The sequence below is a fragment of the Zingiber officinale genome, chromosome 1A (genome assembly GCF_018446385.1).
Source record: "Zingiber officinale cultivar Zhangliang chromosome 1A, Zo_v1.1, whole genome shotgun sequence".
Lineage (NCBI taxonomy): Eukaryota > Viridiplantae > Streptophyta > Magnoliopsida > Zingiberales > Zingiberaceae > Zingiber > Zingiber officinale.
The window spans coordinates 193,454,464-193,573,614 of record NC_055987.1 but is presented as its reverse complement, the minus strand read 5'-3'; the positions used below and the strand labels follow the sequence as shown (position 1 = coordinate 193,573,614).

The following is a 119,151-nucleotide window of genomic DNA, read 5'->3' as shown; positions in this document are numbered from 1 at the left end:
AAGATCTCATATCAATAGAGATATTTTCATCCATTTTAAACCCATGTTTTTTTTTTCATATCTTTTTAATATGAGACTTTGATTGTATTTATAACACAACACATGGTAATCAATGAATGGAGAAACAAGTAGTGGATGTCAGAGACGATTCGCTTGATTACTTCTTTATAGTACATGACAATCAATGAATGGAGAGATAATTAGTAGATGTCAAAGGAAGTTCCCTTGATGTCATCCTCATCTTACATGGCAAACAAGGAGTGGAAGAATAATAACAGATTGTCAAAAACTTCATCCTCCTTTATTTAGGCAAGAAGAAATAGAAAGTCATGAAAGTAAAATGATGTGGAGATTCCCTTGAGATATTTATATAAGCACCCTGAGAGGTAAAGATTCAAGAGATTGGTTATCTTATTCCTACAAGTGGAGGCAACTCTTTTTCATTAAGCTCCATTATGCTTTGTTTACTTCTTCTTTTCCTTTGCCCACTTCTTTCGGTAATTGACTCGAGTGTTAGAGAGACCGTGTCGATAAGTCAACCTTGTTAGGACCGTTGGCGGCCGACTAGAAGGGGGGTTGAATATCCCCTGCACAAAATCAAACAAAAGAACCTTTCTCGGCTTATAACTTAAAATAAAACACTTGCATAAGAAATGATAATGAAACCAAAAAGACAGAGACACAAAAGTTTTATTTGGTTACAACCGAGGAGATTGATAATCCAAAAAAGTGGAGTGCACTAATATCTCCTTCAGGCGGAGAAGACTCTTTACAGCAATGATCGCACAAAAACAGAAAGCTAAATGGAAAACTAGAAGCATACAAGTGTTGTTGCAAGAATGCTTGTTGTATCTAGCTTCTTGGACCAAGCCTGTATTTATAGTCTTGGTCGGGGTGCCTGGAAAGGTTTCAGGCGTCTAGAGGGGGATAAAACTTTATCTCTTTCATAACGGATCGCGGTCAAACACGATTCAGATAGAATTCAACTCCAGGGGCTTAGACTCAGTCCGGGCGTCCGGACCATGAAAGTCAACCTTGTTGACTTTTTCCAGTCTGGGCCTTCCACTTCAGCTCCGCTAGCTTAGGTGATTTCGATCATCCAGAATAGAACTCACCCGAACCCAACTTCCAGCCTTCTCCTCGAGCAAGCTTCCGCTTTGGCTTCTCGTCCCTCGAAAACGCCGCGTGCGTCCTTCTCATCCGCCCACGTACTCTTCCGCAACACCTCGTCCCTCAGACGTATCGAGCCCGTCGGCTCTCTCCCGTGTCATCCTTCTAGTTATTTGCGTCTTTTGCTCGACTTTCTGTGCTCCTAAGTTCTTGCACACTTAGACACAGGGTTAAACACAACAGGGCCTAACTTAACTTGTTTGATCACATCAAACAACTTTGGAGTACCAACAATCTCCCCATTTTTGATATGAGCAACCCAAGTTAAGTTAGGGTAAACCAACATAAAATATAAGTAATAAATTTTTAATTAAAGTGTAAAAATTTAAAAAGGTTAAATTACCTCCCCTTAGAGTTAATCTTCCCTTCTCCCCCTTTGATTACATAAAAAACGGGATATAAAAAAAATATAAGGGTTATTTTAAAAAAAATGGGAAAGTTTTTTTTTAAACAACTGATTTTTAATATTTTGAAAAACTTATCAAGTTTATTTTAATAACACTTAAAATAATTTTAAAAAAAAAATTCTTAAAAAATCTAGATATAATATCAATATTTTTCTAAGTTTGCAAAAAACTAATTTTGTAGAAATAATTTTGGAAAAAGTAAAGTTGATAAAAAAAATTAAGTTAAAATTTCTAAGTTAAAAAAATGAGTAACTATTTAAAGTATTTTTTAATTATAATTAAATACTTTATTAGTTAGTCAATTAAACATTTTATTTCATTAATTGGTTTACAGGTTGTGGTGAGACACTAGATCTTCTTGGTTATTGGATCATCAACTACTTCTAGACAAAGTCACATAATGAAATCAAATATTTAATGTACTTTCTAAAAGCCCAAAGTTTAATTAAACTTTAATTTAGACAAGTCTTTGGAACCCAATATAGATTCATTCTAACTGAGTTAATTAGAAATTTCTTTGGTATATATTTCTGAGAATTTTTTCTAATTTATCCTTTGTGGTAATAAAAATACTAATTTAGACTATTAAATTTTCCACTATTTGTATTATATGAGTATGCATGATTTTTCAAGTTCTTTATTTCTTTTTGCAAAATATCATTTTCCAATTTTACTTTGTCAAATTCTTCTAATGGACAAGATTTAACTAGAATTAATTTCAATTCTTTATTTTCTTTTTCAAATTTGCAACAATATTTAATTAATAATTTAATACATTTAAACAACTTATCAGGTGGAAGAGATCGTACCTAACTTGTCGATCTCGTTGTCTGTAGCTCCCCCTGAAGTGATGTTTTCTTCTGTTGATGCTCCCCCTTCATCGATGCTCATTTCAGACAAGATTTCTTCATGTTCATCTTCTTGATGACTTACCATCAACGCAAGTCCAGAAAAAGCTTCGACCTCTTATTTGGACGACGTTTCATCTCATGTCGCCTTTAGGGTCTTATACTTGTTCTTGCCTTTGTCTTTCTTGTTGATCTTTAACTTAGGGTAGTTGTCTTTAACATGCCCTTCTTCTTATTGTTCTTCTCTTTCTACCCTACGGATGGTTAGATTTTATAGATTTAAGTAACTTTTTAAAACGTCTTACCATCATTACCGTTTCGTCATCGTCGAGAGAGGACTCTGAACTTTGTTCGTCCATCTTTGCCTTAAGGGCAATGTCGTGCTTTAGCTCTTTCTTTGTATCTACACATCTCGATTCATGGACTTCAAAAGTTAAAAATAATTTTTCTAAGGTAACAGATTCTAAATCCTTAAAGATATAGTAGGTATCTACTAATGATGCTCATTTTGTATTTCTAGGGAATGCATTAAGAGCATACCTTAGCGAATCTCAGTTGTTTACCTTTTCTCCGAGATTCGAAAGTTCGGTGATGAGCTCCTTGATCCTCGAGTGAAGGTGTAGAATTATTTTATCTTCTTCTAATCGGAGATTGCTGATCTGGTTACTAAGTAAGTCCCATTTCACGAGTTTCGCCTCCGAGGTTCCTTCATGAAGTTCCAATAATTTTTCCCAGAGCTCCTTAGCGGACCTATAAGCTCCGATCCGGTTGACTTCTTGTGGCGGGAGGAGACTCAGCAAATGAAACTCTACTTTGTCATTTGCCATGAAGTCTGCTTGTTCCTTCTTTATCCATTGATACTTTTGCTTGCCTTAGAGCGCTTCAAAATCAAATTCCATTATTAATAATAAATCAAAGTCTATTTTGAAAAATACCTCACTCTCTTTTTCCAGCTTGCGAACTCCCCCTCGAACTTTGGTGGGTAAATGTTTGGTCCGGCCATCTCGTATGATTCGTTCGATGATTAGTCCTCCTGAAGCGAACCTTGCTCTGATACCATTTGTTAAGACCATTGGCAGTGGACTAGAAGGGAGGGTTTAAATAGCCGCTGCACAAAATCAAACAAAAGAAACTTTCTCAACTTATAACTTAAAATAAAATACTTGCATAAAAAAATGATAAGGAAACTAAAAAGACAGAGGCACAGAAGTTTTTACTTGGTTACAACCGGGGAGGTTGATAATCCAAGAAAATGGAGCACACTAATATCTTCTTCAGGCGAAAAAGCCTCTTTACAGCAATGATTGCACAAAAACAGAAAGCTAAATGGAAAACTAGAAGTGTACAAGTGTTGTTGCAAGAATGTTTGTTGTATCTAGCTTCTTGGACCAAGGTTGTATTTATAGTCTTGGTTGGGCTGCCTGAAAGAGTTCTAGGCACCTGGAGGGGGATAAAACTTTATCTTTTTCGCAACGGATCGCGGTTAAACACGATTTGGATATAATTCAACTCCGGGTGCCTGGACTCAGTCTGGGCGCTCGGACCATGAAAGTCAACCTTGTTGACTTTTTCCAGTCCGGGCCTTCCACTTCAGCTCCGCTAGCTTAGGTGATTTCAATCATCCAGAATATGGCTCACCCAAACCCAACTTCCAGCTTTGTCCTCAAGCAAACTTCCGCTCCTGCTTCTCGTCCCCCGGAAACGTTGCGTGCCTCCTTCTCGTCCGCCCACGTACTCTTCCGTAGCACCTCGTCCCCCAGATGCACCGAGCCCGTTGGCTCTCTCCCATGCCGTCCTTCTCACTAGCTGCATCTTTTGGTCGACTTCCTATACTCCTAAGTTCCTGCACACTTAGACATAGGGTTAAACACAACAAGACCTAGCTTAACTTGTTTGATCACATCAAAATAATTTTGGGGTACCAATAAGCCTAAGTTCTAACCTATTACATCATGGGGTCTCAGAGATTGTAAATCAAAGAGCCGATTCAGTTTTCTAGAGAGGAGGAGCTTGAGACAATGAAAAAACATTCATCAAGATTATCAAAGATAAATGCACATCAATATATGGAGATTATAGGTGCAATTGTCCGTTATGGGAAGATTGGTCAAGGTTTGACCAATTTGATGTGAAGAAGAGTCAAGTAGGTCAAGGTTGACTGGATACTTGATTGTGAAGTCCTAACTAGAAGTTAGGCAAGGTCAAGTCTAACGAAAAGGTTGGTAGAAGATGAAAATCTAAGTGGATCAATGTTGACCAGACACTTAGTGTAGAAAGTCCTGGTGAGTGAAGCCAGGTGAAAAGTCCTAGTGAGTGAAGTTAGACAGATGAAAAGCCCTACTGAGTAAAGCTAAGCAGATAGTAGTCCTTGCGAGTAAAGTCAGGTAGTTGGAAAATCCTAGTGGGTGATTGGGTGAAGCCAGGTGAAAAGTCTTAGTGAGTGAAGCTAGGCAGAAGGAAAATCCTGGCGAGTGAAGCCAGGTGAAAGTCCTAGTGAGTAAAGCTAAGCAGTGAGAAAGTTCTAGTGAGTAAAGTCAGACATGTAAAAATGCAAGTGGATCAATGGTTGATCAAACACCTTGTGATTAGTAAATCCAAGTGGGTTAAGACTGATCGTACTCTTGGCATAATATGGTAAGTCCAATTGAGTCAAGGTTGACCGGACACTTGGTGATTGGAAGTCCAGATAAGTTAAAAGATTGATTGGATACTTAGCAAGAAGAAAAAAGTCCAAGTGAATCAAAAGACTAACCGACCACTTGGTGACGAAATTCTAGTAGGTCAGGTTGACCAAATGCTAGGCATTGAGGAGTTTCAATAGGTCATGGTTGATCGGATATTGGACGTGAAACCTAGACTTGGATGGAAAAAGTTAGGGTTGGTAATCGATTACCAAGACTCCAATCGATTAAAGTGATAGCTTAAGAGCCATTTAACACAACGAAACAGAAGCTAGTTGAATCACTTAACCTAAGGGATTCATCATAGCTTAATCACTTAGGGTAAGAAATTAAGGTTTTCTGCGAGGAAACAGTAACTACGGTAGGCGATTAAGCAGGGAAGCTTAATCGCCTACGACTGATTCTCGCTCAAACAGAAAGGTTCTTAATCGACTCGACTAATCAATTAAGAACACTTAAGTGATTACTCTAATCACTTAAGGTTGAAAATATAGCCGTTGTGTGCCCGTTAAAAGGGTTTCTGTGACACTGTTCAACACAACTCTCCCGATTCCTCTCAAGTTGACTACATGCAATTCTTGAAAGCTCTTGGAGCAAAAGTGTTGTTGTATTTTCCAAGTATCAAGAGATGTCTCCAAATAAGAAGAGAGCAAGCTAGGGTTTCATTATTGTAAATGTTGTAAAATTTCATTTGTATTTGCTTCTCTTTTCTTATTAAGTTATTATTGTATTGAGAGCTTGTACGAGACTTTTCCGCCTTCGGATTGTTTCCGAGAAGGAGTGTTTACATAGTGGAGAGTGTATTCGAGTATGAATTCTTGGATTAGTCACCTCTTCTTGAGGTGGATACCAAGTAATTCCTATTGTTAGCATTGGAGGAGCTTACTTTGAGTTTATTCCGCTACACATCATCATCGAAGCAAAGCGACAAGCTATTCACCCCTCCTCCTCTAGCTCCGAAGTGTCCCAACACACCAGATAGAAGACTCGGCGGGTTGTGGATCAGACGTCCAGTAGAAAAGTCCTAAAGTCTAGGAAGTTGAGCAAAAGTCTAGACGATTTAGAGGATCGGTCTGAAAAAAGGTAAATTCTCCAGAGAGAAGTAGTTGAGGATGTGTTCTCCGTTGAGGGAACAGTAGACGTCGGTTCGACCTAGGGTTTCCCGGAAATCTAAAAGTCAGAATCAGATAGTCTGGAGATTGTCAAACACTTCTATTATTCATAGTTTATTATGTTAACTTTGTTTTGTAGGGTATACTTTGTATGTGAACTAATATGTCTTACAAAAAGTGAGATGCATAAAGAAAAGTAGGATGAACAGTGTCTGAGGTGACTACAGGGCTGTTGAAGGTGCCTTGGCTGCTTTGGTCGAAGTCTTGCGTAGAGAGGAGCCAAGGCGCCTTAGAGCAAGGATGGAAGGCGCCTTCCATGTGCTTGAAGGTGCCTTTGAAGGGATAACTTTCACAGATTACGGAAGTTATCATCTCCGACGATGCGAGGATAAGCTGCACCACTGGAGGCACCTTCAAGAGGGTTGAAGGCGCCTTCAATGGCCTATAAAAGGCTGGTTCAAGAAGAAAGTTGAAGTCAACTCATTCTCGCAATCCTTCACTTGTGCACTACTTCAAGGACGATCTTACAACTCTGGGACACAACTCCGATGATCAAAAGCGCGACTTTCCAGATCCTTAGTTATCGGTATATTTTATTTAATGTAAAGTTGTAATTCAATATGTTGTAATATTTAAACTAATAGTGGATTATCCAATAAAAGCGATTGACGATCGTGGGCCTTGGAGTAGGAGTTGTCAAAGACTCCGAACCAAGTAAATCAAAAGTGTCAACATTTGTTTGCTTTTTTCCTTTCTTTCATTTCCGCTACGTTATTCTTTGTTTTTCGAAAAGTGTAAAAAAACAGCGAGCACTATTCACCTCTCCCTCCTCTAGTGCATCTCGATCCTACAAACACAAGTCTAGGCGAGAAATACCAAAATTACAGTGATCAAGTTAAGGAATCCATTTTAGTCAAACATTAACTGGATACATTTACTTAACTTGATTAATTAAGTGAACATTATTATCTTCTGATAGTTAGTTAGTAACTAACGGTTAGACATTTAAGGATAATTTCTAGATGAATATTTTTAAAAATAATATCAAGTTCAGGGGAGGATATTTAAAGAATAATTTCAAAAATATATTTTTGAATTTGAAAATTATGTTTGAAAATTGTTTGGAAACTTGTTTCAATTTTTTTTTTACTTTGAAATTTCTTTTACTCAAAATAACTTAAGAATATTTTTATTTGAAGTATTTTGAAAATATTTCTAAGAGTTTTTACTTAAGAATATTTTTATTTGAAGTATTTTGAAAATATTTCTAAGTTAAAAACTCTTGTTTAAAGTATTTTAAAAATATTTCTAAGTTAAAAACTCTTGTTTAAAATATTTTAAAAATATTTCTAAATTATTGGTTAAAATATTTTTTAAAAATCTTTCAAATTCTTAGGTTTTTTTTAAAATATTTTTTGAAATTGTTGAAAAAACTTATTTTAAAAATTATTTTGAAAAGTACTTTGCAAACCAATCTTAAAATATTTTAAAAAGTTAGTCTATTTGAAAACTACTTTGAAAATATCTCGAGGCTACTTTAAAACTTTAAATCACTATAAATTTTGCAAAAGTTAAAACCTGTTATATTTTTTTCCAAAATTTAGTGACATTTTTTAAACTCTAAACTCCTCCCTGCAAGTTTTTATGCTTATTTTGAAAAATTAATATTCGCTTGTGTGTTTCAATACTTTGATATACTTACTTTCATTTTTTTACGAATATCAAAAGGGGAGGGTAAGGGTTAAGTAAGAAAAAATAAAACAAAACTAAAAATTTAAAAACCTTAACCCTAAAATGCTCAAGAGAATAGAACAGAACTTGCTTAATTTTTATTACTTTTTCTTCTGCATTATTTTTCTAGCTTTCACCCAAGTTGTCATTGTATCAAAAATGAGGAGATTGTCGGTTAACCTGAGTTTTGATGAATGACAAATAGGTTAAAGTTAGATGTGTTACGATCTAACCCTGTTGCCGAGTGTGTAGGGTTGACTAATCCTAATCAGGATGTTCGATTCTTGATTAGTTGAAGACTAGATGTGATTCCGACAAGTTGTGATATTCGATTCCTAATAGGTTGAAGTCTGTATGTGGGATTCTGACAAGGGTTGGGATGTGCGATTCCTGATTGGAGAAGATCGGATGTACGATTCCGGTAGGCTAGGATGTGCAATTCTTGATTGGAAAAGACCGGATGTGTGATTCCGGTAGGTCATGATGTTTGATTCCTAAAGTCTGGATGTGTGATTCCGAAGGTAACTCTACACCTGGTAAGTAGAGGCAAGTCACTGAAGGAGAGTGACTAAGCGAGATATGTCCCCGTTCGAAGGGACAATAAACGTCGGTCCAATTTAGGTTTATTTCAGAAACCTAAATTGAGACTCTGACTAGATCTTAGTCTCGAGGAGATAGGGTCTAATTGCTACTTATTATCACTATACTAACATTGTCTTGTAGGTTATTAGACTAACACTTTTTGTAAGATAAATGCAACACAAAAGACCTCGGGTGAACAGTGTCCGAGGCGCCTTTCATACTATGGAAGACGTCTTCCGCACTATTCATAAAAGGCGCCTTCAGTGCCATAGAAGGTGTCTTCTGCAAAATAAAATTCAGACTTCATCACAGATAAGGAGCAATGAGTTTGGGATTAAACTTTACAGGTTGGAGGCGCCTTCAAGGCTATGGAAGGCGCCTTCCACACCCTTTATAAGGGTGTCTCGACTAAGCTTCAAGAACCAATTGATATACAAACTTCTACGCATTAGATTGACATTCTAATTGCTCCGACTTCCTACTACTGTGTCAAAGAAGTCTATCTGCTACCGAGTTGCTCTTCCGAGTCATTCAATCATCTTCGGCAGATCGATAACAACACACCAAGTTCTCTAGCTTGTTGGTAACATTTTATTAGTGTTGTATTCTTTATACTACTGCTCTAAAAGGAAAATGTAGGTTGTTACACTGTCCTTATTTTTTGTACTGGATTACCTCTTTCGACGATTCTGGAAGAGTCATTTAGTAGATTACCCATCGATAGGTCCGGGAGACCTAGTTCTTATAGTAGGAGTCGTCGAAGGCTCCGAACCAAGTAAAACTGACTGTGTCTATTTCTATTTTCCGTGTTTAATTTTTCGCTGCACACTTTGTTTTTCAAAACTAAAAAGTCAAAATTTTTTAAACTATGTGATTCACCACCCTCTCACGTGCATCTCGATCCAACACGAAGGACGAGATATTGTGGAAGAGTATGCTGGGGAACGAGAAAGAAACACATAGTATCTCTGAGGGACGAGAAGCCGGAGTGAAAGATTGCTCGAGGAAAAGGCTAGAAGATGAGCTCGAGTGAGCTCAATTCCAGATGGCCGAGATCACCTAAGCAACCGGAGAAGGCACCTGACTGTCAATATAAAGCTAACTGATTTAGGGGCTCAAACTAGTTGGTTTGAGCGCTAGAACAAGATGGTTCAGGTGCTCAGATCATTTTGGTGTCGAAAGGGCGCCTCGATGCAGTGGATCGACTTTGGGTCCACGTCAGTGTTAGGTCACTTCGGAGCTAGAGGAGGGGGTGAATAGCTTCTTGCGCTTTGATGATGATGATTTGCAGCAGATAAAACTCAGCGCAAAAACTCCTAATGCTAACAAGTAGATGACTTGGTATCTACCTCAAGAAGAGGTGACTAATCCAAGGATTCACGCCACACACACACACTCCACTATAAAATACCCCTTCTCGATAATTACCAGAGGTGGAGGAACCTCATACAAGTTCTCTAAATACAATAAAAAGACAGTATAAGCTAGACAAAAGAAATCTTACAAGATTTATACCATGAAACCCTAGCTTTCTTCTTTTTCTTATGTGTAATGCCTCTTGATCTTGGAAGTGTAACAACACTTTGCTCCAAAAGGCTTCAAGAGCTGGCTAGATCACCTAAGAGAATCGTGAGAAAGGAAGAGGAGAGGTGTGCATGGAATAGTACACACGATACTTTTTTATCGCATGCACAACGACTAGTTTTCCCGGCTTAATCGACTAGCCTAATTGATTAAACCTTCCTAATCTATTAGCCCAATCGATTAGGAAGCTCTCTGTTCGTACCATCATAGCCTGTAAGTGATTAAGCTTCGGTAATCGATTAACCCAATCGATTATGGACCTCTCTGTGCACTCGCGAACATTGCTTAATCGATTACTTTAATCAATCAAGATATGGTAATCAACTAACCTAGTCGATTACCAAACTCTAACTTTCCAACTGAAGTCTAGGGTTCCCTTACTCAACACCCGGTCAACCTTGACTTGTTGGGACTCCTCATTGCCTAGCACCTAGTCAACGTTGACCTGCTGAGACTTCTTCACCAAGTGTTCGGTCAATCCTTTGACCCATTTGGACTTTCTCCTCTTGCTAAGTGTCTGATCAACCTTGACCCACTTGGACTTACCAATCACTAGGTGTCCGATCACCCTGGATCCATCTGGATTTCTACATGCATGACTTCACTCAACATGACTTTCCTTTTGCCTAGCTTCACTAACTAGGGTTTTCACTTGCCACTACAAGAAAAAAGCTAATAGACAACGCTTTTAAAGCGTTGTCTTTGTGCCAGAAAAAGTGTTGTTAAAGGCACTGTTGTTAAAAGTCTGCTCAACGACAACGCTTTTAAAGCGTTGTCGTTTGTAGCAAAGACAACGCTTTTACAACGCTTTAAAAGCGTAGTCATGTTTTGCAAAGACAACACTATTACAACGTTTTAAAAGCGTTGTTGTTTTTTACAAAGACAATACTTTTTGCAACGCTTTAAAAGCGTTGTCGTTTTAAAAAAAAAAATTTAAAAATTATTTAAAAATTATTATTTTTATATTTACGAAACTATTATTTTTCTTTTACCATGTCTAGATTCGAATTTTACATATAATCAACTCAGCTAATGATTTCAAACTCATACCAAAATAATAGAATTCTGACCGCGTAACAAGTCAGCAGCTGTAACAAAAAACAGAAATTACATAAGTCATCCAAGGAAATATCTAGGAATTGCTATCAGAAAGGAATCAGCATACTGTCATCCATCTTAAACTTTATCGCATCCTCTGTAAACTTTTTCATTTTCACATCTAGTTCAGCAGTCGCTTCTTCTCCTTTAGCTATGATACGATCGATATCCTCATCAGTTATTATACTGTCCTTGGAGCTAAAAACCATTTCAGCACCAAATCTAACCATTTGTAGAAGTTCATCTTTATTAACAGCTGCATTGAGGAAGTTATTGATTAGAAACAAAAAAACTGATAGATAATGGATAAATTGCTTGAACCACATTAGTAAGCTCTTTGAAAAAATCATTACTTTTCTGTTCTGCTAATCGTCCTTGTTGAATAACCAAGGCATCAAGTGCAAGCTTCTTGTATGCTCTCTCTATCACTTTCTCCTCAATTGCAAACTGCATTTTAGATATGTCAAATGATTCAAAAACATCGTTAAACTGTTAAACTAAACTGAAATATTATGATACCTCATTACAGAAACGGAACACTTGAACTTCTTTCTTTTGCCCAATTCTATGAGCACGATCCTATGCTTGCAAATCAACTTGTGGATTCCTAGTAGAGGTATCCATAACAATTTAGTGATAAGCATAAATGTAGCAACAGGATTCACATAATGGAAGAGGAATACCAGTCACTATCATAGAGAATGACAACATCTGCTGTAGCAAGATTTATTCCCAATCCACCAGCTCTTGTAGAAAGTAAGAAAATGAACTTTTGGCTTCCAGGTTGATTAAATGTTTCAATGGAAGCATCCCGTTCTTCTCCCCCAGTATTCCCATCAATCCGACAATATTGGTAACCACGATATAGCAAGTAATCTTCCAGTATGTCCAGAAGTCTAGTCATCTAAATTACAACACAAACATTTGTGTTAAATCAATAAAACACTAATATGTTACCTTCTACTGCAAGTAAGACTGGGCAGATATGTATGAAACAATTTAGAGGGAAAAATCTGATTATGAGAAACAAGATATGTAAATAACAAGCATTAGAAGCAAATACTGGGCAGCTATATGTGAAACAAGTTGGAACAAAAACAGTTTGATTATGACAAACAAGATATGTAAACAACAAAGATTAAATATCACAAGTTTCAAATAGATTAAAAGTGAAAATAGCAGGCTTTGCATGTAATTCCAAATGATAAACTGAAGACCCAATTGATATAGACCTGTGAAAATATTAGAACTCTGGAATCTCGTTCCTTCAGTTTAGGCAACAGCTTATCTAACAAGACCATTTTTCCTGCAAAAACAACTATATGTTCAGAAAACAAGGAATTATCACTATAGTAAAATTATCATACTTCAACTGAGGTAAAAATACCTCAAAAGAATTTAGAGTTACCTGCATTTGTAATAAGATTTTCTCCAGTTGTATAAGGTGGCCCAGGTTCTGCACCTTGGAATAGATATGGATGATTGCAGTACTCAGTAAAAGTTATCATAGCAAACAATAAAAAGTTGCATAAAGAACCAAACACCAAATTTTACCATCAAACATTAGTAAAAGTTTTAGACATTTCAAATCAAAATAAACGAGTTCAAAATGTGAAACTTTGCTAGAGAATCAACTATAATATGATAAATTGTGGTTTGTAGTACTCAGTAAACAGAAGAAACATTTTATAATCTAAAGAAACCATAGAAATAAAAAAGTCGAGTTGATGAGGGCTTCAATAGAGCATACCTTTGATCACTGCTACCTTTGTTTCTTGGGACAAAGTTTTTCCCCCTTTTCTATGTTTCATATTCTTCCTAGAGTAGGAAGTGATTGCCATCCTCAGTGCATACTTGACAAGCAGATCGCGTGTGGTTGGGAGAGTCAAGGTGTTTACTCTGTGGTTAACATTTACACGTTTTTTTTATGACGCTCACCTTGACCTTTCTCAGATAAGGCATCAAAATTCAATCGCAGTCTGTAAACAGAAGTAACATTTTGCAATCTAAAGAAACCCTAGAAATCAAATTCCAGGAGATTCTCTGACCAAAAGAAGAGGGTTACTGACCTTAAATCCACCATCATTCTCATCTAAAATCATACAGCAGATGAAATAATTTCACCCATCTATCCGAACAATTATATTGATCACTTACATTCTTCTCTTGAAAGACACGGCTCATGTTTAGAATCTATCCTGAACCAACAATAAACAGAATTAAAAGGAAAACTTGCTCTACAATTCGAAGTTTAACTGACACCTGAAAGAATTAAAGAAACAATGTATATCCATCAAAACTGCCGATCACAAGGGAGAAAATAGATCACCAAGAATCCCTAACACCAAGAACCATCACCTCAGAAACAAAGCCCTAAAACACTACAACAAGAAGACAAAAAAAGAGCAACTTTCCCACCCACAGGCAACCATTAACTAAGATCCCCAAGAGCTCAAGTTCAACATTACCGAGTAAACAAAGAACGACAAGAGAAGATAATCAGTGGAGAAGAACCTAAGAAAGGACCTTCTGATAGCGAGAAGAGATCAGCGCGCGAGGATTACTTGCAGGTGAACCCAATAGCAAGGGAACCGGCTGAGCAAAGGGTAGCTTGGCGATGCAGATGAAGAAGAGAGTTGATGCGCCTGATCTACCCTAAGCGCAGTGAACGCTCGCCGGAGGGAAGAGAGGCTGCCTAAGGTTCCGAATTCCCCTAACGAGACTTCGATTTTAGGCCCCAAGAAAAACAGCGGTAGCAACATACCTTCGTTGGGAGCGAAGGAGGCGAAGAGAGGGGTCGATCTGTGTGGTTGATCGCCTCAACACCGGGATCTGCCGCTTGACGAAGGTGTGGTCTTGACGGAGAGGAGTTCGGAGGAGTGGTTCGCCGGAGAGGAGTTGGATGGAGAAGGCCGCGTGAGATGAGGAGTTGGGAGAAGGGTTCGGGATAAAAAACGATCGGAAGATAGGAGTTGGGAGAAGGGTTCGGGTTTTCTACTCCTTACTTAGATCCAACGGTTTGTATTAATCAAGATTTAAATGAGAACTTAACAATAGACAACACTTTTTAAAAAACGTTGTCGTAGACACTAAAACAAAGTCTAATAGACAACGCTTTTTACGAAGCGTTGTCTTTGATCCGTAAAAATCATTAATAGACAACGGTTTTTAGAAAAGCGTTGTCTATTAATAAGAAAATAATGAAATAGACAACGCTTTTCACTAAAAGCGTTGTTAAAAAAAAATGGACAACGCTTTTTATAAAAAGCATTGTCGTTTAAGTGTTGTAGAATCCCAATTTTCTTGTAGTGTGCCTTCGCTCATCAGGATTTTTCATCTGCCTAGCTTTACTCATTAGGACTTACATCATCAAATGTCTGGTCAACACTGGCCCACTTAGATTTTCCAACACAAGTGTCCGACCAACCTTGACCCACCTAGATCTCCACAGGTCTGGCTTCACTCACCAGGATTTCCGACTGCCTGGCTCCACTCACCAGGACTTCTGACTGCTCGGCTTCATTCACCAGGACTTCCGACTGCCCGACTTCATTCACCAGGACTTTCACCTGGTTTCACTCAGTAAAATTTTCCTTCTTCTTCCAACCTTCTCGTTGTACTTCCTAGTCAAGTATTCGATTAATCTTGACCTACTTGACTCTCCTTTACATTAAACTGGTCAAACCTTGATTAAAAGGGAATTGCACCAAAATCTCCCTAGATGGACTATTGCACTTGCAATCTCCATACATTGCTAAACATCAAAACTAAACCATCAAGACTTAAGATTGAGCCAACTCAAGCTTAGTCAAACTGGTCAACCTTGACATAGGAAAATTGTACTAATAATCTTTCCTTTTTTGATGTTTGACAATATATTTAAGTTAGGTTAATCACATAGCCTAAACTTCTTCTTCATGCCAAAACATGAATGGGGGTTTTCCTTCCTTCTCTCCCTTTCCTAGATGACAAACTTCCCCTTTGGGTAACGAAGGCATAACTTAAACCCTACATTTTCTCCTTTTGACACACATCAAAAACTATCCCCCATAAAGAGTTATTCATACGTTGTTCATAACCTCACTTATTGTTCACAACACTATAATGAAGGTCTCATATTTTTCATTGCGCACAAATGCTCATCCTAGAGCATGCATAAACACGAAGGTTTAAAAACCTTCCATTTGGTTGTAGAGAAAAATCATATCTTTAAGGAGTAACTCTCCCTCAAAACATGCTTCAAACTTCTGTCATTGCACCAACAATGACTTGGAGTTTCTAAACCTTTAGAAAACACAAAATATGAGGTTATGAGATTTAAAATTCAACATTGAAGGTAAACCTCAACCTTAACTCCAATTTAGTCTTTTTTAACCAAACCTTTATTGGTTCAACAAGAAAACTATCCTTGAATGCTTATCTAAGTATTTTCTAGGGGTTAGGAATGGTTAACCCGACTAAATACTGCTTATCCAACTTAAATAAATTTATTTAAGCTAAACTCAGGGTCTTTAAGTGCTTAAGAAAAGCCCTTAATCACTTAAGACCAACCGTAATCGACTAAAGTTGGGATTCAATTGATTCCCGACTATTAATCGATTGCTGTAATCGATTAAGATTTTTAATCGATCACAATGATCTATTTAGTGGGCCTCTGTGCTCGCGGAATTGCACCCTAATCGATTGTGATAATTGACTAAGATGGGTAATCGACTAACCTAGTTGACTACCATTTCTGATTTTTGAAATTGGTTTCAACCGAATTTTAGAAATGCCCAAAAAATTCTATAAAATTCTAAAAATCATGAAAATTCTTGTAGACATTATTTAAGATATATACTATCATAGAAAACTAGTTTTCTAATAAAATATATCTTATTTTCAAAGATTGATACAAACTCAAAAATTCTTGAAAACTTCAATGTTTTGCTCTAGTTTGTGTTTAACTATCCAATGGTGATTACTATCAAAAGATAGCCTTCACCAAGTTTTTCCAAAAGCATTTTGAAATCATTTTTAAAACCAATTTCCAACCATGTTCCTTGGGCTAAGTGCACATGACTTGTACATTAACTTTCCCAATGATTGGATAACACATAATTATGTGTTTTGATGAAACCAAAACTCAAAAGATGCACTAAATCAACATATTGAGTTTTGTTCATCATTCTAATATCTCACTTGTACCTAATGTGTATTAAAATACATACAAGTCAGCTTATAGTCTTTATGAGATGTAGATATCAGTTTTGCCATAAACTAAGAATCATGTATATCTATCTAGACATACTAAATTGATCATCCACCTATGATGTAACTCGTTGATAAATTTCTTTACCATCTCTTGTTAGTAAATGTTATTGTCCTTAATTACAAGGAATTTAAAATAATGCATGATGATTTATGACATATATCAAAAATGAATATTTTTCAAAAGAAAAATACTTTTATCTACATGTTGTATGTATGACATGATATGGTATTTTTGTGCATTTTCATAATAAAAATGAATACAAAATATGATGTTATTGGCATATGATGGTTAACCTCTAGCTCATCGATTACAAGGAGTTTGACTCGTTGACTTTAGTGCTTTAACTTCTTCAACCTCTAGCTCATTGCCCTTCTGGCGATGAGTCCGGTGAAGAGCGACCTCGCTCTGATATCACTTGTTGGGTCACTTCAGAGCTAGAAGGGGGGGGAGTGAATAGCTTCTTGTGCTTCGATGATGATAATTTGCAACGGATAAAACTTGACGCAAACACTCCCAATGCTAACAAGTAGATTTACTTGGTATCCACCTCAAGAAGAGGTGACTAACCTAAGGATCCACGCCACACACACACACTCCGCTATAAAATACTCCTTTTCAATAACTACCGAAGGTAGAGAAACCTCGTACAAGTTCTCTCAATACAATAAAAAGACAACACAAGCTAGACAAAAGAAATCTTACAAGATTTACACCATGAAACCCTAACTTTCTTCTTCTTCTTATGTGTAACGCCTCTTGACCTTGGAAGTGCAATAACACCTTGCTCTAAGAAGCTTCAAGAATCAGCGAGATCACATGAGAGAATCGTGAGAAAGGAAGAGATGAGGTGTGTATGGAATAGTGCACGCGATACCTTTTTATCGCATGTACAATGGCTAATTTTCTAGGCTTAATCAACTAGCCTAATCGATTGGTCCAATCGATTAGGAAGCTCTTTGTTCGCACGAGCATAGCCTATAAGTAATTAAGTTTCCCTGCTTAATCATTTACCGAACTCTATGTGCATTCGTGATATCCGAGCTTAATTGATTGCCGTAATCGATTAAGCTTGGTAATCGATTATCGCCCTCTCTGTGCACTCGCGAATGTTGCTTAATCAATTACTTTAATCGATCAATATATGGAATTGACTAACCTAGTCTATTACCAAACTCTAACTTTCCAACCAAAGTCTAGGGTTCCTTTACCCAACATCCGACCGACCTTGACCCGTTGGGACTCCTCATTGCCTAGCATATGGTCAGTCTTGACCTGCTAGAACTTCTTCACCAAGTGTCCAGTCAATCCTTTGACCCACTTGGACTTTTTTACTCTTGTCCAGTATTTAATCAACCTTGACCCACTTGAACTTACCAATCACCAGGTGTCCGGTCACTCTGGACCCACCTGAATTTCTACGCGCCTGGCTTCACTCATCAGGACTTTTCTTTTGCTTAGTTTCACTCACTAGGACTTTCACCTGACTTCACTCACCTGGATTTTCCATTTGCCTAACTTTTCTCACTAGGACTTTCATCACCAAGTGTTCAATCAACACTGACTTACTTAGATTTTTCAACACAGGTGTCCAGTCAACCTTGATCCACCTAGATCTCCACATGTCTGACTTCATTCATCAGGACTTCCGACTGTCCGACTTCACTCACCAGGACTTTCACCTAGCTTCACTCACCAGAATTTTCCTTCTTCTTCCAACCTTCCCGTTGTACTTCCCAGTCAAATATCCGGTCACCTTGACCTACTTGGCTCTCTTTCATATGAAACTGGTCAAACCTTGACTGAAAGGGAATTGCACCAACAGTTATAGTGGTCCGGGCACCTGGAGAGGGTCCGGACGCCCGGGAGTGGATAAAAAGTTATTTTCGCACCATTGCAAAGGTCGTTGTGTGGAGATATACTTTGCCATGCTAAGGGTGCTTGGATCGTGCCACGTTAGCAAATGGTCAGATTCAACCAGCTGGCTATAAATAAAACCTTGATCTCAAAAGTTTAGAACAACACATTTCTGTACTTTAAATGTCATTCTGCTTTTCATTTATAAGTTTTGTTTTCATGTATGAGGTTTCTCCGCCTTCAATATTTTGTTTGAGAAGGAGATCTTCATAGTAAGCCTACTTTTCTTGGAGTAACAATCTTCTGATTATAAACCAAATAAATTTGTTTGTCTCGTACTCTTCTTATTTCTATTATTTTTTTATTAAGTATATAATTGTTTAAGCCCAATAGTTTGAGAAAGGTGTGAGTTTTCTTTTGCAAAACAATTCGCCCCCTCTTGTTGGCCGTATGAGACCTACAACTATATGTTGAGACTGCCTTTGAAGGATGAGTTGTCTGGTGTACTTGACTGACACATTAAGATTGGCCGGGTTTATCCTGCATATCTTAAGCAATGAGCTGAATGACAAGTCTTAAATTCAACCATTGTTTATGCCGTCAGACCATATACTGATACTTATGTTTGACAAATGGAAAGCTGGGCCCCTTGAATTTGATCGGCCTTAAGGACAACTGACTTTAAACATTGTAAAGCTAATTATACATTGAGTTTCGTACCTTTGCAAGTCCTCTCAGCATTTACATTGAGCAACTATTCGTAAATGGAACATTAGATCCTTCCATAAGTGGAACACTAGATCTTTTAAATTTATGCAGACTTGGGATGACCGCTTTCATACCGAAGACCTTGGCGCTAAGTGAGGAGCTAATCCTTTATGAGGGCGAACTCTAATTATCATTTTATTTTGATTTTGACTTCTATATTATTTCTAGGTCCGCTTGTAATATTCTATATCAATATATATAAAAATAAAAAAAAAAGAAAATAGATTTGTTTAGAGAAGAAATGAGTGAAGCTTAACATGTTGACAGATAAGTATCTAGTATTTGAATCTATGGGTCCAATTCGTCCTAAACAGCTCAACTTTATCGATAAATTGAAAAGCACGAATGATTCTTACCGTAAGTCAATTAAGATTTGAATATGTAGCCTTTTTTTAAGCTATGAATAAATTAAGTCAGTTAAATTTTATAATGTTAAAATTTATTAATAAAATAATTGAACTGAGCATAAATAAATTAAACTGTGAAAATGATTCTTTAGATATTATTAGGTTGTCAATTTAAATTTATTTAATTATTTATTATTTTTATATTTTAAAATTATTTAATTAGTTATTGAGTTTGATAATATAAATTTATGTATTTATTTATTTAATGAGTTGATAAAAATTTTATTGATAATTTAATTCATGAATATTATTTATAAATATTATCATGAACATTATCTATTTTCTGATTCTATTATTATTATATTTATTTATTTTATTTTCACAACTTTCTGTGTATGCAACAATGCGTTTATACCAAGGCAACCGCCTACATTCTCCACTTCACTCAGCCACAAAATCACGGGTGCCTTCTCTCATTCCTCGGCAAATCCCATCCCCAATCCCCTTCCTTCCGAGCCAGAGAAGAGGCGATGATAAACGCGAACGGATCCAACGCCGGCGAAGCGGAGCGATCGTTGCCTCCGCGACCGACAAATCCGATGGTCACTCCTCTCCTCACCGACCTCTACCAGTTCACCATGGCCTACGCCTATTGGAAGGCCGGCAAGCATCGAGATCAGGCCGTGTAAGATTTGTGTACTCGCCCCATCTCACACGAGGTTATCGTAGTTGAATTTCATTCTTCACACCTATCGATTTCAAGATGATGTGCCTGGCTAGCAAGCAGTAGGAACGGTATAATGGTCCTGAAAAGGTAGGGTTGGCTAGTCTTTTGCAAGCTCTAGTAATGTGAAGGGACTATGTTAGGAAAGGATGGATCTTTCTGCACATCGATAACCTCATGTTTGGAAAGTAAATATTTATTATGCAAAGAAAATATATGATTTTCTGGTCTTGTTTGTTCTACGATCAACCAAATCAAGCATGAACGTAAACTTTACTGTACCTCTCAACCCCGTGGTCAAAAAATCAAACTAAACTGAATTTCGATTTGGTTCAGTTTGAACTAAATAATAGTGTGTGTTGTCTGCTGGTTTGAACTATAGTTCGTCTGGTAAGATGAGGATTTGAAGAGACATGAAACAATGCATGAGCCTTAATCCTGAAATTTTAAATGGGTTTTCCATTTTACAATTGTCGAACGAGGGAAAGTTCACACTATGGTTAGCCATTTGGGAGGCACAAGAGGAACACCCCTTCACATAAGCACTGAAATTGGCAATCACTTACAATGGACCCTACACTATCCAATTTTGCAGGACTATGGGCACGGCGCACCCATTCTTCAACTAAAAGCTACAGTTTTCATCATTTGATAGTACATGAAAGCTAGCAGTGGATTTTGGAATGTGAAGTAAAGCTGTGGCAATGCTAAGAATCCTATAAGTTGATTATGGGATTACTGCCCCTTCCATGCTATCAATGACTTATAAATAGGGGGCATTATTGTATCATACTATAGTGTGATTTATAAATACGAGTCACTGTCATATCATACTATCGAGTGATTATTTTGAAGAGAAATAGTGAATCTGTTTACATTGATAAGCCCCTTTAATTTCTCCCAAATGTTCAAGTTGATGATACTTTCATTGATCGATTCATTTTCCAGTCAATTTGTTCTGTCATGGACAAGGGAAATCATAGTCTGTTTTTATTATGTCTTTTGTTTTCCATTGACTTCTACCTTCCTGTTCTGCACACTTTACAGGTTTGATCTTTACTTCCGCAAAAACCCTTTTGGTGGTGAATACACAGTTTTTGCTGGTCTTGAAGAGTGCATAAGGTTGCTTGCTAACTTCAAATTAGAGGATTATGAAATTGCTTTTCTACGCTCTGCGATGCCTACATGCGAGGTGATCTCATATGCATGCCAAGTTCCTCATAAACTATACAACTGGTTCCTTTGCAATAATTATTTTTCGGTTCCACAAGTTCTCTCCATAGACATTCTATACTTCATTTCTTCAAAAGATACATAAAATCAAGATAAATTTATGACTTTATAGTGGGTTAAAAATGCATGCTAGTTAGTAGGAAGCATATTGGAAGTAGTTTTATTTTACTATTCCATGTGATTGCCTATTTAAAGTTAGTTGTTTTGTGTGTGTGTATATTAGTATTTTGTAGTTCTTGTTCTGTGCTTTCCTATCTTTTATTTTGCAATCTAGTTAATTCTTTCCTGAAAGAAATTTGTGTGGTAATAAGTTGGAAATATAGCCAATGTACAGGTCATCATGTTGAAATTAAGTGGGGGTATATTGTCTCAGTTTCTATTATAACATTTTGAATTAAATTAAATCCCTTGGCTAACTTACTTTTTTGGAATTGTTTGTTCATGGCCAAAATCTATTATTCTAGCTTGACTTCTTAACCTATTGATCTCATGCAGCTTAAAACAGCTGCATTTTACGTGCTGAACAGACTTCCATACTTGGTAGGTAGAAGTTGTCTAGAATTATAGAAAGAAACGGTATAGTGAGTAAATTCTCAATTCCTTTTGTGAGGTTCATTTGATTGAACATTTTTTTAGTCTTCGAACCCCTCCTTTTGTATTCTTATCCTTTCCCCAAAGAAGTGTATTTGGCTATGTAAAACGTGTTTATAACTTCACTTTATTTCTTCTGGTTGCTATGGTGGAAGCATGGAAAAAACGTTTTTATGTTTAACTGGCTCTAAATTACAAAGCTTTTTATTCCTTTTAAATATTTTTTTGCACTAGTGTTCAATTTACACTTTTCTTTTCAGGATGGGTTCTTTGATTATCTAAAGGAAATTGACTGTGCAGAAGTAGAGGTTTATGCAATCTCGGAAGGTTCTGTTGTTTTTCCTAAGATTCCCTTGATGAGGATTGAGGGACCAGTTGCAGTAAGTAAAATTTAAATAATTACACATCACACTTTTTCATTGACAATGACTTGCTTAAATGAGTTGCCTATCCAATCTAACTAAACTGCTTTATGCTGTCCCAATTGTGACTTTTGAAATGCTCATCTCACAGTTTCATATTTTATCTATTTCACAGGTGGTTCAGCTTCTTGAAACTCCATTTCTGAATCTTGTTAATTATTCCTCTTTAGTTACCACCAACGCTGCAAGACATAGATTTGTTTCTGGGAAGTCAAAAACATTACTTGAATTTGGACTTCGACGAGCACAAGTAATTGTTGTTGCCTTTTTAAGGTTCTTCCCTACTATGGAACTTTCATCTTTGTATTTTTTGCTATTGACGTGATTGTTAGGGACCCGATGGAGGAATAAGTGCTTCAAGATACTGCTATATGGGAGGATTTGATGCAACAAGGTTTATTTCTTAATCTTTGATACTGTTTGACATATGGTGAAATAATGTCATTTGGACTTTGAACTTTGAAGCTCTATGCAAGTACCATAGCTCTCTTTGTATGATATAAAATTTTTTCCATGTTGGCTTATAGACCACTTAATACATTGGAAACTCAGATCAATGCCCTTTGTTGCATCATTATATCAATGTCCTTTGTTGCATCATAATATTGTAGAGTGAGCTCGAAGATACAAGTATCAGCAATTTGACAATGGAACTTCATAAAGCTTAATTCTTATATGATGTACTCTTGACATGATGAAAAAAGCTTACTAAAGATCAATAATATTATATGTAAGAAGTTTGTGATATATGAGATTAATCTAAACTTTGAGATTTAAGTATAATCTTATATCTTACTCTTCTTTACTCATCCTATAATGCTAAAATGACCTTCCCTGTCAACTATGATTGTCTTAGGCCCATGTTCTAGTTTGCTGTTAGGTACAAGGTTTGAAAAACTTGGTTAGTGTTGATCTGCACAAGTGAAACATATCTTTCCACCCACCAACTGACAGACAAAATCTCCATTCTGTGAGCAACGACTACCTCCGTGAGCAATTACAAACACGAGGTTTAGGGTGTCGTCAATGAGGTATGTTGATTCCTTCCTCTTCTTCCCTTTATCCCTCTAGGTCTCCTCTCTCTTCTGTTGCTCCTCCTTCCCAATTCCTTCCTTTGCTTGGTGCCTTTGGCACCAGTTGTTTGCACACTAATGTGACTTTGACACTGTATCATTTCAATTAGGGATTAAAACCTTGACATGGAACAATATTTTAAACAATAGTTTGGTATAAAGAAATTGGTGTTAGGAAATTGGATATGGAATTTTCAGAACTTTTTTGTTTAAAAAATCTCAGAATCTTCTTATCATGATGTTAGGTTCTAAAATGTGGCACAATTGTATCTAGATGAAGCTGTTTTTGCTTGATGGACTAGCTTTTGTTTTACCTCTACTTGCCTGTTTATTTCTTGATCCCTATGGGTTCACGGACTATTTCTCCTATTGGTTTTCAGAAAATTGCATTGCTTCCTCTTGTTTCACATTTTAAGTTGAATACATGTAAGTAGCATTCACTTTGTACAGATGCCATTGAAACTTTATGATCAATTTGGAATTTACCTGCATTAAAATAAATTCAGATATGCTAAGTCACTTTTAAGAATGATCTTATATTTATTTTATGATGTTTATGTTGAAGTTAATTTAGCTCATTACAGCAATGTTGAGGCTGGAAGGCTGTTTGGCATACCGCTTCGTGGGACTCATTCACATGCCTTTGTTAGCTCGTACATTGTTAGTGAGTTCATTCAGTTTCTACATTATTCCTTTACAAGAAATGGCTTTGCCATATAATTTTTCACTTCTTCATTTCATCGATAACTTATAGCGGTGCCACCTTCACTGATAGTTTAAGTTGAACGACTATCATGACTGATTTATTGAATTCAGTATCTTAATCATTTTTTAGTAATTGTTAAGACATACATCCGTGTCATGTTCAGTTCTTTTGAAACAATATGTTTGTTGTGGCATCAATTACTCTATTGATGGTCTTTCAGGGCCTTGATGAAATCATTGACAAGTCACTCGTCACTCATGATGGTTCGAGAACCTGTCATGACTTTGTTTCATTGGTTAGGAGCTGGCTTAGCAAAATTCAGGTGGTTCATATTTATTATGTTTTTATTTCTATGATAGATTTCTTCAAAATATGTTAACCAGAATAATATTCTTTGCTGAACTTTGGCATGTTAATTAGGTTAACTTAGTTGACACATGGTTTTTAGGCTGAGATTAACTAGTGTTAAAAGTTGTGCATGAAACATGATTTATCGTACCATGTTGGTACTTTAGTTCTATAAAGCTCAGCTGAATGGGGCATTCTTAATATTTTATTTTAGTATCATCTCTATTTGGTAATCATCCCTTCCATAGGAGATGAATTCCATAGAAGCTTGTAACATTTTAATGGCTGATGTTCAAATAGGTGCTCATAATCAGACAATGGATTTGCAAACTTGAAGAACCAGTATCTTACAGAAATTGGTCAAGGCTGATATAATGATGTTAACCTGAGTTACAAGTTCCGAGAAATGATTACTCTTTCAAATCATTTAATTTGAAAAGTAGAAATAAAATATGCCATAATCTCTCTATTATACATTTAACTGTTTTGTTTGTAATAATATTCACTACAACTCAGTTTAGTTTGCAAGAAATTCATAGGATTATTTCCCATCAGTCCGTCATGGTTCTGATATTCACTAAGAATAGTGTATGATAGATAAATCTCTTGTATAATTATACAACTGTTGCTAATATATCCAACTTAATTTTTTTTAGCTGGCAAATTCACTGCATGGTGCTTTTGGTGAAACGAATCAAAGTGAGCTGGCAGCTTTCACATCATACGCTTTGGCTTTTCCAAATAGTTTCCTTGCCCTAGTAGACACATATAACGTAAGCAGTATTTTTTAGTCCATGCATTGCTATCCGTCTGTCAATGCTATAACAATTGTTTACATGATAGCACTGTTTACATGATATATCATTATAACAATTGTTTACTTAACAAAAGGAATTAGGAAGCATTTTGTTAAGCATCGATATTGAAGCATTATCACAATTGTGTTGAACTTCTATATGAACATTTCTGACATTTTTGTGTATGTAGCTGGACTCATTTAAGAATTTTTTGATTTTACTTTTGGAGATGGTTAACGTATCATCACTCAGTTGTAGCTAGGATACAAATTAAATGTTAAAGAAATCCACATGAAGTTAAGAGTTTAACTATAGTTGCATTGTTAAGAATCATTTGGTCGATTATAAAAGTCAGCAACCATGAAGGTCCTTGTATTATGATTTTGAATTTCCAGTTGCATATTGTGGCATTTAATTTGATCCGTTTGATTTCTTTTGACACACCTTTACCAATACATGACTTGACTGCTAATTGAGGTTAAGAATGAAGGAATGGGTAAACCTAACAAAAAGTCACATAGTTTTTGATGCCATAAACACATACTGTGGACAGAAGCAATGAAGGTTAATTTTAAGTCATTGATATAGTAAGTGCACTTAAAAATTATGGCTTCAAGGACGTCCAGAGTAAGTAGGTATTATTAAAGAGTGCACCAATTGTCATAGGATGCTGTAATTAGATATCTAAATAAATAACACTTAACCTTTGTGACTTATTGTCTAATACAAAATTTTGTTATTTTAAAAAACTCATTTAGATTTATTTGGGGTGATTGTAAGTGTTTTTTTTTGGGGATGGGTAAATCATATTTTTACAATGAACCACCACTCTCATTGTTGGTATACCAATGGTTTGGAACCCTTATATTCAATTATCTCTGGTGCATTGAGTTATTGTCATTGCTATATCACTTTGTTTCTACTTTGTGGTTCACTGGGTAACATAAATTGGCAATAAGACTTTAAAATCAAATACCCTGTAGCAACAATTTTTGTGTGATCGTGCTTATGGATACTAGGTAGTTGTATACTTGATTATGATCAGAATAAATCTTCACTTTAAATTTGTTGTTGAATAACTCAAGATTCCATATTAAAATTGTGCACAAGCTATATTTAATGATGTAAAAGAACTGAACATGCTACCTGTCAAAGGTTAATTAAATTTGCTGAGTTTATATTACTATGATCATCCAATGGAATATCTGCATGTTTTATCATCAGGTTATGAAGAGTGGACTGCCAAACTTCTGTGCAGTAGCTTTAGCACTTGGGGATCTTGGGTAAGTCTCGGGAGTTGGGACATTTTGAAAATTGATAACTTTGTTTAATCATTCATATTTATCCATGTATCCTTGTATGGTGTGTTATCAGAAATACTTCTCATAGTATATTTAAAGCTTGTTGGCAATTGCGTTGTGTCTTCATCAATTGTTTCTAGAAAATGGATTGTGCAAATTAGGAAAGAAATTGGAGAATCACTTAAGATTGACATATGTATATAAAAAAATTAATTTTGATTTTATTGTTTGGTAAATTAGAGTCAATTAGCATTTTTGGTAATAATTAGAGAATAATTATAATCTCAATCAGAGTCTATTGTAAATATGTATTTCAATGTTTATTTTGAGTGGAGTTTGCAAAAGTTGTTCTGAATAAAATTTTCAGCTTGTCTTTCTTTATGTGAATATTTATTCTCTTTTTGTGGGATCTTTATCCCTTCCCTCCATCAATTTCATCTAGTTTAGTGATTTTATGGTTAGATTTGGGTGCTGTGACAGATTGTTAAAGCAGAAAAAAAATTGGTCGTATAGATGGAAAATATTTCTTAATTGTTATTTAGTTGGATTTAACAAAATTTACTTTGACCACTTAAAATCAGATGCAATCTTGGATAACAGGGTAAGGAAGTGGACAGCAACCTTTTTCTTAAGCAGAATTTTGTTTTTTAGTTTGTTTATTTAACTAGTGGTGTTTTCCAAACAAGTCATGTTCTTTTGTTGACCATTCTTTTCATGGTTTATTCAACGATGTTCACAAAAAGTTGCTACAAATCTCTTTGCAATTGTAATCGAGCTGTTCAGTACAATAAATATTTAAAATATTGGTCTGCACAATTACCTTTATTGCAATTAATACTATAATCATCTGTCCTGACAGTACTTTAGCCTATGATTTAGGTACAAAGCAATTGGAATTAGGTTGGACTCTGGAGACCTTGCATATTTGTCAATTGAAGCTCGGAAACTTTTTTGTGCAATAGAGATGGAATTTGGTCTGCCTGGCTTTGGGAAAATGAATATCGCTGCTAGCAATGATCTGAATGAGGAAACTATTGATGCCTTGAACAAGCAGGTGTTATTCAGTAATACTACTTTTCTGTTAAATCAGAGAATCAGAGGCCTTCTTTAAGCCAACTTACTTTAACTTGATTTAAAGACTCAAGTTTCCTTATTTTTTCTCATAGTGGACATAACATGGTTGTATTTCTTTACTTTTTAAATTTAGTTTCCATACCAACTCAGTGTGCCGTCATTAGTGAAGAGATATTGCCATTTCATTTACAGGGTCATGAGATAGATGCATTTGGAATTGGCACATATCTTGTCACATGTTATGCTCAAGCTGCTCTTGGTTGTGTATTCAAGCTAGTTGAGATAAATAATCAGCCTCGCATCAAACTCTCCGAAGATGTAACAAAGGTACGCCTATGCAAAAATTCTAGGCACTGTAATTATATTTTACTGAAACATATTCTGGTTACAGGCTTCGATACCATGTAAAAAACGATGTTACAGGCTCTATGGAAGAGAAGGTTACCCTTTGGTTGATATAATGACTAGAGATGATGAGCAGCCTCCAAAGGTAGTTTCTCTTCACTGACCCAAGTGATGAGCTTTGAGAATTTATTTTATTTAGCATAAATGATGTTCTCAGGTTGAAATAGAGAATCTGATTGGAAACTGTAGTTACTTTTGTTTTTCAAAGAAATAATAGCAATAATATTTCCCAGAGACAGATTGTGAAACTATCTATAGATCCCCCTAATGATAAAAAAGCTGTGTTGTTTTCTCCTACATGCTAGGTTGGGGAGAGGATATTGTGCCGCCATCCGTTCAATGAATCTAAGAGGGCATATGTTGTGCCGCAGTGTGTCGAGGAGCTATTGAAGTGCTATTGGCCTGGAAATTCAGGTTAACCCTTATTTGTCCAGACTCATCATGCACTAGCCTTTCCATTTTGCTTTTCGAAGACCATGCTGGCTAATGTGTTCATTTATTCCTTTCATGTGTATGGCTTCTTAACATTGAAAAAGACCTGGAAAACTAATAACGTAACTAGATAACGTTGGGCGAAACTAATCCTATCTCGATAAAATCTAGTGATATAAAAAATCAACTATTACTGCAGTCGAGATGTCCTTGCCAGAGTTTGCATTTTTTTAAAAATAGGTTTCACTCTAACCTTGAATTCAATGCATACTCAAACATCAAACATCAAACATCAAACATGATCAAAGAATTGATTTGGGTTTTCTTCTCTTGAAGTTAAACCAAGAGCAGAGTTGCTTTCTTTGAAGCAAAACCGAGAACGCTGCTTGCTACATTTGGAGCAGATGCGGCCGGATCATATGAGGCGGCTGAACCCAACACCCTACAAGGTTATTTCCCCTCTACATTTAAACCATCTTTCGTGTAGTTTTTCCAGTTGAACTTGTCAATCTGGTTTTGTTGTTGCTGTTTTCTGGACACTTAATACCGTTTCTACTTCATGATGAGCAGGTAAGTGTGAGTGCAAATTTGTATGATTTCATTCATTTCCTCTGGCTGAACGAAGCACCTGTCGGTGAGCTCCAATGAAGGAAGGAAAGAAACTTTTGAGAGCTTGCCGGTGAGAATTCTGGATTATCTTCCAAATGCATATCTTTATATGTTCTTGGTCTGACTTTTGCTTCGATTGCTATAATGAAGCGACGATATAAACTGACTACTAAATATTGGAAAGAATCCATTTTGCTCTTCAAAAATAAGTGGCGTGTATTTACTTATTTATTAAATCTCATCGTAATGTACCAATTATAATTTTAATCCCTTCTCCACTAATCATTTATTTTCAAATTGTGATTTTTTTTTATTTCCTTGCCATTCAAGACTATATTACTACTAATATTCATATGAATAAATATTTTTTATTATCTTAGTTGGAGTTTTTATTTGTCTTTTTATTTTTTTTTAGCTGTAGTTTTTACAATTCTTCCAACCGTCATCTGACAAGGCCAATTTTTAATTGATTAAAATTACAGCTAATTGCTCTTCATTATATATATAAACTATTAAACTACTCTTTGCATGTGTTCACTATCAGCGTCATAACTCATTAATTTATAATTTTAAATTAAAATCTCAAATTATATTTTAAGAACCTATTAGAAAGTCAATTATTCTAGAGGATTCCGATAATTTCTTAAGGCACTCGGAACTCTTTGGATGATCTTTGAGTCAAGAAATCGTGAACATTCATAATCCATTTAATAGAATAATGACATCTGGACATAAATTACTAAAAATTAAAAATTTTTAGAAGATAATCATTGACCTCGTAATTGATTTCTTTTTTCATCTTTCATAGCAAACTAAACATCCATGAATGATGCCAACTCTATCTGAATCTGGCTAGGTAAAGGTAAAAGGGCTTTTCATGGAAGAACATAGGAAAGGGCCACCGTTCAAATCCATTGTATAGTATATAGTTTAGTTTAGTTGGTGGAGACTGGAGAGGCTCCTCGTTTCTGATCTCGACTAATTTCACGGAAGCATCGCCATCCCAAATTAACGCAGCAAACGGCGTGATTGACCTGTCACATCACAGCGAATCGCAGCAGTCTTCACATGGCCACCGCGCTGTACTCAACATGCATCTGATAAACAATTCCATCTGCTCACAATTCACTGCTTCCGCTTCCATAAGACTTCTCCGGTTCAGATCCCAGCGAGCATTCTATCGCCGAGATGCACGCCAAGACGGACTCCGAGGTCACGAGCAGCCTCGCCCTTTCGTCGCCGCCGCGCTCGCCGCGGAGGCCGGTATACTACGTGCAGAGCCCCTCGCGGGACTCCCACGACGGCGAGAAGACCGCCACCTCCTTCCACTCCACCCCGGCGCTCAGCCCCACCGCCTCGCCGCCTCGGCACTCTCACTCCTCCATCGGCCCCCACTCGCGCGACTCCTCCTCCAGCCGCTTCTCCGGATCCATCAAGCCCGGCGCCCGCGGGCGGAAGATCGCCGCGACGGGCTCGGACGTAGCGGACGAGAAGGGGGCGACGCGCGGGGGCCGGATCGGCAAGCGCAAGGAGTGCGCGACCATCGAGGAGGAGGGGCTGCTGGAGGATGAGGAGGAGGAGCGGGGGCTGCCGCGGAGGTGCTACTACTTGGCCTTCGTCCTCGGATTCGCGGTGCTCTTCTCCTTCTTCGCTCTCATTCTTTGGGGCGCCAGCAGATCGCAGAAGCCTCGAGTCACCATGAAGGTTCGCTTTCCCTTTCGATCGTCTATCGCAGTCAATTTTTTGTTTTTTGTTTTTTTTTTTTTAAACACTATCATATAAATATATAATTTACTTTTCTAGCAAAATTTGAATTGGTAGTCACGAATTACGATATCGATTTACAATTGTTGTAGATAAATAACTCGATTTTTTTTTTTTTTTTTTTTTTTTGTAGCATGAGGATTTCTCCTCTTTTTTTTTTTCTTAACATAATTAATTGTTTTCTCGCTAATGATCTAAATCAAAACGCCATTGGGTTGTATTGTGATTACAGCTAATTAATTGCTTGCATCAATGTCGCAGAGCATCACGTTTGACAATTTCATAATCCAAGCCGGGACAGACGCGTCGCTCGTCCCCACCGACATGTCCACCCTCAACTCCACCGTCAGCTTCTCCTTCCGCAACACCGGCTCCTTCTTCGGCGTCCACGTCAGCTCCACTTCCCTCCAGCTAGACTACACCCAGCTCACCCTCGCCACCGGAGACGTAAATCTTCCCGATTCCATTTCCCTCTGTTTTTTTTTTTTTTGCAAAATTAGAAAACACCTTTAATACGTCATAAATCGTCAAACAAACAAAAAAAAAAAAACAATTACAGATGAAGAACTTTTACCAGTCGAGGAAGAGCCAGAGAAACGTCGTGGCGGTGGTGGAAGGGAGAAAGGTGCCTTTGTACGGTGGCGGGCCGATTCTCACCGGCACATCAGGACGGCCCAACGGGCCTAACCCAATCCCTTTGAGCCTCAGCTTCGTGATCAAAGCCAGGGCTTACGTGCTAGGCCAGCTGGTAAAGCCCAGGTTCCACGTGGGCGTTTACTGCCAGGTCACGATGGACCCCGCAAAGCTCGGCTCCCCTATTTCCTTAAAGAACTCTTGCCAGTACGACTGATAATGAAGAAGCTATACATATATATAATTTTTTTCCCCTTAAATTAGTAGCAACTTGATTTTGATAATTTCTCTGTTTTATATTTATTTTTCTAAGCCAAAACAAGTCGAACGCTCTGAATGTTGGAGTATAATAATTTTTGCTTTGATTTATAAAAGTTTTTCTATTTTTGACTTTCACTTTTAATAAATGCATTCCTTCTTGCATTTTAGAAGGATTATTACTTAAAAAGTAAATACACACATTTATTAACCTATATTTGTGAAAGATACTTCAATGATACATATTTAATACGTGCATATGGACAATTACTTAATGATTAATAAATAAATATTATCATAAATCTAAGTGTTGATGTCAGAACTTAAAGTTTTTTAAAAATTTTTTGTCGTTTTTCCCTCACTTGCCGTCTGAGTCGATTTCATTTTTTAATGGGTAACGTAGGCGAGTAGAAATAGTTGTCCAATAGATATATGAGAGTATTCATCACGAAATGTCACTTAAAAGAAATACGTACACGAGTTCAAATCCACAAACTTTTTTCTGAATAGTTTCGTATTTTAAATTCCAAATAAATTTGAAATGATTTTAAAAATGAATTTATTTTTTAAAATTACTAATCCAATATATGAATAAAATCGACACAAGTTTTTAACCAAAAATGGAATTTCCTCATTTTGATTAAACGAATAAAACCAAAAAAAAGGGAAATGGGAGAAACAAACAGAAGGGAAAGTCAAAGCTTGCGAAGCAAAGACACACAGCGAGACGAGAAGTTTAACTTGCTCCACTCCACTCCACTCTTCGATCGAGCGAGCGAGAGAGCGAGCCCTGCGTCTCTCTGCCTCGTCACTGTGATTCGCTCCGAAGCTTTGCGTTCCTTCCCTTTCTCCCTTCTCTTCTCCTCACTATAATCATCCGTCACCATAATCGATCCTTTTGTTTTGCTGCGATTTCTACTTCCTTGCAGTTAATCACGGCCATCGGAGGAGGAGAAGAAGAAGAAGAAGAAGACGGCGACATGGATCACAACCATGTCAAGCTCCTCCTCAAGCTTCTTACCCTCCTCTTCTTATCAGGTTTCGGATTCGATCGATATAGATTAGGGATTACTTTTTCCAACCTTTTTGTGATCTATTTTCATTCTTGACAGGCATTATTTATGCTCTCTAATGATGTTTTCAGATTGATTTCGAAAACCTAATATATCCACCAAGTTTTAAAGTTCTTCCCCTAAGATGTATTGCGAGGAACTACCTTCTCCAGGCAATAAATTTTTCAAAAACCGATTTTGTATACTTTCTTTGTTCAAAAGGGAAAAAAGATTCTGTGTCCACCATCCTTCTTATCTAGTATTCTTCTTGGTTTCTGTAATGATCTAGGAGGGATTCAGTCGCTTCAATCAATAGATTGGAATTTGAAGCTAATTTTGCTTTTTTTAATAAGAATATGGGGACGATTATTTTGTGTTTGGGGGTTGGGGCACAGGGGTAAGGAGAACAGAAGAGGCGCGAGTTTTCACCATCGTCAACTACTGCAAGACCACGATTTGGCCGGGAATCACTCCGGGAGAAGACTTCGACGGCGGCGGGTTCGTCCTCAATCCCGGCCAGTCGGTGGTGTTCACCGCCTCCGTCGGGTGGAACGGCCGCATCTGGGGCAGGACCGGCTGCAACTTCGACAGCGACGGCACCGGTTCGTGCCAGACCGGCTCCTGCGGCAACACCTTAAAGTGCGGCGCCTCCGGCCAGACTCCGGCTACGCTCGCCGAGTTCAACCTCGCCTCCCCCGACTTCTACGACGTCAGCCTCGTCGACGGCTTCAACCTGCCCATGACGGTGACGCCGCTGAACGCGCAGGGTGGAGGCAACTGTGTTTCCGTCGGATGCGATGGCGACCTCCGTGACAGCTGCCCGGCGGAGCTTGCGGTGAAGGCCGATGGTCAAACGATAGCCTGCCGGAGCGCGTGCGACGTGTTTAATACCGATCAGTACTGCTGCCGAGGCACCTTCGGATCGGCTACGTGCCTACCCACTAACTACTCTAAACCCTTCAAGAAGGAGTGCCCCTCCGCCTACAGCTACGCATACGACGACAGGACGAGCCTCTTTACATGCAACGACGCCGATTACATTGTCTCCTTCTGCTCCCAAAGGTACTCTTGAATCAATGAATCATTCTTTCACTTGCAATTTGACGTTCATCTTCCGACAGATTAGAGAAAAAGAAGTTCCTAAGTCCATCGTAGAAAATAATTTAGAAGAATCACCCACTTTTTGTTTGTTAAAGTGAGAATTCAAACTCCATTTCATTTTTTTTTAATTATTAGGGCTGTATAATCGATTTTTGTTTAGGGGCGTATGGTCCATGGTTGTTTAAGGGGTGTATCATTAATGGTTGTTTGGACAAATTATTTGCCCTTTTGTGATTTCTGAATCACAATATCAACCCATTTGGTCATCATTCCAAATCCCTATTTTTTCTCGGATGATAAAATTTCAAACATAGAGATGTAGTAAAACTATATGGTTAGAACTCCAAGTCAATAGAATCCTTGTCAGCCACTTGTAAGGCTCGTTATACTATCGGCCTACAGACACATGGATCTTTGCTGAGTTGATGTTCAATTATCTCATAACTCTTATTTACACAATTGCTACATTGAAGTTTCATAAAAGATTTGTACAGCTATAGATTGAACCGTTAACTTATAACTCAAGTTTTGATGTCATGTATTGGTTTCATACAGACAGACATCTCATAGCTTTCATTTGGTTCTTCCATCTTATACCGACATGGTACATTAAACCATGAATTAAGTACTTAGTCGAGTAATTATTTCTCTAAGATGTATTGGTTTCGGATATCTTGCGTCATTATATGCCACTTACAAGTATGATCTAATCTTCTCTTAGTTTGCTTTCATAGAAGAGTATTTCATGGATTTTAAACTTTAGCATGCGTCATATATCTCCAAGTTTGTTACTTGATCTTATGGTTTCTGAGATAACTATGCTTCTTATTGGCATTGAAATGGCAAGATTCATGTTTTAGTCCAGTTGCATAGCTGAACAAATGGTCTTGATAAATCCACGCCTTGTTTGTTATTGTTTCGTTTGATTGTAAAGAAAAGGTTTTCTCTGGAATATTTATCTCATGACTTGCTTATCGCAGAATCCTGAAGAAGAGCCAGAGGGTATGCACCTACCACATCAACAAGCTAATTTGCAGTGGATCGCCCAGAAGGGCATCATCAGGGAAATGGCCGTTTTTATTGCTCTTATTCTTTGCGGGCTTGTTGTGGCCATCATTGAAGCTGTGACAACCGATTCTTTTCTTTGTATCTGTTTTGGAAAATAAAGCTGCTGAGGATGCCTCGAAGGTACAGGATCCTCTACTCAAAGTTGAGAACTAGTAGTTAATTGGGAAGGTCATGATGGAATGATAATGTATCTTCTTTTCACAGCTCAAGAATCATGCTTTTACTTGTGGGAATGTGACATGCCTCCTTTTTTGCTTTGCAAAGAGCACTATGAAATGATGTTAAGAGCAACAGACTTGAATGTTCATAAGTGTGTTTCTATGAACATCTCCTCCTTTCAAATGGTTGGTAGTCCCTTTCATCAAAGTTTTATTTTATAAAGATGATTAGTTACTATTGATCTTAAATTTCTTCCCAGACACAAATTAGAAGATATATATATCTATATATATATATATATATATATATATTTTGGAGAAAATTTTCTATGAATATGATATAGTTATGAATGTGTTATAGTTAGTTATCGAACTGTACTGTGGATGTCAGGGAAATTGAGCTTGGTTAATGGTTCACAAAGCGCCACGTATACGATGCTTCTCGCGTAACGAGTGGCTCTAAAGGCCTTATTCCCAGCCCAATCCATCTCAGCCACACAAAATATTAGGAACATGAATAAAAACAAAAAAAAAAAATAAACGCAAGGAGATTAAAAAATAGAAAAATATTATTTTAAAAAACTTTATTTCACTCCGCAGTCCGCACCGGTGCAGAGATCACTCCCATGAGACCCTCCGCGTCACTGCACCGACACACCGCCTTCTGTGGCCTCCCCTCCCCCTTGCTTTCCTCCAGGATAAGGCCAGGCATTGTCTTCGCTCGTCCTCCGGCCTCCCTCCCCGATCGCAGGGCCTTCTTCTCCCGATCGTTCGCCGGAGCCGATCCCAACCCCCAAAACCACCCACACAGGGGGAAGAAAACAGAGCAAGGAGCTCAAAAAGGGGAGAGATCCGGCGGAGTGGGAGGCACCGAGGAAGTGAACTGTGAAGTCGACGTCGTCTCTTGGCGGGAGAGGCGTGTTAGGGCGTGGATCCTCGTCAATGCAGACGTCGAGTCTGTGTGGAGCGTCCTCACGGATTACGAGCGGCTCGCTGATTTCATCCCTAATCTCATCTATAGGTAATTGTTTTTGTTTTCTCTTTAGACGGTTCAAAAAATAAATCTTTGCTTGCTATTTTGTTGCTTTGTTTGTATTCTAATATATGTGTGGTATAGTGAGAGAATCCCTTGTCCGCATAAGGGGCGAATATGGTTGGAGCAGAGAGGGTTGCAGCGTGCGCTATACTGGAACATCGAGGCTCGCGTGGTCTTGGACCTTCAGGAATTTCCGAACTCTGTATGTTCCTTTATCTATGAAAGTAACAACTTTAAAGCCTGTTCTTTCTCCCTATTTTGAGTTTAAATTGGACAGTGCCCCCATGATGTAATAACATAAGCTAAGACTACACGAAATTGTTTACAACTTGCAAGTGATGAGTGATGACCGAGTTTGTTTCACAGTTTGAAAACCAAGAGAAGAAGATAGATTAGTACAGGAAGTTCCAGCATACACTGGTTTGCCAAAGAGTAATTTTACTTAATTATATTAATCGATAATTGAAGATACTACTCAAAGTTGTATATTACTAGTTTAGCCAGCACCTGATGGTTGTGTAAGTTGAGAAGAGTTTCCTCGCTGAGTAATTTCAAGGTTTGTTAGGTACCTTACTGAACACAAGTTTTTTGTTTGGCCAAACAGCCAAAAAAAGGTATGTTTGATGCAACTCCATGCTCAAGGATTCATAATATTGATGTGTAGACATTGCTTGTAAGTTCAATATTAACAGTCATAACAAATTAGTTTTTGCACATAAGAGTTGGCAATAACCTTTTGTTTGAGTAAAGAAAAGTTATCGGGAACTTAATAAAGATATCAACACTGGACTGTATATCCAGAAAGTTATTTATTTCTTTTCAATGAGTGTTTGATGCATTCTGCATCATTAAAAAGATAAACGAATAATAAAAATGTGTTATGTAATCTTGAAGTATCCCTTTCTTGTACATTATCCATTTTATTGAAAAAATGTAAGATCTCATCAATTTACAAATATTTATGGTGTTTCCTGGCCTATGGCAATTGCGTCACACATTTTGCAATGCAAGTAGAAATATTCTTTTTGCATTGTGGCATGTTTCCTCCTCGTCTACTAAGGATTTATTAATTGGGCTTGTCATTTTGATAGCTGATCCCCCAACATACGTACCTGGATTTTTGCATAGGCTAATGGGAGTGAGCTTCACTTCTCAATGGTTGATGGAGATTTTGATAAGTTTGAAGGGAAATGGAATGTGAAAGCAGGCCCAAGGTATGCTTGACTAGAAGTCTAGCACCAATTTTCTTGTAAGTTGATGCTACTAATGCAAAATGATTAATCATTTTGTTTCCCCTTCTCACTATTTATGAATTGTTTATCTATGAACTTGCTGATGAAAGTTGCAACCATTTTTGAATTTGTAATGAATTCACTATGATTATAAGCTTTAAACAATTAAATTTAGTTCATTGAACCGTCGACACTCACATTCAATAGTATGACTTTGCTTGGTTTGGAATTGCTTCTTAGGTTCTTTTGTTCAATGGCAATTCATTATGCTCTAATATTAACTTTGGATATTCTTATAGACTCATGGATTTCAGGTTAATTTGGTAGCAACTTCCTGTCTCTGTTAGTAACACTTGTGAACCATCAGCTATACATTTGATTTTTCAGTTGTAACTGATTGTTGAGTCAAATATCTTGGAGCGAGCCCTTTCCTCTGCTGAAAGTTAGCCTTGCTTGGATCTTGGCAACATTCCACAAGATTTAGAATTGTTAATTAAATCATCAAACTATCCCATAGTTAAGTCATGTTGCAGTTCATGTCATGCCTCCCATGTGTCATTTTTTTTCTTTGCTTAAGTCCATCTGGTTTGTTCCTGCCACTGATCATTTACAAGTTGATCTCAAAGCCTGTATGAAGGGCTTAAACAAGGGACATGAAACACAAGGTTTGAAGATAATATTTGAAGCTAGGTTGATTGATTGGATACAAAATGTTTTTATCAATGGGGATAGATGAACTATTGCTATGACGTTGTTTGCTTTGTGAATTTTTTGACATAAATGTTCTTTTGATATTATATATTTCAATATTCATATAATTTTTTAAAAAAGATTAGCAATGTTCCTTTCCTCTTCTACTTTATTTCAGTGTTTATGTATTTTTTTTTTTTTTGAACTTGCTATGTTTCTTTCTTTTGCTGCTAAAATACATTGTTAAAATAATTTATATCCTATCATCTAATTCATTGGCTTGCAGGTCTTCAATGGCAACTTTATCATATGAAGTGACTGTTGTGCCTAGATTTAACTTCCCAACAATTTTTCTTGAGAGAATTATCAGATCTGATCTTCCAGTAAATCTAAGAGCAATTGCTTGGAGAGCTGAGAGAATATTTGAAGAGATTCAAAAGGAAATTATGTCTATAAATGGAATGGGTACAACTTTAAGAGCCTTATATTTGTCATCCTTGGGTAGGTTTGGTTCTACATCCAGTACTGAGACACTTTCCAATACCTTAAAGGAAGATCCCGTGGAGCCTTTAGGTTTTGTTCTTTCTTCACCATCAACTGAGAGGAGTGCAAAATGGGGTGTTTATGGAAATGCATGCAGACTTGATAGGCGTTGCATGGTCGATGAAATTCATCTTCGTAGGATTGATGGCCTGTTGGTAATCATTTTTCTTAATAGGTTTGATTTTATTATGTATTGATATCTTAATTTGTTTAATGATTATGGATGAAGGAAAATGGAGGGACTCATCGGTGTGTTATGGCTAGTGTTACAATCAAGGCACCAGTTCGAGAAGTTTGGAATGTCTTAACTGCATATGAGACACTACCTGAGTAAGGGTTTTTATCTGTACTTGCATGGGCATCTAAAGTAAACTATCCAAGATGAAATGTTCTCCATAGTGTTTTCCCCTTAAAAGTAGCAAAATTCGTTTGTATTTTCCTTTTTTCAATTTGAATTCCGAAATGTTAGATCAGAATTTCTATGCTACCATGATTTTTATCAATGTCAAGTGACAAATTTAAGTTCCACTGTGATGCTTGATTTATTTATTTTTGAGCTATGATCATCCACTGTATTTTTCTCTTCTTTCCACCAACCTCTATTGACACAGTCTCTTATTAGTTCATTCCTTCTGCTTTTGTTTCTTTATCCTCTAATCAAACATTTTTATTACAGGATTGTTCCAAATTTAGCAATTAGCAAAATTCTCTATAGGGATAAGAACAAGGTTTGCATTCTACAGGTAGGAACAAACCTTTAACTCTTGCTTCATTTGGTTGCTAATATCATTATTAAGGTAATATCTTATTTATTGCAATCTTACATGTCGACTTTCTTAGATACAGTGATGATGCTAAATCTAATTACTTGTTCATTGGCCTTCCTAGTAGTTGACACTAGAACCTTTCAGAGGAAGGTTATGAATGCCAATTATCTCTTTTGCATTTCTTTATGGTGTTTGAGCTGGAGGGAAGTTGCAAGAGATTATATGAACTGACTATGGTGTTGTAGCTTCTTTGTTGACAATCTATTTTTAAAAGTTAAATGTATTGTTAATAAGACATGACCAGGATAATCAGAGTATTCTGATGTATGATCTGCTATAGTTATTCTTTGATTGCCAATCAGAGTATTCTGGTTAAACTGCCATCTTCTGTCTTCATGGAATAAATTTTCTTGAGATATGTTGGTAGCTTTATGGCCTTTAGAATCTTAAATTTCAGTAAATTATGTTTGCAGGAGGGCTGCAAAGGCCTGTTGTATATGGTGTTTCATGCACGTGTGGTGTTAGATTTGTGTGAAGACTTTGAGCACAGAATCAAATTTGAGCAAGTTGAAGGGGACTTTGACTCCTTTCAGGGGAATTGGATTCTGGAGCAGCTGGGAGATCAGCACACTTTGTTAAAGTATATTGTAGAATCAAGAATGCACAAAGATAGCTTCCTCTCAGAAGCTATCTTGGAAGAGGTATCTGCATTTTTGATACTTTCACTGCCATATCTACAAAATCATGGATGGAAGATGATGTCTAAACACCCCATTTAGATATCTCAGGGCTATATCATTTCTCTTCAAGAAATGGCAACACATTTGATACTCATAGTGATAGTGCAGGTTTGAGGGCCAGTTTAAATAGTTTCAGATCAGACTATATTTGAAGTTTTAAATTTCATTTCCTCTTCTAATTTCTTACTAAACTCGTGTGATTATGAGTTTTGATGATGCTATATTTATTCCTTCATGATCATGATCCTAGATAGCTAAACTCTGTTCTTTTCTTCCACTAAGGAGGTCCATTTATGAGCAGAATAACAATATCATTCATATTAGACAATTTAAGTGTTACTAGATTTCAAATACTTGAAATAATCACTGTCAAATGGCTGAATATATTATGACCTGGAAATCTGGTCTCACAAATTGCAGTAATTTAGCTGGTCTTTTGTGTGTGTTTATTTTGTTCTCTCAGAGTGACAAATAATAAAATTCTCTATTTTCAGGTTATTTATGAAGATCTACCATCAAATTTATGTTCGATCCGTGATTTTATTGAAAACAAAGTATCTGTGAATACTGACCAAGAGAATCATTCCAACGACCATATCAGTCCTGATGGTAGTTCTTTAAATGACACTAAGGATGAATTGGATCAGCCTGCCCTTGATGGTAACTCTTTGCATAGTCTTCGGCAAAGACCAAAAGTTCCCGGTTTACAAAGAGATATTGAAGTTCTTAAAACGGAGCTCACATCATTTATTTCAAAATACGGCCAAGATGGGTTTATGCCAATGAGAAAGCAGCTTCGCTTGCACGGAAGAGTGGATATCGAGAAGGCAATAACTCGCATGGGTGGATTTAGGAGGATTGCAAACTTGATGAACTTGTCCCTTGCCTACAAACATCGAAAGCCCAGAGGTTACTGGGATAACCTAGAAAATCTACAGGAGGAGGTAAAATAGTAGTATCACTGTCAATATTTTCTCCTTGTGTATAAGTTATCTGAATCATCGTCAAGGAATCTGGCCGAGTCTTTCTGCTAGAATTTATCGTATTTTGTGTTTATTCATCTTTAGCAAATCATGTTAGGGCATCCGCAGTCGTAAACCTCTTAAAGAGATTTATGCTCTGCCACATCATTGTTACATCAAAAGTTAAAAACCTTACTTCTTTTAAAAACCGCTCTCTATTATCATAAAATCTCTCTTTTAAAAACACCATTTCTTTTAAAATTTTCTCTCTATCCTCTCTTCACTATTTTTTTTATAAACCTGGTCTCAAGATTTTGATACAGGTTTATAAAAAAAATTATAAACCCCACCTATGTAATGAGGGAGAGGTTTATATTGAGAGATTTATAACATAAATTGTATGTTATAAACCTCCCATTACAGATGTCCTATACTGATTAATTTGTGAAACTATTTGCTTCCACTATTCAGATTAGTCAGTTTCAGAAAAACTGGGGAATGGATCCTGCATACATGCCCACTAGGAAGTCTTTGGAACGTGCAGGTTAGTGACAGACAAAATTCTTACTTTTTCATGGATGCTAATGTTACTTGCCTGAGTATGTAAATGTGGTCAGACTTTCACTTTGATTCGTCTAGAAGCAAACGAACATAAACAAGTTCATAATCAATGTTTTTTAACGAATATTCTATTCATGTACATCCCAACTGCAACTCATTGGAGGTGCTATTGGGGTGGGAAAGGAGTTAAATTTCCATCATCCATGGGATCACTCACCTCTTTTGGATTGGTTGCATCTCATTTTTCTACATCTGCTCATTGATAGGACGCTATGACATAGCTCGAGCTCTCGAAAAATGGGGAGGGCTTCAGGAGGTGTCCCGCCTCCTATCGCTTGAACTGAGATACCCTAGGAAAAGATCAGCCATCCAACAAGATGAGCAGAGCGATATTGCAGCAACAAAGAGGCCAAGCAAGCCAATGATTGCTCAAGACACACAGAAATGGGTTTTGAAACTGAAGGACCTGGACATTAACTGGGTGGAGTAGCACTATCAGACGTGCTGTTGCCTTCAGCATCTCGCAGATTCCACACAATACGTTTGTACATTGTCCTGTACAGTAGTGAAATTGTATTTCTTGGGTTTACAACATAAACAGTCACTTTGTTCCTCTTGCTGAGTAGGCAAAAGTAAAAGTGGAATTTTCAAATCTGAGTTTATCAGTTTTTTGAAAATGTTAACGAAATATTTTTAAATTTTTAAATATGATGTTACTTAATAAAATAATAATAAGGAAAAAAGCTGATATCATTTGACTATAATTAAAAAATTTACTGCATATTATTAGTTCCAATAGTATCAAGCAAATTAAAGTTCCCACAAACTATTTAATCAAACTCTTCTTGAGGTGTGTATATATATATATATATATATATACTTGTCTAACAAAAGCAAGCAGCAACTAATTATTCAAAATCAATCAACTTGCACGTTTGCAGCAAAGGCATTCATAATCAACAAAAAGCGACGCAGGAAAAATACCAAGATTAAAAAGTTCACAACACCAGATTAATTATTATAGAGCAAAGTGATGCGAGTGCACAGAAAGGCGCGACTCTTATCCGTAAAGTAGCAACACAGTCTCCACAGAATAAATTTACATACGATAAGTGTGATTGAAATAATGCTGACGGTCATAAATGTGGCGGTGTTAGTCTGCTCGAGATTGGCCAGCCCGAGAAGAAAGGATGATGCCGACAATGAGGCCGTAAAGGGCGAGAGCTTCTGCAAAGATGAGTATGAGAATCATACCTACGAACAGCTTCGGCTGCTGGGCGTTGGCTCTGCAATTAAACGCAACAATATGATCAGTAGATTGTACCCCATGTGCCGTCCCTTTGCAACAAGAACTAAAGGAAGAAATGTTAGATTCATGAGGGGCAGTCCTAGAAGGGCCCTCAAAGTGAGGGTTATCACCTTTTGCTGCAATATTATCCTAACTTCGCCCCTACGGGTGTGTAGTGATAAAACACTCAGAGGACAAATAAAAGGAGAAGAGTTTGAATTCTAGTGGGGATGATTATGAAAGTCAACCTCTAAGTGTGCATAAATTGTGCTTTGGATTTATCCAGTTGACGGATCAGAGGAAAAACTATCTTCCTCTGAGATTAGTCAAGCAAAGCCCAGACAGCTAGATTACCCCAAAAAAAAAAATCCTAAATTCAATCATTATAACCTACTGAATGTAAAGGTATGAAATTTGTACATTTGTTGGCTTTATGAGAGGACAAATGTAACGTTGGGTTAAATTATTACAGAACTATTATTTGTTTCAACTACGTAAACATAACCCTAACCAGTTTCACGAGACAACAATGACCTTCTATTCTCTTGAGTTTGAAATCCCTAAATGCATTCCCTTTTTGGTCTATATGCTATTTGAACTCCTTGCACTCCTACTTTCTAATTATACACGGTCACTTTGTTCATGAATCGTGATGAGCACACCTAGTAGAATTTTGTACACTTTACCTCTCTTTTTCAATATCAGAGAAGAACTTCAAGGTCTTTGTAATTTAACTATAACAATTAATGATGTGAAAAAAATACACCCTTGATCACGTTGACGGCAACAACATATAAGATAGAAAGCAATTGACCAATTCTACACGCATGACCTAGAAAAATAAATTGCTCTTTTATGAAAGGGCTATCAGAGGAAAAATGGACAAATATGCGATAACAGAAGACAAGGTTAGAGAATTCGTAGTCAATAATTAGACAAAAAAAAAAAAGAGGAATAGAGAGCACTATTGAATCTAGAAAGGATCTCAAACAACAACTACCTGACTCCAGCATCTCCCACGATGCCAATGGCCATACCAGCTGAAAGTCCTGCAAGACCACAAGCCAAGCCAGAAGAGAGATGGGCATACCCATCAAAAAGGTAGTACGACTTGGCCTTGGGGTTGATCCCGGTGCTTATGATCACCGCAATGATGAGACCGTAAATCCCCAGAACTCCGGCCATGACAACGGGAACTATCGACTTCATCACGAGCTCCGGCCGCATCACACCCATGGACGCCACCCCGACGCCGCTCTTCGCCGTGCCGTACGCCGCCCCCATGCCTGCAGAAGAATGAAAAACATTTCAAGAAACGAACCTTTTGATTCGAACGGAATAGGAGTCCGAGATAAAGGTCGCAGAAATTGGGGGAAATTACAGGAGAAGACGAGGGCTGCGGCCGCGCCGAGGAATCCGAAGAAAGGGGCAGTTTCGTCGCCGCTGAAGCTAGACATCGTGGCGGAGGAGTCTCGACGAAACCCTAGTTCCTGCGGAGGAGGAAGAAGAGGCAGGCGTGCAAAGGTCAGATCCGAAGAAAAAAATGTGATCGAGATTTATTCCGTTGCCACAAACAAAGATAATAGTCCTAAAATATCCCCCATTTCTGTTATATATAACGGATGTACCACAGAAATAGCTCGACTTTGTGATGGGCTGTTACGTCATTTAATATACTTTCTTCTTATTTAATAATGAAATCCGAACAACTGTTGTCGCTGTGTTTACGTGGGCACAGAAATTAGATAGAAATGAAAAAGAATTTTAGAATTATTTTAATGCATTTAAACATAGATATAGAGAAGAGAAAAGCGACACAAATAGAATTATCATTTTTTATTATTTTGAAAAATATATGGTTAAATAAAAAGAAACGGAATACGATAGAAAAAATAATGAAATAGAATGATGCTTTTTTTTGTATTTAGAAATATATAGAAGAGTAAGAACTTTACTGTTTAAAAAAATGAAAAATATTATCTCATGCTAACAATTCATTCCTAATTATAAGAACCAGATGGACCTAATTAGCACAAGGAATTAAATAGGAGATGAGAAAAGAATCTCATTGATCACCTCTAGCATATGTAATCTAAAAATTATTAATAATTTTATAAATATATCAGCTTCATCTATATATTTATTTTCAGATGTTTTGTTAAGTACTATTTAATATTGTCAACTCTACTCACAAAATTCTCTAACAAAATCTTAGCTTGCGGAAGTCCAGGATCAACAAGCAAAACAGTATGACAACTCAAAATTTTAAACCATGCAATTAATTCAATTATGCATGTTAAATATACAATGCAAGAGCTCAGCTTCTAATATTATTTCCTCAGTAAGGTCAATTAAGCTGGATTTTGCATTGGGTAACTAACACCTGTTGACATCTGTTAAACAAACTACAAAAGCTACTTAAAGAATTGTTTCATGTTTCCATCTCTCACCTTGGAATATACAGAAGTTGCTTTTCTGTGAGATTATCTAACTGTGTGCTACTGCAAAGAACGGACGGGCCATCTATTTTTTCCAGGGAACTGGTAAAATCCAATATGTTGGGCTCCCCTTCAAGTTGTCCCATTACCTCTCCACTTGATTCTGGTGTCTTTGCTTCAGACAAGAAGTCCTCCAAAGTAGCTAATGATTTGAGCTGCAAGTTAAGTGCAGCCATGGTCTTCTGGCACTCCGCAAGGCTTCCAGATGCCTGAACAATCTCATTTTCCTGTAGAGCCATTAAGTAGTTAATAAGATCGCATTTGAAATATTAGGAATCTTTTGAAGAAACTGAAAAATTATATCAAGAAGATATTGAGATATGATGGCTCTAAGAAAGAGCCAGAATTTTAAGCGCAACTATCAGGCATGAAATACATGATAAAACAAATGTACATTACTTGTCTGCTCTTCAGTGGTTCATTTGAGTTTGCAAACAGCTGCAAATCATCTTGCCTTTTCCTAGATAATTCATCTTCCAGTGTATGACACCTTGATTCAAATTCACCAGCCAATTCCTTCTCATCCTCCATTTGTTTATCCAGAATATGCACCTTCTCTTGCAGGGTCTGTACTTCCACGTGTTCTAACTCCAGTTGCACAACTAGTTCTATTTTCTTAGCCTCTGGAAGATCTGCATCAAACTCACAATCTCCAGACAATGAGGTATCCTCTCTAACTTCTCTGTATGGTAAATCTGCCATTGCATTAATGACTTTAGTAATTGGATGATTTGCTGCAAGCTGTGCACCAAACACCTCAGATTTCCTTTCAGTTGGATCAAACCTCTCATGTAGTTTTGAAGGTTCAAAGGTTTCTGATTCAACCTGCCAATTCAATTCCTTTTTCTTTGAGCCAAAGGTATCCATGTTCGGATATATACATGCACTCCCATTAGGTGTTCTCTTCTCTTCATCTTCTTCTAACAAATTAATCTTCTCTGACTTGGTACTTTCCCAGTATGCATATTTATTCTCAAGTTCATTTTCCTTCTGTTCCAAGTCCACTGGTTCAGCATTCTGACATCTGCTGGCGAGTTTTGCAATTAATGGCTCTTCTACCTCAACTTCTCCTTCTAATAATTCTACTCTATGTTTTAAATTCATGATTTCCTTGTATGCAGCTTCATGCTCAAGTTCCATCCTCTTTCGATTCGCCTCTAATATTTCTAGTTTTATCTCTAGAGTGTTCTTCTCACCACTAACTAAACTGAGTTGCCCATGTAATTCAGCCAATTCATTCTCGACTACTACACACTGATTGCAAGAAATTTCTAGCTGGCTGTTGGCTTCAGCTAAAGTCGTCTTTAGTACTTCTTTTTCATCTGTCATTTTCTCAATCTTCTCTTCCAGCATGGCTATCTTACTAGAAGATATCTGTCTTAGATTCCCAAGATCTATATCAGCTTCATGCTCCAAACTAGAACTTCCATAGTCAGCTTCAGTTAATGCAGCAAACCTCTCCATCTCAAGGAAGTCATCCATCAGGTCAATTTCCACTGGGCTATTAGTATTTTTGATAGTTTGATTTTCATTTCTGAACTGATCGAGCTCAGTAATTAAAGCGGACGCCCATGAATCTGGAATGCTTAGCTCATTGTCCAGACTAAACAATTTTTCAGCACTATCAGACTGGCTATCTGTAAGAGACTCTCCATACAAGGAATTACAGATGAGCCTGGAATCATTAAGCAATGATGATTTAGGTGTCCTAGCACGCAAGCTTCTGCATTCAGCTTCAAGCTTTCTCACCTTTTTAATGCTCTCCAAATGCTGTTTGCTAGACGTTTCTGCAGCTCTGATACTGAGTTCCATATCTAGTGTTCGGGTATGGAAATCCTCATTTAAAGAAACCAATTCACATTTCAATGAAGCATTTTCTTTCTCAAGAATCTCAATTTTTAAGCAAAGCTCATGAATGAGCAGGGAGTCAGTCTTTATTTTAGCTTCCAGCTGAGCTTGGAGCTCAGTTAGACAGGTTTCAAGTCGAGATTTCTGTGATTTCCATTCAGAGGCTTTCTTGATGATGGCCTCCTGGATTCTTTCCTCTTGTTCTTCCCTTGATTGCCGAAGTTGCCTGACACATTCTTTGAGGGCATCATCAACATGGCCAAGTCTTTCCTCAAGGGAAGTGTTCTTCTGTATTGCATCTTTGAGCTGCTGCTTTATAGATATTACTTCCTTTTTGGACGTCTCCCACCCTAGCAAGGTAATTGAAATTTCATAAATGTTTTGATTGGCTCATGAACTGGTAAACATTACTAGTCATCTTACTATATATAGCTTGAACAACAACATGAATGGAACTTCTGGTCTTAAATATTTACCTGTTATTTTCCTGAAAAACAAGTTCCATCTATTTAACTGAGGTTTTATTTAACAGTCTACTAATTATTGCATCAATATCAAAGATTGTTGAAATTGTTAAGAAATGACTAAAAAGCAAAAGAACTATTGTCAAATACATGTCAATTGCATACTATATGTCAAGCACACATCAAAGACATGACTTGAAATTGACACATTTGAACACCAACCTCAATTAGTTTCCTTTGTGCCAAACACAATGGTATTATTCTCTTTCTATATTAAATGTGCTAAAAGTTAATTGACTAACCATTTGTCCTTGAAAAATCAGGATGTTAGGTAATAAATCAATTTTTATATTTATATACTTAATATTGTCCCTTCGAATACTTCATTTGACAGGCCAAAAACCCAACACATGCATTGATGAGATAATATTTTTTGAAGGGTGATTATTAAAAATACCCAAAACCTCCAAAAAAAATTTTCAAAACTATCCAAAAGTTTCACTGATTTCTAATCGATATCTAAACATTTTAAGTTGTTTCAAGCCATCCAATTATTCATATAACATTCTTAATTTTAATAGTGATTTTCCCTTCATTTGAACAACAATTCCAATTTTTTTTTCTATACAAATAAACATATCATCATTTGATGGCAATTTCTTTTTTGAATGAAGAAACTATTTCAAGTAAAAATAAATAAATAATATTTTCCAATTATAAATATTATTTTAATGAAAAAAGAGGTTTAACAAATAAAAAATTTACAAGATTGCCGCATAAATTTAAAATTGTTTAAGAAGTTGGGGCATTGACTGAACGTAACTGAAATGCTTTGAAGGTTTGAAAAACAAAGATTAAAAGTTTAGGATATGAATATTAATCAACCATTTTTTAATGCATGAAGGTTGGAATATTTATATTAATTAACCATTTTTTATACAAGCAGGATTTGAGCACTTTTAAGAAAGATATCAACCTATTGTACAAAAGGCTTATATTGCGTAGGAAATAAATGCAACTACATAGGAGTATCAGAAACCTATAGTCTGTAGCTTCATCTTATATGTGGGAATATAAGAAATTAGGCAAAGCTACAACATACAACCTGCAGTAGTAAATTGGAATTTATATAAAGAACATCTTTTAGTGGATTGAACAACTTTCACACAACATTGCCTACCATGATTTTTTTCCATGTTAAGAAGCATGAGCACTATATTTGGGCTGGGCAGTCAGTAGTGGTGCAAGGAGTGAGGTGAGATGATTATTCACACTAGTTCCTGATTATCCATCTAAAAAGAGTTCACTAGTTTCAGCTGAAATGCTTCAAATGATTGCACATTAAGGTACTTGGATAAGGAGGGAAAATTACCTAAAAGGGCTTCTTCAGCAACTTTTGCATGCTGCTTGACCAATTCCTCTTTAGCACATATACTTTCAAGAGAAGCAGATAGTTTCTCGGCGAGGTGCTTTGCAATTCCATCTACTTGTAAATTATTGTTTGGATCATTTGACAATTGGGCAAGGTTTGTTGAAGAACCAACTAGAGATTCCCTTGCTACCTCCTGCAATTCGTTTTCCAGATATTTATTCAACTTCCATATAATTTGAATAATTAAAGTGTCTACACATCCTGAGATGTAAGGATCATGATCATAAGACACTGCTTGAATGCAGATAAGACTATAGCAACAATTGAGTACATTTAGACATAACTCGCACCACCAAGACAATATCTGCTTTATGACATGGGTGATGATCTAGACACAAAATAAACTTTCTAATTGTAAGCGAGAAGCCACATATCCCTCGATGATGTGGTAATGCACTAGGCACCTCTTCACATTTAGTTACCAAGTCCCAAGTATGCAAAGATTAGCCACAAAGACTCATTAAAAGCTGTATAGTAATTTCCCCTTTCTCTATTTGCTCAGGAATAGTTACAGAGAGATCCATTTTATGAAATAATTCGCTAACTTGTGAACCATCTTAGCCAACCAAACCATCATTTACATCAACTTTCAAACACTCCATAATTGCATTCTACAGAAGCCAAAACAAAAAAAACAAAGGAAACAATCCTTAACCACATGCTCCACTGAACTTGACAAGTGAGCCATATGCATGAAGAAGACACGCGAAAAAAGGTCATTTCTTGTCTGCATACCGCAGGAGTGAGAGAGAAAAGTTTGAGCAGAGAACTAGGAAATGGTAAAAACGGCAACAAAGATGGGCCATAATGAATGAATACATTTACTATGAGCATATAAATACAATTCTAAAACTGTTGTAGTGATTCAAGAAGAATACTCGAACGAAAAAAAAAAAGAAAATAATTTGACCTGTTTATCCAAGTACTCAGTGGAAAACAACGATCCGGAGCTCTCCGTCTCGCCAGGGTTCATCTTCAACACTATTTCAGTGAGTCCTCACATAAACTCGAAGCCAGAACAACGTGCCCCTAAACCCATCAAATCTCACCTCCCACACTTCGGAGAATGCAATCTCTCATCGACAGAGAGCGGGAATCTAAAGAGAAAAAATAAGGAAAAAAGGAGGAAAGCAACTCGAGTTGCGAAGCCTCGATAAGGTTTTAGAAGGCGAAGGCGAGGAAGGGGAAGGAGACAAAGAAGGGAGGACATAGCAGCGGAGATGCTGGGCGAGGGCGATCCGCTCCTTCATACAGAGACATCATACAGCGAAATCAGGTCACAGCTTCGTATCCCTATGGGATTCTCCCACGTGGAAGTAAAAGGTAACGAAACAGACGACTGGTTTTCCTGTGACCTGATCGAGTTAGACAGCGGATGCAGCAGACTAGGGGAGTCGAAGTTAATTTTGAATTCGAGCTGGGCTTTCCTTTTTTTAACCAAAAGGCAGTTGCTGTGTGGTAACGGACCACGGTTCACCAAGCAGTGATGGTTCGATTGTCTGCAAGTTGAATTTCAGAAGAAAATTTAAAATTCGATCTCACCCTGCCGTCTGCCCTTTCCTATCTTGTTTGATGGTAAAAAACGAATAAGGAAGACTAATAAGAAAGAGGTAAATCATGGACGACTATTAATCTTTAGAATAATAATTAGCACGCACAACTAACACGATAAAACATCACCTGTGTGGAATGGGTATCGACATCCTCTGCCAGAACAAAGATTTTATCAATTTGGTCAGGAATCTTAGTATAACTTTTCATATCTGATTTCTAGTATAGTTTTCAGTAATTGTAACGTGAAAAAATTTTTATCCAAAAGTTTGAAGTTAGAAGTTTGTCAATAACCGATGTTAGATTCAAAGTGCACTGCTATTCTAATATTGTTCATATTGTGAACATTCGAAAAGGTTACTTGTGTCAACAATAAGTCCTCTAAATTCCTAACCGGAGCTGAATCAACTTCAAGGTAACGATTGAAACAAAAAATATAAAACATATAAAAGAATTGAATAAAGTTTTTTTTTTTCCTTACCAAGGAGTCAAGATGTTCGTTCCCCATTGAACTCACTCTCCCACTAATCTATTTTACTTACAATTATGAGTTCCTCATAGATTCTACTTCCAGAAATATTGTGGTAATTACATTGATGAAACCACTATTGTTCAATGGCCCATATGGATCTAGAAAGCAAAATCTCCTTCATCTCCACTGCTTAAAGATCCACCTGCCTCACCATAATCTTCATCGCCATCCTCGTCGCCCTCGGCAATCAACTCCAACAGCCCCTGTTCCTCTTCATTCTCAAGATTGAAATCTGCATCTTCATCTAGTTCATCTGCACTGTCAACATCCTCATCTTCCTCATCGTTGCTCGTGCCTTCTGAGTCACTATCTTCACCTGCATCGAACTCGGCTTCTAATATAGCGTCCACGTCTGCATCAGATTCATCATTTTCTTCATCCTCATCATCAGTTTCACCTCCATCATCAGGATCAGAATCATCATCAGTTGGTTTCCTCCTCCCAATTTCAAAGAGCCTTGCAGAGGAGACCACCTCATCATGATCATCCATTGCGACAACCCCAACAAAGGTGTCAGTGTTGTCAGTGGCAAAGTCGAGTATGCAACGGTCAACTTGGACAGTTGCAATGTCAGTATAGTTCATTGCGTCAATGGTGCGGAAGGCTGGAAACAGTGGGTGTCGGACACGACGAGTATTAATAGCTGATGTAACATCTTCAAGGTTGCGCCTAAGAGTTGCATATATGACATCTCCACCACCATTGAATGTAATTACCGTCTGGTCCAGAGAGGGCACTGTTCTCAAAAGCTTGAATTTCCGAAGATCCCACACCTCAGAATTTATAATAATCTACATATCATCAGAGCATATGTCAATAAAAAAAGAAGTGTGAAGAAGTACATGTGCATAAATTCTATAATGCACAATAACTAATTGTTTGATACTTTGATCCACATTCACGAAGTATAGAAGGTCATATCAATCACAAATTTTTTTCTTTTCGCCAATGCTATTTTCAATCTACATATCGCAAGGACGCAATAACTCAAGGATCCAAACGTAAGATCAATCAAAGAACATTACCCACTTTGCAAATAGTGATAAAATAACTGTATGGGTCATCAAAAACTTATATTGGTCACAACTAATCATAATCAAATTCAAGGGAATCTATTGAATATTCCACAAAAGATTTTGAGGTAGATGGAAAAGGCACCTCAGATCAAATTAATCAATTTTATGAGAAACTAACTCCGGCCCAGAACAAGATAATGGAGAAAATGAAGCATAATGCCACTATCCTAGAAATTATGCAAATGTTGTTAGGAGGTAACTGCAGTTTGTACCTCATTGCCAGCGGGATGAAACCCACCACCACCATAATCTGTGAACTGTTCAAATCGCTTGATAGAACTGGAACTCCTCCTATCCCACAAGACTCCATTCCATAGTAACAATGTGTCTAATGGACTAAAGTGCACCAGGGATTGTGCATGTCCTCGAACAATTCCTGAATAGTTATTGGAGCTTTCATTAAGCCTGAGCTCCACACTGTATGTTTGAACGTCATAAAGAAGAACCTCCCGGTGAAGAGAGTCTGATGAAAGTGCTGCAAAGTTGGTTCCTGAATGGCTAAAACATGCAGCCTTACACCCTTCAAATGAATGCAAAGGCCCTGCTGAAATGGAAGAAGCATCCCATAACTTAACCTCATGCAAACCTGATGAAAGAATCAACTGATTTCCTCCACAGAAAGCTGACTTAACAAGCATAACAGGAGTCCGATGACAAGTTTGACTCTCCAAAACATTTCCAGTGATTGTATCAAATATCTTTAAATCACCAGAATCACTCCCACTTGCAATATGGTAGGAATCACCAAGATAAGTAATGGATGTTAATAAAGTAGCGCCATCTCGGCAAGTACGAAATGGTCTGAATCGGCTATATACAAATTGACGATCTCTGCGCTGAGCATGGATACTTCCATACTGTTTCTTAAACTCCCGTGAGCTTACCCTTGCAGTGATATTTGTCGGTGCATTTAGGCTACGGCTGGGTTCGGGGCACACATGTGGTTGCAAAAGAGAAAGTGGTGGCAATGTAGTGATAGGTGCCGGGCACTGACGGTGTTGGTGCTTTAGATATTGCACTATTAGTGAATCAAGAGTCGTCCTCTCAACATTCCCTGGTTGTTGTTCTGTTGGAAGAGCTAGCGAGGCTACAGGTGTTGTAGATACCCCACAGCTATTATGGTAGCGGATGTCGTCCAAGTTATCACTATGGCAGCTTCCACTTGCTAACTTGCTGAGACGATCATGCAGATTAGAATAGGCATGAGAAGATACAATAGTGTGATCTAAAGGCTGGAGGTTCCTCTGAGCAGAAGTTGGGATTTGATTGATTTCATTCTGGGAACCTTGGCCTGCAATTCTAAGGTGCTTTGCTGGTGGTGAAGACGGATCCTTCAAATCACTAAACTTCCTTTTCAGTGGCAATAAAATCGGTGTTCTATTTGGGATCTCAACATCTACTGTGGATTTGAAGGCAGGTGGAGAAGGTGTTTCTGTTCCCTCAGAAGCTGCATGAACATTTAAAACAGATGATGACTTGTTCAAGGGAGAACGCAGCAGAATGTTATTTTTCCCTTGGGAAAAGTTTGCTGGAAAGGCAAGTTGTCTCTTCTTTGCAGCAATCAGAGGTGCATTGGGCTTTAGACCAGTGCCTTCATTTCTCTCAGTCATCTTCATTTCTGAATGAAAACCACATGAAGCACGTCCTGATGGCCACTGGAGTAGCACAGATGGAGCTTCTTGCAAAGAAATCTGGTGCAGGGGAGGAGCCAATATTCCTAATCCTGGAAAAGATGCCAAGTCAGCTTCTTTTTGTAGCAAATTAGCTGTAGCTGTCAAGCCAGATCTCTGGAGATGTTCATGGATTAACAGCAACAGTTCCCTGAGGACAAAAGGAGAAGGTGGATGGGTGCGTGCAGACATATAAGAACATAGCAGTCAAGTTGGGTAAACAAACTAGTACTATATTCAGAGTTTAGAAAAGGACCTTCGATGGTATGTTATAGGAGTTGCTGCTGCAATTGCTGCTCTTTCAATTCGTCTCAATGTAGGAGCTGCAGCATCAGTAGCTGCTATGGTGCTTGCCCTGCCAGAATGAGTAACAATCTACAAAATAAAAGGAGTCAAATGGAGTAAATTGAAAATAAATGTAATTTAGTGCATACCAAGCAGACCAAAAATGCAAGAAAGACAAGTGCATATGGAACAAAGCTAACTAGACTATTTGGTATGAGAAGCTAGCATGATTCCTAAAAGTTGCTTTCTGAAATGAGAAATATTCATATGAGGTATAAATAACAAGACATCTTATTGTTACTTACTGCTATCAATTCTACAGCAACTTGGGTTAGTTCAGACTGCCATCGACCTTGTTCTATTCCACCTGCCTGGCCACCTAAATCTCGAATTAGTTCTGATAGTTTCTTTCCCACCTGAAATACAGCTTCAAAAAAGATTGTTAGATAGAAGGGCAATTGCATGCTTTATCTTGTCTCTTCTTTGATACTACATAGACCCATATGGATAGCATGTGTTGCCAATGTTTATGTACCTGAAGTTTTGTTAGTATATGTGCAATTGCATCATCTCTGGCTAGACCAAGCAAGATTCGGCATGCTAAAGCTCGAATGCAGTCTAGAGCTGCAGGTGGTGTAATCATTCGTGGTTGCAGAAGATGCAAAAGAACTTTTATACCATTATTTGCACGAACAGCTTCTCTTGCCTGATGATAGCATTGTTCCAACTGGGATGCAAGGCCAGCACATCCAAACCCAGATCCTAAAGATATTCTGCGATCTCCAACCATTCCAGATGGTGAAGCAGGAACAACTGAGCCACCACCAGAAACTGTTGTATTACTTCTCTCCACCAAATTGGATTCACCATTCCGTTCCCTGGACTCATTCTGGATGGGCAATTGAACACGTTCTACTTGAACTGAAGCAGATTGCTGAACTTGTGCAGATGCAGAGAATTTGTTGCTGAATGAAGGAGGTGGACATACCAGATTTACCAAGACATTCAATGCTGGATGGATTACCTAACACAAAAGTACAGAAAAATAACACGGAAAATAAGAAAGTTATTTATACATATACTGAAATTTGTGTGTGAACACTTGTGTGTGCAAGGTAAAAGTAATGTTTGATTGCAATCATAATCTCAACAAATTGCAAATTATACCTCAGGATTAACATACGCAATAACTCAAGCATCCAAACGTAAGATCAATCAAAGAACATTACCCACTTTGCAAATGATAAAATAACTGTATGGGTCATCAAAAACTTATATTGGTCACAACTAATCATAATCAAATTCAAGGGAATCTATTGAATATTCCACAAAAGATTTTGAGGTAGATGGAAAAGGCACCTCAGATCAAATTAATCAATTTTATGAGAAACTAACTCCGGCCAAGAACAAGATAATGGAGAAAATGAAGCACAATGTCACTATCCTAGAAATTATGCAAATGTTGTTAGGAGGTAACTGCAGTTTGTACCTCATTGCCAGCGGGATGAAACCCACCACCACCATAATCTGTGAACTGTTCAAATCGCTTGATAGAACTGGAACTCCTCCTATCCCACAAGACTCCATTCCATAGTAACAATGTGTCTAATGGACTAAAGTGCACCAGGGATTGTGCATGTCCTCGAACAATTCCTGAATAGTTATTGGAGCTTTCATTAAGCCTGAGCTCCACACTGTATGTTTGAACGTCATAAAGAAGAACCTCCCGGTGAAGAGAGTCTGATGAAAGTGCTGCAAAGTTGGTTCCTGAATGGCTAAAACATGCAGCCTTACACCCTTCAAATGAATGCAAAGGCCCTGCTGAAATGGAAGAAGCATCCCATAACTTAACCTCATGCAAACCTGATGAAAGAATCAACTGATTTCCTCCACAGAAAGCTGACTTAACAAGCATAACAGGAGTCCGATGACAAGTTTGACTCTCCAAAACATTTCCAGTGATTGTATCAAATATCTTTAAATCACCAGAATCACTCCCACTTGCAATATGGTAGGAATCACCAAGATAAGTAATGGATGTTAATAAAGTAGCGCCATCTCGGCAAGTACGAAATGGTCTGAATCGGCTATATACAAATTGACGATCTCTGCGCTGAGCATGGATACTTCCATACTGTTTCTTAAACTCCCGTGAGCTTACCCTTGCAGTGATATTTGTCGGTGCATTTAGGCTACGGCTGGGTTCGGGGCACACATGTGGTTGCAAAAGAGAAAGTGGTGGCAATGTAGTGATAGGTGCCGGGCACTGACGGTGTTGGTGCTTTAGATATTGCACTATTAGTGAATCAAGAGTCGTCCTCTCAACATTCCCTGGTTGTTGTTCTGTTGGGAGAGCTAGCGAGGCTACAGGTGTTGTAGATACCCCACAGCTATTATGGTAGCGGATGTCGTCCAAGTTATCACTATGGCAGCTTCCACTTGCTAACTTGCTGAGACGATCATGCAGATTAGAATAGGCATGAGAAGATACAATAGTGTGATCTAAAGGCTGGAGGTTCCTCTGAGCAGAAGTTGGGATTTGATTGATTTCATTCTGGGAACCTTGGCCTGCAATTCTAAGGTGCTTTGCTGGTGGTGAAGACGGATCCTTCAAATCACTAAACTTCCTTTTCAGTGGCAATAAAATTGGTGTTCTATTTGGGATCTCAACATCTACTGTGGATTTGAAGGCAGGTGGAGAAGGTGTTTCTGTTCCCTCAGAAGCTGCATGAACATTTAAAACAGATGATGACTTGTTCAAGGGAGAACGCAGCAGAATGTTATTTTTCCCTTGGGAAAAGTTTGCTGGAAAGGCAAGTTGTCTCTTCTTTGCAGCAATCAGAGGTGCATTGGGCTTTAGACCAGTGCCTTCATTTCTCTCAGTCATCTTCATTTCTGAATGAAAACCACATGAAGCATGTCCTGATGGCCACTGGAGTAGCACAGATGGAGCTTCTTGCAAAGAAATCTGGTGCAGGGGAGGAGCCAATATTCCTAATCCTGGAAAAGATGCCAAGTCAGCTTCTTTTTGTAGCAAATTAGCTGTAGCTGTCAAGCCAGATCTCTGGAGATGTTCATGGATTAACAGCAACAGTTCCCTGAGGACAAAAGGAGAAGGTGGATGGGTGCGTGCAGACATATAAGAACATAGCAGTCAAGTTGGGTAAACAAACAAGTACTATATTCAGAGTTTAGAAAAGGACCTTCGATGGTATGTTATAGGAGTTGCTGCTGCAATTGCTGCTCTTTCAATTCGTCTCAATGTAGGAGCTGCAGCATCAGTAGCTGCTATGGTGCTTGCCCTGCCAGAATGAGTAACAATCTACAAAATAAAAGGAGTCAAATGGAGTAAATTGAAAATAAATGTAATTTAGTGCATACCAAGCAGACCAAAAATGCAAGAAAGACAAGTGCATATGGAACAAAGCTAACTAGACTATTTGGTATGAGAAGCTAGCATGATTCCTAAAAGTTGCTTTCTGAAATGAGAAATATTCATATGAGGTATAAATAACAAGACATCTTATTGTTACTTACTGCTATCAATTCTACAGCAACTTGGGTTAGTTCAGACTGCCATCGACCTTGTTCTATTCCACCTGCCTGGCCACCTAAATCTCGAATTAGTTCTGATAGTTTCTTTCCCACCTGAAATACAGCTTCAAAAAAGATTGTTAGATAGAAGGGCAATTGCATGCTTTATCTTGTCTCTTCTTTGATACTACATAGACCCATATGGATAGCATGTGTTGCCAATGTTTATGTACCTGAAGTTTTGTTAGTATATGTGCAATTGCATCATCTCTGGCTAGACCAAGCAAGATTCGGCATGCTAAAGCTCGAATGCAGTCTAGAGCTGCAGGTGGTGTAATCATTCGTGGTTGCAGAAGATGCAAAAGAACTTTTATACCATTATTTGCACGAACAGCTTCTCTTGCCTGATGATAGCATTGTTCCAACTGGGATGCAAGGCCAGCACATCCAAACCCAGATCCTAAAGATATTCTGCGATCTCCAACCATTCCAGATGGTGAAGCAGGAACAACTGAGCCACCACCAGAAACTGTTGTATTACTTCTCTCCACCAAATTGGATTCACCATTTCGTTCCCTGGACTCATTCTGGATGGGCAATTGAACACGTTCTACTTGAACTGAAGCAGATTGCTGAACTTGTGCAGATGCAGAGAATTTGTTGCTGAATGAAGGAGGTGGGCATACCAGATTTACCAAGACATTCAATGCTGGATGGATTACCTAACACAAAAGTACAGAAAAATAACACGGAAAATAAGAAAGTTATTTATACATATACTGAAATTTGTGTGTGAACACTTGTGTGTGCAAGGTAAAAGTAATGTTTGATTGCAATCATAATCTCAACAAATTGCAAATTATACCTCAGGATTAACATAACCGGCACCATTAGCTGAGTCTAAAATAACTGCCATACCAAAACGGTTGTTGCTCAAAGTAGCAGAAATAATTGATTTCCGGCTATAGGGTATGAAAGTGACAATATGAAGAACACCTAATGCATACTGGGCCAAATCATGCAGATAGCGCTCAACAGGTGGCGCCTGCATATAGAAAAGAAGCCATAATCAGATACATACAACCAAGGAAATAAAATCTCACTGACCAGACAAAGGAAAGGAGCTGCTTGGACCTGACACAACTCCAACATGGTTATATGACCATTATTTGCCAAAAATTTATCAACCGGAGGCCAACGAACTTTTACAAAAGCATGTCCTAGCTTCCTATCACGTTGTATCTGAAGAAACACTGCATCCATAGACTCATTGCTGATGTCAAGTGGTTTATATGCAGCTCTTGCACTCGGAGCATTTCGTGCCATAGTTTTATTACTTTTATTTGGACGAAGAGAATCTACAAGCAAGAGAAGATGGGCTCTAAAATATTGCCGTAATGCAACACAGGTATGATAAGCAATCTGCTTTTCCAATGCACTAAGTACTTCTGCTCGATCATTTCTGAGAACTGTGTCAGATATCACTGGCGTGCTAGAATTCCCACCCATTCGAACTGTGGCAGCACTGTGCAAGAGATTTAACATTTTCTGCAAGCCATCCTGTGCGCCAAAGGCATCCAGAACTGCTCTGAACACAAAAGCAGCAGCAAAAAAGATAGCTGCATTTTTTCTAGCTTGGTCTTGGGGACATAACAGAAGCTGAAGAGCTAACTCAACCACCTTACCCACCACATCAGATGGAAGCGCACAGACACGTTCCATAATACCCTGCAAAAATATATCATTAAATGACTTGATAAAGCAAACATGGATGGTGCACTTAGTAAGAATTGAAAAAGGAGAGAATTGTTCTCCACTTAATGTGCTTCACTAGTACCTGGAGAGAACCAATGGTAAATAAGCATGATGAAAGACCAAAGTAAGTCTGCAAAACTCTAGGGACAGAAAGAAGTTTTTGCATTCCACCACGATCAACAAATAATGCAGCAAATTTGCGATGGGCGGCTAAGGCACATATAAGTTTGAGCACTTCTGGCAGTAAAGCTAAACGACTCGGTTTTTCTTCGAAGCTCTTTTGCAACAAGGCAAGGCAGACATCAACACCCTTTTCATGTAGAATAGGACCAAAAGCTTCAACATATTCTCCCAGAGTTTCAAGGCACTGAATGCAATATTTTTGTCTAAGCCTTGCCAGAATCACTTTATCCAAGATGATTATATCTAAGGGCTGTTCATCCTCTTCCACTTCTGTAGCCTTGGATGCCATTAAATTATCATCAATTTGGCATTCACTCCTAAACCAGAAAAAAATTGTAATTAGCCAACAAAAAAAAGAATTACATGTGCACAGCAAACCAAAAAATAATAATAAAAAATAAGTGTTTAGATGTGCTGAATAGATTAAGAGGCTACTTAATTACCTTGAGACCTCTGTAGCAATAGAAGCATCAACCACAGTAGATGCAGCTGCAGTAGCAGCTGAAATGGCAGCTTCTTCATCGTTTGTATTTTCCCATGACTAGATAACAAATGAGTAACATTAGTGTATGAAAATGATAAAGCAAGATGATCATGTGAAAGTTACCTCTACTGCAGCAGTCTTCACAAGTTCAGCTGCAGCATCTCCTGCTGCTTTTATTGCTTCTGGAGGAGCATTAGCAGCTCTTGCTTCAGCTTCAGCAGCTCCAATTGCTTTCTTTACTATTTCAGATATATCTTTTGAGCCAATATTACAGTCCATCAAACGGTCATCTTCCTCCTCTCCAGAAACCAAACCTTCGCAGTCAAGCCTACTTGGCATGTTCTTAAGATCAACAGATTTTTTGGCCTCTTCATGGATTAGGAAATTTCTGTCCCTGCCAATTCTACCACTCCCACCAACTCGTAGTCCAGAATCAGGTGATGCCAATATCCTGTCAGTATCTGAATTACCTTCAGTAACCTTTGTTTTTGTTCTACTCCTTTGTAGACCCTTGATGATCCTTCGCTTGGACAAGTCATCCCTCATACTTTCAGGATCATCATCTCTAACTGATCTTGCAGCAATAAGCCTTTCAGCATATTTTGACCTCCCATCAAGCAAGTTCTTATCCTGCCATTCGGTGAGATCATCATTTCCCTCAGCCACCTCATATGCACCACCAACCATTGTTGATGAATCAGTTAGCTCAGAATTCAGTGAATCTCCACTCCAGTATTTGCCTGAATCCACTTGCCTGGTTCCTCTTTCACAATCCTGATTAACATATAAATCATCTGACATCCCTTGATCTGAAACTCTTGGTACTTCCAAACAAGGATCTGAACATTCCCGTGATCTGAGTCTATTTTCTTCTCGACCTCTAACATGGGTAGAAACTGAACCATGCCTAGTAGATTCAGCTGGATATGGGACATTTTTTTGACCAGGATAGGCATCTCCAAGTACCTGTGTACGTAAATAGCGCATGAACTTTGCTGACAAACCTGATGTTAAGATGTCTTCAACAATTGGACCACCACTGTTACAATCAGCACTCTCATAAAACAGTGCACAACAAAGTAAAACATAGAAGATGAATCAAACAAGATAAAATAATTTCTCTATACCTGACCAATGCTATAGCGAGAAGTCCTGTAGCATAAGTTGTCAACCATTCTGATTCTGTTGGTGTATCATCTCCAAATCCACCCTTTTGTCTACATCCGTCACTTGAGACCAAATTGTCATCCGTCAACCAGGTTTTAATGTTATCCAAGACAACATCATCAAAAACATGTGGGTACTTCAAATGGTTTTATTGGTGCAGCATAACAAAAAAGTGGCGTCAGCAGAAAAAACACACTTATTAACAAGTATAATATATATGTTAGCTTACGATCCAACTTGAAGATAAACTAAGAATCAGCCTTGCAGCAGCTGCACGAACAGCAACAGAGTATCTGTTTTCTGATAAAAATTTGGATGATATGGCATCATAAAAATCTTCATTGTCCTGAAAATGGCATGGCATGGCATTAGTGGAATGGCCTCCAGATAATAAGATTCATGTTCAACTAACTTGAAAGTGCATCTGTTCTGGAATACCTGCACTAAGTTAGCCAACCTCGCAATAGTGTGAGAAGAGCGGCCATTGCTCAAGGATGAAGTCGTAGATTCCTCGAGGTATCTGTAAAATATAGCAAAAAAGGAAAACAACCAAACTGAGGGCGCGAAGATGATAGGCTGAAATATGCATGTCAGAGACCATAGGAAAAGAGTGGGAAAAAAAAATCAACTTATCATACTACATGCAGCAACTTAAATATTCTGGAAAAAAAAACTACTAATCGTGATAACCAGTAAACCAAAGGGAAATGGCAGAACAGGCAGATGAAATACTGGATTAAACCAAAGGGAAATGACAGAACAGGCAGATGAAATACTGGATTTACCCTAACACTAGTTAATTCCTGGTGCGCAATACAAGGTATCCAACAAAGGAAAGAAACAAAAAGAGTCTTCGTCATTACCAATAAATATATTCCATTGTTCCCAAATTGTTTTTCCGTATGTTCAGTTCATGTCATTGACACTCCATAAAATTAAGAAGCGTAGTTTATTTACTTCGATAATGTCAAATGGTTGGAATTACATTTAACAAACTCAATAATGAAAAAGTCTCAGAAACTTGTTGGTTGACGTCAACGTGTGGAGAGAAAGAAATCAAATTTCTCTTACACAGCAAAATACGGTTATTCAATTAAAGAACGTAAAAAGGTCATAAAAATCACGGAACTTTCACGACAACAATCCCTTTTTAATCCCCCAAACCAGCCCAGTCCCATTACCGGCGCGTTCCAAACAAGGACTCGCAGTTCATTCCATGATCTATTAGAATCCTCGGTTACGAGAAAGCAGGGAACGAGAGACAGCAAACCTCGATTCTTGAGCCTCCAGCATCGAAGCGAGGGCATGGAGTAGCTTAGGGTTAGGATTCTCAAGAGTGTCGAGGAGCTTATCCATCAGCTTCTGCGCCCTGGCGACCAGCGCCTCCTCGTCCTCTTCGCTTTCCACCTTCCTCTCCTCCGATTCCGCCGGCGCGTCCGCCATCGCCATGTCCTCCGCTGACGCCGATCGCGCCGCCTCCATCAGGGGCACCTAACTCCTCTTTAGGCGGCCCACCTTCCCTAGTCGATGACGTCGTCAATCGTACTGCGATCGGGATCGCGAGAGGCGAGGCCGGCGAACGAAATGGAGGATTGCAATTATTGATCTCGGAGAAAGAGAGAGAGAAACGGAGAGGGCGAAGGAAACACAATGGCTCTGTGAATGTTTGTATCTTAAACCTACCGGCCAGAGTTGTGGTGATCCGTCGGAACCGATTAGGCGCCATCGACGATGCTGCGGTAGCTTTTTGCCTATGCGATGGCCCAGTAACACATCGACGCGAGTGTAATCAATGACCAGAACACTGCCTCGTGATTGATCCAAAATGTAGACCCCACTGCGGGTCCCACGCAAAACCATGCCCGTGGCGCATAGGTCAGCGCCATAGCCGTCTGGTAAAGGATGTACAACTCTGAACCCCGAATTTGAAGGAGACGCGACGCTGAAGCATCTATAGAATTGGACCAAGTGAGCCTAAAGTTAGGGCCCAAACCCGGCCAACCTTCACGCAACGTCATTATTATTATTTAAAAAATAAAAATTAAAATAAAAATCGCGAGCAATTGAAATTTGTCATAGCACAAGTGATCTGCCATTCTACATGATCAAATTCCTTTGGATTCTAATCATGGTAAGGAAGCCGTTTGTAATAGTGATTATGTTACGGGACTAAAGAAATAGGATTTGATTAAAAAATAGACAAACTTAGAGAAACAATCCAAAATATAAAAAAACTAGAAGTTTTATTTAATAACAAAATATAATCTTCAACATCAATTAAACAGAGTTTCATATAGATCCAAAATCATAATTTATAAAAGATAAAAGTTATATAAAACAACCTAAATAGAAAAAAATAAAAAAATAATTAAAAATAATAATTTACTAAAAATATTAAAAAAGATTCGGATTGAAAAAAAAAAATTAGTCCTCGAGTTTAAAATAGTTTCATGTATTAGTTCAGAAGGAAGATCCTTTTGCATTAACTTTGTAAAATTTCATGGTAGCTGTTATATTTCTTTTAGTTAGCATTAGGTACTCAGTTTACAAAGATTAATCCTAGGAAAGGCTAATCCCACTAAATAAAGTTTCACATCGGTCATCAAAATAAATTGAGAAACGCTTACAGCATGCAACCATTTAGTTCAACGTTCTTAGGACAACTAATTATTAAGAAAAAATTATTCGTTAAACTTAATCCTTAAATATCTAAGAAACTAAACAGACGCCCTACCACACCATTGCCTGAGGACACTTCATTAACATAAGTATGTTCATCTTCCATTATCGAGTCATTTAGAAATAACACATCGCCGGATATCAATCTTCTAACAAAAGGAAGACTTGGATAACTTGAGGGGCTTTACAAGAATGAGACTGTACATATACATATACGTTGTCTAATTCGAAGGAACTGCTTCCAAGATCAATAACCTTAATTTCATATCTGTTATAGTTCTTGATAAGGATATTCTCCTCCTTCAAATGGGGTATGCAACCAAGGGATGTTAGATGTTTAGGTACTCGTTGCAAGTACTTTCTGATTTATCTTGATGACCAGTAGAAAAATTTTATGGAACCAATCCGATCACCCCAAGCTTAATATTACTCAGTTTTATTATTTTTTTTTATAAGGATGTTCTCTGGCTTCATATCACAATGAATTATCCTCATGTGGTGGAAGAATTCTAATGCCTCTAGACCTTGTCAAGCTATAACCTGTATTCTGGGCAGTGGGTAGTATTCCACACCACTAGATTTGTGATTGTACTTTTGAAATTCATACAAGTTGGATAAGATGGACTAACTAGAGGAGAGTCAATAATCTACCAATTGAAATTCAATTTCTCTTGCTACTTATTTAGCAAGGGCACGCTTAATTAATTAGAAACAAATAATAAAAATATAAAGTAGGAGGTAGAGACTATTTGATTATAAATTAGGCAGTTATTAATCCAAGATAAATAAAAGTACTAACAAACTTCTTCAATAGTGTTGGAGGAGGAGAAGTCTCTTATAGCAATTAAAAGCTCATAAATGAAGTACAAAAATAAGTACAAGATGTATTGTCGAACTCTTATGTACCGCCCAAAACCAATAATCACATTTTATGAATATCAACTAAAATTATTATATTAGTTACTTGATTAATATTTTAAAATAGTAGTACACCATATTCAATTAATATAATTAATTAGTGATAAATATTATTAGAATATTTCTAATATATTTCGATGATCACAAAAGAAAAGAAAATTGATATATAATATAATTCCATAAATGTGTATAAAAATTATATAATCTATGTATATAAATTTTTATATAAAATTTATATGATTTAGTAAATAACAACCTATGCGAATAATATATAAAAATTTGGATGACTCGTGCGAATAGATTTTTATATAAAGTTATAAGATTTAGTATCTAGATAAAAATTTATATAACATATGAAAATAATTTTTATGACTTAGTATAATAAAATTTATAAATATTTAGTGTATAAATTTTTATGGGTTATTCATCTAATCAATGTAGAAATAAACTATAAGATTAATATAGTTTATATAGACATAATGTAACATGTATATCATAACTAGGAAACTATAAATGTGAATTATATATTATTTTGTGCATGTGATGGATATATATATAGGAAATTTGATCCATATAAATAATATAGGAAATATAAAGTATATAACATAAATAATGGAAATAGGAAAATTATAAGATATATTGGAGATTTTAATATGTGGCGTTGAAGATATGTTTGTATCTTCAAATGTGAAATTATATATGATATATATGGATATATATAGGAGATTTGATTCAATATCAAATTAATGACTAATATAAATAGTATATTATATAAATATAAATTTAATAGAACATGTATATTTAGAAGACTATAATATGTTAATCATTATGTATACATGATATATATATATATATATATGGAAATATATAATTTGATTCAATATCAAAATAATGACTTAGTATTAAAAAATTATAATATGAATTAAATATATTAACATGTATATGTGATAGATATAAATATGTATGAAATTAATGTAATTAATGATTTAATAAATAAAAAGAAAAACAAGGTCCTAAGCTCCCTCTTCCATTTAAGCCTTACTCTCAAAAGCCTCACCTTGGATGTTGTGGCCAGCCGTAAGAAAGTTCCCCGCCCCTTTTTATTTTTCCGCCAGTGCTAGAGCTTCAAGGGAAAACAAGGAGTTAGGAGTTAAATACTTAAGGCATGTTCCGTAACTCATAATACTTTAATTAGTTTCTATGGTTTGTGACTTCGGGTACCATGGGTTGAGGTATGATACTCTAGTTTAAGTTCTCTTCTTAAACTTTTAAAGGTTTACGTAGATAGAGTATTTCAGATTTCTTGAGGAGTATAGTTTCCTCACTAAATTGTAATGGTTGTCTATCATGCTCTCGCTTTAGGAAGGTTGTGTGTGTTCTTCTCATCTTATGAATTTATTGATTCCTATAAATTATGGAGGTTAGATTTCCTTGGTGGAAGTGTTATGCTAAGGTTGGTTAGTTACAATAACATTTCTCCTCCTTTATCATGATAATATTAGATGAAACGTACTAAGTTTCGGTTTAAGATGCTATGACAATAACCATGTTTAGGATTGTTTGATAGTGTATGCTAGATTCGGTTCTTGGTTTAGGATGTGTGAATTAAAAAAAATGTCTAGATAACTTCACGATTAATATAGGATACGGTTTATAGGGTTTAAAATGCTATGGGACCAATTATGTTTGACACATCAATTATACGGACAACGATGCTTATAATCATGCATGTTATGGATTTAAAAACAGATGCCATAATTTCCTCTTGCTAGAAAATGTTCACACGAACAGGAAAAAAAAAAGGTTTGCAGAAATAGGACAATCTTGAAGGTGTGAGGTATAATTATAGCCTCTAAAACATCGATTATAAGAATATGGACAATCTTGATTAATAACCATGTATGTTATGAAATTTGTATGAAACCATTGCATGCATGTAGAAATATGATGTAAATATCAAACTCCAACACAGTGAGTATATGAATATGGATAATTATGCATGTTATGAATTTTATGATAATTAATGATTATATATATCATGGATTTTATGATAATTAATGATTATCTATGTTATGGATTTTATGATAATATAATATTTATGTTTCCTACTTGTTTTCCAATCAAGATAATCTTATATGCCTTAGAAGCAATTCGGATTGTAGATTTGGTTTAGTTTTCATGATATTGCACTACACATTGCTTCATGTTTTACTAATTGTTTACCCTTACATGTTAGAGAAATTTGCATGCTCAATTTATAGAGCAAAATTTCCAAGTTTTAGATTCTTATAGGCTTGGTTTAAATTCTATTTTAGAGGTTTGGTTGTCATGATGATACACTACAAGTCACTTCATATTTTACTATTGGTTTACTCTTAGAAACTAGAGAACTATGCATGTTCAAATTATGTTATTGGCTTTGCAAGTTTAGGACATGATAAGAGTAGTTTTCTAGGGGCCACATTCATCATAATGTTACTCTACGATTTCTTCATGTCTTTCTCATATCATGTTTTAATTTAGTTCTTCATGTTCAAGCATGTTTAGGTATCCTAAATGAGTTTTGATTTTTGTTGTATGTATGCATTGAGGAAATGATATCATGTTAATTTTTTTTAGATTTGTAAAGTTCGGATTTTATAGATTCCTATGCTCTTTTGTTATTTGGAAGTCAATACCATGCTAGTTCCTATAACTTGTAACCTTCATAATTTAGTATGAATGTTTGAGTTACTCTTGCTCCTCACATCATGGTAATTTAGTGGACTTTAATGGATACATCTAGATTTCAGATCTCTAGGTTAGGTAAGTTCATGTTGTTATTCTTTGCTTCTCATTTTGATAACCTTGAATGCTCATGAAATGAACCCACTTACGATGATGCACCTGTTAACAATTGCATTTCATGCTTATATAGTAGTCATGCTTATATATGTGTGTTTGAGCGCATGCCTATGTAAGAGTTATGTTTAGGTTGATGTACATATTTATATTCATGCCTATATAGTGATCGTGATTATGATTGTACTTATGTATTTATGTTTATGGAATGAAGTGGATGGTTGTAACCGAGGACCTAAGCCCAATAAACGTACCAAATCTTATTATGGGTTAAGTTATGAACCGGGGACCTAAGCTTGGGGAGCTTGCCAAATCTTATTATGAGTTAAGTTATGAACAGGGGACCTAAGCTTGGGGACCTTGCCAAATCTTATCATAAGTTAAGTTATGAACCAGGGGCTTGAGCCCGGGGAACTTGCCAAAGAACCCTCATGAATTGGGACGGCGGGATGAACCAGAGACCTAAGTCCGGGGAGCGCACTAAAATCATGCATAGGTAGGGAATTCGTTCCAAGGAATGATCCTCACCAACCTAGCTAGGGTAGTTGTTTGATACTCGACCCTTGAGTAGAATGACAATTAATTTCACTTTCATTTGATTTGAAACTTCCTTATATTCAAAAATCCGCTCCATTTTGTTGATTCAATTAACGAATCCATCTGCTTGTAACGTACTATAAAATTTGAATCCATCTGCTTGTAATGTACTATAAAATTTGACCAAATCAATCCAAAAATCAAGGTCTTTATAATGCTCCTCTCAACTATGACATTCCCAATATGTAATCCGATGGTGATATGAGTTCTCGAAGATAGACTCAAATTTATAATTTGATATCTCACGATCTTTGAAATTTCACATGACTAGACACTGGGTTAAATATGTGACTTGCTTTTATAAATCCTTAATCATTATCACATCTTGAATGCTACAACCAAGATACTCAACTTTCTCAATCGTAATCTACATGTTGTTATACAACTACTAAGGGCATCTCTAATGCAAAGTTTATGAGAAGTTTGTAAAATCAAAAAAGCTGAATAAAAAATCTTGAACCATTATAGAGGTGAGGTTTGAGGTTTATAATTTAAGAGCAGTAGTGAAAATACAAACATGCACTTTTGTGTCAAACTTGATGCAATATACATGAAACCATATGCAACTCATGCTATGACATGGATCATAAGAAAGCTCATTTAGAGCTTTAATCATTGAAAATATTTCAATGAGTTTTCATATTGTTGATGTGGCATATTGAGATCTTGAAAAAAAACTCATTTAGAATTCTAACTATTGGAGATCCCCTGAGAACTTCCATTGAAGGGAAAGTCAATTGGCGGAGAAAACAAGACAAGAAATCTACAAACGAAGAGAAAACATCGTCTCTAAATTTTACTGAAAATAGAAGTTTTAATTAATAATAAAAAATAATCCCTAATATCAATTAAACAACCCTTATATAGACCTAAATTTTTTTTTTTTTAAAAAAAAAAAAATCTTAATTTTTTTTTTTAAAAAAAAAAAAATCTTAATTTGTAAAAGATAAAAATTACCAAAAAAAAAACCCTAAATAAAAAAACTAAAAAATTATTAAAAAATAATAAAACAGATTCAATCCTCCTGCATCAAAAACAAACTACATCTTCCTTAAGAATCTTATTCCAGTCCACAGGAAGGAAGAAGCAGAGCTCCTCTTCATCATCCAGAATGTTTACTTAACACATTATCTACCTAGCTACATGCAGCTTCAACAGCCAGAGCTTTGGTTATGCCAGGGCACAAGTCCTCCTCAGTGAAGCTCTCATTAACAAATGAGATAGAACACTCATTTCTGTGAAGACACGCCTGCAAACATTCGAGCACAAGAGTTACCTAACCAAGCAGAACATGCGAGAGGTCCTTATTCATCAATGAGCTTCAGAGTCTGAAATTCACCTTTTCAATGACAGAAATGGAGTTCGAGTAGTGGCAGCTGCCTTGGCGGTAGGAGCTACATGTTCCACTTGGGTTACCGAAACTTGCAAAGATTATGGAGGAGATGGAGGTTCCCTCAGGACACTTCAAGTTCATCAAAGCACCACCCACTGCATTATCGTTGCCGTTCACATCCCAGTTCTTCAAATCTAGTTCAGGATGATCCTCAGATATGAAACTACAGATCATGGTTTCATGCCTCTTCGCGAAAGTGATCTTCGTCGGATCGCCACCTCTCTCTTCGAAAATGATGAGGGTGTTCCCTGATGACTTAAAAAAGGATCTTGGAATATGATACCTGTGTTCGGAGATAAAAGCATGAGGAAGTGAATGCTTAAAGGAAAGTACTCCCGGAGAGTAGATCTACACTCGCAACATCAGCAAATTAGATTCCTTTACGAGGTAGGACCAACGAATGAGCTAATTTAAGAGAACATATCGAATGAAATTTAAAGAGAGATTACTTACCATCTTTGTGTGGGTTCTCCACATCTTGTCAAACATTTGTCTGGTTTAAATTTGCCTGTGTAATTACAATGTGGAGTGCATTTAGCATATATAGAACTTGTTACGAGCCAGTATCTTCCGATAGACTTTCCATTCACCCAAACATGGCCTTTCCCCATCGATAGCATATCGAGTGCAACAGGTTCATTCCCTTCGGGAGGATCCACTGCCACCTGAAGTGTGAGATAGTGCCAAAATCACTCTGAAAATGTGTTTCAACATAAAGAAATGGAAATTGAGCTAGCATATGCAGTTTATATGTTGAACTAAATGAAGAGTTAAAAGATAGAATGAAGAACAATGATTTAAGAATAAATGGCATTTGAGCACAGTTCATATTAATATATCATAGAAGATCAATGCGCATGAGCATATATGGATGCTGCTATGATCCTATTCTGTGGGAAAAATATGTTGAAAAAGTATACCTTGTACCAAATGAGGGCTTGATTTTTCGGTGGTTCTGATACTGGTATCCACTTGATATCAGTGATGTCTGTGTTGAAGATATTGTAGCGCTCTCCTTGCAACCCAATCTGCAAAAGTACATAAATTAGTAATGCAAATCTTGTATGAATACTTCTAAACTATTCATGCATATAAATGCAAGTGAATGTTAGATTTAGATCGCATGAGCCACAGTAGAAGCAAGAAAAGACCATCAAAGTCGGTAACAATTTTTCATTGACTTTTTTAATAAAGTTTGAGCCAGACAACATCAGTTAGATAATCGATGATAGAATGCAAGGGATGATATGTTACCTTGTACTTCCACAAATTTGTCGACAAATCTAAACTTCCAATTCTGTTTCCAGATATTTTGACACTGGTTAATCCTGCACCTTGCCATTCATATAGCGGGCCTGCGTTCTTCAAACAGAGGAACAATATTTGGTTGGATTAGAAAGATAAAATCAATGTATATTTTCTCAGAAAAACTCATGCCTTGTTCCCGTATTTTGGAAAATAAGATACACGATTCAAGACTCCAATTAGAGCTCCGAGAAGCCGAAATAACTACTTACATACATTCCAATTGTCATACTAAGGATAGCAATTTCATTTTGCCCTGTCTTTAAGACTACAGGAGCCTGAAACCTCAAATGTAAATTTCCAGAGTTACCATAAGAACTACCTGCAAAATAGAAGAAATAGACCTTATTTACGAGTTCATTTGAATGAAGCAATCTAAAGTGATTCATAACTACCAACAATAACTAGAATACACATGGTATAAAGGGATGAGGTATAAAGTGTATGACAAGTAAAAAAATCTGAAATTTGTATCGCCTACGTAATCACTGTACTTAATAAGTCATAATAACAAAAAGACAATATGGTCAAGGTGACCCTATTGTCAGGTTAAGTTTCACATAGAAGAAAAAGGATCATGCATTCACAAATATTTTATACTTAATCAAGTTAATATGATGAGAAAGAACAGCACCTTGAAGTTCACCGTTTATAAAAAGAAGAAAAGCATGTCCCTTGGATTCAACTGAGAGAATAGGACTACTCCCATTGCCAATAATTTCTTCACTTTCACCAACATAAAAACTGCACGCCAATTATTTGTAAAGGTTAGCATTTGAAACTGCAGTTATGCACCAACAATCATGGCACATAGGAAGTGCTTCTGTAATTTACTGGCTATTTATATAGATGCCAAAGACTACATTGGAACTAGAATATTCTTTGATCATGCAAAGTGGACTACCTTGTGCAAACTTAATTGCACTTATCCAAAATAGGACAGTAGAATAAGAAATTGAAAGTAATGCTGACCTTGTTGTATACCAAAGATAGTCAGTTGTATCTTTTGTCACATTAAGATGATCTTTAAGTCCAAACTGTTCAAAGTCAGGTTTGTCCCATAACCCAACTTTCTCAGTGTAGATTTGCCAAGCCCCTAAACCAAGTGATGAAGTACTTGACGCCTGCAAGTTTTCTGGAACCATTTCGACTACAGAGGCTTGGGATCGCACCTAGAAACATAATGCCATTTCAGTAGATAGCAAACAGAATAACATGGTTCTAATGTGCTATAGTTTTCATGGATGTATGAGTAAGAACCAATCTTGAAGCGAATGTATGTCTCAAAGCTCTCACCTGAATTGTAAGTCCTAATTTAGTTTCACATGGTGAGTTGTTGGTGTTATTATGATTTAAGCATTGTAAGTTGATGGCCGAGTCTCACAAGTTAAGCGGCCTAACAATTGTTATCATTCTTAGCAGGATCCGTAGACTTTCCATTTTTTTCATTGACAATGGGAATTACAGTTTCTGGTTCATGAACAATTACAGGATATATGATACACTTTTGCCTTACTTATAGAGAATAATTATATAGTGAATGGAAAGTATCATTTTCAAAAAAAAAAAGAAATGGAAAATGTACCTTTGCAGTGTTAAACACAACATTCTTGCAATCTGGAAGGATGCTAACTGACCAGGGAGGAACACTATACCTAACATTCCTAAATGTTATAAATTTATATTCCTGCTCATCAATGTTAGCAAGGAAGGCAACACACCCGCCGAATTTGTCTTTATAGACATTTACCTGTTTAAGAAAAAAAAGAATAAAGGCACTAACAAGTTATGGACTTTTAGCAATAGGGTCATGTAAAAAAGAGTCAAACCTTGTAAATAGTATCCATCAGGGAAGTTCAAGTAGGAAGAGATAAACAATATACAACTATTACATTACCATCACAGATTAAGAGCACTAAATGGAACTTATGTAAAACGTACTAATAGTTGGAGATTTCTTACATCACTAGATTGTTAGCATTTAAATGATGAAATATTATATGCCGAAAATAGTATAAGTAGACAAAAAAAATAGATTTTTTCACACGGGCATTCACCAAAAGGTCACAATTTCTAGGCTATTAGGTTTTTTTTTTTTTAAAAAAAATTACAATGATCAGAAATGATGTTCAGGAATGTACTATTGCACATTTCTGCACTTTGTAATTATTACTGCATACATTTCAATCTCTACCTAAGCAGTAGAATTATTTTTGGATTGAAATCTAACACAAAGAAAACATGACATTGTGAAAAACTGAAAATTACTGTTACCTCTTGGAGAGGGCCAACTGAAAAAAACTCTGACTCCCCATACAGTAAAGTATGTTCGCATAACTTTATAGATCCATGTAGCTCCCTTAGATGTCCCCATTTTGGAAGTCTTGGTAATCCTGAATTTAAGTTTATAGTCATTAGACAGTAGAAAAAGAAAAGAAGAAACATTCAAGTTTTCATTCTCAGCTAACTACAAAACAGCATCAGCAGCATACCGTACTCATCTATTGGAGCATTATAATCGTAGCTTGTAGTGATGAATGGTCCACCTGTAGTGCGACCATAATGCGTCCCTCCGTGATACTAAGTCAAAGAAGAAATTTTTTTTATCAATTTTTATATCATCAATTTTTATAGTAGTTGCTAAAAATACATATTAATATATGTTGAGCATGCCATGTAATAGTTTTGCAGACTACCACCCTTCTGAAAAAAGCGAGCAACAGCAAATGCAATGTCCTCAGGTGGTCTGTGAGGATCTGGCTCCCCAAATGTGTGGAACCTAGAAAATAATTGTGACAGGAGAAATGAGAATCAACAGCACAAAAGTTCATCTTGAAAGCAATATAATATATGGTGCCTTGGGCTTGCATGGACATTGATATTGAAGTAATTAGTGTTATATATAAATGAAACATTTTGACATGTGAGAAGCAAGTTAAAGTTAGTAGTTTTGAGTAATTACTACATAGTCACCAATTCAATCATAGATTTTATCTGCCAAGCAGTATAACCTCAAAACCTGGACCAATCCATGTCTCTTCATAGTCAAAAGAAGATGAAAATAACAGACCAGTTTAGTCTTAACAAACTTCTCATTGAACAAGATGACTGTATCAAACTAAAGTTAAAGTGATTATTTCAATGCCAAGTCAGTTCTATGAGCAGATCTTCATGTTGGGTGTTTAAACTTGGAACTGCTAATTCAATTGTAGAAGTTACCATCCTGGCCAATTTTCTGTCCAAAACTTCGGTTTGCTTGGAGAATTTGGCGTGAATTGATCACAATAAAATGAGTTGCAAGAATTGATCTGCAAATTTGCAGAAAGACAACCAAAAATTAGATTTTACTTGACGGTGAGCTTAAACTTGGAAATGTAAGAAACTGACCATACAAAGTAGACAAGCACAATCAAAACTCAGAGTGAATGTGCACATTAGGAACCACATTTTCATTTTTTTAACAAAAATGTTTAAAATAATAAACGCCAATATTAAGAAAGTTAAAACAAGAACAGAAACTCATATGATTTTGCTTCATATGAACTATACAACCATTCTTGGAAAGTCACTGTTAGAAGCCATGATTAGATGGCATTCTTACTAACATAGAGTTCAAAAATGCCACTGACTATTGCTAACAACTACAATAGTTTTCTGGGAACATCCAGTTGTTATCGATAAGAAATTGTATGCAATCGATAATGATGCTATCCAATGATTAATTTGATTCCTCGAAGTATTCAAGATATAAACTAGAATTGAGTCTTACAACAGGATCAGGGGCATCATCTTGCTGACACATAACCCAAGGTACACCGGTTCTTTGATTGAGTGCCATATGGGCAGACCACATCGCATATTGCTTCCCTGCATCTCCATAGTAGCCTTCATAAAAGCCATATTCATTTTCAACCTGCCATCAAAAGATTAAGAAAAAGAATAAACATCCAAGAAGTAGGAGTCCAATTCTAACTGCTAGATCTGTCTTTCTGCAAGTGGTAGCTATAAAACTTATCAATGTTAGCCCTAGAAGCCGAACAAAGAAAACATAATTGGAGAAGCAAATGGATGATAACGAGAACTTGCCTGGGCCAAAATGATGTGGCCTCCTTGTGATGCAAACAATTGTTCTCGCTTCATCAGATTCACTATATAAGTGATGAAGTTCTCCATGTGTCTCTGCAAAGCAAGAATCAAACAACCATCTCCATTCCAGAACACAAGAAAGATTGGATTTTTATTCTTGGGCACACCTTGAATGGCTCATTGTTTGTGCGGAAAACAGTCCCCGGAACATAGTGCAACCAAACCGGGATTCCCCTGTATTCCCAAAGAACAAAAGCCCCATCAAGGTTCAATGTTTTAGAAGACAACACGGTAAAGGTGCAAACTTTGAGCAGAAATGGCGAAGGCGAACCCGTAAGTCCACTCTGCTCCAACAAACGGCCCGATACGGAGGATCATGTACAAGCCGGCGTCTCGGACGATCTTCGCAAATTTTACCAAATCAAAACGCTCCTGGAAATAATACTGGAAGAAGAAGACAGGAAGGGAATGCGTTAATCAAGCCGAAGTATGAATGGATCGAAAAGGCGAGGGCTTTAGGATTCCAGTGAGCCTACATTGCCAGGGGAGGGCTCGTGGCCGTTCCAGAAGACGTAGGTCTCGATGGTGTTCAAGCCGCCCTCCTTCGCCGCCGCGACGAGGCCGGGCCACATCTGAGACGACGCATAACCAGTAACGAAATGTAACCTTTGAGCTCAAGTGAGACACAAAATAGAAACATGAGCAGAGAAAGAGTAGTAGTACAGAAGGGACGCTGCGAGGGTAGTGAATGGAGCCGGAGATGATGAGCTTGCGCTCGCCATCGATGATGAGGGATCGGGCGTCGTAAGTGACATTGTGCACCGCTATAGCAACAGGTGCGAAGAGGAAGAAGAGAAGAAAGAAAAGGCGAGAACCTCTAGCCATGGCTAGCTACGGAAGCAGGAGAAGACAAGGAAAAGGGCCAGATATTGAGAGATTGTGCCGTGAGCAACAGCTGCGAACAGCTATTCCTCGCCACTCCACTACAGTCGACTCGAAATCGCGAATGCCGGATGCCCACAAGAATTATTACTTGATAATTGCTGCTGGATTGCTGATTCCAGTTCACGAAACAGGAAATCAGCCCTTCTGATTCAAATATCTTTTCATCGTGCGTGAACCAAATGGGACAGGTGATCCTGCCGAATCCAGGACAGGAATTCCTGTCGCATTGAACTGGTGTCGGCGTCCTGGTCTCTAATAAAATCCTAAATTGCTTACTGTCTGCAGTCACTAAATCATTTAAAAATCAGGGAAAACTTTTACAAATCTAAATGAATTTGAAATAAATAAGGTGGTCCAAAGTGCAGTAGTTATCGTGGCGTACGAGCAGTGTTAATAATGGAGATGATAAAGTTATCATTATAAATTATTATCCAATGAACAAATTCGGTGGGATTCATTTTTAAAAGGACAATTCACTTTACACGTCCAAAGTTTTTTATTTTTATTTTTGCTTCTCTTGGTCACCTCAGAAGTCTGAACCAACAACTTATCTACTCAGCTGCATGCAGCTTCAACAGCCATGGCTTTGGCTGTGCCAGGGCACAAGTCTTCAGTGAAGCTCTCGCCCTTGAATGCGATAGAACACTTATTTTTGTGAAGGCACGCCTGCATGCGAAGATTAGAGCAAAGAGTCGTCACTAGGAGAAGCAGAACAAGTCAGCTTTTCACGCTCTAAAAATTTACCTTTTCAGTGACAGAAACAGAGCTGGGGTAATGGCAGCTCCCTCGGCGGTACGAGCTGCATGTTCCAGTAGGGTTACCGAAACTCGCAAACGTTATGGAGGATACAGAGCTTCCCTCAGGACACTTCAAATGCATCGCAGCTCCTGCTGCATTCCGTTTGCTGTGAACTTCCCAGTTTTCCAAGTCTACTTGGGGATGGTCCTCCGACACAAAGCCACAGATCTTGGTCTCTTGCCTTCTCGCAAAAGTGATCCTCGTAGGATCCCCACCTTTCTCTTCAAAAATGACCAACGTGTTACCTGATGGCTTAAAGAACGATCTCGGGATATGGTACCTGCATGCACGCGCAATGAAAGCACGAGGAATTGAAAAGCTAAATCCATTTGATTTGATGATACCATCTTTGAGTGGGCTGTCCACATCCTGTCAGGCATCTGTCAGGTTCAAATGTGCCTGTGTAATTGCAATGAGGAGTGCAATTGTCAGATATAGAACTTGCAACGAGCCAGTATCGTCCGATAGATTTTCCATTCACCCAAACGTGGCCTTTTCCCATGGATGCCATATCGAGCGCGACGGGTTCCTTCCCTTCAGGCGGATCCACGGCCACCTGAAGTATATCATGTGTAGTGTGGAGATATAGAATGATCAAAATCTCTCCGAATACATGTTTGGATATGAAACAATATGGAAAATGGAGATGCATGAATGGAAGAATCATAGACAACATCAAGAAAAATGGTTTAGAATACCTTGTACCAAATCAGAGATTGATTTTTCGGTGGTTCTGATTTCGGTATCCACTTGATATCAGTGTTGTTGTTCGTGTTAAAGATACTATAGTGTTCTCCTTCCAACCCGATCTGCCAGAATACACAAACACATGTCGATTGCTTCTTTATTATTATTTGATAAAATTGAGCTGATAACTTGATCTGGTACCTTGTACTCCCATGAATATGGCGACAAGTTTAAGCTTCCATTGCCGGTTCCAGAAATATTGACACTGGTTAATCCTGCACCTTCCCATTCGTAAAGAGGTCCAGCGTTCTTCAAGTAGAGAACAATATTTAAAATGATAACAAATGCCTTCTTCTCGTATTTCAAAAAATAATTAATGTTATTTAAGTTAGAAACAGTATGCCTTACTCCCTGCATGATGTTAAGTTTAATGAAAAGAGAGAGCGGAGTGAACTACTTACATACATTCCAATAGTCATACTGAGAATAGCAATTTCATTTTTCCCTGGCTTTATGGTGACAGGAGCCTCAAAGTTCAATGGTAAATATCCGTATTTACCATAAGAGCTACCTGCAAAACAGAAGAAATAGCTTTTTTTTTTTAAAAAAAAAAAAGAAGCTAATTTGAATAGAAATATCCGTATTTACTATAAGAGCGCCATCTTATCTACACAATCACAGCAAAATTTCATGTGGTGGGCGGTTAGATGCGATGAGAAAGAACAGCACCTTGAAGTTCACCATTTATGAAAACAATAAAAGCATGACCCAGAGATGCGACTGAGAGAATTGGACTACTCCCATGTCCAAGGATATCTTCACTTTTATCAACATAAAAACTGCAGACCAGTGACTTGAAAAGATGAGCATCGATGCAAAGCGAACTTCCTTGTGCAAAGTTAGCTCCATGATCACAAATTTTTCTTCTAATTATAACTTTAACGTCTAAAAGAAGAATGAAGAATATGACGATCGAAAGAAATTTTGACCTTGTTGTATACCAAAGATAATCAGTTGTATCTTTTGTTATGTTAATATGATCTTCAAGTCCAAACAGCACAAAGTCAGGCTTGTCCCAAAGCCCAACTTTCTCCATGTAAACTTGCCAAGCCCCTGAACCAAATGATGAATTGCTATACACTTTCAAGTTTTCCAGAACCATTTCCACTACAGAGGTTTGGGATTTGACCTACAAAAAAAAAAAAGTGACAGCTAGGTTATAATAGCAAACAGAATAAAATGGTTTTAATATGTTAGTGCATTTTTTAAGGACGTAAGAACCAATCTTGAAGCCAATGCATTTCAAACCTCTTAACCTGTATATGATGCATCTTAAAGTTTAGCATGATTCTGTTAAATATTTAACAGCATTCTTAACAACATATTTAGCAATGATATCATAAGCATTTGTCTCTAAAGTTAGACAAGCCTTCAAAACTCCCAAATTGGAATTCAACTACACTCCAGTTTGTGAATCTTTAACAATTATGTATACACATAAAGGACAACAAGATGGAAAACATACCATGGCAGTGTTAAACACAACATTCTTGCAATCTGGAAGGATGCTAACTGACCAGGGTGGAATAATATATGTAACATTCCTAAATGTGATCAATTTGTCTTCCTGTACATCCACATTAGCAAGGAAGGCAACGCACCCGCCTGATTGGTCTTCATAGACATCAATCTGCATAAACAAACACAAAAAAAGGAGATACTTACAAGATCTGGACTACTTAGCAATGGGATCATGTAAAAAGAGTAGAATTTTTATGCAAATAGTTTCAATAAGTAGTATTAATTTCTTCACTTTGTAGTTTCTTAACGCACAATTTCATGTGAGGAACCTACCTAACCGAAATCCCTCTCCAAGTAATAGACACAAATAAGTTTGGGATTGAAATATAATGCAAAGAAAACATAACACCATGACAAGTATTGTCACCTCTTGAAGAGGCCCGACTGAAATAAATGTTGACTTGCCATAAAGTAAAGTATGTTCACATAATTTTACAGATTTGTGGAGCTCCCTTAGATGACCCCATTTTGGAAGCCTTGGTAACCCTGAGTTTCAATTTATCATCAGTAGATATAAAAAAATGAAAATTTCAAATTTTCATTCTCAGCTAATCATAAAACATTTGAAATAGCATACCATACTCGTCTATTGGAGCATTATAATCATAGCTTGTAGTGATGAATGGTCCGCCCGTAGTGCGACCATAATGTGTTCCTCCATGATACTAATTCAAGGAAGAAAATTTTCATCAGTCTTTGGTAGCATCAATCTTTATAGTAGCTTGCTAAAATATTTGTTAACATATTGAACATACCACATAATAGTTTTGCAGGCAACCACCCTTCTCGAAGAAGCGAGCAACAGCAAATGCAATATCCTCAGGTGGTCTATGAGGATCTGGATCCCCAAATGAATGGAACCTAGAAAAGTTGGGAGTTAACAGCACAAAAAGTCAGTGCATAGTAGGCAATGCTAATTCCATTATAAAAGTTACCATCCTGGCCAATTTTCGGTCCACAATTTTGGCTTGCTAGGAGAATTTGGTGTGAATTGATCACAATAAAATGAGTTACAAGTATTGATCTGCAAGTTTGTATGAAGACAAATAAGATACGATATTAAGATAGTTAAAACAAGAACACAAACTCGTTGGTTTTGCTCTCTTTTGAGGGTAGGTAAAAGCATTCGGTTCGATTTCAGTACTTATGATCGATTACAATAGTTATCTGGTACAACCAGTCGCTATCAAATATGGAATTATATGCAGTAGATGATTATTTGATTATATGCAGTCAATGAATATCAAATTGAGTCTTACCACCGGATCAGGGGCATCATCTTGCTGACCCATGACCCAAGGCACACCAGTTCCTTGATTGAGTGCCATATGGGCAGCCCACATCGCATATAGCTTCCCCTCGTCTCCAAAGTAGCTTTCAGAATAGCCATATTCATTTTCAATCTACTGTCAAAAAAACAGGGAAAAGAATAAACACCCAATGAACAGCAGTTCACTTTTTTTTTTTCTATTGGAAGGAATAAAACGTATCGATATTAAGCCCAACTTTCAAAAGCTGATCAAAGAAGTCATAATTGGAGAGACAAATGGGTAATAGAAAGAACTTGCTTGGGCCAAAATGATGTGGCCTCCTTGTGATGCAAACAGTCGCTCTCGCTTCATCAGATTCACTATATAAGTGACGAACCTCTCCATATGCCACTGCAAAACAAGAATCAAACAACCATCTCCATCCAAGAACACAAGAAAGATTGGATTTTTATTCTTGCGCACCTTGAAAGGCTCATTGTTTGTGCGGAAAACAGTCCCCGGAACATAGTGCAACCAAACAGGAATTCCCCTGTATAGTATTTCAAAAAGAACAAATCCCCCATCAAGATTGAATCGTTTAGAAGACCAACAAGTAAAGGTGCAAACTTTGAGCAGAAATGGAGAAGGCGAACCCGTAAGTCCACTCTGCTGCTACAAAAGGCCCGATACGGAGGATCATATACAAGCCAGCGTCTCGGACGATCTTCGCAAACTTTACCAAATCAAAGCGATCCTCGAAATAATACTGAAAGAAGAAGACAGAAAGGGAGCGCGTTAATTAAGCCGTAAGTACGAGGGCATCGAAGAAGGTGAGGGTTTTAAGATTCTAGAGAGCCAACATTGCCAGGGGAGGGCTCGTGACCGTTCCAGAAGACGTAGGTATCGATGGCATTCAAGCCGCCCTCTTTTGCCTCCGCTACGAGACCGGGCCACATCTGAGAAAACACAGAAGGACCAAGGAAATGTGACGCTGGAGCTCAAATGGGACCCCGAAGCGAAAGAGGAGGAAAAGTACGGAAGGGACGCTGCGAGGGTAGTGAATGGAGCCGGAGATGATGAGCCTGCGCTCGCCGTCGATGATGAGGGAGCGGGCGTCGTAGGTGACATTTTGCGCCGCTGTGACAACAGTGGCAAAGAGGAAGAGGAATAGGAAGAGGAAAAGGCGAGGACTCGTCGCCATTGCCAGCGACTGAAGCGGGCAGGAGAAGAGAAACGAAGAGCGCGATATATCCATAATCATCCATTGAGAACGAGCACCTGTATCTTCCGATTTACGATACAGGCTGACTAAACCATCCGTTGATCAAAAAGGTCGAAAAAGTAGAGGGGCCCAAGACATTTCGATCAATTTAGCGGGTTTCTCTTCGGTGCGTGAATTGAGTGGAACAGGCGATCCTGACGTGCTCCGCCCGGTCGAAGACAAACTCACCTGTCGCATTGAACTCGAATCGGCACCGGATCATGGAACAGAATCTGTTGACTCATTTGATTTAATTTTTATAATTATCGTAATAATGCCGAAATTTTCAACCAGCAATTCACTATGTAGGGGTGAGCAATCAACCCGTCAAATCGATCAATCCACTTATATCGATCCGAATCGAATCAAAAAAATAAAAACTCACCGGATATAGAACCGGATGTAAGGTCATGATATTACATTATCTAGTCTAGTAGGGCCGGATAATTTTTTATTCCAATAACTAAACCAACCTGATCCGTGATCACCCCTATTTGTAGCAACTACGGTCGATAAGTTGTTACACGTTGTATAGTTGCTGCCGATAAACTACTACACGTTGTAGCAGTTACTGATAATGGATAATATCTATTATCATTTTAAAATATTTTATTTTTTTATTATTTTATATTTCATTGGATATACGGTCGAATATCCAAATAACTGATAATTCATCGAATATCTGATACATAATAATCGTTGAATATAGGATTAGATGTAGATCTTGATATTATATTTTCTAATCTATTAAGACCGGATAATTTTTTATCCTAATAATCAAACTAATTCGATCCACGATCATCTATACAATTCACACTGCGCATAGAATTGATTAGTTACATATAATAACGATGAAATTGTTTAACGATTAATGGCCCCTGTCTCATCCAATGTAGGGGAGCCGTTCTGGACGTGACGGATAATCCATAAGTCAACTCTGTTGCCACATATGGCCTGATGCGCAGGATCATGCGCAAGCCGGCGTCTCCAACGATCTTCGCAAACTCGACCAGATCGAAGCGTTCCTCCAAATAATGCTGCAAGGAGAAGACAGAAAGGGTACGAGGGTGGTGAATGGAGCCGGAGACGATGAGCTTGCCATGGCCCTCGCCATCGGCGATGAGGGATCGAGCGTCGCAGGTGACATTTTGCGCCGCTGCGACAGCAGCGGCGAGGAGGAAGAAGAAGAGGAGGAGGAGGAGGAAAAGGCGAGGACTTGTAGCCATTAGCTAGCGTATGGAGCAGGAGCAGGAGCAGAGGAAGGTCATATATGTAGAGTGTAGATCAGATGGTTCAATGAGCGGTAGCGACGACCAAGTTAGTCCTGCAATTCCAATATTCCACACGTAAAGTTAATGGTATTGGAAAATATCCTGCCGTGAACCATGGGGTCATACGAAAGTCAACCGTGTTATGTTTGAGCTAGCTGTTCAAGACTTGCTCTAAAGATAGAGAATTTGCAGTCGTCGCACTAGATGGATGATCCAAGAAACTGACAATTTTGTGCCTCATTGTGTGCTTGAGTGGATTCTCGATCTGCTCATCTAGTTTACTTATACTTTTAGCTATAAGAAAAGACTCCGTCAAAGAATTAATTAATAATACCCACAGATACGGCATGCATTTCGTAGAAATGAGAAATGAGAAATGAGAAATGAGAAATGAGAAAGGGCTAAGAAACTCTAATGATTAGAATAAATCCATCCTTTATTAATCTGTTGACCGAGTTTTATTAATTTGCCAAGGTTCAATACCAGTGGTCTGTGGTTCTTGCATCTCGCTTACGTCGACGGATCAATGGAGGAATAACAGCTCAAATATTTTATTTTCTCAAAAGAGTGCCTGATCAATGCCCACAGTTTTAATTTGCTTGGCTTTTATCACCGTTGCAATTCGCATGCAGCTGATCATTCTGAACAACAAAAGAGAATGACAGAAAAAGGTCATTGTAAAAGGAGATTAGCAAATTATATGATAAAATCGTAGGATTTTAAAAATAGAGGGATATAAATAGATAATAAAAAATAGAGAAATAATATTTTTAAAGAAAAATCTCAAGGAAAAGGATAGACACATAAATGATGGGACTCACAAAAAGTGAAATGGTGAATCCCATCATTTATGTGTCTATTCTTAAAAATTTTCATTGAGATTTTTCCTTAAGAATATCATAGCTCTAAAAAATAATAATAAAAAAATTAGTATAACCTTATATAATAATAATAATAAGTTATACAAAGTATCCCCTCAAACTCAAGATGTATTAACTGAAAGCATCAAGAGTTTGGTAACTAAAAATTGAAAATGTGTGGTGGAATGCATCTTGATAAGTAAGTCTATAATTCACATGAAAGATGAGACAAATCGTAAGGTGATGGTATCATTCTGATAGTGATGTCGAGTGAGATGACAGTTAATCTCGATATGTTTGATACACTCGTGAAAGATAGAATTGTGAGTAATTTGAATTGCATTGAAGTTGTTATAATGCATAAGAGTAGGGTTCGAGAGAAAAATGCTCATATCAACAAGTACAACGCAACCAAACAATTTCAGTAGTAGTAGAGATTGTAGCACGATATTATACTTCGGTAGAAAAATGAGAAACAACATTTTATATTTTATTCATCTAAGAGATAAGAGAGTCACCCAAGAAAATATAAAATTCAATGGTAGACTTATGATCTGTGGAATCACCACCCTAATCTGCATCCGAGCATGCGTCCAACTCTAAGGTAGAAGTGGAAGGATAAATAAAACTACAAAACTAAATACCTCAAAAATATCGAAGGATGAAAAACGCAGCTCCCTAATGTACTAAGGTGGAAGAAACAACAAATTGGTTGACAATGTGGACAATATAAGTAATGTCAGGTCTAGTGATGGTGAAATACACTAGACTGCCAACTAGAGTGTAATATAAAGAAGGATCTTGCAAGAGAACACTATCAGTAGAAGAGTACCAAGTATTAACCTCAAGCGAAGTATCAACAGTGTGAGTGTCAGATAATAAGCTTGTTCCAGAATGTCACAAATATATTTGGATTGCGGGAGAAGATAACCACGAGGAGAATATATAAGCTACTTTAATTCCCAAAAAATAACGCAAATGATCAAAATCTTTAATCTTAAACTCATGAATCAAATACAATTTCAACATGCTATTCCATTTATATCATCTCTTGTGATAATCATGTCATCAATATAAAGAGAGAGTAATGTGAGACCTGATGAAGGACAATGAATAAAAAGAGCAGAGTCATGTTAGCTAGGGAGAAAGCCAAGAGATGCAATCACAATGAAGAACTTGTCAAACCAAGCTTGAGGAGTTTGTTTAAGGCCATAAAGAACCTTCTCCAATCTGCAAACTTCACTAGGGTTGTGAGTGACACCTAGTGGAGGCACCATGTAAACTTCTTCTAAAGTATTTTAAATATCCATCTAGAAAATAGACTATTGGCAAATTGATGTAACTACAATGAGAGCATGGATAGTAATAAGCTTGGAAACAAGAGCAAAAGTTTTCTCATAATCTATGTCATATTATTGAAAAAATCCTTTAACAACCAAACGAGTTTTATACTGCTCATCTAACCCATCAGATTTAATTTTGATCTTATACACCCATCGAGAACTGATCACACGCTTTCCTAAAGAAAGAGGAACAAGATCCTAAGTACCTGCTTGATACAAAGTAGAAAGTTCTTCTGTCATAGCTTGTTACCAAAGAGGATCAAGAGCAACCTCTTTATAAGAGGAAGGCTCAGACAATCAGTGAATAGAAATCCAAAAAGAAGAGAAAGAACCAAAATAAGTAGAATACACAAAATTAGGTAATTGAGTGGAATTACGAGATTATTAAGGGTAACAAGGAGGATCCACTAGAACAGGAGCATCATGGGGATCAGTAAGAGTAGGGATTATCGGTAAGCTGATGGCTAAAATCTATATGAGTGTCAATTCTATAAATAGCATTATTAGAAGAAGAGGAGCTAGGTGTTACAAAAAAACAAATGCAAATAAGCATTAAACATGTAATGCAAAATTAAGTTTAAATTTGAATAAAGTGAGTTAATTTTTCTAACCTAATCTACTATCCTCCCCCTTTGGAATACATTAAAAAAATGTAATACATTAGACACACATAAAGCATTAAATATGTAAATAAGTCACACCAAAAGGATAAGTGAAACCAAGTAGTAAGTATAATATTCTTCAGGTTTATGTTTAGGGAGAGTAAAAATTTTCAAAGTAAAATTTTAAGTACTTTCTAAAAAGGTTTTTGAGCGGAAAAAAACTTGTAAAGTAAATTTTCAAGTATTTTTTCTAAAAGTTTACAAATCGATTTTCCAAGTAAATCAACGATTTTCAAATAATTTTCAAAGAACTATCAACAAAAGAAATTCAACTATTTTTAAAGACGTTTTGAAATATTTTCAAGGAAATTTTCAAAAAGTATTTGTCTTGGAAAAACATGTTTGAATGTATAATTTTTAAAACAATAAAGGTTTTCAAAGGATTATTTAAAGCACTTTCGAAATTTAAAGCATTTTTCAAAAACACTTTCTAAGTTATCCATTTGCAAAGTAATTTTGTAAACATTTTCAAAAGTTTAATATGTAGGATCGATATACGCTAGAGGGGGGAGGGGGTGAATAGTACTCATTTTAAAACTAAACTCAGAGACAAGCAGCGAAATAAAGATATAACAAAATTATCGCAAACACCAAGAGTTATTTGGTTTGAAGCCTGTAGCAACTCCTACTCCAAGGCCTGCAGTTGAAAGTACTTTCGATGAGCAATCACTAATCAATCGAAAGAAGTACAAGTACAATGATTGATTACAAGTAAGTATAAGACTTAAGGAATACCAACGACTCAGAAATAAAGATCTTCAAGGTGGTTGTCGGGATAGCTTTTGAGCATCAAGGAAGCGTTTTCACAGCAGCGTGAAGGGAAAGTTGCTTGGAATGTTGTTCTTGTGCATCTGGTCGAGACAGCCTTATATAGCCTGCTGAAGGCGCCTTCAACCTCCATTGAAGGCGCCTCCAGCAGGGATACTTATCCCTTCCGCATCGGAGTCGATAGCTTCTGTGGCCTGCGTTGTTTATCCATCCGAAGGCGCCTTCAAGCTCCATGGAAGACGCCTTCCATCTAGCATCCAAGGTGCCTTCAAGCTCCTTGAAGGTGCCTTTGCACCTTGTTGTGCGGAGCTTTCACCTAAAGCACTCGAGGCACCTCCAACATCCCCGGAGGCACCTCAGACACTGTTCATCTGAGTCTTTTAAGTCATTTTCGCTCCTTACAAGATATGTTAGTCCAAAATACTAAGCATACCCTGCAAAATAGAGTTAGAACAATAAAATATGAAATAACAAATTATTTTGATAGTCTCCGGACTGTCCGATTCTGACTTTAAGTTTCGCTGAAACTCTAGGTCGAATCGACGCCTACTGTTCCCTCGTCGGGGAACGCGTCCTCACCTACTCCTCTCAGAAGAGTTTACCTTTTGTCAGACTATTCCTCCAAACCAACTGGACTTTTACTCAGCGTCTGAGTCTTCAAGACTTTTCCGCTGGGCGTCCGATCTTCGACCCGTCTAGTCTTCCACCTGGTTCGCGACCACTAGGATTTTCACTTAGAGTTCTCGACTCTAGGGTTTCATCCAAAGTGCTCGACATGCCAAGACTTTCCACCTAGTATTACCATCTCCTAGGGTTTTCACCCACCTAACCGTAGGTAGGACTTTTGCCTAAGAACACTTAGAACTTTCTTATAAGCTCATTTAAACTTGTTAGACAACAAGTAACCTTAACTTTGGACCCTTTGCCATTATCAAAACATAGGTTCGATCGTCTGATGCTTCCCGTACCAACAATCTCCCCCTTTTTGATTATGACAACATAATTCAAAGTTAAGTAAAACATAGCAATGAGAGAAAATGCAACAATTAAGACATGCAGAATATAGAACAAGTTAAGAACAATTAATTTGATTTGTTAACTCTCCCTTAAGTTTCTTCTTAATTTTCTCTTAGCTTCCCCTTAATTTTCTTTTTTTTTTTTTAAACTTTAGCCTCTCTCCTCCTTTGACATATATCAAAAATAATTTTAAGAGAGTTGAAAATACTTTTAAACAAACTAAGGTTTTGATGGTTTAGAAAGACACTGAGTTTTGAAGAATAAACCACTTAATCTATATAAGTTTTAAAGAAAATACTTAGTCTATATTAAGCTTTATAACACTTTGCTTAAAAAAGATTTTGAGTACTTAGCTTTAAAAAATTGATAACTTTACAAAGAAAAGAAAAATAATTTTAAAATTTAAAACACTATAACTTTTCAAAAAGGAGATTAACTTAAAAAAACTTTTATCCTTTTTTTTAAAAAAAATATTAAACTTTGAAAATAGCTTTAATTTTTCAAAGAAAAGAGTTTAAATTTGAAATTTTAAAAAAAAAACTTGAACTTTTCGAAGAAAAGAGTTTAACTTTTGAAATTTTAAAAAACTTTAACTTTTCAAAGAAAAGATTTAAACTTTAAAAATAACTTTAATTTTGAAAAATCATTTTAAATTTTCACTCTCCTTGTATTAATGCCAAAAATGTATTCTAAGCATGAATGTTTAAAGAAAACAACTTCAACATAAATATCTTTTTTTCTTAACAAAATGTCTAACCATTAGCTACTAGTTGTTTATCATGAGGTAGTATCTTTCACTTGGTTAGTCAAGTTAAGTGAGTGTTCTAGTTAGTTTGACTAAGCATGAATAACTTAACTTGATTAATTTGATTTTGGTGTTTATTGCCTAGACATATGTTGATGCACAAGCATAAACATTCTAAAGTCCAAGCAGTACCCTGTGCATCTCACACCATTCTAATTATTTTTCATACACAAGGAAGATAATCCTAGTGTGCTTGTGAGATGCTCTAGCTGAAACCTGGGGGTACATGTTTTCTAGGAGGAAAGTCCTAAACTATTTCCAAACTTTGAAAATACTAGTAAAACTGGGAGTTTTGAAAATAATTTTCCTAGAACACAAGGCCGAATGAACATATGATTGGCTGAGTGAAGGTTGAACGAACATAAGGATACCTTTATGCGCTCGACCGGGCAAAGCCCGATTGAACTTAAAGGTACTTAGCCTTATAAGAATCTCAATATACGACTCGCTTAACGACCGGACGAAATATATTCAGCAGAAGATATTCCCAATATATGACCGGCTTAACGACTAGCCGAAATATATTCAACACAAGGTATTCTCAAATATATGACCAACTTAACGACCGACCAAGATATATTCAACAGAAGATATTCCCAATATATGACTGCTTAATGACCGGTCAAGATATATTCAACAGAAGATATTTCCAATATATGACCGGATTAATGACTAGCCGAGCTATATTTGATAAAAGATATTCCCAATATATGACTGACTTAATGACCGGCCAAGATATATTCAAAAGAAGGTATTCTCAAATATATGACCGGTTTAACGACCGACCGGAATACATTCAACAAAAGGTATGCTCAATATATGATCGACTTAATAATCGGCTGGAATATATTTAACAGAAGGTATTCTTAATATATAATCAGCTTAATGACTGGTCGAAATATATTTAGCAAATAAGTAGTCGACAACCTTATGACAACCTGGTGAACTTGACGGGAAATATTCTCTCAAAGCTTCTTCATTAATTAATCAGTTACAGCGATACACTCCTTTAAATTAATATTTCATCAAGGGTCTAAGTTATAAACAACAAAGGAGGTATATCTGGAGTAGAAAAAAGATTCCTTGGAAGATTATTGCACGACGTCTAAGTTGTACTTCTCTTATCTTCTAACAAATTCTAACAAACCGTGGACCACCTCACGATCATGGAGGTTATGTAAGGTGGTATAAAAAGGGGAATTCTCTCCACTGGCAAGGGACACAACACAACACAAGGCATCTGAAACTCTACTTTCTTGTATTTTTTTCATTACTGTCCTTCTTCCACCTTCGAGCGAGGAAACTAACTTGAGCGTTGGAGGGCCTAGCTAGGGATTCCCACCTTGGACTTAGGTCACTAACGCTTTGTTGGCTCATTTGACTGTGCGCAGGATCGTTGAGAGGCTTGTTGTATGTCGAGAAGCTTGTTGTATGTCGAGCAACCACCTATCGGAGCCAACACACCATCTCATCGGCTTCAGACAGGATCACGACCTATATGCTGTAGCATAATCTACTTGAGTGGGGTGTATGATAGGTGTTGCTTGTACTTGATGTATTATGTAGTAGACATCTGTTAGATCTATCTATACCTATAGACATAGGTGGTAGATAGATCATGTACTAGATATACTTTTATTGATTGAGATGTTGCATTGATGATAATTATATTTGTATCATAATTATTTATATCATGTTCATTATTGCACTATATGTATGCTGACAACCATGGTCTCCCTTGTGGTGTGAGAGAGTCATCAGTCATTTTTCACTACCCATTCAACCACTTAGGGGTAGTGGCAGCTTAGAATTGGGCACAACTTGTCCTGTTGTATCCACTCAGCCACATTGATGTAGTGGTAGTTGGAGTCATGTAGACAATGACCCTCTCTTGTATATAGCTAGATAGCTACTCTACATCTTGCCCGTCTCAACCACATTGATGTAGTGATAGCTTGGAGACGTGAATAGTTGTCATAGTCCTGACCACTCGACCACTCGGACACATACATATTCATATGCATATGATGTGTAGTGTATCTTTTAGAGATATATTTGTATATGCTTGTGATATGTTGTATTTGATTGAGCTATGATTGTTACATATGGTTGTCATGATTCATACATGTTCATTTATCATACATGTATATGATGTCATTTATATTGCTCAAGTATTATGAGCAGATTTATTGTTGATCCCTAGTGAGTTTACTGATCACTATACTATGTGTGTTAAATCTAGATTAAATATGTGTATTGTATTATGTCATATATGATCATGCTTTTATTTCTCTACTAAGACTATATGCTTTGATCTCCATATTTTATATTGACCATGCACTATCATGTCTATTACTCGCTGAGTCACTCAGACTCAGCACCCTATTTATACTTTTATGTTTCTCAGGTAACATGTAGATGTTGCAGAGTCGCTTGGAGTATCCTGTCTATGTTAGTGCGGTTAGCACTAACGGTTTAACCCAAGTTTTGATGAATGATAAAATAGGTTAAGTTAGTTTTGTTGTTGATCTAACACTCTAACCGAGTGTGCAGGCGAAGTCCAGACAGGTCAACGGGCTGACCGGATGTCTGGCACGAAGCCCAGCTAGGTCGACGGGCCGACCGAATAGCTGGCACGAAGTCCAAGCGGGTCGACGGGCTGACTGGACGCTTGGCATGAAGTCCAGCTAGGTCGACGGGCTGACCGTATAGCTGGCACGAAGCCCAGATGGGTCGAAGGGCTGACCGGACGTCTGGCAGGTAAGTGAAGGTAAGTCACCGGAGGGGAGTGACTATGAGGACGCGTTCCCGGGAAGGGAACTTAGGCGCCGATCCGACTTAAAATCATTTCGAAACTCTAAGTCGAGATCTTGACTAGATTTCAGTCTCGGAGAGACGGAATCTAATTAATACTCCTTTTGTCAAATTATAAACTGTGCTAACAATTTGTTTTGCAGGATATACATTGCCTCAGACTAACCTTGTCTTGCAGGAGAAGGAGTTTTTGGAAAAAGGTGGTTCGGGCGCCTGGAGGTAAATTTTATCTTGATCACGGCGTCGACACGTGGAGCTCGCTGGTTGGGCCTGCCACGTCACACTAGGGCTCCCGGAAGGGATCCAGGGCGCCCCGAGCCTCCTATATAAGGAAGGTCAAAGGCGGAGCTCAGAACAACAACTCAGAACAAACGATCTGCTCACGTGTGCTCCTACGACGCGACGAATCTCCAACAACGCGCCATTCCTTTAGTTTCTTTTCATGTCGGTATTGTTTATTTTACTAATTAATTCCTGTACGTCAATTTTTGTAAACATTCTTTCAAATTATTAGTGATTGCCCAACGAAAGTACTCAACGAGTACGGACCTTGGAGTAGGAGTCGACACAGGCTCCGAACCAAGTAAAAAGGTTCTGTGTTAGCGTTGCATTTACTTTTCCGCTATGCTCACTCTTGTCGAAAGTTTTTTTTATCGATATTCAACCCCCCTCTATCGAAATTCACGATCCAACAAGTGGTATCAGAGCAGGTACCGTTCTGATTTGATGCAACCACCAATCAGACAAGGGGGTGATTTGTTTTAATTTTTTTTTTCAGATTCCAGTTTTTCGTATAATTCCAAACTGGTATTATTACCTTTTTGGAAATCTCTTTCCGTTGTAATTAAATCTAAATTGGTGCAATACTAATTTAGTTATTTTTTTAAATTCTTCCCGCACTACTAATCCAAGACTAAGTCTTGGAACCTCTCTTGTTTGTTCTCCTGTGTGTAGATTAAAATGTCGCAGCTTGAGGGCTTCAACATAGTGCGACCTCCCTTGTTCAACGGGGATGATTTCCCGTACTGGAAGAAGTGGATGGAGGTGTATCTCAAGACGGATTTCAACCAGTGGCTTGCGTCACAAAAGCCTACAAACTGCCAATTGACAACTCCGGAAATCTGCTTGATCCAGAACAATGGACGGCAGACATAAAGAAGAAAGCGTCAATGGAAAACAAGGCGATCAACACGTTACAATGCGGACTGACAAGGGAAGAGCTGAACCAGGTCAGACAACATCAGAACGCGAAAGAGCTATGAGATAAGTTGATCGAGCTGCACGAAGGAACTAACGACGCTAAGGTAACAAAAAGGGATTTGTTATTAAATAAAATATTTAATATAAAACTGCAGGAAGGAGAAACGGTGAGTCAGCTGCATGCAAGGATCAAGGATATCCTCAATGTGCTCCACGCGATAGGCCACCAGATGGAAAACAGAGATCTAATCAGGTATGCATTAAATGCATTTCCACGCAACAATTTGTGGGCATCTATCGTGGATGTCTATAAAATTTCTAAGAATTTATCTAAACTTAAATTAGATGAATTATTTTATGAATTGGAGTTATATGAGCAGACTAACGCTTTATTTGCAGGTTCCTCCAAAGAAAAGAAGAACAAGCCTGAACCTGAAAAAGATTCTGACCAAGATTCTGAAGATGAAGAGCACCTGGTGAACCTGGTAAGGAAGATGTTCACCATGAAGAAGAGAAGCTTCAGTAAGAAGGACCTTCAGAAGATCAATTCTCCAACAGAATCAAAGAACGTAACATGCTTCGGATGCAACAAGAAAGGGCACTACAAGAACGAGTGCCCGAGATTGAAGATCGACAAAACAAAGCTGACCAAAAAGAAGGCCCTCAAAGCGACGTGGGACGACTCCTCCTCAGACGAATCGAAGGCAGAAGATCAGAAGCACCAGAGCCACCTCGCGCTAATGACCCGCGAAGCAGAGTCGGAAGACGAATCGGAAGACGAGTCCAAACCCGAATCGAGCCACGAGTCCGTACTCGTTTCCGAAGGTCCCGAAGATGTATACTTTAATTTAAACAAGAAGTTTTTTAAAATTATTTCCTGTTTAAATAGTAAATTAATTAAATTAGAAAGTGAAAACAAGTTACTCTTTGAGGAGAATCAAAACCTCAAGGAACAAATTGTAAACAATAATCCAACTCAAGATCTAACACTTGAGGAGGAGAATCTATCACTAAAATCAGAAATTAATAATTTAAAAGAAATGTTAGAAAAATTTACAACAAGATCTAAAAACTTAGATCTAATTTTAAATAATCAAAAAGCAAGTTATAACAAAACCGGACTTGGATATAAGTCAAACTCAAATAAAACTTTAAAATCATTAATAACCCAACACAAACTAACGAGTAAAGCCTGGGTTCCGAAAGCGTGTTTAATTACGCAAGTAGGACTTAACCAATATTACATCCCTAAAGATAAAATATATTATGTAAAGTCAAATAAATCAAATCAAAAACCAAAATACAAACCTAAACCAAAAAATTCAAAAACTAAATATTTTAAAACTCACCAAAACTTAGACTATCACCAAGTAAAATATAACTATAAAAGAAATAGACATAAACCTAGAACTAAAAATTAAATTAATGGCCAATAATTCAGGGGGAGGCTCCAGAATAGCTAGCACCTCCAAAACTAATCTACTCGATAGGGTAACCCTAACCAATCTACCCGACAGGGTAATTAGGACTAGTTAAAAAGGGTTCAAGTTTAACTTGAAAAATGACACTGATGAAGTTTTGGATGATAGTACATTAGGGAAGCTTAGTCTATGCATGTTTAGGAAGATATGGCTTCGACCTGGTACATTTGGTTAAGTGGAACTGACCGAAGCTACCCTTTATGGATCCTAACAAGTTAGACTAAGGTTTTGTACTAAGTCCAATGGATAGGACTATTTGGAAAATCTCGAAGGCATGGTTACTCTAATGATATCCAAGTGACTCACCATACCCCAGAACTTTATCCAGAGAATGCCTATTTGTTGAACCCAAAGCTAAACCTGAATCTAACACAAGTTAAAACCAAACCTTAAAATTGAACCTAACTCATCTCACAAAACAATAGGATTCCCTGATTGAAAATGTAAATCGGGTGAGATCACTAAGGACTAAATTAAAATTAATTTAAAAATTAAAATTAAAAGTAAAATTAAAAATTAAATTAAATTAAAAAATTAAAATTAAAAAATAAATTAAAAATAAAAATAAAAATAAAAAATTAAATTAAAATTTAAAAATTAAAAATTAAAAATTAAATTAAAAATTAAAAAAATATAAATTAAAAAATTAAATTAAAAATTAAAATTTTAAATTAAATTAAAATAAAAAAATAAAAATTTTAAATTAAAATTAAAATTAAAATTTTAAAAATTAAAATTAAATTAAATAAAAAATTAAATTAAAATTAAAAATAAATTAAAATTAAACTTAATTTTTTTAACTCAAGAATTTATTTTAAAAATTAAACTTAAATTTTTTTTACTTAAATATCTTATTTTAAAAAATCAAACGTAAATTTTTTTTAAAAAAATTAAACTTAAAATTTTTTTAACTCAAAATTTTATTTTAAAATTAAACTTAAATTTTTTTTAACTTCAAAGTTTATTTTAAAATTAAACTTAAATTTTTTTAACTTAAAAATTTATCTTAAAAATTAAACTTAATTTTTTAACTCAAAAATTTATTTTAAAAATTAAACTAATTAAACTTAAAAAAATTTTAACTTAAAAATTTATCTTAAAAATTAAACTTAATTTTTTTTAACTCAAAAATTTATTTAAATTTTTTTAACTTAAAAAATTATCTTAAAAATTAAACTTAATTTTTTTAAAAAAATTAAACGAAATTTTTTTTAACTTAAAAAATTGTTTTAAAACTAAACTTAAATTTATTTTTACTTAAAAATTTATTCTAAAAGTTAAACTTAAATTTTTCTTAACTTAAAATTTTATTTTAAAAAATTAAACTTAAATTTTTTTACTTAAAAATTTATTTTAAAAATTAAACTTAATTTTTAATTTTTTTTTAAAAAAATTAAACTTAATTTTTTTTACCTAAAAATTTATTTTAAATTTAAACTTAAATTTTTTTTACTTAAAAAATTCGTTTAGAAATCATTTTAATTTAAAAAATCTTGTTAACTTAAATTTTTTGTCACTCAAAAACTTTTTCAAAATTTTTTTTAACTTAAATATGTTAAAAAAAAAATCGAAGTCGGAGTCAAAAATTAGGGGCGGGCACCCCTGGTTAGGGGTGAGCAAAAATTCGATAAAAATCGAATTAACCGAACCGAACCGACCGAATTTAGGAATTCAGTTCGGTTAATTCAGTTTCCAGTTTTTTTTCTAAAATTCGGTTCGGTTTTTGGTTAATTCGGTTCGGTTTCGGTTTTAAGTTTTGTAATTCAGTTAAACCGATTAAACCGAATAAAAATATTTATTAATATTTTTTATTTAAAAATATAATAAATAAAATAAAATCTCTTCTTTTTTTAATTAAAATCAAATAAAGTTTTAAAATTCGGTTAATTCGGTCAAAAATCGAATTAACCGATCTTTTATCGGTTCGGTTTTTTTAGAGAATTCGATCGGTTCGGTTGGTTGAAAAAAAAAATCGATTTATTCGGTTTTCGGTCTATTCGGTTCGGTCGGTTCGGTTTTGACCGAATGCTCAGCCCTACCCCTGGTATACTGACCCGGGGCGCCCGGAAGGGACTCCGGGCACCCCGCCCCACTTGACCCCGGGCACCGGGGAACGGTCCTGGCGCCCGGAGCCCCCTATAAATAGGGGGGCAGGGACGCCCTCAACTCTTACACCACCTCCCTTCACTCTTGCTTAGGCTCCTTTCGAGCTTTACCGCGAGAGTGATCAAATCTAAAATTTTAATCTACGATTATTTCATTTCTGCGAATCAACCGAGGTCGTCAGTTTTAAAATCTTATTCACAATGCCTCGGTAAATCTCTTTCTCCTCCGAAGTTTCCTTAAATATTTCATTAATTACATGCTTAAGTATAGTTTCTCTTATAATGTAGAAAGCATTCTAGATCTGGTGCTGGGCCCTCGACTGCTAGCATAGATCCTAGGATCCTCACTGACGAACTTAGGATTAAGTTTGAATCGACTATTTACGTGGCTCTTAGGACTAAGTGTCTAGATAGAGCGTTCTTTTTACGTTCTTGCGTTCCAGTTATAGAGGTTATCAACCACTATAACCTGCGGAACCTTGTTTACTGTACTAATTCAGTAAACATAGAGTTATGTGCTGAGTTTTACAATAACTTGGTCAGGGTAGATGACCTCACTTATGTCACTAAGGTAGCTGGTACGGATCTTACACTCTCCCCTACCATTATTCAGGACTTTTTAGAGTTACAACCATCTACGTGTCATTTTCAGTGTTACCCTCTAGGGATTTACCATTTGGTGATCCCTACTCACACATCACTCTGGATACGATTTATTCGTATTTTTTTTAAGGAGAGCGTGTACCCACCGTAACCATGTTTAGGTCAGTTGACCTTTGAGTTCATGATTATGCACTGTATATGGTCTTAGTTTACTGCATACCACCACTATCCACTCGCGATATAGCGATGATGCGCCCATTCCACTCCTTTCTTTTGTACGCACTTAGCAATAGACTAGACATAGATATTAGTCTACATATATTTCAGACCATTGTCTACGCAGTTGGATATGTCACCAGCGCTCGAGTACATATGCCTTATTGTCATATTTTGACGGCATATTTTGCCCACCGACATATTGACGTCACCCGAGGTCATGTTCGGGCCATGACTGAGTTCGATGTCATAGGATCTAGGAGTTTCTCATTAGCGGGTGTTCACGTAGATGAGGATGATGGTGTCATGTCTTGGCGGAGAGGGGCCCAGCACCAGCCAGACCCAGATGCCCAGGACGCGGCCGAGCATGATGAGTTTATGGTTGCGTTATTCGGCGATGATGCTCCAGCTCCGGCACCAACTCCACCTCCTGGCCGAGCACCCCGTCCTGCACAGCGCACTCTAGGAGATCAAGTTGCTGGACTCGAGCTATCCATGACGAGTCTTCGGCAGGAGGTCTCGGACCTGAGACGAGACGCGAGACAGGACATCTCGGACTTACGACGAGACATGCGACAGGATATCGCGGATCTTCGACACGATCTATCCAGTTCCCGTGAGGATGCCCGGACCCGCCACGTTGAGTTGATCGAGATGTTTCGTTCCTTCAGAGCCAGACCACCCGGATCACATCCCTCCTCCTCATCTTGATAGACATCCCAACCATTATGTATATTTTATCATTGTACCTTGACCTTGAGTTATGACATTTTGGACTTCACCTACTTAGGTCTGTCTTAATATAATTAATTCTAACTTGTCTAATAGATTAGGAATTTTAAAATTGCTTTCAAAAATGATTACTTTCAAATTCTAGCATAAAAATGCTTTCAAAACTTTCCTACTTTTAGAATTTCAAAACAATTTTAGTCGTAAACTAGGTCAATCCCTTAGAAATCATGTTCCCCTAGGACTAGTACTTGAGTATCTCACCAACACCCTAGATTTACCTTGCTTGTGATTGACAAACATAGAAAGGGGTGAGATGCATAGGCCAGTTGTCTGGACCTAAGATGCTTATATCAATGCATCGATATAGGTCTGGGTGTTAAATACAAACTAGACATTAATCAAGTTAAGTTATTCAGTTTAGTCAAACACTAACTGATACTTAGACTTAATTTGACTAACCTAGTGAAAGCTGTTATCTTCTGAATAGCCAGTAAGTAACTAACTGGTTAGACAGATTTAACAATGTCAGGTTCAGGAGGAGCAATAATTATATTCACATTTAGTTTTTATTAAAAATATTTTTGAAATCAGAATTTGAAAAATATTCTTCTAAAAATGTTTTAGAAATATGTTTTCGAAAACTAACCTTTGTAAAAATAAGTTTTATGTTTAAATTTTTTAAAAAAACTGGCGTTGAAAATTATATGTTACCAACTTAGGTTTGAAAATCGGTTTCGAGAATTGAATTCTACAAACTTAGCTTTCAAAATTAGACTTTCAAACTTACTCTTAAAAGTTGGACTTCACTTAATTTTGAAATTATGATTTTTCAAACTTAATGTTGAAAATTAAGTTAAGCAAATAGAAACTGAGTTTTGGAAATTAGATTTTACAAACTGAGTTTGAAATCAGTACTTTATAAACTTAGATTTGAAAATTGAATTTTACAAACTCAGTTTCATAAATTGGAGTTTAAACTTAGTTTTGAAAATAAAAACTTTGAAATTTTATTCACAAAGTTTGAAATTTTGTTCTACTTAAACTTTGAAAACTGAGTTACCTACCTCTATATTTTACAAAGTTACTCTTTCTAAAACTTATAATTCTAAATTAGCGATTTTTTTTTTCAAAAATTAGCTATTGTTTTAAAGCAAAAATCTTTTACTAAGTTTAAGACTCCCCCAAATTAATCTGACTTATGCTTGCATTTTTTTTTTTGATTACTTGATCCATGCTTATATTTGATGAATGTCAAAGGGGGAGGGATAGGTGGTTAAGTTAGAGCAACAAAATGTCAAATTTAAAAAACTAACTTAAAAACCTTAAAAACCTTGCTTGTTTTACTTGCATTTGTTTTTACACGAACTTAACCAGGTTGTCATTCCATCAAAAAGAGGGAGATTGTTGGTGCGGTTAGCACTAACGGTTTAACCCAGATTTTGATGAATGATAAAATAGGTTAAGTTAGTTTTGTTGTTGATCTAACACTCTGACCGAGTGTGCAGGCGAAGTCCAGACAGGTCGACGGGCTGACCGAATGTCTGGCACGAAGCCCAGCTAGGTCAACGGGCCGACCGGATAGCTGGCACGAAGTCCAAGCGAGTCGATGGGTTGACCGGACGCTTGGCACGAAGTCCAGCTAGGTCGATGGGCTAATCAGATAGCTGGTACGAAGTCCAGACAGGTCGAAGGGATGACCGGACGTCTGACATGTAAGTGAAGGTAAGTCACTGGAGGGGAGTAACTGTGAGGACGCACTCTCGGGAAGGGAACTTAGGCACCAATCCGACTTAGAACCATTTCGAAACTCTAAGTCGAGATCTTGACTTGATTTCGGTCTCGGAGAGACGGAATCTAATTAATACTCCTTTTGTCAAATTATAAACTGTGCTAACAATTTGTTTTGCAGGATATACATTGCCTCAGACTAACCTTGTCTTGCAGGAGAAGGAGTTTCTGGAGAAAGGTGGTCCGGGCGTCCGGAGGCAAATTTTATCCTGATTGCTGCATCGACACGTGGAGCTCGCTGGTTGGGCCTGCCACATCACACCAAGGTTCCCGGAAGGGATCCAGGGCGCCCCGAGCCTCCTATATAAGGAGGGTCAAAGGTGGAGCTCAGAACAACAACTCAGAACAAACGATCTGCTCACGTGTGCTCCTGCAACACGGTGAATCTCCGACAACGCTCCATTCCTTTAGTTTCTTCTTGTCGGTATTGTTTTATTTTACTAATTAATTCCTGTACGTCAATTTTTGTAAACATTCTTCCGAATTATTAGTGATTGCCCAACGAAAGTACTCAACGAGTACGGGCCTTGGAGTAGGAGTCGACACAGGCTCCGAACCAAGTAAAAAGGTTCTGTGTTAGCGTTGCATTTACTTTTCCGATGTGCTCACTCTTGTCAAAAGTTTTTTTTATCGATATTCACCCCCCCCTCTATCGAAATTCACGATCCAACAGTCTATTGGTCCCACGTCATATTTTAGGATAACTTTTATCGTGCCTTTTTTTTACTTTTCTTACATTTCCTTGGATTTCTTTAAGGATTTGGTATTGTAATAATTTTGATTTGGACTTGGTGTTTCGCCTTGTGGTTATTTTGTCATTTCTGATCGTTGTTGTGTAAAGTATAGTCAGCTAGCAGTCTGCCATTTTTGGTTTATGTGGGTTGTCCTTATGTCATCCGTTGTGTTTTTCTTCCAGTCGTATTTGTTAGGGTCGTTTGGTGCTAGGGGGGTTGAATAGCTCGTCGCGCTTGTTGATTTGCTTCTTCGATGATGTGCAGTGGAATAAATTGTTGGGATGTATAATATAAACCTAGCTTTTGTATGAACATCTGTTTTTGAGATATTTTGAAATGAGAATCACTTTGGTCAAACGTTTACATTTTATATTTATATATATGTCGATCAAGTTGTCGATTTAATTTATATTGTAGATAACATGGTGTGTGGTGCCACACAGAAAATCATGTTATCAGTTCTTTATAAATTATAAATAGTAGCTCACAACCAAGATGAATTGGGACAAACCATTGGAACGGTTGTAATTGTTGGAACCTCAAGGTTTCTTTGGTGTGATCAACAAGTTAAGTTAGGTCCTGTGTATTTTTAACCTTGTGTCTAAGTGTGCAGGAGCTTAGGAGCATAGGTAGTCGAGTGGAAGACGCAGCTAGCGAGAAGGACGGCACACAGTGCGTCCGAGGGATAAGACGCTGCGGAAGAGTACACCGGCGGACGAGAAGGAAACGTGCGGTGGTTCCAAGGGATGAGAAGCCGGAGCTGAAGACTGCTCGAGGAGCAAGAGATGTAGCTAGCTAGAAGGTCGGTACGGGGTGCGACCGAGGGACGAAGACTGCGGATGAGTACGTTGGCGGACGAGAAGGAAGCACGCGGCGATTCCGAGGGACTAGAAGCCGGAGCGGAAGCCTGCTCGAGAAGACCGAAAGTTGGGTTCGGGTAAGCCCTATTCCGGATAGCAGAAATCACCCAAGCGAGCGGAACCAGAGCAGAAGACCCGAACCGAGGCGAACGGAGCCGGAGCAGAAGACCCGGGCTGAAAAAGTCAACATGGTTGGCTTTTCCACCCAGGGCGCCTGGAACAGTCCAGGGTGTCCGGAAGTGACTTTTTGAACAGATCGAGTTTTGACTCGATCTGAACCTTAGGGGATAAAGTTTATCCCCCCCAGGGTGTCCGAAATCCTTCGGGGCACCCCGACCAAGGCTATAAATACAGTATTGGTCAGAAGCTTTTCAACAATAACAACTCAAGCAATTCATTCTTTCTACACTTGTACGCTTTCTCTATAGTTAAGCTTCTATTTTCTGCGCTTCATCGTTGTAAGAGGCTTCTCCGCCTGAAGGAGTTTTTAGTGTGATCATCTTCCTTAGATTAACAACCTCCCCGGTTATAACCAAGTCAAATCCGGTACCTCATCCTTTCTGTTTTATTTATTTACTCTGTATATGCAAGTGTTAGTTTAAGAGTTCGAGAAGGGTTGTAGTTTTATTTTTGCAGTCTAGTCAACCTCCCTTCTAGCCGGCTGCCAACAGTCCAACAAGTGGTATTAGAGCCAAGGCGCTTCAGGAGGACTAACCACCAATCAAAATAAAGATAATGCCAGACCAAGCAAAATGGGCATCACTAGTAGATGCCTTTTATATTTCGAAAGATTTAGAAAAAAATACATTAGAAGAATTTTTCTTGACATTTGAAGTGCACGAAGCAAGATGTGCAGGTTTGAAGGAGCCCAAGAACAACGTCACCCTCAAAGCATCGAGAGACGAACCTGAGTCGGAGTCTTCTCTCAACGACGAGGAAATGGTAATGATGGTAAGACGGTTTAAGAATCTTTGTAAATCTAGGAAATCTAACCATCCACAGGGGAAAAAGAAAAGAACCATCCGTTGCTACCACTGCGACGAAGAAGGGCACGTCAAGGACAACTGACTGAAGAATAAGGACAAAGATAAAGGTAAGAAATCCGTTCAAAAACGCAAGGCATTAAAGGCGATGTGGGACGATACGTCGTCTGAATCGGAAGTTGAGGCATTCTCCGGGCTCGCATTAATGGCAAGTCATCAAGACGACGACTGTGATTCAAGCTCTTCCGAAATGAGCATCGATGAAGGGGGAGCTACATCAGAAGAAAGCAGCAGTTCAGGGGGAGACACGGATATCGAGATTGACAAGGTAAGTCAGGTACGTTCTCTTCCTCCCGATAAACTCTTTGAATTCGTTAAATTATTAACAAAAGATTGCTACGAATTATAAAAAGAAAATAAAAATTTAAAAGTTATACTAGCTAAATCTTACCCTCTAGAAGATTTATATAAATCAAAATTAGAAAATTAAAAATTAAAATCAGAAAATAATAATTTGAAAATGCAAATAGATGGCCTAAAAACTCATGCATGTTCAAATAAAATATATTTTAGAAAATTTAATAATTTAACTTGATATTTCAGATATCATAAGGGACAAATTAGGAACATTTCAAAAAGATATGTCCCTAAGAAATTTTTAGTCAATCCAGTAGGCTGGAACCTATATTGGGTTCCAAAGTCCTGTCTGACTTGAACTTGAACTAATTAGATTTAAAGCTTTCAGCGAGAAAATTAGACATTAAAATTTCTTTATGAGGTTTTGTCTAAGGAAGTGGTTGTTACTCCAATAACCAAGAAGGCCTAGTGCCTTGCCACGACCTGGAAACCAAAATATTGAAATAAAATGTTTAATTAACTTTCTGATAAAGCATTAAGGTGGAAATTTAATAATGCTCTAAAAAGTCTATTAAAAATTTTTTAAAAAATTCAAAATATTTTTTTTAGAATTTTTTTTAAAAACTTTTACTTGGAAAGTTAAAAGTTCTTCTAAAGTTAAAAATTTTCTGCTTAAATTCTTACTTAGAAAATTTTATATATATATATATATATATATATATATATTTGCAAAATTTCTTAAGTCAAAATTTCTTAATTTTTTTTTTTTTGAGTTTTTCCTTAGAAAAATTTTCTTACCTAAAGTTTAACTTAGAATTTATTAAACTTAGAATTTTTGTTAAAAAGTTAGAAATTTTTTTAAACCTTAGATTTTTTTCGGAACTCCATTTTTTATGTGATCAAAGGGGGAAAAGGAAAAGTATAAGTCTAGGGAGAGGTAGACCAAAATTTAAATTTTCTATATTTTTGCACTTTATTATAAAATTAGTTAGTTTATTTTTATGTCTATTTACTCTATCTTAACTTGGGTTGCTCACATAAAAAAGGGGGAGATTATTGGAACCCTAAGGTTATTTTGGTGTGATCAACAAGTTCAGTTAGATCCTGTGTGTTTTTAACCTTGTGTCTAAGTGTGCAGGTGCTTAGGAGCATAGGTAGTCGAGCGGAAGACGCAGTTAGCGAAAAGAACGGCACGCGGTGCGTCCGAGGGACGAGACGCTGCGGAAGAGTGCATATACCAGCGGACGAGAAGGAAGCGTGTGGTGGTTTCGAGGGACGAGAAGCCGGAGCGGAAGATTGCTCGAGGAGCAAGAGACGCAGCTAGCGAGAAGGTCGGCATGGGGTGCGACCGAGGGACGAAGACTGCGGACGAGAAGGAAGCACGCGGTGATTCCGAGGGACGAGAAGCCGGAGCGAAAGCCTTCTCGAGAATACCGGAAGTTGGGTTTGGGTGAGCCCTATTCCGGATGGCAGAAATCATCCAAGTGAGTGGAACCAGAGCAGAAGACCCGGGCTAAAAAAGTCAACATGGTTGACTTTTCCACCCGAGGCGCCTGGACCGTCCAGGCGCCCGGAACAGTCTGGGGCGCCCGAAAGTGACTTTTTTACCAGATCAAGTTTTGACTCGATCTAAACCTTAGGAGATAAAGTTTATCCCCTATAGGGCGCCCGGAACCCTTCGAGACGTCCCGACCAAAGCTATAAATACAACCTTGGTCCAGAAGCTTTTCAACAATAACAACTCAAGCAATTCATTCTTTCTACACTTGTACGCTTTCTCTATAGTTAAGCTTCTATTTTCTGTGCTTCATCGTTGTAAGAGGCTTCTCCGCCTGAAGGAATTTTTAGTGCGTTCATTTTCCTTGGATTAACAACCTTCCCGGTTGTAACCAAGTCAAATTTGATGCCTTGTCCTTTCTGTTTTATTTATTTATTCTGAATATGCAAGTGTTAGTTTAAGAGTTCGAAAAGGGTTGTAGTTTTATTTTTATAGGCTATTCAACCTCTCCTTCTAGCCAGTCACCAACGGTCCAACAGTAGTGTAATTTGGTATTAGTTTATCTTGACTATAAAATTATGCTAGTACACTATGTGTGTATTGAGTAGGACCATTTGAGGTTGTTCAATTTGTACTGACTGCATAAAAGAACAGAACCTCTATTATTATGGATGTGCGTACTCTTAATCCCGATATAATAACAAGCACATATATTTAGTATTTATTTCTTTAACTTATCAATGGGTGGGATTTATCAGTTAAATCAATATGCCCGATAAGTTGGTGGATAGTACAATTTATATGGTGTGTTGTTGATTATAAAAGGAAACTATGTCCTATATATTTATTTAGGTTGATGATGTCTCCTTGAGGAACTCATAAGGATTTTCATGTAAACTCTACAGGTGGACTTAGTCCGCTATGATAATAAAGTTGAGTGGTACTACTCTTGGAGTCAGATGTTAATTAAGTGAGTTGTCAGTAACTCATTTAATTAACGGACATACGATATCTTAAACACAGGGAGATTAACGTACTCATGATAAGTAGGAGCTCATATTGTAATATGGGATTGGTGCAGTAGTTCAATAATGATCATTTAGTGGTATGAGTTATTATTGATGAACTTGAGTTGGGTGTTCGGGTCGAACACAAGAAGCTCAAGTTCATCAGAAGGTCAAAACCAATTCCTCCTCTTGGTCCCTGTTGTAGCCTTTATAAAGTCTCACATTCACCCATTTTCGTTTTGCTTCCTACCCAAGAAAGGGGCCGGCCACATCCTTGCTTGGTGCCCAAGCAAGGGGTTGGCCAAGCCTTGCTTGTTGCCCAAGCATAGGGCCGGCCAAGCCTTGCTTGTTGCCCAAGCATAGGGTCGGCCAAGCTTTGCTTGTTTCCCAAGCGTAGGGGCGGCCAAGCCCTGCTTGGTGCCCAAGATAAGGGTCGGTCAAGCCTTGCTTGGTGCCCAAGTAAGGAGCCGACCACAATAGAAAAAAAGGGAGATTTTATTTAAAACATAATTTTGTTAAAATTTTTCCTTTTATAGCTGTTTGCAATGGTTTAAAAGAGAGATTTTAATTTTGTTAAAATCTTTCCTTTTTGTAACCATCCACAATAGGAATAAAATGGAAATTTTATTTAAAATAGAATTTTGTTAAAATCTTTCCTTTTTAGCCGCCAGCAAAGATTATAAAAAGGAGTAGGATATGACCCCTAAAACCTAACTTTCTTATTCTCCTAAATCTCTTCTCTTCTTGTGGTTGTCGCCCCCTCTCCTCCTCCTAGGGCTGGCGATACAAACCTATTCTCCTAAATCCAATCTCTCAATCGATCGACCGATCGATTGGAGGTGCCCGATCGACTGATCGATTGGAAGAGGTTCTGTGCTGGTGATTTTTGGCCCCAATCGATCAACCGATTGATTGGCCCACTGCTCATTGCAACACAACCCCCAATCGATCGGTTGATCGATTGAACCCCTGTTCAATCGATCGGCTGTTCGATTGAACCCTGTTCAATCGATCAATTGATCGATTGGACTCCCTTTGACTTGCTTAAACCAAGTCTAGGATCCCCAATTTCAACATCTGGTCAACCGTGACCTATTAGAACATCATACCTAGCATCTGGTCAACCTTAACCTGCTAGAACTCCTTCGCCAAGTGTCCGGTCAATCCCTTTGTCCCACTTGGATTTTTCTTCTCGTGTTAAATGTCTAATCAAAATTGAACTATTTGGGCTTTCTTCCACCAGATGTCCGGTCATCCTTGACCCATCTGGATTTCCTTATGTCAAGTATCCAGTCTACCCTTTGACCTACTTAGACTTCCCACACCAGGTGTCCGGTCAACCTTGACCCACCTGGATTTTCACGTGTCTGGCCTCACTCACCAAGTCTTTCCACTATCTGGCTTCACTCACCGGGACTTCTAACTGCCTGGCTTCACTTATCAGGACTTTCACCTGGCTTTACTCACTAGGATTTTCCATCTGTCTAGCTTCACTCACTAGGTCTTTCACCTGGCTTCACTCATCAGGATTTTCCATCTGCCCAACTTCACTCACTAGGTCTTTCACCTGACTTCACTCACCAGGATTTTCCAACTGCTTGGCTTCACACACCAGGACTTTCAACTGCCTAACCTCTAGTTAGGACTTTCCCAATCAAGTATCCGATCAATCCTTTGACCTACTTGACTCTTCTTCACATCAATCTGGTTAAACCCTGACCAGAGGGGAATTGCACCAGCAATCTCCTCAATCGAATGATTGCACCTACAATCTCCATATATTGTCAAACATCGAAACTCAAACATCAAGACTCAAGCTTGAGCCAACTCAAGCTTAGTCAACCTTGTCAATCTTGACCCAGGGGATATTGCACCAACAGTATTGACTCCTATTTATCCTGCATGGCTGTGTATGGTTCCAGTTGTGTAGCCTATAGTTATTATACTTGTACAGTCATGTAGTAATATATCCAGATTTCATATGTTGTCATAAGGGGGAGATGTTGTCCGTTTGTAAGATAGGGACTCCTCCGAGGTATGCCATTTAATGGAAAAAGAGAGCCAGAAGAGGATCCTTGGATTAGTCATCTCAAGGAGGCGGATGCCAAGTAAAATCATCCGAGTTAGTATTGTACTTGTGGCACTTCAAGGTTTCTACTGGCCAATCTCAACGATTAAGTAATTTGAGTTATTCAATTCCCCCTTTTAGTTCGCAAGGTTCTAAATATCCGATCAACCTTGATTTGCTATGTTTTTCTCACTCATGCCAAGTGTTTGGTCCTTTGTGATCCTTTTGGACATTTTTCTTGTCAATTTCCTGTTGGATGTCCAATCACCAAATATTCGGTTAACTTTGATCCACTTAAACTTTTCTCTTGCCAACTTTCCATTTGACTTCCGATCACTAAGTGTTTGGTCAACTTTAACCCACATGGACTTTCCTTTTACTAGCATCTCATTGAACTTCCGATCACCGAGTGTTCGATCATTCTTGACCAACTTGGATTTTGCTCTATCATCAAATATCTAGTCAACCTTAACCTACTTGACATTATATATATATATATATATATATATATATCCCCAATCATAACTTTAACATTATATGCAGTCCCCAATCACAAAAAAACTTTATTTCCACTCCCTGCACGTAAAGTTTTATTTACTTCAACTCTTTCATGCAAATATTGTTACCTAATTATCCCTCACATTTTTTAGGTACAAAAAGTCTAAAAATGAGTATAATTCCTGTTAAATTCAGTAATTTATACTAGAATTGAGTATATTTTCTATTAAATTGAGCACGACTTTTTTCCTGTTTAATATAATTTCTCCTAAATTCAGCACTATTTAAAGAAAATCTAGTATATTTTCCATCCAATTGAATATCATTTATAGAAAATCTAATATATTTTTCATCCAATTGAGGTGGAAAAAGAATCGTTCTCAACTTGATAGAAAATATACTAAAATAATAAGTATAATTTCTCTTAAAGTTAGCACTTTATACTAGAATCGAGTATATTTTCTATCAAAATTTCTCCCATATTTTTTATATACAAATAGTCTAAAACGAGTATAATTCCTGTTAAATTTAACATTTTAAATTAGAATCTAGTATATTTTCTATTAAATTGAGTATATTTTTTTCCTGCTTAATATAATTCCTTCTAAATTCATACCATTTAAAGAAAATATAATATATTTTTCATCTAATTGAGTATCATTTAAAGGAAATGTAGTATATTTTCCATCCAATTGAAGTGGAAAAAGAATATGTTTAATTTAATAGAAAATATACTAAATTCTAGTTTAATATACTGAATTTAAGAGCAATTGTACTCATTTTTAGACTTTTTATACCTAAAAATATCAAGGGTAATTAGGTAAATATATTTAATTAGGGAGTGAAAATAAAATTTTTTATCAATGAGGACTACATGTAAAATTTTATTTGTCAATGTATATATATATATATATATATATATATATATATATATTTGATTGGAACTCATAAGCCGTCTACGTGTTAGGTCCTACCGTTGATTTTTTTCTTCTAAATTTATAATTTTTAAATATTTTTTCAAAAAATAATAATTGAGCTGTCGTGAATCATGAATCTAATCATCTTGGACGATTAAATTTAAGTCCCCTCAAGATAAAGCAATAATTAAGGTATATAATATTCCTATATTAAATCATGGGATCGAAATCGAATCATCTAAACATATCTTCCGCTATACTTTAGGTATTGTACTAATAATTAGTACTCATCATAATTTACTTTTTTTCTGTGTTAATCATCGATATTCTAAGAAGCGTCGAACTCACGGTATCAAAATCATGGTCACATCTATCAAGAAACCACGCAGGGTTACTCACGGCCTTGCCTGGAACTAAATTTATTCATTAGAAATTAAATTCAAACTTTGAATATTCTGCGTGAGAATATATAATTTTTTCCCTGATAAAAAATTGCTTAAATTCCTTTCTTTGAATGCAATGAATATAGAATAGTCGGAAGAAAACAACAATAACAGAAGCATGATGGGTAGAAAAATATAAGAATATAAAAACGTCACATACCTATATGTAAAAAAAAAATAAAAACCAAAACTCTAGCCTTTTGTCTTCAAATTTACTCTAGATAGACTGCAGGAAAATAATTTTATTCCTTGCAAAATGACTTTAAATAATGGATCAATAAAAGAAGAAGGGCAATGTATATATATATATATATATATATATATATATATATATATATATATATATATATATATATATATATATATATATATAAAGTGACATTTTGTACGTGATCATGAACGAAATCCGATGTGGGTTATCTGACGCGGCCAAAATTTATTTTTTTAATCTCTCTCTCATCTGCATGCAACAACTTTTCTCTCTCATCTGCGTGCAATTATAATTTTTTTTAATCTCTCTCTCATCTGATTGCATACAACAATCACTGTGTTGCTAATTTTTAAAGGTGATGTAGCTGCTATAATGTGTAGCAGTGTTATTGTATAACTACTATGTTGTAGCAGCTATTGTACCGTTGTAGCAGCTTCTGCACCGTTATAGCAGCTACTGCACCGTTGTAGCAGCTACTGCACCTTTGTAGCAGCTTCTACACCGTTGTAACAGCTACTGCACCATTGTAGCAGCTACATCACTGTTATAGCAGCTTCAACATCGTTGTAGCAACTACAACACCGTTGTAACAGCTTCTGCACCTTTGTAGCAGCTACTGCACCGTTGTAGCAGCTTTTGCACCTTTGTAGCAGCTTCAACATCGTTGGAGCAGCTACAACACTGTTGTAGCAACTTCTGCACCTTTGTAGCAACTACTGCATCGTTGTAGCAACTTTTGCATCTTTGTAGCAGCTACTGTACCGTTGTAGCAGCTTTTGCACTAGTGTAGCAGCTTTTGCACCTTTGTAGCAGCTAGCTTCTGTACCCTTATAACAGCTATTGCACCGTTGTAGCAGCTACTGCATAATAACTGCTACAAGTTGTAGCAGCTACTGCATATATAGTAGTTGCTACAACGTTGTATCATCACTGCCACAATAATTTTTTGCATATAATAATAGAAGAGAGAAGATAAAATATCATTTTAATTTAAAAAGAAAGAGGGAAAAGTTGTTGCATGTAGATGAGAGAGGTTAAAATTTTTTATAGTTGTTGCATGCAGATGAGAGAGAAAAGTTGTTGCATGCAGATGAGAGAGATTAAAAAAATTAGGTTTTGGCCGCGTCAGATATCCCAGATCGGATTTCGCTCACGATCGCATATAAAGTGTCGCTCAGCATATCAAATATATATATATATATATATAAACAAAAACATCGCTTATAGCTTCATTATTAGCTCAGCCCGTTCGTCGTATATATGATATATCATTGCATGCATGGAGATTATTTGGTCGAGTATCCTACGACTGGTAAAATATATATGATATTAAAGGTTTAAACTTTTTCAATTTTCAACTCGTAATCTATATTTCTTTCTCTCGGTCAAGAAATAATCATGTCTATTATTATATTGATATTGTTATAAATAGATTTTTATATATCATTTAAATTAATAAAAAATTTATATACATATATAGATCATATATATTTTTTAGAAGATAATTAATTTGCATACGTAAAAGTTGCACGAACAAAGCCGTATAACGCGACTCACAATAATCAAACTGATTTGGATCATAGTTTTAAGCAGCACCACGCTTATACATATATTTAATTAGTTCGTAAGAAACATATAGTTTTTTTTTCTTTATCACATATAACAACGTTTGCAATTATATATACATATAAAATATAATTTGTGAATAAATCACGAGGAGTTAGCTCGAAAGGTGTTCTCACCACCAGTAAATTGGGAAAAAAAAATTAATGGGTGCAACGCCGTGATTTAGTAACATATGATTTTTTCGAAGAAAACGACATAAAAATAATAATATTATTAAGAATTTTGTTGATACATATTGTGGAAGAAAGTTATCATGTAAATATTCTCGATCGGAAATTTGTCCTTTCTTCTTCCCGCGGCATGACGCAGCTCCGAGCTTCAACTGACGTGAAGTGTAAGCCAGAATTATTAATTAATGGCGCAAAAAAAAAAAACAATATTAAGATCGAATTGAAAGAAAAGTACTTGTATAAATATCGAAGTACACTATGAGGATGGATCATAGCTAGCTAGCTCGGAACACTAGGAAGAGGTCACTTGCTGATCAAGGAGGCAGCTAGCTAGCCATGGAAGTCGCCTTCTCCTCCGTTACTCTCCTCCTCTCTTTCTTGGTTGCCATCTTCTTCTTCTTCATCTTACGCTTGAGGAGGAAGGGAGTCGACGATGACGCCCCTCTCCCGACGGGGCCGCGTGCGTATCCCCTGATCGGAAACTTGCACCTCGTCGCCCGGGGCGTGCCGCACCAAACTCTGGCTGAGTTGGTGCGTGAGCACGCGAAGGGGCCGCTCATGCGCCTGCGGCTCGGGCAGGTGGACTGTTTCGTGGCGGCCAACCGAGAGGCTGCGCAGGAGATCGCTAAGCACCAGGACTTGAACTTCGCCTACCGACCCAAGATGACCTTCGGCCAGTTCTTCGCCTACGGCAACCGCAATGTCGCCCTCTCCCCCTACGGCGACTACTGGAAACAGATGAGGAAGATCTACGCCATGGAGATGATGAGCCCCTCCCGCGTGAAGTCCTTCTTCTCCATTAGGGAGGTGGAGTACCGCACCCTGGTGAGGGACATTTCTGTCGCCGGGGCGTCGGGCCAGGCTCCCGTCAACGTCAGTTCTATGTTGATATCCACAGGCAGCACCATCGTCGTCAAGTGCGCGTTCGGGAACAAGGGCGAGAAACTCCAGCGCCAGTTCTTGAGCTTGGTGAAGGAGACGCTGAGCTTGATCACCAGCTTTGCGGTGGCCGACATGTTCCCTTCGATAAGATTCATGGATTCTCTCACCGGTTTGACGTACAGGTTGGGTCGGGTTCACCAGAAGCTCGACCGGATGTTTAATGAAATAATTGCGTTGCATGAGGCGGACGTGGAAGACGAGAAGAAGGACCTCATCGATGTGCTCCTCCAGCTCAGAGACCAAGGAGAGGACATCACACTCGAAAGCATCAAGGCTGTAATCCTGGTAGTTAATTTAATTAATTTTGTTTGTTTTTTTTTCAATTAATTTAATTATATATGTCATATACTAATCAATTCAAGCTGCATGCATGTATCATGTAAGGTGTTTTTTTCCTTTTCAGGAAGTATTCCTCGCAGGGAGCGAGACAACATCGACGACCATCGAATGGGCGATGTCAGAAATGATTAGGAAACCCGAGACGTTAGAGAGAGCTCAGGAGGAAGTGAGGCGAGTTATCAGCGGAAGGACAAAGATCACCGAGAGAGATCTGGAGAAGCTCACGTACTTGAAGATGGTGATCAAAGAGACGCTGAGGCTACACCCACCGGCACCCTTATTGCTTCGCGAGTGTAAGGAAACTTGCCTGGTGCTTGGATACAAAGTGCCTGCCGGAACTCGAGTGCTCATCAACGGATATGGGTTGGGCCGCGACGAGCGGTACTGGGTCGACGCCTTGGATTTCAGGCCGGAGAGGTTCGCCGACGGCTCTTTGGACTACAAGGGCAATAACTTTGAATATTTGCCATTTGGCTCAGGCCGAAGGATCTGCCCTGGCATGAACTTCGGGAACGCATCTATCGAGGTAGCCCTCGCTCATCTCCTCAACTACTTCGATTGGAAGCTTCCTAAAGGAATGAAGGCGGAAGATGTGGACATGAGAGAGATTGCCGGCATTGCTACTCTAAGGCACTCACCTCTCTTCATGCTTGCTACCCCTGCAGTTCCTCTTCCTTAAGCTTCACCTACGTACCTAACTCTATAATCTACATATAAAGCACTTGAGTTATTATATGTGTGATTCAGTTATGTTGAATGATTTAAGTAGTTGTCAAACCGAATGGGTTGTATATGAGACCCATTTATTTTATGTTATATGCGATATACGGATGAATAAGAGAAATCATATCCCGATGTGTTTATGAAAAAACCTTGTTTCATTCTAAATGTTAAGGGAACTCAATTTTAAATAAGAGAATGAACTATCTGTTGAAACGTAGGAAAGCAAATAGCAAGAAGAGGGATAATTACTTTCTTTATTAATAATTGTCGTAAGCTAATAAATCTATTTGTATAAATTGTTAAGATAATATATAAAAAATATAATTACAAACATAATAACTTGTGACCGAGTTTATGGTGAGGGTTTTTCTAGTCAGAAGGAGTAGCTCATTAGCCAGAGTCTCTCGAGGATTGATCCACTAATGGATTAAGAAATCACCTACGTTATGGACACGTCGTGAAGTAAAAGTATCATCTCCGAACCACGCTAAATGAAACATGCTAGGGTTTGTGTTTTTCTTTATTCTTGTCTTTAGCTTTCATACTTATTGTTTTGTATTTATGTTGCGCTAACAAGTATAGGAAAGCGAACGACATGGGTGATCGTCTATTCACCTCTCTCTAGCGGATATCAAAGGTCCCAACAAATTCGACCTAAGGTTTTAGGAAAATTCGAAAGTCAAAATCAGATAGTCCAGAGACTGCCAAATATTTTTTTTCTATATTATTTATTGTGTTAACTCTATTTTACAGGTTACATTTTATTATTGGACTAATATGTTTTGCAGGATCTAAAATACAACAGAATATCTCGGGTGAAAAAGGCTCGGATGCACCTTTCATGTGGTTGGAGGTGCCCTGGAGATGAGCGCAGAGGCACCTTAGAGCACCTGGAAGGCACCCCATGGAGATTGTCATGGAGGTGCCTTGGAGCGCTTGGAAGGCTCCTTCGGAGGGATAAAGACCGTAGATAGCGGGGTTTATCGAGACCGGAGATGAGGGGATAAAATCTGCTGTTGGAGGCGCCTTGGATGGTTTTGGAGGCGCCCTCAACAGTCTATAAAAGAGATGTTCGAGCATCTCATTAAATAGAACTTGAATTAATGACCTCTCTCTTACGCGCTCTCCGAGGATGATTCTTTGACGCCGAAATGCTACTCCGACAATCGAAGTTTGAGTTTTCCAATACATACAATTGTTGGTATAAAAATTTATTTTTACTGCATTTATTTGTAATTCATTTTTATAATATTCGAAAATGATAGTGAATTGTCCAACGAAAGTAATCGTCTATCGTGAGCCTTGGAGTAGGAGTCATCACAAGCTCCGAACCAAGTAAAATCAAAATATGTCAACTGTTCTTTTCTTTTACTCTTTCTTTCAATTGTGTTTGCTATGAGTTTTTACGAAAATATGAAAAAACCATGAGCACCATTCATCTCCCTCCCCCTCTCTCTAGCGCTTTCGATCCAACATCCCTAACTTAATTTAATTATCAAACATCACAATTAGTACAGTAAGTGTGTGTGTGTGTGTGTGTATGAGAAATGATATGGGCAGCGAATTTGCATAGAGAATTTCCTCCGCAACTAATGTGGCAGCGTGCGTGGTCATGTCCATGTCAGCAAAAAAAATTGGCCTCCTCTTTAGCTTTTTCCTCCCCTGTCGTATCTCTCCTTATCCTTCTTCTTCGCGTTCTCCTTCTCCTCCTTCATCTTCCTCACTGATGTGGGTGCTTGGGGCTGGAAAAAAATGGGGTATGATTCAGCAAAAATAATAAACAACTTTAGGATTGAGGCTTAAAAAAATGGAGCACAAATTGCTCTCACATGGTTACGGCAAAGAAATTCCAGGCTTCGATTCCTTGGAAGGAAGAGGGAAGAAGAAGAAGGAGGCATGGCTAAGTTAGGGTTGGGTTGGCCCTAAATGGAGGGCTTCAATTCCTTCACTGGGTTAGCTCACTGAGGAGAGGAGTGCTAGCTAACGGGAGGAGTGTCGAGAGAAGGATGAAGTGTTGGTGCAACTTTAGGTCATAGTTGACCTGGTTGACCTGACTCGAGTTGACCTGACTCGAGTTGTGTTTTGATGTTTGACGATGTTTGACGAGAAGAGAGTTGTATTCTTGATGTTTGACAAGAATATGTGTTTGGGAGATTGTAGGTGCAACCTTAGGTCAAGGTTGACCTGATTCGGGAAAAGTCCAAGCAGGGAGCTTGGCACGCGAAAAGTCCAAGTATGGAGACTTGGCACTGGAAAAGTCCAAGTACGGAGACTTGGCACGGGGAAAAGTCCAAGCAGGTAGCTTGGCACGGGGAAAGTCCAAACAGGGAGTTTGGCACGGGGAAAAGTCCTGGTGAGTGAAGCCAGGCAGTCGGAGAAGTCCTGGTGAGTGAAGCCAGGCAGTCGGGAAATCCTGGTGAGTGAAGCCAGGTGAAAATCCTAGTGAGTGAAGCTAGACGGGGAAAAGTCCTGGTGAGTGAAGCTAGGCAGCCGGCGAAGTCCTGGTGAGTGAAGCCAGGCAGGTGAAGCTAGGCGGTGAAAATCCTAGTGAGTGAAGCTAGGTGAAAGTGGAAGTCCAGTGAGTGAAGCTGGGCATGGAAAGTCCCGTGAGTGAAGCCGGGAAGTCCCGGTGAGTGAAGCCGGGCAGATTGGAAATCTGGTGAGTGAAGCCGGTAAAACCCTAGTAAGTGAAGCTAGGTGAAAATCACGGTGAGTGAAGCCGGCAGGAAAATCCAGATGGATCAAGGGTGATCGGACATCCGGTGTTGGGAAGTCCAAGTAGATCAAGGAGTGATCGAATACTTGGCACGAAGAGGAAAGCCCAAGTGGGTCAAAGGGATTGACCGAACACTTGGTGGAGAATTCTAGCAGTCAAGGGTGACCGGATGCTAGAATGATGAACCAACAGTCAAGGTTGACCGGATGTTGGTGTAGAAGCGAGGTTTAGGATCGGGAGTTTGGATCGGTGCGGGACCGATCCGATGATGGATAGTCGATTGGTCACCGCCGATCAGTAACCATCGAGTTTATCAGAAGTTATCGATCGGTCCGAGACCGATCGAGACAACCATCGAGGCGCAGAAGTTCGGGAGAAGAAGCTGATCGGTCTACGGACCGATCAGGAGTTCTGATCGGTCCATGGACCGATCGAGACAGAAGCGAAGGCTAGGAATGGATCGGTGTGGACCGATCCACATGGAGCCTGATCGGTCCACGCATCGATCCAGCACTTATCGCGCGCTAGATTTCTTCTGTGTTTCTTCGTTTTCTTCGCAGGTTATAAAAGGAGGGCTGCTGCTGCGAGCCTCGTTCTTCTACTACTTCTTCTTCTTCCTTGGATCGAAGCTTCTGCTTCTGTGCTCTGAGATTCTGAGCTTTGTTGAGCTCGCTTCCGAAGCTTCGCGTGAGCTTCCAGTCGTCGATCAGCTGCTGCGTTTGGGTTGTGAAGTTGCTGCTTCATCGCCTCCGATCGACAGAGAAGGCAAGCGAGTGTTGCATTCATATTGTTGTTTGTATTTGCTTCTTGCTTTCCTTATACTCCTTTCTTGTTGTTACAAGTATTGTGGCGAGGTTTCTCCACCCACAAGGAGCATTTATTAGCCGGTTCTCCGGGGACTCATCCACCGACGGATTGATAGGCTTCGTCCACCTTACGGACACGCCGAGGAGTAGGAGTTTATCTCCGAACCTCGTTACATCGGTTTGTTTGAGGTTTGTCTTCTTTCCCTTTCGTTTCTGTGTTTATTTTCCGCTGCGCTAACACGTTTTGTAGAAACGCGACGATTTGGGGTCGGCTATTCACACCCCCCTCTCTAGCCTCCATACGAAGGATCCTAACAAGTGGTGTCAGAGCAAGGTTGCTCTTCGTCGGATTAACACCCGGGGGAGCACAAGCTAGAGAATGGATCGACTCGGAGAAGACATCACATTTCCACCATTCTACGAGTGCTGCGACTTCGAGTATTGGAAGGTAAGAATGAGGTATTTTCTTATGACTAACCTTGAAAATTGGAGTTGTGTGCAGGTAGGGTTTACTCATCCGGTGGATAAAGACGGAGAAACCCTAGAGAAGAAAAAGTGGACAAAGGAGCAAATCCACCAATCCACAATCAACGATGAGGTAACGAAAATTCTTGAATTTTCATTACCTAATGACATTTTGTGTAAGGTAGGTGGTTATAACAATGCCAAGGAGTTGTGGAACAACTTGGCCAAGTTCCATGAGGAGAGCTCCACTTCAAGCCATGAAGAGGAGTCAAGTGAGCTAAGTAGCTCACACCATGGAAGAGAGGAATTAGAAGTTGAGGGTTACTCAACATCTAAGGAAGAAAAGGAGGAGAGCACTTCTTCAAGATTGGAACAAGAAGAAGCATCTACCTCCGGAAGGGATGAAGGAGAGAGTCTACATTCATCCTCAACCCTAGGTAACTCAAGCACTTTAATTTCAAGCAAATTACACATAATGTGTTTTGAGTGTAGGGAGTTTGGGCACTACAAGAGTAAGTGTCCAAAGAGGATTAGAAAGTCTCCACCGGCGCCAAAGGTCAAGGAAGCCGGAGTCTCGATACGCAAAGGCAAGGAGCACGTGGTGTGCTTCCAATGCAAGCGAAGGGGACACTATAGGAGTCAATGTCCGAGGGGGAGGCAACCTCACAAGGACAAGAGACCGAGCACGTCAATAGGGGGAGCGAAGGCAAACCCTAAGGTAACATTTAAAGCTCATTATTGCAATTCTAATAAGACACATGCTAGTAGTTTTATTGCAATTGCTAATAATGATAAGCATGTTAACTTAAGGAACCAATATATGTGCTTAGGTGCTAAACATGTTAGCCTAGATAAGGATAACACTAGGAAAGTCAACCCTAGGATCAACTCATCTAAGGCTAAGGAAAATCTAGGTAGAAACCCCAAGACAACTAGACATATGCCTAGGAACACCTCAAGAAAGAATGATAAATTAAAACTTGAGGTTTTAGAGAAAGAAAATCAAGTCTTGAGGTCAATACTTGACACTCTAGAAAAGGCCCTAAAGAATTTAGAGAAGTCAACTCTAGGGTCTAAGGGTCAAATTTCAAAGCCCAAGGACAAGAAAGGTTTGGGTCACAAACCTAAGTCCCAAATGGTCAAGCCCACCTATCATAATGTTCCATTCGATTATGGAACAACACCTAGGGCTAGGAAGACCAACACCAAGGTCACAAGGGGAGTCACCCCTAAGTTGATCTTGATGAGTCCCAAATGGCCAAGGCTTTAAAGCCTAAGAGGGTCATTAGGAGGGTTGCTAGGGAAGTTATTCCTAGTGAATATTTAGTGAACCCAATGAGCTCTAATAGGTATTTGGTTCCTAGGAGCATCTTCTCTACCCCATAGATGGGTTAGAGAGTGTCAACTCCGATTAGAAGGGTAGTTAACCCAACTTTGAGGAAATTGACACTCAAGGAACATTTTCAAGGTTTTGTGAATCTTTGAAAATGAAATGGATTTATCGTTTACTCCTTGGAAGAGTAAAATGTGCCGTCATGGAAAATGATGATGTTAATTTCAATTGGCACAATTTGGGAAAATCTAGAGAACTCTTGAGGAAAAATGAAACATGCCAAGATTTGAGGATAAATTTGATCTTTAAGTGGCATGAATGAATCTAGAGTTCAAGAAGTGTCAAAATTAGGATTTTGGCATATTAGGGCAATCAAGGGTTAAAGCTTAAGTATTAGCTAAGGCTAAGAATACTTAGATAGGTAATCTAGGTATGTCTTTTTCATGCTAAATCTTGCCATGATTGTTTGCCCTCACATGTCATGACATCATATTTAAGTTTATCTTTTGAAATGTCATGATAATGCTTAGGTTAGTTTTATGTCATGTTTATTTAAGTTCCAAACTTTATGCCATGACATCATGACATTGGCACATGCTTCTATTTATGATATTATTTCATGCCATGTCATCATCTCTTGCATTAATGATTAATTTAAATTGATTTAAAGATAGAAACACAATTTGATATTGAGATCAAATTGGTGTTTAGAAAATGCATGAGAACTTAGCCTAAGATGATCTAAACTCATATCTCACATCAAAATTGACTTGGATGTGTTTGATACACTTTAGATGTGTGTGAGATATTAGGATCATGAGTTAGGATCAAGGTGCATAGTTCTTGTACCTAGATGAGCCTAATTCAAGAAATTGGGGATCATAGGGAAAGCTTTTGTACAAGTCATGTACATTTAGCCCTAAGATTATGGTCCTAAATTAAAAGGTTTAAAATCATTTTGAAATT

The 119,151-nt window shown here is 37.5% G+C and overlaps 11 protein-coding genes across 22 annotated transcripts; 5 read left to right on the top strand and 6 right to left on the bottom strand.

The window, feature by feature from the left end:
• Nucleotides 1-11,130: 11,130 nt before the first annotated feature.
• Nucleotides 11,131-14,185, bottom strand: LOC122038992 (ISWI chromatin-remodeling complex ATPase CHR17-like). 7 transcript variants are annotated; one of them, XM_042598993.1, is made up of 9 exons: nucleotides 13,740-14,185; nucleotides 13,283-13,406; nucleotides 12,964-13,192; nucleotides 12,622-12,675; nucleotides 12,446-12,519; nucleotides 11,897-12,117; nucleotides 11,733-11,820; nucleotides 11,567-11,660; nucleotides 11,131-11,469 (listed from the first exon to the last, which is right to left on the bottom strand). In XM_042598993.1, exons 3-7 carry the CDS (start codon nucleotides 13,052-13,054, stop codon nucleotides 11,793-11,795), a joined length of 468 nt encoding a protein of 155 aa, XP_042454927.1. In that variant the 5' UTR covers nucleotides 13,055-13,192; nucleotides 13,283-13,406; nucleotides 13,740-14,185; the 3' UTR covers nucleotides 11,131-11,469; nucleotides 11,567-11,660; nucleotides 11,733-11,792. The 7 variants fall into 7 exon arrangements, with proteins under 7 accessions (XP_042454927.1, XP_042454928.1, XP_042454923.1 ...); XM_042598994.1 differs by having other exon boundaries at nucleotides 13,978-14,185; XM_042598989.1 differs by having other exon boundaries at nucleotides 11,131-11,203; nucleotides 11,281-11,469; nucleotides 12,964-14,185.
• A 5,674-nt stretch (nucleotides 14,186-19,859) lies between these two features.
• Nucleotides 19,860-29,357, top strand: LOC122038991 (nicotinate phosphoribosyltransferase 1-like). Its single transcript, XM_042598988.1, has 15 exons — nucleotides 19,860-20,121; nucleotides 21,208-21,352; nucleotides 22,245-22,364; nucleotides 22,522-22,656; nucleotides 22,739-22,800; nucleotides 24,064-24,139; nucleotides 24,406-24,507; nucleotides 25,190-25,306; nucleotides 26,555-26,613; nucleotides 27,511-27,685; nucleotides 27,898-28,032; nucleotides 28,097-28,195; nucleotides 28,416-28,524; nucleotides 28,879-28,991; nucleotides 29,113-29,357. Exons 1-15 carry the CDS (start codon nucleotides 19,967-19,969, stop codon nucleotides 29,188-29,190), a joined length of 1,680 nt encoding a protein of 559 aa, XP_042454922.1. The 5' UTR covers nucleotides 19,860-19,966; the 3' UTR covers nucleotides 29,191-29,357.
• A 671-nt stretch (nucleotides 29,358-30,028) lies between these two features.
• LOC122038990 lies at nucleotides 30,029-31,832 on the top strand. Its single transcript, XM_042598987.1, has 3 exons — nucleotides 30,029-30,855; nucleotides 31,177-31,362; nucleotides 31,475-31,832. The coding sequence occupies exons 1-3, from the start codon at nucleotides 30,340-30,342 to the stop codon at nucleotides 31,763-31,765; spliced, it is 993 nt and encodes a 330-aa protein (XP_042454921.1). The 5' UTR covers nucleotides 30,029-30,339; the 3' UTR covers nucleotides 31,766-31,832.
• A 634-nt stretch (nucleotides 31,833-32,466) lies between these two features.
• On the top strand, nucleotides 32,467-35,284 carry LOC122038989 (pathogenesis-related thaumatin-like protein 3.5). 2 transcript variants are annotated; one of them, XR_006127980.1, is made up of 4 exons: nucleotides 32,467-32,844; nucleotides 33,254-33,920; nucleotides 34,940-35,147; nucleotides 35,232-35,284. XR_006127980.1 is itself a non-coding variant. In XM_042598986.1 (3 exons), the coding sequence occupies exons 1-3, from the start codon at nucleotides 32,787-32,789 to the stop codon at nucleotides 35,085-35,087; spliced, it is 873 nt and encodes a 290-aa protein (XP_042454920.1). In that variant the 5' UTR covers nucleotides 32,467-32,786; the 3' UTR covers nucleotides 35,088-35,284. The 2 variants fall into 2 exon arrangements, 1 of the variants encoding a protein (XP_042454920.1); XM_042598986.1 differs by having other exon boundaries at nucleotides 34,940-35,284.
• LOC122038988 lies at nucleotides 35,232-42,368 on the top strand. Of its 2 annotated transcripts, none has more exons than XM_042598985.1 (11): nucleotides 35,232-35,371; nucleotides 35,801-36,206; nucleotides 36,303-36,423; nucleotides 37,350-37,435; nucleotides 38,430-38,841; nucleotides 38,916-39,016; nucleotides 39,363-39,429; nucleotides 39,927-40,154; nucleotides 40,688-41,137; nucleotides 41,627-41,699; nucleotides 41,983-42,368. In XM_042598985.1, the coding sequence occupies exons 2-11, from the start codon at nucleotides 35,812-35,814 to the stop codon at nucleotides 42,204-42,206; spliced, it is 2,157 nt and encodes a 718-aa protein (XP_042454919.1). In that variant the 5' UTR covers nucleotides 35,232-35,371; nucleotides 35,801-35,811; the 3' UTR covers nucleotides 42,207-42,368. The 2 variants fall into 2 exon arrangements, with proteins under 2 accessions (XP_042454919.1, XP_042454918.1); XM_042598984.1 differs by having other exon boundaries at nucleotides 35,786-36,206.
• A 337-nt stretch (nucleotides 42,369-42,705) lies between these two features.
• On the bottom strand, nucleotides 42,706-44,547 carry LOC122038987 (V-type proton ATPase 16 kDa proteolipid subunit). Its single transcript, XM_042598983.1, has 3 exons — nucleotides 44,386-44,547; nucleotides 44,005-44,290; nucleotides 42,706-43,002 (listed from the first exon to the last, which is right to left on the bottom strand). Exons 1-3 carry the CDS (start codon nucleotides 44,459-44,461, stop codon nucleotides 42,870-42,872), a joined length of 495 nt encoding a protein of 164 aa, XP_042454917.1. The 5' UTR covers nucleotides 44,462-44,547; the 3' UTR covers nucleotides 42,706-42,869.
• A 710-nt stretch (nucleotides 44,548-45,257) lies between these two features.
• Nucleotides 45,258-50,426, bottom strand: LOC122038986 (filament-like plant protein). 2 transcript variants are annotated; one of them, XM_042598981.1, is made up of 4 exons: nucleotides 50,157-50,426; nucleotides 49,187-49,379; nucleotides 45,902-47,700; nucleotides 45,258-45,729 (listed from the first exon to the last, which is right to left on the bottom strand). In XM_042598981.1, the coding sequence occupies exons 1-4, from the start codon at nucleotides 50,217-50,219 to the stop codon at nucleotides 45,451-45,453; spliced, it is 2,334 nt and encodes a 777-aa protein (XP_042454915.1). In that variant the 5' UTR covers nucleotides 50,220-50,426; the 3' UTR covers nucleotides 45,258-45,450. The 2 variants fall into 2 exon arrangements, with proteins under 2 accessions (XP_042454915.1, XP_042454916.1); XM_042598982.1 differs by lacking the exon at nucleotides 50,157-50,426 and adding an exon at nucleotides 48,995-49,106 and having other exon boundaries at nucleotides 49,187-49,322.
• An 825-nt stretch (nucleotides 50,427-51,251) lies between these two features.
• On the bottom strand, nucleotides 51,252-63,138 carry LOC122038985 (DDB1- and CUL4-associated factor homolog 1-like). Of its 2 annotated transcripts, none has more exons than XM_042598980.1 (14): nucleotides 62,754-63,138; nucleotides 61,922-62,003; nucleotides 61,713-61,829; nucleotides 61,444-61,619; nucleotides 60,440-61,355; nucleotides 60,276-60,373; nucleotides 59,732-60,149; nucleotides 59,029-59,622; nucleotides 58,760-58,939; nucleotides 58,128-58,616; nucleotides 57,898-58,008; nucleotides 57,564-57,682; nucleotides 55,850-57,458; nucleotides 51,252-52,120 (listed from the first exon to the last, which is right to left on the bottom strand). In XM_042598980.1, the coding sequence occupies exons 1-14, from the start codon at nucleotides 62,963-62,965 to the stop codon at nucleotides 51,428-51,430; spliced, it is 5,814 nt and encodes a 1,937-aa protein (XP_042454914.1). In that variant the 5' UTR covers nucleotides 62,966-63,138; the 3' UTR covers nucleotides 51,252-51,427. The 2 variants fall into 2 exon arrangements, with proteins under 2 accessions (XP_042454914.1, XP_042454913.1); XM_042598979.1 differs by lacking the exons at nucleotides 55,850-57,458; nucleotides 57,564-57,682; nucleotides 57,898-58,008; nucleotides 58,128-58,616 and adding exons at nucleotides 52,618-54,226; nucleotides 54,332-54,450; nucleotides 54,666-54,776; nucleotides 54,896-55,384.
• Nucleotides 63,139-69,543: 6,405 nt separating this feature from the next.
• On the bottom strand, nucleotides 69,544-76,387 carry LOC122038984 (beta-galactosidase 3-like). Its single transcript, XM_042598978.1, has 19 exons — nucleotides 76,026-76,387; nucleotides 75,839-75,934; nucleotides 75,634-75,746; nucleotides 75,470-75,536; nucleotides 75,303-75,395; nucleotides 74,986-75,129; nucleotides 74,436-74,524; nucleotides 73,890-73,995; nucleotides 73,709-73,796; nucleotides 73,491-73,609; nucleotides 72,802-72,966; nucleotides 72,189-72,388; nucleotides 71,851-71,960; nucleotides 71,429-71,538; nucleotides 71,166-71,273; nucleotides 70,832-70,939; nucleotides 70,365-70,576; nucleotides 69,858-70,194; nucleotides 69,544-69,767 (listed from the first exon to the last, which is right to left on the bottom strand). The coding sequence occupies exons 1-19, from the start codon at nucleotides 76,185-76,187 to the stop codon at nucleotides 69,654-69,656; spliced, it is 2,541 nt and encodes an 846-aa protein (XP_042454912.1). The 5' UTR covers nucleotides 76,188-76,387; the 3' UTR covers nucleotides 69,544-69,653.
• A 250-nt stretch (nucleotides 76,388-76,637) lies between these two features.
• Nucleotides 76,638-81,778, bottom strand: LOC122038983 (beta-galactosidase 3-like). Of its 2 annotated transcripts, XM_042598977.1 has the most exons (19): nucleotides 81,600-81,778; nucleotides 81,424-81,519; nucleotides 81,217-81,329; nucleotides 81,047-81,113; nucleotides 80,882-80,974; nucleotides 80,573-80,716; nucleotides 80,249-80,337; nucleotides 80,069-80,174; nucleotides 79,891-79,978; nucleotides 79,681-79,799; nucleotides 79,258-79,422; nucleotides 78,722-78,921; nucleotides 78,462-78,571; nucleotides 78,194-78,303; nucleotides 77,934-78,041; nucleotides 77,744-77,854; nucleotides 77,390-77,601; nucleotides 76,992-77,325; nucleotides 76,638-76,913 (listed from the first exon to the last, which is right to left on the bottom strand). In XM_042598977.1, the coding sequence occupies exons 1-19, from the start codon at nucleotides 81,762-81,764 to the stop codon at nucleotides 76,803-76,805; spliced, it is 2,541 nt and encodes an 846-aa protein (XP_042454911.1). In that variant the 5' UTR covers nucleotides 81,765-81,778; the 3' UTR covers nucleotides 76,638-76,802. The 2 variants fall into 2 exon arrangements, with proteins under 2 accessions (XP_042454911.1, XP_042454910.1); XM_042598976.1 differs by having other exon boundaries at nucleotides 80,882-81,113.
• A 29,345-nt stretch (nucleotides 81,779-111,123) lies between these two features.
• Nucleotides 111,124-113,071, top strand: LOC122038982 (alpha-humulene 10-hydroxylase-like). The gene is made up of 2 exons (XM_042598975.1): nucleotides 111,124-112,088; nucleotides 112,207-113,071. The coding sequence occupies exons 1-2, from the start codon at nucleotides 111,198-111,200 to the stop codon at nucleotides 112,819-112,821; spliced, it is 1,506 nt and encodes a 501-aa protein (XP_042454909.1). The 5' UTR covers nucleotides 111,124-111,197; the 3' UTR covers nucleotides 112,822-113,071.
• Nucleotides 113,072-119,151: the final 6,080 nt, after the last annotated feature.

Coding starts and splice junctions, on each gene's coding strand:
- LOC122038992 (XM_042598989.1), bottom strand. CDS start 13,054: ATGGCAATCACTTCCTACTCTAGGAAGAATATGAAACATAGAAAAGGG. Junction 12,676..12,963: donor AAAGGTAGCAGTGATCAAAG/GTATGCTCTATT, acceptor ATCTATTCCAAG/GTGCAGAACCTGGGCCACCT. Junction 12,118..12,445: donor GAGTTCTAATATTTTCACAG/GTCTATATCAAT, acceptor GTTGTAATTTAG/ATGACTAGACTTCTGGACAT.
- LOC122038991 (XM_042598988.1), top strand. CDS start 19,967: ATGATAAACGCGAACGGATCCAACGCCGGCGAAGCGGAGCGATCGTTG. Junction 21,353..22,244: donor CTGCGATGCCTACATGCGAG/GTGATCTCATAT, acceptor TTTTCTTTTCAG/GATGGGTTCTTTGATTATCT. Junction 24,140..24,405: donor CCTTTGTTAGCTCGTACATT/GTTAGTGAGTTC, acceptor ATGGTCTTTCAG/GGCCTTGATGAAATCATTGA.
- LOC122038990 (XM_042598987.1), top strand. CDS start 30,340: ATGCACGCCAAGACGGACTCCGAGGTCACGAGCAGCCTCGCCCTTTCG. Junction 30,856..31,176: donor AGCCTCGAGTCACCATGAAG/GTTCGCTTTCCC, acceptor TCAATGTCGCAG/AGCATCACGTTTGACAATTT. Junction 31,363..31,474: donor TCACCCTCGCCACCGGAGAC/GTAAATCTTCCC, acceptor AAACAATTACAG/ATGAAGAACTTTTACCAGTC.
- LOC122038989 (XM_042598986.1), top strand. CDS start 32,787: ATGGATCACAACCATGTCAAGCTCCTCCTCAAGCTTCTTACCCTCCTC. Junction 32,845..33,253: donor TACCCTCCTCTTCTTATCAG/GTTTCGGATTCG, acceptor GTTGGGGCACAG/GGGTAAGGAGAACAGAAGAG. Junction 33,921..34,939: donor GTCTCCTTCTGCTCCCAAAG/GTACTCTTGAAT, acceptor TGCTTATCGCAG/AATCCTGAAGAAGAGCCAGA.
- LOC122038988 (XM_042598985.1), top strand. CDS start 35,812: ATGAGACCCTCCGCGTCACTGCACCGACACACCGCCTTCTGTGGCCTC. Junction 39,017..39,362: donor GCATATGAGACACTACCTGA/GTAAGGGTTTTT, acceptor TTTTTATTACAG/GATTGTTCCAAATTTAGCAA. Junction 39,430..39,926: donor ACAAGGTTTGCATTCTACAG/GTAGGAACAAAC, acceptor TTATGTTTGCAG/GAGGGCTGCAAAGGCCTGTT.
- LOC122038987 (XM_042598983.1), bottom strand. CDS start 44,461: ATGTCTAGCTTCAGCGGCGACGAAACTGCCCCTTTCTTCGGATTCCTC. Junction 44,291..44,385: donor CGCAGCCCTCGTCTTCTCCT/GTAATTTCCCCC, acceptor ATTCTTCTGCAG/GCATGGGGGCGGCGTACGGC. Junction 43,003..44,004: donor GTGGGAGATGCTGGAGTCAG/GTAGTTGTTGTT, acceptor GTTTAATTGCAG/AGCCAACGCCCAGCAGCCGA.
- LOC122038986 (XM_042598981.1), bottom strand. CDS start 50,219: ATGAACCCTGGCGAGACGGAGAGCTCCGGATCGTTGTTTTCCACTGAG. Junction 49,380..50,156: donor CTGAGTACTTGGATAAACAG/GTCAAATTATTT, acceptor AACGAATTGCAG/GAGGTAGCAAGGGAATCTCT. Junction 45,730..45,901: donor AACCACTGAAGAGCAGACAA/GTAATGTACATT, acceptor ATGGCTCTACAG/GAAAATGAGATTGTTCAGGC.
- LOC122038985 (XM_042598980.1), bottom strand. CDS start 62,965: ATGGAGGCGGCGCGATCGGCGTCAGCGGAGGACATGGCGATGGCGGAC. Junction 58,940..59,028: donor CCATGTTGGAGTTGTGTCAG/GTCCAAGCAGCT, acceptor TTCTATATGCAG/GCGCCACCTGTTGAGCGCTA. Junction 58,009..58,127: donor ATATACTAACAAAACTTCAG/GTACATAAACAT, acceptor GCTGTATTTCAG/GTGGGAAAGAAACTATCAGA.
- LOC122038984 (XM_042598978.1), bottom strand. CDS start 76,187: ATGGCTAGAGGTTCTCGCCTTTTCTTTCTTCTCTTCTTCCTCTTCGCA. Junction 71,539..71,850: donor TATAAACGGTGAACTTCAAG/GTGCTGTTCTTT, acceptor TCTATTTTGCAG/GTAGTTCTTATGGTAACTCT. Junction 69,768..69,857: donor CCATTTCTGTCATTGAAAAG/GTGAATTTCAGA, acceptor GAATGTTTGCAG/GCGTGTCTTCACAGAAATGA.
- LOC122038983 (XM_042598976.1), bottom strand. CDS start 81,764: ATGGCGACGAGTCCTCGCCTTTTCCTCTTCCTATTCCTCTTCCTCTTT. Junction 79,800..79,890: donor TGCTCCAATAGACGAGTATG/GTATGCTATTTC, acceptor ATTGAAACTCAG/GGTTACCAAGGCTTCCAAAA. Junction 77,602..77,743: donor AATCTCTGATTTGGTACAAG/GTATTCTAAACC, acceptor GATATACTTCAG/GTGGCCGTGGATCCGCCTGA.
- LOC122038982 (XM_042598975.1), top strand. CDS start 111,198: ATGGAAGTCGCCTTCTCCTCCGTTACTCTCCTCCTCTCTTTCTTGGTT. Junction 112,089..112,206: donor GCATCAAGGCTGTAATCCTG/GTAGTTAATTTA, acceptor TTTCCTTTTCAG/GAAGTATTCCTCGCAGGGAG.